The sequence below is a fragment of the Numida meleagris genome, chromosome Z, assembly GCF_002078875.1.
Source record: "Numida meleagris isolate 19003 breed g44 Domestic line chromosome Z, NumMel1.0, whole genome shotgun sequence".
In the NCBI taxonomy this organism is placed as follows: Eukaryota; Metazoa; Chordata; class Aves; order Galliformes; family Numididae; genus Numida; species Numida meleagris.
This window is the reverse complement of record NC_034438.1, coordinates 70,494,537-70,616,109: the sequence shown is the minus strand read 5'-3', so window position 1 is coordinate 70,616,109 and position 121,573 is coordinate 70,494,537. Positions and strand designations below refer to the sequence as shown.

Genomic DNA, 121,573 nt, shown 5'->3' with positions numbered 1-121,573 from the left:
CATTGCAGATTCGCCCACCAGAAGGCATTTACAGGGCTACAACATCATAAGGAAAATCCCACAAATTGTAGGAGTGTAGTTTCTGCCTTACTGGCTGCACATCTTTACGTCCCCACGTGGAAAGAGAAAGTTGTTTTCCTCCCCTCTTCTTCACCTGAGGTGAGAATAGAAAGGAACTCGACTAGAAATTGAAACTGTCTTTAAAAATCCCATTTCTGAATTGTGTGCTGGCTCTACGAAATAGCACAGCTTCTTAAGCATGGTGACAGTTGTGAAGGGAAGACAGGGCAGTACCTTCAGCACACTGGCACGGAGCACACATTTGCTGTACACAAGACATCTCTTCAGGTATGACCCGGGATATTTTGAATGCTCAAATGTGAATTTTATCTGGGACAAACGTTGCTTAAATGCTCTTTGTATCGTGTCTGCAGACACCTATTGCCATTTGCCTGTAGTCATTTCATTTTCAGTAACATGGTAACTTGCTCAGCTCCATTCCGGACAGCTGCCTTGTCCAGCCAGATCCTTTTTAGGAAAAAGTGAAGGTTGTTCACTAAGTGAGATTAGAGTATCAACATAAAATCATGACAGCTGGGAGAACTGATACGTAGATCAGCCTAGTTACATTATTCTGGGATGCTGTAAGAATGGTTCTCGACAGGTATGTGTTTTCAATTACAAAGATGTGACTTCTCTGATTATCAAAGAAAACAACGGTGCTGGATTTCCAAAGACTTACTTTCACACATAGCGTGGCTTAGCACTTACGCTGTGCCGTTTTGCAGTCCTTTTATTTTTTTTCCTGCAACGTAAATAAAGAGTGGCTTTAAGTATCAACACTCAGAAATAAACTGAGAGCAGTTTTCCTACTTGTTTATATTATATTATATTATATTATATTGAGGAGAATGCCAAATCATGTCTCTTCTAAAATAAGATTCAGCCCCTCCCTTGAAGTCCTGTAGAACAACAGAATGAAGAGGTGTCCAATTGTTTTCTCACATCTCTCCCTGGTGAAAGATTGCATTGTCCCAAGAAAGGAGCGGTCTCATTTTGAGGCCAGTTGGCTGTAGCTGCTTTCCAGCTCTGCTAGTTACCACCATTCCAGCTGCAGTGTGACTATTGGAAGGTGAGCTGTGCGTGGAAGCCCTCAAGGAGCTGGAACATGCTTGATTGCATGGTCGTGTATTTGTAAGCCCATCATTGTCAAAGGTGACAGTGTTAGGACAAAGAGAGGTACGCTGCACACTGTGCAGGCGTAGATGACCACTCACTGGTGAACATTCATCACCCAGTGACTGCCAGCCATTGCTTTCCTTTGCTTCACGTGGTTATCCTGCCTACTGTGTGGCAGGGACACCTGCTTTTCACCCGTGTCTAATTACGTATTCCCTCCCTGTTCATTTTGCCCCTATTGTATTATGTGGACATTTTAGGAGAGTGTTAAACGGAATATGTTACACACTTAATGCAAAAAAACAAACAAACAAAAAAAAAACCCAGGCCCTAATAGTGGTTTCCTTCTCCTCAAGGTAATTTGAAAATGTGCAAAAACAATACATCAATTTAGCATTGGATACTGGTTTTTTATATATATATATATATATATATAATCTGTGCTTTCCTCATTACCAGCTTTTTCTTGTGCGTTTGGAGAACAGGGGGAATGAAACACGTCTTCTAGCAGTCTGCAACTCTCTGCTTGCTGTCTGCAAGTGTCTGCAGAAGCATCCCCTTCTGGCATTCAGTCCTACTAAGGAGCAAACTGAAAAGAGGCAGCTCGTATCTCTGAGATGTCCCACATCCGCACGGTACCAAGCAAAGAAGGAGACTGTAACCGTGAAGAATAATCGAGCTGTGGAGGTAAGTTACTTACCCAGTTTTCCCAGGCAACCGAAATCTGTTTGCTGTTTGTTGTCCTCCCCTGAGGGAAAGTCTTGCTGCTGTAGGTGGAGGGCAAAGGTGGAGCTTCCTACAGTTGCTGTTAGACATAGATTAGTTACCATCACACATCAGATGTTCCACTTTCTACTTCTAGAATCCCAGCGCTGGATTTTAAGATCAGATTTCCTGTTGGCTTCCAGACAAAATGTTTCCCATTTCAATTTGAATTAAATATTTGGATTTTGGAAGTGCCTTTATTATGCATACAAGTATGACTTGAAATAAAGGAAAAGAAAGCAGCCCCGCATATTTTATCTTTCTTCCAAGATACCTCTTAGATACCTCATTTTTTTTTTTTTCTTTTTAAATGGGCGTTTTGTGGTCTGTGAAGACATCTTTGGGCAGTTTCAGTTCTGATGGTTTTGATACATGCTTCTGACAGAAGGCTGCTGGCTTTTCACCCACTTGTTCTCCAGTTCCTGTTGGCAGTCCCACTCACTTTAAGCATGATAACTTACAGCTCATTTGCAGCTGCCTTTCCGCAGCGTTTTCCATCAAGTTTTTCAGAATTCACTTCTCTTTGATTGTCCTGGCCATGCCGCAGCTAGTAGCGGATGAAAAATCTTGTTATACATTTGTGCTGTGTGAAGTCTTTTAATACAGAAAGTATGATGTCAGAAACCGGCCCGTATTACAACACCAGCCCTTCTGTTCCTGCAAGGGAATGGCAGCGGATTTGTTCTACCCATTTTGACATGGTGCTGAAAAACTGCTCGGCTTTTGTGAGTGGCATTCAGTCTCCCTTCATCTGATGGATCAGTTTCTGTGTCTGGGCTTGGCTCAGGTCCTGAGGAGAACGTTCCCTGGCTGTTGGTATTGCAGTGCACTACTGTTAAGTTAGGGGACACATATTCCTCCATGCAGAGGTGCTTAGCCAATGCTCTCAGCTTACTTCCCTGTCTGGATTTGAGGTACCGTGGTTTCCTTGCTTTGCTTGAGGGTTGTTTTTATTTTATAGAGTCAATATCTATACTGTGTCTCATCTGCTAGACCTTCAAAGAGACTGCAGAAGTAGAGCAGACTGAGGCAGTGATTGGAGCCAGGGGAAGTGGTTTGGTCCTAGGACACGCCATGAAATTAGCTGTTCATTTCAAGAAAGCTGGTTCTCTATCTCAAGGATCTTGATAATTCAGCAGCGGCAAAATGATCTCATTCTTGGAACTAAGGGGAGTCTCTGCCCAACTCAAAAGCTATCTGCCTCAGACATAAACTGCTTGCTTCTGTTTCAGCAGTACGGACACTCCCAAAGGTACGCTGGCTGTGCCATCAAAAGAAAAACTATTAGGGAAAAGTGGAAAGGAAAGCTCAGCACTTTTCCAGGAGAAAGGGCTGCGATCAGACACCAAGATTTCATTAACTTTGCCTTGCTTTCTTCGTTGTGATAAGGTCTGCCTACAGTAAGCATATGTCTTTGTCTGTCTAAGTAAGACAGTGTGTTTAATCTTACAGTTCCAGTATCCTGTGGCACTGCAGCCTACATCTTACCCCAAAGCTGAAACTGGGAAGAAAGCGCTTTGCAAAGCGTTATTGACGAAAAGTAGTTTCTGCTTCTTTTAGAACTTTGGCTGGGGAATTAGGAGGTCCCACTTCACTCCTGATTAGCAAAGCGAGGGCTGAGGTGGGGTAATGGCTGCTGAAGGACAAGGCGTTTCTGTCATTGCTGACTTGAGCCCACCTACCCATGCTGCTTCTCAGTGGATCGGCTGTTCCATACGTGGTGTAACTAAAATTGCTCTTCAGGCTGGGGAGGAATCCTCACTACAGAATACATTTGATCTAAGCCTGGGTTGTTCAGCTTTCACGTACATTTTAAGGGTGGTTGTGGTGGAAGCCGGTGGATTGGGTATTTCTGAGAGGCAAATGGAAGTTGGCTACAGCTGGGGATTATGCATTTATTTGTGCTGTTCTGCACAGGAAAAAAAAAAAAAAAAGAAAGAAAACACCAAACAAACTTCTGTAATAGCATCAGAAATAAGAACCCTGGAATGTGCTTGGAGGCAGCTTGAGGAAAGAACTAATTCTTGAAGGCACACCTCGAAAGCAGCTTATCTTTTGTACTCGTTTTCTGTTCAGTAGAGTACCTAGAGTATCTGCTTGGATTTATCCTGACAACAAAGAACCTCTTGGGACTTTTTTGCTGTCCCAAAGCTCAGTTTGGCCATTAATTCAGGAAGCAACTGCACGGAGTCAGTTTTCTCAGGAGGAATTTCAACTCTTCCATCTATTCATTAAAGACTCATCTCATAGAATTACAGAACTTGCTTGGAGGTTCTAGCAGGGGAGCACAGCTACAGTGTACTCCTGACTGGTGAATGTACATCTCTGTCAGGGAAGTCGTCCTCTTTGACCGAGTGCACAGCTTTGGGAGGGACTCATGGAGCAGCGAGGGAAGAAGGGGATGCTTGCCCAGCCAGCCAGATGAGACAAATACACCCTGGCATTCAGTGGGGTTATGGATTTCACAGCCAGGCCACCCCCACATCCCAGAAGCTGTAGAATCTATCCACCCGTAACTTTGTAGTAGGGCCAACACGCAGCAGATTGTCAGAGAATGTTACACACGGTTATTTGCTTGACTCTTTACCTCTTACTGTAGTCCCTGTGTTTTGTATTCTCTCCCTCTTTCTTTCCTTTAAGGAGATCAGTGGACTTCCAATGGAGAAACATTTAGAGTGAAATTTAGGGCTGTGTTACAGGAGCAACCTTTTGCTGGCATCTGCCCAACGTGTATTTTTTAAAGCTGTGAATGTGCACATGCAACGAGCTTCTGCTTCATGAGTTTATGATAGCAACATATAAGCTCAGCAATCCACCAGCCTCTGACTGACTCAGGGCTTCAGTCTCCTTTAAACCTTGCATCTCTCATGGGATCAAATGGAGAGCTCCCGCAGCGCTCTGCTTATGCTCCCAGCGTGGATTTTCCACTTAACTGAGCAGAATGTGCAACGAATCCAAAAATTAGTGTTTGTTACCAGAACAGGGGCATGAGACCTCCTATGACGCAGGCTGTCGACAAGAGCTATGCAAACATCTGCATGTACATTTGTAACTAGCTCACAGGAATACATCCACTGCTAACTGCACAACATGCTGCTCCTCAGCGTCACATTGTGACAGAGACTTAAATTCTGAGTGTGAAAAAGATGGAATTCAGTGAAAGAAAACCCCACTTACTGACCGGAGTAGGCTTATGAACACAGGAGAAGACAAGTTAGAGTGGGAATCATGTAGCTGGTCTTTCTACGGATAAGGGAATCAATGGAATCACTATATATGCTAGCTATGAAAATTCCTAACGGGGGATGGTATCACATAAAATAGTGTATCTAATCAAAACAAACAGTTTTATCTGACCGGTTTTGCTGGGAAAGGAATAGGGTGAGGTGAGCCATCCCGGTTTTTATAAGATGAGCTTTTGTGATGAGCTAAGGGCTGAGGCATCTCGGTGACCTCTCTGTGAGCTGACAGCCAGAGAGAGGAAACGGGAACAATGGTGAGACTGAGCAATGGTTTGGTAGAGCAGAAAACATCTGTATTAAAAACACCTGGAGCTTCTCCAGCGCTGTGAGTGTTACCACATGCGGGGTGTTACCATCGCTTGTACGCTGTGCTTTTGTAGTGCTTAGTGGAAGGTGCCACATTTTTATCATGGAATCAATATACAGCTGCTGGTCACGGCAAGAGATATCTGATTGTCCTCTACCACCACGAGCAAAAGCATGCAGAAAGCAAATTAAGTTCTTAAAAATGAGCATTATCACCCAAGCATATCTTTTAGCAATATGAAAATGTATGGAGTAAAAGCAGGTCTGTCTACAGTCTTATTCTCCCCACAGACAGAGGCAGTACACAGTAGGGAACATTCTGAATGACGTTAGAAGGCTTGCCGTATCCACAATACATGCAATCTTGAGTTAAAAAAAAAAAAATAAAGGAAAAAAAACCCAACAAACTTCCAGCTATTTAACCTCTTAGCTGAAAGAATGATTGTGCAGCAGACACCAGATTTGTATTAGCACGCCATGTGGAAATTCACCTTTTATGAAACACCTGCTGCAGGGAAAGAGGCGTAACAGAAAACAAAAATTATTCTCAGTGTTAGGGGTTTAATGCCTGGGAGTTTTTATTTTTTATTTTTGGTGAATTTTTGTGCATTCAAAAGCCTGCTATGCCAGTAAAAGGGTTAATGACAAAGTTCATGCTGGTTACTAAGAGACAAAATAACTTAGACTTCATGTTCCTTTTCGACTCTCTTATTTTGTTATCAGTTTCAACCACTTTAAGCCCTATCTAGATGAGTTTGGAAACTGGATATCCTGCTATTACTCTTCTGCTATGACTCACTCATTTTAAAACTCTGTTTGACACTGAGTTTGTTATTGATTTGTGGCTTAACACCTACTCCATCCAGTTTTCCAAGTAACATCACCTCACTGTGGCTGTTGGTGGTGCTGCTTTGCACTGAGACCTTTCCGACCGGTGCCATTTTCTGACAGCTCTGTGACTTCCAGAACAAATTACTTTCCATTGTTAAGGAAACCCATCAGATTCCTTTGCCATTTGAGTGGCTCGTTGTATACTGATTTTTTTAGAGATCATTAAAAAAAAAAAAAAAAAGTGAAACATTTTCACTGTAGTACACTTTTCTACTACGTTTTCACGACACACACACACACACACACACAGATCTGCTGAGGAAAATGCAATTTCATTTTCTGTTCTGAAGTTTCAGATCTTTGCTGAATCCCACGTCTCTCATGTCCTTCCTCACATTTCTCACGTCCCTCCCACATCTGTCTGGTTTCTGAGCCTCTAGGCTGGCACTGGGCAGAAAAATCCCTCCCACTGTAAGAGCAGAGCAAGTCAGAGACCGTCTCCTGATGCTGAATGTGTACAAGTCTACGGGGCTAGATGGCTGTGCATCCCAGGGTCCTGAAGGAACTGGCTGAGAGCCAAGCCCCTCTCTCATATTTGAGAAGTCATGGGTGTCAGGCAAAGTCCTTGGTGACTGGAAAAAGGAAAGCATCACTCCACTTTTCAAGAAAGAGAGAAAGGAAGATCCAGGGAACTACAGGCCGGTGAGCATCACCTCTGTGCCTGGGAAGATCGTGGGCAGGTCTTCTTGGAGGATACGTTAAGGCACATGTGAGACGAGGAGGTGTTCTGAGACAGCCAACACAGCTTCACCAAGGGCAGATTATGCCTGACCAATCTGGTGGCCTTCTGTAACAGAATATCAGGCATTGGTGGACAAAGGAAGGACAAGTGATGTTATCTATCTGAATTTGTGCAAGGCCTTTGACATGGTCCCACACCACATCCTTATCTCTAAACTTAAGAGATATGAATTTGAAAGGTGGTCTGTTTTGTGGATAAAGAATTGTTTGGATGGTCGCAGCCAGACGTCTGTGGTCAGTAGCTGAATGTGAGGTGGAGGCTAGAGAGGAGGAGTGTGCCCTGGGGGTCCATCTTGGGACCGGTGCTCTTCAACATCTTTGTCAGTGGCACAGATAATGGGATCAAAGGCACTCTCAGCAAGTTTGCAGATGGCACCAAGCTGAGCGGTGAGTCAGGGAAATCCCAGATATGTCTACAGACTGGGAGAAGAACTCCTTGAGAGCAGCCCTGAGGAGAAGGACCTGGGAGTTCTGGAGACTGAGGAGTGGATGTGAGCCAGCAGTACGTGCTTGTGGCCCTGAAGGCCACGAGTATTCTGGGCTGCATCGAAAGAGGGGTGACCAGCAGGGACAGGGAGGGGATTGTCCCACTCTGCTCTGCCCTCATGAGGCCCCATCTGGAGTACGGCCTCCAGGCCTGGGGCCCCCAGCACAACAAAAGATGTGGAGCTGATGGAAAGGGTCCAGAGGAAGGCCACCAAGATGATCAGAGGGCTGAGCAGCTCTGCTATGAAGAAAGGATGAAGGAGCTGTGCTTGGGCAGCCTGGAGAACAGAAGGCTCCAGGAGATCTCTCTGTGGCCTTCCAGTACTAGAGAGGATCTTATAATCAGGAGGGAGACTGATTTTCTACGTGATCTGATAGTGATAGGACAGGGAGGTATGGTTTTAAACTCAAATAGGGGAGGTTTAGGTTAGATATTAGGAGGAAATTCTTTACTCGGAGTGTGGTGAGACACTGGAATGGATTGCCCAGAGAAGTTGTGGATGCTCCATCCCTGGAGGGTGCTCAAGTGGATGGGGCCCTGGGCAGCCTGAACTGGTGGGCAGCAACCCTGCCTGTGGAAAGGAGGTTGAAACTGGATGATTCTTAAGGTCCCTTCCAACCCAATGTATTCTGTGATTCTGTGATTCTAGTCACAGCATGTAGATCAAAACAAGAAAGCTATAATTGATCCCCAGTTGTTAACAAGGCATGTTAGCTACATGAAGAAGAAATTATGCTGTAAGAAGTACCTCAAGGCCTGACCTTATTCAGGGGCATGTAACCACTAACCTCCAGGCAAATTTATGAGTAGAGTCCTTTTCCTGAATAGCCCATCATCTAATAAAAAGTGCACAGAAGTAAATGGAACCCCAAGCCTTCTTCAAGGTCATGGAAGATGCCAAAACCAGTCTCTAAGGACTAATTTATAGCCTTGTTCACAGAACTATGCTGATTTGGATAGCATGTCCGCTACATTAAGGATTATACAAATACTGTTGTAAGGATGACTAGGTTAGTTCCTGTCTAAGTGTCTTAACTATTTTCAGTCTTAACCAGAGGTTTCCAGAAGTGTGTGTACAATTGACTAAGCTGGGTATTTCTGCTGTTAGTTTCCATGCATTCCCCTAAGAAATGGTCTCAAGAACTTTCTGGACAGTACAGAAACATGACCACTGGCACCCTGATAAAAACATGGGAAAGAGTGCGTAGTTTTCAAGAGATAGCACAATGACCACATGTGTGCAAGGCTCTCTTCTGTGCACTGCACTGCTCCTGCAGCAGCGAGAAGCACTCTTGTCCTGGGAGACTTTCCTCCCCTCTCCCCAGTGGGAACCTGATCACACAGTGCAGCAACAATAAAGAAAATATCAAGAATGAGCCAAAGCTCACAGGGGCTCAATCTGTTACTTCCTCGTGAAGAGCAATCGCAAAGTGACTCAGAGCTCTGCTCTCCTAGCAGACAGCTCCTGTTTACTGTCAAGTGCAGCACAGACAAGGCACAGTCAGTAATATTCTCTTGGTAACAGACAGCTGATTGCTATGGACAATAGCAACTGCTATACAGGACTGCTAGAGACAGCAGAATTGCCTCATGCTACAGGAGAATCTGCTCTTGTGTTGAGCTGCATTAAAATGAAACACGATTTCTGGAAGTATAATTACTTCTGATGGTATTTTATTCTGATTAATACAGTGTCAGCACAATATGCATCCTCTGCAAGAGACACTATGCACAAAATTCAACAATATTTCTCACACTTAAAACTTTTAATAGCTGTTCTATATACGTGTTGTTTCCAGTACAGAGGTATAACATGCCCATATAGCCAGAAGGATGCCATTATGTAAGCAAACCTATTGGCTAAGTAAAACCACTGTTTATAAAAGCAGTGACCCTTTGATGTGATCTTTTCTATGTTTGTTGGGTGCAAATTTCATTGCTAGTGTTGTGCTATCTGTAAACGCAGGGATCTGAGTTTTACTGTAGCACCATGCTTCCTCTAGCGTTCAAACTATAAATTGCAATTGTAGGATTTCATTTGGTGTAACTTCGCCCTTCAAACAGAACTCATGTATTAACATCTCAGGAAACACATCTATATTCCTAATATTTCCAAAGTGGAGAATGTTACTGACTACCTGAGGTCAGAAATTCTAATTTCTTCTAGTTTGGAAGTCTTCTAGTAGTCTTCTACCATGCAGGTAACTCTAAGTTCTCTTAGTGTACACAGTAACGCACCAATAGCAAAGGAGACGATCTGCAACAAGAACAATAAAAAAAGATCTTACTGCTAGCTCCAGAAATAATCCAGACAATATGAACTGTACAAGAAATGTTATCATGAAGTAAAATTTGTCTGCACAGAGGGAGTATGTTGTTCCTTCCCCCAGTGAAATAAGCTTGTTGGCTGCTCTGAATTCTGGGCACTCCTTACACTATCTTCCTGGGAGTTTACACCTCCTTAGAGATTAAGGTTGCTGATGCTCTCAGTCAGCTGGGAGGGTGAGCAAATAAGAAGAAAGAACTCTGTGTGATCCCTGTCCATTTTTTGTCAGCTCAGAGTTGGGTAGCTAATGGTAGAAGCTTAGATTTGCTGCTGGGATCCAAAGCCAAAACAGTTACACTTTGAACAGTTTGTCTTACCTGCAGTGATACAAAGAACAGCTATTCTCACTCCTATTTAGTGCAGGGGATTGGTTTCACTAAATGCACAGTAACTAGCAATGGCTAAAAGTGATTTTAAGGAAAGAACATTTGGATGACTGGGAAGTTAAATGATAGAGCTCCACAGCCGTATATGTTTTACATCCTTCTGTAGCTTCCAGCCTGTAAAAGGGAAGCTGTTTATTTTGCAGTTATTTAGAAGCAAATATACTCAATGTTTCTGTGGAAATCATTTATATCCTCAGCCATCGCTCAGTGATGGATTTCCTTAAACTGACTTCCCAAAGCAATGAAACTGACCAACAGAAAATGGATGATAGAGAGCTATTTTAAAAGAAAGCGAATTTGCTGTCTTGTAATGAAAAACTGCATTCAACTGTATTTACGCTAAATTCCAATAAGGTATGGCAGACTGTCGATTCATGACTGACACGAGGGAAAACAAACAAACCTTCCCCATCTCTATTTTGACTTAGCAGTTAGGTATCTGTGAATAAGTAATCTGATTAGGATGGCTGTGAAAACCTGAAAGCTGTGACTATGTTACAATCACTGTAATCTCCAAGGAAAACAATCAGTTTTTAAGATCTGAGAGTACGGGAAAAAGTTGTTCCTCAGAGGTGGCATATTTACACAGCAGTAATTCTTGGAGAGTCTAGATTCTCAGAGATTTAGTGTTTACCTATCCTTAGCTGAAGTCTTTTCAGTGGGTTGCCTGACCAACTGCTCTACCACTCTCCCCCAGAACAGGTCAGGGACAAAGTAAGGACAAAAACGCTTGGGTCAAGACAGAGACAGATTAAAACAAGAGTGGGATGTTGAGAAACAGTGAAAGCAAGTGAAAATACCTTATCCCTGTCTTAGTTTCAGCTGGGATGAAATTGTTTTCTTCAGTGTCCAGTATGATGCTCTGTTTCGGCTGTAGGAGAAAAACAACGTTGATAATACACCGATGTTTATAGTTGCTGCTAAACAGCATTGTACAGAGCCAAGGCCATTTGCAGTGAAGGGCCCAAGTAGCTGGGAGGGAACACAATTAGGACAGATGACTTAAACTGTCTAAACGGATTTTCCATACTGTATGACATCAAGTGCAAGGATTTTTGAAGAGGGTGGGAGTTCATCTTGCTCTCCTCTGCTGCTTGGCGACTATCTGGATATCAGTCGGGGAGTGGCAAGCAATTACTTCTGCATCACTTGTTATATACATTTATGTATTTATATCCAGTCATAACTGTTTTCCTTTTCTCTATTTTGGTAAACACTTAATCTCAACCCACGAGTTCTACTTTGTTTTCTTTTTTCAGTTCTCTCCCCATCCCACTGGGAAGGGACAGAGTGAGAGAAGGACTGCGGTGCTCAGCACCTGCCAGGTTAAACCACAACAATCCCCACGTCCTTTCTTCCGAGGCACAACCTCACCCCTTCACTCCTGACCCTTTTACCTCCACTCTGTCTCTAGCACAGGCCTCTCCTGGGCTGCAGGGAACTTCTGCTTTCCACGTGCAGCATCTCCTGCCCTCCTCCTGCACCGTACCCCGGGCTCTCATGCATACTGTTCTCTAGTCTCTCTTGCAGGAGCTGCAGAGTGTGTTTTGCACATTCTTAGATACAGTTTCTCAGAGAGGCCCACGCACTAGACTACTTTTAACCCCAGGCACCAGTTCACGCTGGGGGTACCCATCTGGAAAACTGCTTGATAGAAAAGGACCCTGGGTTCCTGGTGGACCCCAAAGTAAAATGCAAGCCAGCAGCGTGCCCTTGCCACAAGAAGATCGCTGCCTTGCCCGGGAGAAGCAGAGCTGTGCCAGCAGGCAGAGGGACGTGGTAGCGAGCAGTGGTGAGGCCAGGCTGGGCGTGCTGGGTCCACCTGTGGGCTGTGCAGCACCAAAGAGACGTGGCCATCCTTGAGAGAGTCCAGCAGAGGGCCACGATGATGCTGAAGGGTCTGGAGCACCTCTGCTATGAGAAGAGCTGGGACTGTTCAGCCTGCAAAAGGGGCGGCTCGGGAGCAGACCTCCCCTCCCAAGGCTGCCTGGACGCGTTTCTCGAGATCCCGCCGGCCGAGCTCAGCCCTGAGCTTTCGCAAGCCGCTTTGTCCCTATAGCGGGCGGAGCCGCGGGCCTCACACAGCCGGCCCAACCTAACCCAACCGGCCGCTCGGGGGCGGTGGTTGCGCCTGCGCGGTGCCGGCCCGATCGCTGCCCGCTGGGCCGTTCGGGGCGCCGCGTCCTGCGAGCGGGACGGCGGGCGGAGCGGAGCGGAACGGAACGGGCAGCGATGGCGGCGGGGCTGCGGTTTGACGGGCGGGTGGTGCTGGTGACTGGCGCCGGAGGAGGTGAGCGACGCCGCGCTTTTCCGCGCCGTGGCGGAACTTTGTTGGCCCGCAGGGCGGTCGCTGCCCGAGGCCTGGCCGGTGCCCTGCCGGCGCTGGAGGCTCGGGTGCTCCCGCGGGAGAGAGGGGTGCGGGGGGAGGCGCGGTGGGGCCGGGCCGGTGCTGGCCGCCATCCGCGCGGTGCCAAGGCTGCACAGAGGTGACCGCGGTGCTTCCTGCGGGCAGGCGGGCAGACCGCTGCCAAAACCAAACGCGGCGGTGCTCCCTCCAGAGATGTGCGGGGTTTTTCTTTAGAGGCACCGTCAGATCCGCGGCTGTCTCACACCAGCCAGTGGGGAAATCGCAGTCTGTGCGCGAGCCGCCCTCCCGTGTGCCCGTTCCTTCGGTTGTTGCCTTGGGCTTGGCGGCTGGCGCCCGCTCGCTGCCCTGCCCCAGCACAGGTAGCACCTGGCCGCCAGCCGAGGCGCGTCCCCGGCGTGAGGGGAGAGGGCAGCGGGAGCAGCAGGGAGCGGAGCCGTCCCGGTGCTGCCAGTGAGGCCTGCCCTCTGCCGGGACGCTGGTTCTACCTGGCATCTGAGTTTGCTGTTGTGCGTTGTTTGCTTGTGGAAGGAACTTCTGGAGATCGTTGAGTCCGGCCCCGCAAAAAGCAGGTTCCCTACAGCTGGATGCCCAGGAAGTCGTCCCGATGGGTCTTGAATATCTGTGGGCGACCCGTTCCGGTGCTCTGTTACCTTTAAAGTAAAGAAGTTCTTCCTCGTGTTTAGATGGATCTGCCTGTGTTCCAGTTTGCGCCCACTGCCCCTTATCCTGTGGCTGCACACCTCTGAAAAGAGCTTGGCTCCATCCACTTCTGCACTTCAGATACTTAGAAGCATTAAGATCCCCTCTGGGTGTTCCGTAGGCTCTCTCTGCTTTTCCTCACAAGAGGTTCTCCAGACCCCTCGTCATCTTCGTGGCCCTCTGCTGGACTTTCTAGAAATATCCCTGTCTTTCTTGAGCTGGGGAGCCCGGAGCTGGACTCAGTATTCCAGATGTGTCCTCACCAGGGCAGAACAGTGGGGGAGGATCACCTCCCTCAAGCTGCTGGCCATGCTCTTTTAATGCACCCCAAGGCACCACTGGTCTTCTTGGCCACTGCTGGCTCATGGTCAGTTGACCATGTCGTCTACCAGGGCACCTAGGGCCTTCTTCGCAGAGCTCCTGTGTACAACATGTCAGCCCCTGACCTGTACTGGCGGTGAATGCAGTTATTCCCCCTCAGATGCAAGACCCAACACTTCCTGTTGAACCTCACAAGTTCTGAAGAGTTAGTGGCAAAATTTGTAGTTGTTCCATAATCCTCTGAGAAAAGTATCTATGCACCGTGAAGTTTTCCTGTTTTTTTATTTTTTCCTTAAATGTGCTTATTTTGGGGGGCCTAGATGATGTGATGTCTTTTGGGTAAGGAACCATGAATAAGAAATCATGTGGAAAGCAGTAAACGATTGATTTGTATTGCTTGTAGGGGATGACCCTGAGAAAAACTGAGGGAGACCGTGTTTTTTGTGATGCCTCTCAGCTTTTACCAGACCTATACTGATGTGCCTCTCTGTGTGTACAAAAGTCACTGAAATAGAGGTTAAGCTCTTAGCTAATTGGAAAACAAAAGAAATAAACACCTTCCTCAGTAACAGCACTTCTAGAAAGCAGCATGTGGAGCAAAAATTGCGTGTTGTAAGTATGCGTACAGTGACCTTTGTACTTCTGGTCTTCAGCTGCTTGGAAATGGTTTGTAAACAGAGAAAACTGCCCTTGAATGTTTATTTCACAAGAGTTTTTTGATAAGTGGATGATTATATCTAAGCAAAGGTAAGCGGAAGCCCTATTAATGTCAGGTGAGTTCGTAGTTTGCTTCTGTCTAGTTTAAAAGCATTGTGGTTAGCATATTGCCCAGAGGTGTGGTGGCTGCCCCATCCCTGGAGACACTGAAGGCCAGACTGCATGGGGCTCTGAGCCCTCTGAGCTAGCAGTAGGTGTTCATTGCAGGTGATTTGGAGCAGGCGGCCTTTGAGAAGTCAAAATATCCTATGGTTCTGTGATAGACTGCTAATTGCCTTGTTTGTTGAGATGGGTTGTTTTGAATGGCTATGAACAGATGAGAGCTGAAAATTTATCTAAAACATCTGCAGTACTAGTTTGTTTCGAAGTGGGACCTGTATTCACACGCAGAGGCATCTAAAAATACTTCAGTTTGCTTTCTTTTGGGGCAAATCCTTGTGCAGAATACGTTGTACTTGCCTGCCATGCAGCACTGTCATTGTTTCTGCAATTAAAACCAATTGATTAATTCTATGTTGAGATTACTTTTTTTATTTTTAAACGCTCTGTTCTTTCTTGCCAGTTGAGAGCACTAGCGCATGCTGTTCTTTCTTGCCAATTGAGAGCATTGGCACATACAGTCCTTTTTTGCCAGTAGAGAGCACTGGCACATACGCCATGGTCCTGGTTTTGTATACTTCTCAGTTGCATGCTTTTTCCAAAAGAAAGCAGAAAAAGAGTTTTTTTTTTTTTTGGACTTTATTTACATCTGACAGTGTTACTGTCCCTTGCAGAGGCTCATAGGAGTCATAAGGAAATTTACAAATTGTCGGTGTGAGATTGATGTGTTTCAAAACTGTCCAAAGTCTCCTGTTTGTTGTTTTTTTTTTTTTAATTTTGAGAGTAGTTTTGAATATGCTAGGAAGGGACAAATAGATACTGGTACAAAAAAGGTGAAACCTTTTTTTTTTTTTAATTTTATTTTATAATCTTTTGGTTATTCCTTTGTTTTTGCATGAAAATAGAGCCTGCTTCATGGATTTCATTAACTTTTGACTGAGAGGGTTACAATGTCCCTGTGAGTAAATCATCTGTCACTACAAGTAAATAATGTTTAACATGCCTAGAATCAAAATCAGAGTGAATGTACAATAGTCTTGCTTCTGTATGAGAGGCAAAAAAATTACATTCTACTGTTAGGCTAGGTGAAGTGTGTGTACCTGGCTAGCTGTGGTACTGAGAGATTGCTTTGTACACAAAAACTTGGAGGGGTTTTGTCGGTGCATCTTCAGTCCCAGTTTGGTTTGTAAAGTTCTTCAAATCTTCAAGGGTAACTTTGACTCTGGAAATCTCTTAGAATGTAATTAATTAACTTGGAACATCCCCTCCTGCGAGTTTATGTCAAGACGTTAAACTTTCTGCCTTACAAGTGTATTTTTCCATCACAAACACAGAGATAGCAGCAGGCAGCGTTCCCTCATGGTTTTGCTGAGTGCAGTAACAAAGAGTAATCATGGGCATTTTTTTTTTTCATCTTATCTGTCAAGAATTTATCTGCCGATTAACTTTTACGTTTTGAAATTATGTGAAAGTTCAATTCCAAGGGGAAATACAATTTTAATTGAGGCCTGCGGGGTTTTTGTCTTGATCTGATGCATTTTTCTCCATGCAGCGTATTTTTGTTTAGCTTTTTTAGAATTATGCTTCAGGAGACAAATTGACCCTTTCTTAACTTCTGCTTTTTTAAACCAGGTTTGGGCAGAGCTTATGCTCTCGCTTTTGCCGAAAGAGGAGCTTCAGTGGTTGGTAAGTTCTACCTTAACTAACTTGATCAAGATGCTAACCTTTACCTTTTCCCGTGGCTGGCATTCAGCATCCATGCCCTTTCTGACAGTAGGCTTTGTTATAGAATTGTTTTTTGTCTTATCTTCAGCTGTTTAGATTCTAAGCTTTATTTTTTTTTTATGAAACAAGTTACCTAAATTTGTCCAAGAGCTGATCTTTGCTGGAGAGCCAGTTTGAAACAGATAATCATCCTGGCTTAAATTTTATCTTGTATATACCAGTCTTCATGGTACCTTGTAACCAAGGAGGATATTATCTCAGGTGAGCACCCTTCAGAAACTTCTAATATGACTACTTGGAAATGTGAATATGCATCTTTTGCTACCTTCTCCGAGGACAGTAAATCCATTAGAATGTAATGCATTACTACTGGTAGCCCCAGAAAGTAAGATGTGTGATGGAAGTGCGCTGTGTTGTTTCTTTCTGCAGAGCATTACACCAGAGACATCAGTAACAGTAACAAATACGTCTCAGTAAAAGGTTTTGTGGTTATATTGTTCTACCTTCTTTAGCTCTGCCAGATGCCGTGTCAGAAGCTAATTCTGAAGGCTGTTGCGTTCTTGGGCAGTTGGCCTCTGCCCTTTCACTGCCTGTGAGTGAATTTGTGCCGATATTGTTGATGAGTTCAAGATTAAATGCTTAAACACCTTGTTGAGTATGGGCAAGAAATTGAATACTTCAGCTCAAGTTCTCATTTAACATGAATTAGGTCACTAAATAGTCAAAATGCTTAGTAATGTTGATTCTGTGTAGTCAGTACTGTTCTGACTTTCCAGAATAATCTGCAGGAGAATGTATTATATCACCCAACGATAGCTAGTGCTGCTTTAGTTCATGGCCTTATTGCACAGTAGCTAAATCAGTGTGATATGAATCAACTGTAAAGGAAGGCTCTTGTTTCTCTCATAAACTGAACCTCACTTCAACTTGTAGAGGAGTGCTCTCCTATTATCGTGCCTGTATTTATTTCTCTTATTCTTTTTCTCTTATGATTCTGACTCCAAAGTGTTGAGAAGTTACTTCTGGAAACTTCTGAATTTATCTAACTAAAGCAGATATGAGACTGAGACCCGTGCCTTTTCTCTTGAATGCTTTTTATCTCACATGCTGAATTATGTCCAGATCCTGCTGTTTCTTCCTTTTCAGAGTATCTGCATGCTTTTCAGTATTGCTGTTTTAGTTTGATTACATGCATCTTTCTTGACTGTATCTATCTGTTTGCATTGTGGGATGGCACTGAAGTGGAGGAACGGAGTTCCTTTGGAAACAAATCCGGAAGGTGAAATTGAGCAGTGTGCACAAGTTCTTCCAAACGGATATTTGGCTTGTAGCACCAACATGCAGATAGTTGTTAGCTGGTTTGTTTTGTCAAAAAGGTGTACTTCGGATGTCAGGTGCTCAGCACCAACTGTTTCACTGTACAGATCTGCACTACTTGTGCTAATAGTATAGGCTCTTTTGTAGTGGATTTTTGTAATTGAAAATTACAAGATGTTAAGCTTGAGTTTAGACAACGTTGTTTATGTGATGTTTTATTTCCTCTATTACACTTGCAGAATTATTGTATCATTCCCAAAGCCCAGAATAGCTCTGTTCTTTCTTGTATACTCATTATGGCTTCGGTTATGTTAGTGCCTGCACTCAGCCCTAGGTACTTTCCTGACTTGGTAGATTTCCCCAAGTGATTAATTAAACTGTTCTCAGAAATTTACTTTTGAAGTGAAGGATATACACACATAAGCATGTGTGGTAATGCCTTTCAAAGACTAACTGAACATCTGTCTATAAACGTTTAGCACAAAATTATCCACTCTTCTTACACAAGACGTGGTAGAATTCCTGCTCCTGATCGTCACTGATTTTTCCTTAATGTCAAATTAAAGACCTTTGATGGTGGGGGCTAAACGGTCTGCATACCTTGCCTACTCTAATGCTACACTTAGAACTGATTTCCTTAATGCCTCACCTGAGTTCTGCTGGCTGCATGTTCAGAATATTGGATATCGATCTGTTTAGCTTGGAGATTTTGCTTCTTTCCTCTTTTTCATCAGTTTTATAATATACTTGAGCATATCAGCACATTCTGTATTAATTCTTCCTGCTTCATTTTTCTTGTGCATTTTTCTTTCTTTGATCCTTTCCATGACTCATTTCTTCTGGGCTTTAGCATTCTTTTTCACACATCTGGATTTTCTCCAGTGTTTCCATCTCTCTCTGAAATGTTGCACACAGAACTTAATACAGGATTCTAGATGAGGCCTCTTTGGTTTGAGTAATGGCGAATGATTTTGTTACATGTTTTGCAAGCTATGCTCCTCTTTAAATGTAGAATATAAAAAGGAGGGGAAGGGGAAACAGTGGAGATTTTATTTCATTTTGTGAAGATACAGCAGATTTGTTGTTGAGCATCAAGACAAGCAAGAAGCAAATTTCACTATAGCTGTGTGCTTGAGGACTTTGCAAAAGTTGGAAGGCACAAAGCTGAAGTTCACCACAACTAGAGACTGATGTTGCGCATTCATCCGTAGTCAGTTCTGTTTGTCTTACAATTTCTTATCAAACCTGTTGCAACAATCGTTTAAGTTCTTTGACCAAATCTAGTGTGCATGAATTCAGTGAAGCTTTGGGACATGCGTATGCAGCAAACTGGTACTGCATGGCTGCCATTAATGACATGCACCCTTTTGTACAGAGCAGCCTGCAAACAGAGCTGCTGGCTGCTGGCCCTCCAGCAGGACCAGGGTCTGAAGTCCCAGGGCAGGCTCTTCTCCTTTTGTTCAGGCTCTTTCATCTGTTCTACAGTGAAGACTGCTAGTGACACTTCACCTACTGTGTTAAACAGGCACACAGTCTTCCCAGTCTTGTTTACAGCTCACTCAGTAGCTATTGCAGTTTGATGACAGACCTGAATTAATTGCCTGTAATTGGTGTGCTATCTCAATCTTCGTTTTTGAAATACAGCAACACAGTGGGGTAGGCTAGACAAGGCAAGTAGGTTGTGTGCACGGTGGAAAGAAAAAAGAAAAGTTGTTTCATGTGTTTTTCTAAAAATAAAAGTGCATATTATACTACTTTCTTTTTTCTTTGTGAGCCAGTAACATGATCTACTCTTCTTTAATAATCTGAAATTCTCTGTAGGATCCAGAAGCAGCAGATTTTATTAACACTGTTAATGAGATAAGCAGAGACCAGAAATTTTGAGTATTAACAATCAAAAATCAATATATGTATATTTCTTTTACACAGTGAATGATCTTGGAGGTGACTTCAAGGGCTTTGGCAAGAGCTCCTCAGCTGCCGACAAAGTTGTCAGTGAAATCAGAGCCAATGGAGGGAAAGCAGTACCCAATTATGGTATGTTGTTTTTCCAGACTAGTTTAATGATCTATTGATACACACAGTGGACATCTTAAAAGAAAGGTTCACACTGCTTGACAAAGGGCTGCTTCAAACTTGCCAACACTGTATGAACGAAACAGGTGGACTGTAAGCTGGAGCAATGTGGCAGAGGTGCTAAAAGAAAGTGCATAAACGTTTTTCTAATTGATATTCTTTTAGCAATACCTTTTTTTCTCAAGTGCTGTCTCAACATTGGATCACTGATAACCTGTCCACCTGCAGCTGTCAGAGGCAAAGTGGGTATGGACAGTTCTTACTTGTCTGGCTTGTTTATCTTGCAGTGCCAAAGATTGCATCATTAAGACTTACTGAGCAGAGTATGCTTTAGTCCATGTGCAAGCGAGGGCTACATTAATTTGATATTTGGGTTTTATGCAATTTGTCTTCTCAGGTCCTTGGAATAAGTATTCTGGAAGTGCAATGCATCTAGCTCATTTACTTAAATTCACTTCTTTTTTTTTTTCTTACAGATTCAGTGGAAGACGGTGAAAAGCTTGTGAAATCGGCACTTGAGGCTTTTGGGAGGATAGGTACAGTTGCATAATAATTGTTTTAACTCGTTCACAAGTGCAGAACCATTATAAACCCTGCAGTTAACAAGTGTATGAAGTACAGTTTGACATCAGTAGAACTCAAAAGATCTTGATCTCCTTAGACTGTAGAGACTTGCTGCTTTGAATCTGAATGGGCAGCCTTTCTCTGTTTTTGGTACTTTTTAGCACAATTTTAAAGCTCAATGTAGGATTCATGTTTTCCTGCCCTGCAGAATTTTTGTACTTAAGTAATGGCTAATAGCTTCTGTCTCAAAGTACATTGCCTATCAAGTATTATAATTAGCTGTGTAACACTGAATAAATGGCTGAGCTGAAGAATCAGAGAGGCTCTGTCATGTTTTAAAAGCTCTTTTGCATATGTGAAGGTCCAAATGCTCCAACAGAAATTAAAAAAAAGTATTGAAGTATTTTGTCTAGCAAGTAAAGATCCTGTTCTGCATGTGATTGCCACTGCTTACCTGTGATGTTTATGTAATTCTAGCCCATTCTTTAATGGCTAAAATTTATATATAATCAAAGTTGAGAAGAGCCAAGTTACGTACTTGATAAAAAGTTGGTTTTGATCCAAGTTGTCTTAGTGGCTCTGCAACTCCGTGGTGCTTCCAGCGTTCATTTGAGATTACCGTGACAAAGATGGTGGTACAAACTGTGTTATGTGGAGCACTGTGGAAATATAAAGTAAGCTGTAAAACTGAGCAGGATGGCTGCATCCTGTAGGTAATATATTCCCAGTTAGCCAGCACTTCTCAGCTTTTCCTCTGTGAAGCTCTGTTTTGTTGTTAGGCTGAGACTTGCCTGTACTCAAGTATTTTGTCTTTTCTTAATTGTTGTTTTCTTAACTAGAAGGCGGTGTTATAGAATAGAATGCGGCGTATGTGTGCTGTTTTAAACTTTTCTGTATGTGTTTTTTTTTTTTTTTCTTTTTTAGAATTGGAGAATAAGGAAAATAAGATTGTGTTTTGTCAGTGCATTCATTTAGTTATATTTCTTTTTTTGCAGATATTGTTATAAACAATGCTGGGTAAGTAAACCTGAAGATACTGTCTGTATGACTGTGGAATGTCACTTTTGAATAAAGACTGTTTCATTTTTCATTTTCATTCTCCTAATGATGTTTTCTAGAATTCTAAGAGACCGATCATTTGTTCGGATAAGTGATGAAGACTGGGGTGAGTTGATAAACTTTGAAATGTACTTAATGTGCTGAAGATGGAAGGTATATCCCCCCCACTTAGACAGGGAGGAAGAGAGGAGGGAAAAGTCTATCTGTGCCAGGTCAAATAATTATCTTTGCATTGAAAGTGTAGTGGTAAAGTTGCTTGTGTTTAGCTGTCTTGTGTTTGGCTTGTAAACCAGATCTGGAAGGTATGGTAGATGGATGGATTTTGAAAAGGGAAGAAGGGCTCTAGTTGCCACTCCTATTTTCTGAGTGGAATATCAAAAAAAGATGTGTAAAAAAAATGACAGTTCTTGTGAGTGGAATATGTTCCTAGCACCGGCACTGATTGAATGCTAAGCAGGCTTGGAAGACCCAAAACTAATGACAGAAGGAAGAAAATTGATGTTCTAAGGGACAGAAGGTTATGGGGGAAACCTCCAGTGAGGTGGTAGGTGATGATAAAGCATTGAGCATAGTTCTTTAAAAATGTCCTAGCTTCTGTACAGCTTGTTCAAGTGCAGGAATTTTGATTGCTTGTGAATTCTGTACAGGAGATCCCAATCCAAGAAGAGGAAAGCACGGTCAGCATATGCTCAGATTGTACTACACACCATTTGAGAAGAGAGTGCTGTTTTGTCATGAAGAAAAAACAAATCGTGAATTTCAAATATGCAGATGAAATTATAGGTTTATTAAATGGTCATTAATTTGTTCCTAGATATAATTCATAGAATTCATTTGAGGGGATCATTCCTGGTCACTCGAGCTGCATGGAATCATATGAAAAATCAGAAATTTGGCAGGTAAGACTTTATGTATTGTATTTTATTTCACTAAGAAGTAGCAGACTGATGCATGCCTTGAAAGTGAAGGATTTTTGCATCCTTTTCTTTCTCTGTCACTGAGATGAAACAAAATCTGTGCCCTTAGGAAAGTGCTTTCCTTTTTGCTCCCTTCACTAATATGATTACAGTTTCTATCCACATAGGTGAAGATATCCCAGACTAGAGCTGTAGGGTTGTAGAAATACCATTTCATTTCATTAGGACTCATTAGAAATGTGTACTGGATGCTTGTTACTGCAATTCTGGGAGGTCCTTCTACTTTTTTCTTCCACTTGCTTGGAGATGACATCCAGAATAACCAGTTCTGTCAGCTTCCAAAGGATGGAGTTTAGGCTAACTGGCCTGTAGTTTCCTAGTTCCTCCTTCTTGCCCTTTCTAAAGACTGGAGTGCCATTGGCTTTCCTCCAGTCTTCAGGCACTTTTCCCATTCTTTGTGACTTTTCAAAGATGATGAAGAATGTCTCAGCAATCACTTCTGCCAGCTCTGCTGGCACTTAGAGGTGGACCTGCTGGGGTCCATGGATTTGTGTGTTGAATTTGCCTAGACGGTCTCTGACCAGATCCTCCTCGACAAAGGAGAAGTCTCCCTTTCTCCAGACTTCTAGGGTGTGGGATTCCTGAGGGTCAGTCTCTGCAGTCTCTGCAGACTGAAGCAAAGAAGGCATTCAGTAACTTCACCTTCTCAGTGAGCTCAGTTACTAGAGCAGCCACTTCAGTCAGCAGCAGGCCAGCATTTTCCCTTTTCTTATTCCTAAAAGTCTTCCTTTTGGTACTAATATACTTAAAGAAGCCTTTCTTAGAATCATAGAATCACCATGGTTGAAAAAGACTGCAAAGATCATCCAGTCCAACCATCCGTTTTTGTCCTTGAGCTCCCTTACTAGTTTTAATTCTAAGGCCTTCCTTGTTCCATCTGCAAAATGCCTATTTTGTATAGATTTTGTAGCTTTTTTTTATCTCGATAATACTGAGCTAATACTTGTAAAGTTAATACTTGTAATCTCTATTTAGATTAAAACCAATGGGTTGTTGCCAGTGAGGCAGATGACTTGATCTCAGATATGCAGTGTGTTTATACTAGTGTAGAACTGACTCTGATAAGCCTTCTTTTCAAGGTGAAGATGTAGACACTTTGCATTTGCGTTCTGTTTTTTTGAGAAGATACGCAGCATAAAATTATCTTGCCTCCAAACAGCTATGTAGGTCTCTCTGAAAGTAAGGCCTCCTATTTACTTCTGAGGAAATGACAACAGAAAGAAGGAGCACAATAACACTATTTGATAGGGCTTATTATCAGCTACAAACCACTATTTTTCAGCACTGTTAGCTGAGCATTTTTGCCAGCAATGAACAAGAGTCTGCTTACAGCGCTCATAAAAACCTGCACAAGCAGAAGAGACCTGCTGCTGCTGCTGCTGAAATGCACAACTCAGCACCTCACTGTGCTGACAGCCACTGCTTGGTGTGCATAAACATAGAGAGTGTCAGTGGGTTCCATTTTTTCCACGTGGAGGAGTGACACACTTCATACGCACTTCCATGTCAGATGCCATTGTGTCACACTGCCCCTCTGCTGCCATTTGTTCCATGGCAACAGCATGTAATGGAATACTGGTGGGAAGTTTCAGCCTCTACTTCCACGTCACCAACATCCACCTCTGACATCACAGGCCAACATAATAAAATAAGAACCATTACTTTTGGAGCATACCTTGCATAAACTGTGGCTGCTTTAGAAGTGTTTTGTGAGCAGTTCAGTCATCTCTACAGTAATGCTGAGGGACAGCAAAAGACAAGACTTTGCTATCTTCCTCTTTCAGGTAGTTAATAGACATTAGGATTCTTTGAAACTTTCTGTGAGCTCTCTAATAATGTTTCTTCACGTGTTACCAAGTGTGTATTAAAATGGAGGTATTTTCAGTGAAATAATTTGTCCTGACCACTGAAGCCATCTGTTATTGATATCGTAACTTGAAATACAGGTAGAGCAGGAAAAGAAAATACCTCTTTCTGCATCATAATCTATTGTAAGAGGGCATATATTCTAGTTTCAGAATATAACTCAAAAAGGTTCATAACTTTATTAGTTGTTTGCTGCTTTGATAACTCAAGATTTGTTCAGTGTTCTCCATCAGTCAAACATTAGAAAAGGCATCTGTTTTGTGGAAAAAAAATTGTTTTGATCTTATCTCCGCACTTTCGTTTTGCTGCCAAGAATTAAATAACATGAAATAATGTAATTTCTTTTTCTCTTCCCCTAAGAATAATTATGACTTCTTCAGCGGCTGGAATATATGGAAACTTTGGTCAGGCCAACTACAGTGCTGCAAAACTTGGCCTTTTGGGTCTGTCAAACACGATTGCAATTGAAGGCCGAAAGTATAACATCCACTGCAACACCATTGCACCTACTGCTGGATCCAGACTGACCCAGACTGTCATGCCACAAGGTGAATTGTTTAAGGTGTATGTGTTTAGACATTTTTCAGTGGATTGAAGCAGGACTAACAATTCTTACTAGGAAAAGCAAATCCCTTGCACTTAAGAAACTGCTAATTTGTTTCTTGTTTGTCTTTCAACAGTCACCCTACTTTGTTGCGAGGAACCCTTATTTTCTGCTGCAAGATATGAAGGAACTTTTGTAATTCACAGTAACAATTCCACTTTTCAGGGCTTTTTAGTTACATTCTCTTCCAAGACTTTCTTAAATAGTGGAAACACTTGTTTATTTTAGTAGTTGTGGAGTCACATGTGTGCAATGGCTGTCTGTGCTTCCAATTCTATCTGATCTACAGATACCATTTTTTGCACAACATGTCACATATGTACTCCTTTGTTTCATGATCAGCAGTAGTGATAATGAACTGAATTGCCTAATACATTTTTCTCTATTGCACAACTTTGAATGCTTGAACAGGTTTTAACAAAACACTGCACCTGAGAAGTCTCTAATAGAGTATGCTGTGAGAGATAACTGTGTGTAAAGTGTAAATTTAGGATAAACAGACTGTCTCTGACTGGAGACACAAGAAATGTTGTTAGATCTAAGTAGTCCAAGTGCTCAGAAAACTTGATGTCTCTCTAGGCTCCTGGTGCCACTTGGAGAGGTGTTGAATTGTTAAGCTTGCAGCCATGAGCTTCTGAAGCTTAAAGAAGTGTTCAGCAGATAAATTTCCTGAAAATTTTTACAGAGAGTAATAAATCCAGCTCCTAATCTTCTTTCTGAGTCGCTTTGAGACGAGTGGCGTAATTGGGTCCCCCTGTAAGATACCTAAAGCTCTGATCTCTAATTCCGTACCTGGCTGTCTCACTTCAAAATATTTTCATATCTTGTAAAATTAACCTTGTAGTTTTTGTACTTCTCTGTTATCAATCCTTAGACATCTGCAAGCAGCTATATTGTACAGTAACAACAGTTGCCCCTTTTTAATTTGGTCCATTCAATTTTGTTAAAGCTGGGACTGTAAATGTGGTTTTCATTTTATTATAATAACTTGTTTTTTACTCTCAACGGACTATCAACTGTTTCTTAATTTATTTAACAGTGGACTAATAGCATCAGTGATGACACTCTAATGCTAACTTTTGTGGCTTTGTGTGGTGTGGTGTACCATACTTCAGCAAAAACTATAGCTTTTGTGATATAATTAAAAACCTCTATATTAAATGCAGTTGTGTTTCCTGTTCCCCTTGTGGAACTTATAAAACTAAACTTGTGTTACTTCATCGTGTTGTTAAAGAAATATAGGTAATGCCAGAGTTTTCCAACTCCTCATTTTCAGGAAGTGGGTGGAATACGTGGTTCAAGCTGCCTGGACAACCAGTTTTGGCCCATGGCAATTTCTCCATTTTCAGATTGTTTACTTTTGTGCCAGATGACCATGTGGATCACAAAAGTAAATCAGTTGATATGTAGAATTAGCAGGACTGTTAATTCCCAATGTCTCATTGAAAGACTTTGGCATTTCAAAATGGAATGTTTCTCAAATAGCAGCTGCAAGCGTACTCATTATCTCCAAGTCATAAATCATTAAGAAATGGAAAGGGAAATTGCTCAGGTACATTTCTGTCAGGTTTATGTCTGGCTGACTTGTCCTTGTTTCAGGTTGCTGGTCAGTTAGAAATTCAGGAATGTTTCTGGCTTTGCAGTCTGGGGGTTACAGTGCTCCCAGCATTTAGATGGTCTTTTATCTGTCTGGCTCAGAACCACCATGGTTTGGTTTGGAAGCATGCACTCAGTTGTTTGTGCTGAGTGATTTCTTAGTGAATCTTCAAGCGTTTAGTTTTGTTTGTCCTTCCTTTTTATGGCAGAATGCTGTTGATTAAACTCTCTTTCTCTCTGCTGTTCATCAGAAGGTGTTGAATAGAACAATTCAGTGAAATTATACAGTATTTCTATTTTATGATTTTCCGTTCTCCAATTTGTTCTAGATCTTGTTGATGCATTCAAACCAGAGTACGTTGCTCCCTTAGTTCTTTGGCTTTGCCATGAGACCTGTATGGAGAATGGCAGTCTCTTTGAGGTATTTTTTTTTGGTTTCCTTTTTTTTTTTTCTCCTTACTTCTACCACCTTGCCAGCTGAAAATCAGTCATTTGCTTGTGCAGTCATAACCTGTTTGCTGAAACTACATTGTCAAGTGAGATACTACATACTAAACACAGACAGAAGCATTCAACAAGTGGTGCTGTTTATGATATGGATGTCAATAGCAACCTCATCAAATTCTGGAGAGTGCCCAAATTATTACTGACTGGTTGTTAAAATTCTTATTGTAACCTTTTATGTTTGAAAAGACAGCAAAGCAGCCACTTCCCAACAAAGTTTGTATTTTTATAAATTATTCAGAGATAGAAATCAATTGGCAGGAAGGATGAATAAGTTATGGATTACATTATAACATAACATGATGATATAACTGTCATCAAACTGGTAGCTCTTAAATTGAACGGCAGCTGTTATCTTGTTCTTGAAATTTTATGTTGCTTACATTCCATTGTTTAAACTGTTAAATGCAGTTAATGGTAGTTCAGAAATTTTTGTTGAGTTTGTTCTGAAGAATAGTTCTGTTTCCCTACATCATGAAAAGTTTTTGTAGTGATGTGATAAGGTGATGATTTTTGATTTATTTTTTTTCTTTTGGCAGGTGGGAGCAGGATGGATTGGAAAATGTAAGTACTTTTTGTTGCAAGATTGGTTTTGTTTTTGGTTTGACAGCAAACATACAAACTTTTGCAGTAAACCTCTGCTCTGAACAATTTTATTTTTTATTAGCATTCTGAGGGAATTGTTTATTTTAAGTAGAAGTTAAAAATTACACTATGCATGGGGGAAACTGGTAATTTAAGGAAGTGTTCTGAAATAATTTGAGCTGATTAGCAGTAATTAGAAATCTACCTAAATAACTTTTAACTCTTGGTTAATTGTGATCCAAGGAATCTGTACCTTTCCAGAAATGATTTCACATTAGCCTTAACAATTTATCTCAAATTGCAGTATTAAAATATGGCTGCAGGGGCTGTTAATGGCTATTGGTATTAACATTTTTCATATATAACAGATGACTTTCACATTTCTATATAGTGTTACAGGGCTCTCAGGAAATTCCTAACTAGCAGATCATTTCAAAAAATCATGTCAGAAAAGAATGTAGGTGCACACTAGCCACATTTCACTAGACAGAATTCTAAAACTGATGTAATATCTCAAACAAGCAGCCTGTTGTTGGCTTTAATAAAATTCAAGATCACAGCTATTACTTTTCCAAATATTAATGAAAACAAGTGAGTTTTTTTTAATCCAAGTTTAAGTTATGCTGGAGAGTTAGACTGGAGTGTCCTCTGTTGAAAGTAGTGGTCTTGAGGAAGAGTACTGTAGGAAAGTGAAGTGGCTTTTTGCTTCTTAGCATGACAACCAGCTTGAGCTCTCTAATCACTGTCTCCCATTTCTGCTCTTTTAATTAGTGCGCTGGGAGCGATCCTTGGGTGCTATTGTCAGAGGAAAGGATCAGCCAATGACTCCTGAAGCAGTGAGAGAAAAGTGGGAGAAGGTCTGTGACTTCAGTAATGCCAGCAAACCAAGAAGTATCCAAGGTAAAGGAAATTCTAATAATCTAGACAGTGAATACTTCTTTTTTACATGCATCTACTAAGTCTTCAAACGGTCTACAAAACTGATTAATTCTCTTGTAAATGTGTGATATTAATCATTTACTGTTTCGGTGTAGTAAGATCTTCTAAAGGAAGCTTTTGTGTTCTTGCTTGTACAATTGAGACAGTTTTCTAGGGATGTGATGTTACCATCATTTTATGCATTACAGCTAGATTAGAGGTAATGTGTCATTTGATTGGACACAAACACAGGTAATAAGCAGTGTAACAGACAGGTCACGCATTCTTTTCAGTACTGAAATCTCTGTTTCTGGTAGACTTTTCCATACCAAAAAGCTCTCTAGTTGGTATAAGCAGTGGTACAAACAGTGAAGAAGATTTTCATGTTGACTCTAGTTCCTGAAGAGCATCAGCCCCTTTGCTAGTGGTGACAATTATTTTGTCTTCCAATGCTTTGTATCCTTTCTGCTATTTTCTTTATTTTTCCTTCCTGCTTTGTCTCTGTTTTGTGCCAAAGTGACTCTGATCTTTTTTGTTACCATGCTTGCTTTGCTTTCGGCTTCCACACTGTGTCTTCCTTGTCTCACCTGTCTGTGTAAATTTAGTTTTTGATTCTCAAGATGTTACCTTCACCTTTCGTTAATATGAGTTAAATTGTGATTGCTTAATTATTATGCCTGTGGTTATTTAGGCCAAGAATTGAGTATTTGTTAAATTAGGAGATGCCACTGTATACTGAGAAAGAAATAGGGCATCCTCTGTACAATGCCTGCTGAATGTCAGAGGTACTTAGATTAGTAGGAAGTTCAGTAGATGGTTAAACTGTTGGTCTTGAAATCTGCTAGGGATTTTAAGAAAACTTTAGGGATGTGCTTTTAGCTGTCTAAAACAAAACTAGAACTGCAGAATTTGTCCTTTCCCTCATGTCTTGGTGGAGGACTATAACAAGTCATACACTGGTTCTCTATCACCGTACTGTTTTCACTGATATCCCACTGCAGATATCCCATTTCCAAGTGTATGTGAGATTATAAATGTTAGCTCTCCTGCTGTGGAATGCTGTTGATGAAAATGTCATTCCAGCGAAGTAGCTCTGCTCTGTTCTCCAACTTGTCAAATGTACTTCATTAATTTTATGATTTGCAAGCTTAAAAAAAGTTGAGAAACAGTTGCAGTTGGGAATTTGTTCTGAAAGTTACTTCAGGTTAAGCACATATGCTTCTTGTTGCAGTATGGAATAAAAACTGGACAAGACTTTGGAAGTAGATATTCTGAAGTAGACTTTCTGAAGTAGATGTAAGTACAACATAGCAGGTTTCTGCAGTTAGGAAATAGTAAGTTTTGTTAGTGTGTCTCCTATGCAGTGTTCAGACATTAGTTTCTGTTTTGTTATGAACTTAGACTAAAATACAGTGTTGTCATTTCAGTCACATCAAGCTGCAGGTACTGCAAGGATGAATTATATATAGAATTAACACTAGATACTTAAAAGAATTAGCAGAAGGGTTGAGCAAAATCCTGAAGAGTTTGTCTGAGTAGACTTATATTTTCAGTTCTCTATTAAAAGTTTTTCATACTGTCAATATTTCAATTTTATTGTTTGAAGGCATTCAACTGTTAAATATGAGAAACTAATTAGAGTACTTGCTTTAAAAATGAAGTTACAATACCTAATATATGCAAGTTAAAATTCTCCCAGAATATTTAGTTAAGTAATTTGATGTTGGGAAGAGCAATCATGTACTAACCATTATGTATAATTTTAAAGAAAAAAATGCTAATTAGATAAAGTATTTGCCTGTAATAAACTAAAAAAATTGAATAATCAGAGATGCTAATCTTGATTTAAATTTGGGCATGTTGCGAAGATCAATTTGAATCTTAGTTCTTTGTTGATTATAAAAGCTAGGAGCATTTTGTGTTTGTTCGTTGTCTGTTTTGAAAAATTATTTCTCCTGCATCTGTAATGACCATAATAGCAAAACACTTGGATTCATTCTACAATTTTTTAATAAAGCTTTCTTTTTTGCAAGCATAAGGGAAAGCCTTCCTCTTAGATAAATTAGGGACTCCTTGTGTAATGTATCATGCATCTTAGAGCACTGTCTAACACTCACTTGTTGTTTAGCTAGATCATGTTCATGGTTGTGTACTTCATCTGACAGTGTTCTGCTGGTGATATTCTAAGACTGAAAGCTGGAAGAGCTGTCTCATCTTCGTGTTTTAGTGGTCTTCTCAGAAGCAAAATCACTGGATTATTTTTCTTAAAACCAATTTAAGTAAAAATGGAATTCTATTTCCACGTTTTTTTGGCTTTAAGCACCTTCAGTTTCTAGGCTTAACTTGTTCTCTCAGCATATAAAGTGAATCAAGCTAAACAAAAATCTTACGTAAGAGAACATTATTTTTATAGGGTTGTGCTATTTTAATTTATAGGAAATAACTAATTGTTACTTGATTTGACAGTCAGTTGCAGATTCAATAGGTTTTGAAGTTTCTGAGTTATCAGAAACTCAGTAAAGCACGTCTTTGTAGAGGGGCTGCTGATTGTGCAGTGTAGTCTTTGGCACCAGCTCATCTCCTTACTCCTTAAATGTGACACAGTTGGTGTGAGTAACTGACTATGCCTGTCGTTTCACCTTGCTTTCGATGCCTCAAGTGTCTTTGTTCTCTACAATCCTTCCCTAAGCTTTACAGGCTTAGTCTTTAATGTACCTGGAGAAGCTCTGGCAGTTCCTCTACGTTCCCACGCACTTTCAGGTATAGTTCTGTTAACTACCAAAAGATACAATTACTTGCATAATCACTACAGGGTGTCTTTTTAATGGAGGAAAACCTGAGAACAGATATCTTTTTTTTATTTTTTATTTTTTCCCTTAACAAGCTATATGAGAATTTAACCCTTAGGAACACGAAGAAACAGAAGAATCAGTTTCGCTGATTCTCCCATGTGCCCTTTACCAGTACTGAAACATGACTATATATATATAACCCAGCATGAAAATGTCACTGCCTCTGAGGCAGCAGTGAATCTGCAGTGTCTTGTGTCAGAGCTTTTTCCTGATTTGGATGATGATGTTATCTGACCAATGATTAAACTAAAGTCATATTTCTAGCTTATTTTACCAATTCCGAACAAGCTCAGAAGTCATTCAAGAAAATAAGCAGAACATAGTCAGGTCGGTGGGGCTGGGACATAGAATTAAGTTACAGTGACTTTCCACTTTCCTGTATACCAGACAAGCCACTGTAACCGGCTCTGTGTAATGCTCTTAGGCAGCAACAATTGCAAAAATAATGTGGCTTGGCTTAACTTGTGCTAGGAAATTATTGAACAGACTCATTTGCAGCTGGGTTTTAGAGGTCCTAGACCCTTGTGCATAAGCAGGAACCGTATTAGATATGAAGCTTCTGAATGTGTAATCACCTGTAGTAGGTAACAGTTGCATGTAAGACTGCACATTGGTGCGTTGGCTCTTCCTGCTAGAGCTGGTCAGTTTCTTTCTGTTAAGCAGAGGCAAAGATTAAACTGTGCTGTGAGACAGGTGAAAGACGATTTGTGCTGCAGATTGCATGCTGTGTACACTATAGTGCAGTATGTGTTGCACAAATTAGTAGTTGGTTTGTTTTTTAGGAAAACAATGAATTTTGTATGTTGTATTCTCTGCCACTCTTAGGAGGCAATTATTTTTTCCTCTCACTGCCTCAGTTTTTACTGCTGTTGTGAAAAGATGAGCCATTTTAGCTAAATCTAGCAACTTGGAGGTCTTTAGAATGCTCTTATGTTTATGTGTGTTTTTGATTCTCTTAGAGGCCGTCTAGGTGCTTGACTGTTCTCACCAGCAGGCACATTTAAAAGGCTGTTCTCTGGTACAGACCAAATTAATTCCTTTTTTCCCTTCCTTTTTTCCCTTTGAGTACTTCAGCACTCAAAATGAATGTACATCCGGACAATACGAAGATTACTGAGAAGTCAAGTTTGTACTTGTGTACCACCCTTACTTATCAGTGCATTTGTAATCTTCAATTTCTGGCCAGCTGTTAGCTTATAACAATGTACCTAATCACAACCTTTGTACTTCTTATTGCAAAAGTCTTAATTTGCTTTAGCTTTTAAGGTGTAGCTCTGCCTCACAGAAAGGATTGTTATCTGATCAACCGCTAGAATTTCACTGTAAATCTAATGCTGTAGGTACTATTCCAGCTTGTTACACCAGGCAGCAGAATTCCATTGAAGACTGAAATGAATTAATACGTTGAGTCACTTCAATTTCATGCTACTCTAGCAGTCTCTGGAAGACAAAAGTAATATAGAGGGGATCTTGACTGGGAAAGTTCTATATTATAGAATCATTAAGGTTGGATAAGACCACTAAGTCCAACTGTCAACCCATCTCCACCACGCACTAAACCATGTCCCTCAGTGCCACATCTACATGTTTCTTGAACGCCTCCAGGGATGACGACTCTACTATTTTATTGGGCAGGCTATTCAAATGCCTTATGATTTTTTTCTGAGAAGAATTTCTTTTTCCTATTATCCAACTCAAACCTCTCCTGATGCAACTTAAGGCCGCTACCTCTCATTATATTAGTAGCTACCTGGAAAAAGTGACCTTCACATTACTACAACCTCCTTTCAGGTAGTTGTAGAGAGCTGTGAGGTCTTTTCCAAGCCTTCTCCAGACTAAACAATCCCAGCTCCCTCAGCCACTCTTCATAAGACTTTTGCTCCTGACCCCTCCCCAGCTTTGTTACCCTCAAACACTCTTCAGGGCCTGGATGTCTTTCTCATGGTAAGGAGCCCAAAACTGAACCACAATACTGAAGGTGCAGCCTCACCAGCACTGAGTGCAGAGGGACCATAACCTGCTGCTCCTGCTGACTGCACTATTTCTCCTACAAGCCAAGATCCCATTGGTCTTCTTGGCCACCTGGGCACACTGCTGGCTCATGTTCAGCTGGCTGTCAACTAACACTCCCAGATCCTCTTCTTCCACAAAACTTTCCATCTACTCTGCAGACTGTGGTGGGTGTTGCATGGGGTTATTGTGACCAAAGTGCAGGACCTGTCATGTGGTCTTGCTGAACTTCATCCACTGGCCTCTGACTGTCAATCCAGCCTGTACAGATCCCTCTGTAGGACCTTCCTACCCTGAGACGAATCAGCACTTCCTCCCAACTTGGTGTAATCTGTGAATTTAATGAGGGTGCACTCAATCCCCTCATCCAGATCATCAATAATGATGCTAAACAGGGCTGGCTCCAATACTGACTCCTGATGAGCACCACTTGTGTCTGGTTGCTGGCTGGATTGACCTCTATTCACCACCACTCTCTGGGCATAGAGCTCCAGCCAGTTTTTTACCCAGCAAAGACTGTGCTTGTCCAAGCCATGGACTTCCCCAGGAGAATACCCAGGGAGACAGAGTCAAAGGCTTAACTACAGTCTAGATAGACTATATCCACATCCACCAGGTGGGTCACTCAACCGTGGAAGGAAATGAGGTTGGTCAAGCAGAACCTGCCTTTCATGAACCCATGCTGGCAAGGCCTGGTCCCCTGATTGTCCCACACGTGCTGCGTGACTGCATTCAGAATGATGTGCTTCACGTTGTAGTAATTGAAGGAAAAATATTATCATTTTTTATTTCCTTTTTTTTTTCAAATAACAGAAAAAAAGGGTGGATTTTTCTTTACTGCCTGTATTTGGTGATATTGTAACAGTTTGCTTAAACTTTTCAGGCAGCTCAGAGGGGCATCTTCTAAGAGATGTTTTCATGTTAAAAGATGAAACCCACCGTAAAATATAACATGCTTTTTACTGATAACTCTCTGAAACGTAAGGCATAACACATTTTCTGCTGGCACCTCTCAAGAAACCTGGGTGTAGAGCCATATAGTTATATATACTGTTAGTTTTTTATTTTTTTTATGCATACCGTTAGTTTTAATGTATGTCATTGCATGAGAAATGTACGCTTGTAAACTCGCATTGAGAGTGAAAGTTATTTTCCGCATGGAAACGGGTTGTGGACATGAGAAGTTGGTGAAATGTTTGGTTTTACTTGGGAAACAAAGCTGTATTTTGCCTTGGAGGCTTTTAAGTGATGTGAAAGCCTTTCTTCAGTCCATGCAAGAGAGGTAGAAACAGTCTCTTGCTTTACTCAGCATTTCAGTATTGCTTTTCTCTTGTGCATCTTCACATATTGCATTATAACAATGCTTGTGCCCAGCACGATAACCATTAGTGGTAACAGTGCCAACTGTATCTTTCTTTATTAAATGGATTTTTTTCTTGAGATTGGGATCAGAAATAAAAAATTATTATGGCTCTAGCAGTGAGCCTGGGAGGCAAGAAATAGTTTGCAAAATCAAGATTCTACAAGAGAGAATTCAGTTAGCTGGCAAGATATTTAGGGGAGTTCAGTGAATGGAGCAAGTTGGTTGGTGACCGTGCAGGTCAGTCGGAGTGTAGGAATTTTGAAATGGAGCTGACTGTCTCCAAGGTAAGGGAAGCTGAATAATGATTTTGTGTTTATGTGTTTTGAATACTTCTTGCCCACCTGTCCAATTCTTTCTAACACAAAAATGTTAGCATGAAAAATACTGATTTTCACCATACTATGAGGAACCAAGAGAAGCAAGCTGTTCTTGCTGTTTTGTCTTTACCAGAGTTAAGTTCCATGCATCATCTTTCTCATAATCTTGACATTAGCCAAGCCTCACTTTGAAGGGTTTTTTATTGTTTTGTTTTTGTTTGTTTCTATAATCATTTAGGAATGAAATTAGCCACCAGGAGGTGTGACCTGTTACCCTTATGGCAAATGTTAGAATACAAACAGTACTAATTTTCAGATGCTTACCTTTGAGATGGTTGAAAAATAATTCTTAGTGTCTTCTTAGTGCTGTTGTTCAGGGAATTAAAACGAAAGTATTTACTGTTGATGGTTGATGGTTCAGGCACCAGGTCTTGTTGCTGATAACTCAGAGCAGACCTGACGGAGCAGGTTGTCCTGGTCTTGTCTGGAACAGAGTTAATTTTCTTTTCAGAGGCTCATACTGAACTGTGTTTTGGATCTGTGATGAAAACAGTGATGATAACACACTAATATTTTAGTTTTCTGTAAGCTGTGCTAGCACAGAGACTTTTCTGCTCCTCATGCTACCCTACCAGTGAGGGGCTGCAGGTGCATGGAGAGCTGGGAGGAGAGAGAGCCAGGACAGTGGACCTGAACTGGCTAAAGGGATGTCATGCTTAGCAATAGAAGATGGAGGCAGAGAACAATGTGGGTGGGAAGGGCAGGAGTGATATCTGAAGTGATAGTGTTTGCCTTCCCAAGTAACCATTTCACATGATGAACCCTGCTTTTCTGCAAATGGCCGAATATCTGCTTGCTGATGGGAGATAGTGAATAAATGTATTGTTTCACTTTGCTTGCATATGCAGCCTTTGCTCTACCTAGTAACCTGTCCTTATCTCAGCACATGAGCTCTCACTTTCTTCTGGGAAAGGGAGCGAACAAAGTGGCTGCGTGTTGCTCAGCTGCTCTCTGAGATTAAAGTCACTACATGTGTGTGGACATCATTTACCATCAACTATTACGTCCGTAGAAAACAGCACTGCAGTCAATTTGCAGGTGTGTACTTGTGTTTAAAAATGAATTGAGGAGCTACATCTTATTTGCTGGCATGTTTGTTGTGTGTATAATCAGTGTCTCATTTATGTCTGATTTCAAATGTGTTTTTTTTTTAAATCCCTTTCTCTAGAATCCATAAGTGTATTGAATGATGCACTAAGTCAGATAGAGTCACAAGGGAGTATATCTATGAATTCCACAAACTCTAGATCACTGGCCTCTTCAGCTATTGACACAGTGAGTATCTCTGTCTACCAGACATGCTTAAACATAGCTGAAAACCTTGGGCATAAACATTTGTTTTGATAGTGATTAGCTTTTATTCTGGCTTACTGTCTGCAGAACGAAAGGTGTGAAGTGAAGGAGTAGAATAAGAAAGTTTAGTGGACTCCACTCTTCATTCTTCTTATCATTGATGGGAAAAATTGAGGCTAAGTAGACTCAGTAATGTAGAATGCAAATGCTTGTAAATTCTGTAAGCCTTTTTAGTTAGGTATTGTTCAGATAAGAATCACCAAATATCACAAGTTGGAAGAGACTCACAAGGATCATTGAGTAGAACTGCTAGCCCACACAGGACCACCCAGCATTCAAACCCTGTGTCTGTGGGTGTTGTCTGAACACTTAAAATCTGGCAGCATGGGGCCATGACCACTGAATGCCCTGGGAGCCTGTTCCATGCCCACCATGCTCTGGTGAAGGACCTTTTCCTAACACCCAACCTGATCCCCCCCTTACGCAGCTCTCTGTGCTGTTCTCTTAGGTCCTGTCACTGTCACCAGAGAGCAGAGATGGGTGCATGCCCCTCCACTCCCCATGAAGAAGCTAGAGGCAGAGGACATGCACTAGGCAATGCGTTTTTACTCTGTCTCCTTTTTAAAATGTAGCTAATTTTTCCTCTTTTCAATTTTGTTAGTATTAACTATTTCAGTGATTGTCTTAAAAAAAACCAAACTCTTCACACATTGCTGGGTGCAGAGCCATCTGAAGTTACACCATTTGTTCTTGAAGTAGACTGCTAGCAGTAAGATATAATGCATTACGGTAGAGTTGCTTGTACTGCAAAAAAAAACCCAATAATGTGCTACAGTCTATTGCTCATACTTAACCTTTACATGCAACTATACTTTTAAGAAAATGCTCAAACATGAATTTTTCTTGATATGAGAATTATAGAAAGAGTGCAATTGCAATACTAAGTATTATGAAGTTTTATTTTACGCTGATTTCTAATTTTCAGACAAGCCTTGTTGGCCGGGAGTTGACTACTAGGGTGTATAAATATACTCACCTGGAGCCTATTCTGTATGCTCTTGGTGTGGGAATGTCAACTAAGGATCCAGATCACCTGAAATTTCTCTTTGAAGGAAGTGATGAATTCTGCTGTTTACCTACCTTTGGAGTCATTCCAGCTCAGACTTCAATGTTTGATGGTGTTCCTTCTCTTTCTGGACTAAATATGGATCTTGCAAAGGTATGGAAGTGCTAAGTATCTAATTTTGTTTGTCCTTTTTGTAACTATAAATTAACCTTAATTAGCACGTTTGTAATACTAGTAAGCTCTGTCTGTTTTTGAAAAGGAAAATTCAGTGGTTTGTATTTGCTCATCATAAGAAATTACTAATTTACTTCACTTATGTGAACTGAATCTTTATAAGATGGTACGAAAAAAAGGCTTAACTATCATTTTGAAAATACTTTCTGTTGAACATGAAATTGGGGATTTAAAGAAAAAAACAAACAACAAAACACCACACAATTCTTGTTTCTTTGTTCTGAACAATTTCTAAACTATTTATTTCCTCGCCATTATGACTGGGGGGATGGGGAGCAACAGAGTACAGAGCATATTGTTATTGTAGCATTGCCTCTCTCTGCTTAGATGCTGCATGGTGAGCAGTACCTGGAACTGTATAAACCATTACCAACCTCAGGTCAGTCCTTCTGTGTTGCTGATTTCCTTGTCATTAGTAGAAAGAGGGAAGCTCTGTTTCAATTATTTTTTATTTTTTATTTTTATTTTTTTGCACATTCTTATTCCAAGGAGTGAAGGAGAAGAAAAACAAACTGTTGCACTGTTGAAGGAAATAAGAAACTGCATGTTTTGAGGCTCTGGTGTTGTGTTTATATGATATACATATAAAATTCATGCCTTATGTTCAAAATAGTAAAAGCAGGTTTTTACTTTGTTTATTTTAATTTAGATAGCCTGAAAAAAATGAGCTAATTATTAAGAAAATGCAATACATGCAGGTCTATTACTCATATGGAATCACAGAATCATAGAAATTTAAATAAAATCATGTAATTTGGTAGTAACTAGCAGAACTTTTAATACTTTCTGTGAGGTTGTTTTGTTCTACTTTGGGATGTTTACCTGAAATTCTTTGAGGCTGGTTGAGTTCTTGTGCCTCTAGGAGAACTGAATTTAAACTGTGTACATGCAAAGGAGTAATGGTCATCTTTATGAGGAGGCTAACAAATATTTACTCTTCCCCTTTTCAAAATTAAGATATTAGTTAGTTATTCTTTTAAGTGAGTTCTTTTCACAGATTGGTATGTTTTCCCGTATTAAAACATTTGAGAGATACTTACTAGACTTGTTCAGGACATATGCACATGTGCCTCGGTTTCTTCACTAGTCGTTTTTGGAAATACATTTTTTCAGAATGTAGAAGGAAAGAAATCTTAAAAGAAATGGATGTAGGAACAAAAAGAAACATGTGAAATCGTATTCATTTCAAAGAAGGCTGATCGTTTATAGACCTTTCTTTCCATTCCATAGGCTGATTACGTAAATATACATGGTTACATCTCTGTGGAGCAATGGTCTCTTCATAAACACACAGGCCCAGGCCCTGAACTGAGCTTCTGTTCTGCCAAACTGTAGTTGTCCCAGCCCTCTTGAAAAGTGTGGATAAACTATATGGGATATGGTTTGTCTTTGGAGTTAGTGTCATGTTTAAGCTTGAAATGTCTTTTTGATGATTATTGTTATTAAAATAGCTTGAAAAGTGATCTATAAACATTCTTGAAGCAAAACCTTGTGATTCTAAAATGTGTACGTGTTCTTACTGTCTTACAGGTGAATTAACGTCAGTTTCAACTGTTGCTGATCTACTTGACAAAGGTTCTGGAGCAGTCTTGCTTATTGATGGTGAGAAAGTTCATGATTTTCTGAGGAGGTGCAGTAAAATCTGACAGGCTCAGTACTTAACTAGCTGTAACAGTATCTGCCAGCCTTTCTGTAATAAAATCTTATTTTAACCTTCTTACATGGTAGTGAGAGCTGAGAAATGAGCTAATTACTAATAGCTGTGTAGATAGATAATGTCACCATTAGGCAGTTAAAGTATTGAAATTAAGAATACTATTTTTTGGAAGATTTCAGAGAAGTTTTGCTTTCTGCCTGTGTAAGGGGAGTAACGCACTCTGCAAATCGAACAAAGTTCTTCATTAATAATAGTTAGTCCTGTCTGAAGGCAGCCATTTTAGATTCTGTTGCTCTTCAACAACAGAATGTGTGTCCACCAAAACTCTGTTTCCTTCCTCTTGTACCCAGGTTAAGGGATCAGAACATTTCTGGAAGTTGCTAAGTGGTCATTTTCTGAATTTTGAAACCTTTAGGTGCGTTATACCACAGTCCCTTGGAGAATTAGACTGCAGGAATAGCTTAATAGTCAGTGAATCTCTAATCACTCTTTTTTATTCTCCCAGTCTACTGATAAAATCTTATAAAGGTGTTTCTGTCCTTCTGTTCCTCCTCGTTTTGTTTTGCTTCTTTATTAGCCTAACTTGGAGTCATAGAATGGCTCAGGATGGAAGGAAACTTAAAGCCTGTCCAGTTCCAACCCCCTGCTGTGGGCAGGGTTGCTGCTCACCAGATCAAGCTACCCAGGGCCCCATCCACCCTGGCCTTGAGTTCTTTTTGTAAGCAGAATGGTGGTGGCATTTAAATTCCTTCCAGAAATGAAAGTGGGCATTACAATACAGTAAATTTCAGTCTAAGATGTGAGGGAGTGGAGTATGCATGAACTGGAAATAGGATCCTAAATCTTAGCAATTCAGTGTGAGACATTTATCTTCAGGAATGAGTGACCTTAAAGTAAAACTTGCTCTGGAGCTCTTTTAATGCACCATTCAATGTAGACTGGTATTACATTTCTGTGTGAGTTGCTAGCATACTTAACACACTAGGGATTCCTAATAGCTTTTAATAAGTCATATTTTATAGCTTGAGTCTGTCCTATTAAATAAATTGCTAATGCTGTGTGAAATGCTGAAATAAATACTAAGTGCAGCACTGCATTTTTAACACCTTAAATGTCATCAGCATTTTGATAGCTCTTTTAGAAATTTTAGTGCTTCCATATAGATAAAATTCAGGATAATATTCAAAACAGCTGATCAGTTTTCAGTAGCCAAGAAGTGATGTGCAGATGAGCAATACGTGTAACCATTGTCTTTTCCTTAACTTGTTAAAGTGAGCTTTGGCATATTTAAATCTAAACCACTCTATTGTACCAACACATGCTAGCTATGTGAAAAAAAAAAAGTACAGTATACAGCCATTCTCTTCTCTTGTTTTTCAGTGAATACCTATTGTGGAAAGGATCTAGTATGCTATAACCAGTTCTCCTTATTTTTTGTCGGAGCTGGAGGATTTGGTGGAAAACGGACATCAGAAAAGGCCAAGGTAAGTTAAAGCATACTTGTATTAAAAAAGAATAAGTCTGTCATTCTCAAGAAAATACTTGCTATTTCAACTATGAAGGACATGCTAGCACTTGAGTAGTACAGAGAGGAGGTAAAATGAGGGCAGTAAGTACCTGTGAAAAAGGTGCTGTTCAGGACCTGGACAACCAGTGCATACGTTCTTACAATCAGAGAGCAAAGTGAATCTGAGCGTGCTACTGATTAGATATTCCTACAATAAAATATTTGAAATTACAAATATAAAATATCCTAATTGAATACGGGGTGGAAATCCTCTGGAAAATGTTTAGAATCAAAACTAAGTTGCGTTCCTGTGGCAGTCGGTAACCAAAAAGCAAAAACAGAAGTTTTGAGAACTGGTATTTTCATATTCTGTACCACTCTAAATTTGAGAAGAGCTGTCTGCTTTTCTCTAGCTGACCAATTCTCTGATATGTTAATACCACGTGTGACATGAAGATTTTGTTGTCATTAGTAAAGATACCATTTAGTGTTGAGAGTATTTACGGTAACTTGCGGTCATTTGTGGACTTGGCATTAGAAAATAATGTCTTTGAATGAAATTGAGGAGCCTGCTGTCCACATTATACATTTCAAGTGGATCCATAATACGTCTTTTAGAAGAGGATCTTTTGAAATTGGCAGTCCAGCTGACTGTAACCTGAAGTAGCTAAATTTGATCCAACTAATTGCCCAGAAGTAATGAAAGCTGCCGTGTGTTGTGGTTTGGGCAGTGCTAAAATCCTTAAACTCCTGATGCTGTATGTCAATGGAAGATGCTATCAATTCAACTAGCAAAAGCCTTTTAATTTTAGGATGACCAAATGTAAGTTCTGCCAACAAAAGAAACTTTGTGTGTTTTGATTTTTTATTCTCTCTGAAAGCAAGGCTTTATTTTTGTGGAAACTACAGCAGATGCAAAGAGCACAACAGCACTGTTTGAGGGAGCAAACAAAACACTGTTGTTCAACACAGCACCAGTAGCTGGGCATTTTTGCCAGCAGTGAGCCTGCATGCCACACTTGTGAACATCTGCACCAGCAGAAGAGACCTGCTGTCACCACTGCTGAAACGCACCACCCACCACCTCCCTGTGCTGACAGCCACTGTTTGCTCTCCATAAACATTCAGGAAGTGTCAGTGAATGTCAGTGGGAGACATGGAAGAATTCAGTGACACACCTTTGCTTCATATGCACTTCCATGTCAGATGCTGTTCTATCAAACTGCCCCTCTGCTGCCATATGGCACACAGCAACAACATGGAACAGAATACTGATGCAACCTCTACTGCAGTATCACCAACATCCACCTCTGTTGTCATGGGCCAACATAATAAAATAGGAGGGATTACCTTTAAAGCAGCCCTCACATTTTCTTACTATCAATAAACAGACTGAGAAAAATTTCATGTTGCTTCATAAAAGCTAGCCTTGAAAGTGTTTCTTCTCAATTTACTTTTGATCTGGACAATTTTTAAAAGCCTCTGAGACCTGAACAAGAGCAGTGAAGTTGCTTTTATTTGTAAAAGTCGATTTTGGGAGCTTTACCTCTCATGCATAACTTTAAAATTGTAATTTTTGGCTGTTCTTGTTTTAGGATGAGCAGCAAGGTCAGTGATAAGAAGGAAGCTGACATTTTAGAGACTTTGCCTGGAGGCCTGCTGCTGAGCTGTTGGGATTGTCCCAACTAGATGCTTACCAGTTTTTTTGTGTGTGTGATTTTAAACCTGCACCAACTTTGCTGTAATGACCATGCTTTCATTTCTGCCTCAAGTTTATAACCTCAGTTTGGAATCCATAATCCCATGTTTTTATCAGTTTATCACTGCAATGTATTATTCTCCTCCACTTTATTTCTGAGTTATTAAAGAGTTATTTCAACTCTTCATTTCTGTTTGGGAGGAGTGAGGTGGTTGAGGGAGCTGTTTTCATTTAAAAATAATTGATATGTAGTGGCAGTATTCTCTGTATGTATACAGAGAGTGCTAGTGTTTCACTTACTAGTTTTTTCATATGTAAAGTTTGTGCTAGTAGTTTTTCACATTATAATGCTTCAATACATTGCTCTGCTGAAAATCTTTGCTTGCTAAAATGTTGAGAGTGTTGCGTTTGAACTTGCAATTTCTGGAAAAGACCTCTAGGTGTAGCTCTTCATAAATCTATGTGTCCATGTGAAGGAGGTTTGGAAAACGTAAGAACGGAAAAACATTTTTATTTCTCACTTCTGCTGGAGTGGTGCTCCTGCATTCTGGAGGAGAGTTAGCAAGTGATGAACAATGTCACATGAACACACAGTGTGCATGTCCAAATGCATGCAGTAACTAGTCGGGTTTCTGATGTATAACTTCTCTTTCCTTTAATACTGTGTTGAAGAGTAGTGCCAGCTATGATATGAGTGTTGTTACTGTGAACTAGAGCCTTGAGGCACTACAGTAATAAGTCAGTTCAACATAGGCTATAGTAAGCTCAGCATTTTCACTAATTCAAAATGCCTACTTTTTGTACATTTGTAATACAGTAGAAGGTGTTCTTTGGGGTTGATGGATTTTTTTTTAATTTCTTTTTTTTTTTTTTTTACCTAAACCTATATCAATTATAGAGAATTTTTTAACTTTACAAATCAAATCAAATGGGAGAAGTCTCTGTGTAGTATAATAACTTTAGAGTATATTAGAATCATAGAATTGCTCAGGTTGGAAAAGACCTTCAAGATCATCAAGTCCAACTGCAACTTAACAACCCTTTCTGTAAAGAAGTTTTTCCTGATATCCAACCTAAACCTCCCCTGGCACAACTTCCATTTCCCCTTGTCCTGTCACCTGTCACCAGTGAGAAGAGACCAGCCCCGCTCTCACTGCAATCACCTTTCAGGTGTTTGAAGAGAGCAACGAGGTCTCCCCTCAGCCTCCTCTTCCCCAGACTAAACAGCCCCAGTTCCTTCAGTCTCTCCTCACAGGGCATATTCTCCAAGCCCTTCCCCAGCCTTGTTGCCCTTCTTTGGACCTGCTCCAGCACCTCCATGTCCTTTCTGTACTGAGGTGCCCAAAACTGAACACAGTACTTGAGGTGGGGCCTCACCAATGCCGAGTACAGGGGCAGGATGGATTCCCTAGTCCTGCTCACCACCCCATTCCTGATCCAAGCCAGGATGCCACTGGCCTTCTTGGCCACCTGGGCACACCGCTGGCTCATATTCAGCCGAATGTCCATCAGCACACCAAGGTCCCTTTCCGTCAGGCAGCTTTCCAGCCACTCTTCCCCAAGCCTGTAGGGTTGCCTGGGGTTGCTGTGACCAAAATGCAGGACCCGACACTTGGCCCTGTTGAAACTCATACAGTTTGCCTCAGCCCATCGATGCAGTCTATCCAGGTCCCTCTGTAGTGCCTTTCTACCCTCTGGCAGATCAACACGCCCTCCCAACTTGGTGTCATCAGCAAACTTACTGAGAGTGCACTGTTAAATGGATTGAACTCCACTGATCACAACTCTTTGGGCCCTGCCATCCAGCCAGTGTTTCACCCAGCAGAGCATATGCCCATCCAAACCATGGGCAGCCAGCTTCTCCATGAGGATGTTGTGGGGAACAGTGTCAAAGGCTTTAACACAGTGTCAGAGGCCTTAAACTATTCTTTAAAAGGTTCTTCCAGATGATCATGATGTTCTTTGATGGAACCCTTAACGCTTATGTAATCAACTTTGTAATAATGCATGTAGAAATAATGCTCCAAAAGAAGCATTGCTCATCTATAATGGTGTCAGTGACTCCAGTGTAGTGCCCTGGTAGTTTTTATGTAAACTGTGCAGTAAAGGCAAATGTTTCTTCACTCTATTTAGTGAAGAACGAGAATGCAATTTAAATAATTTTACATTTCAAAATATAGAATGCTTGTTTCAGGGAACAGTCTGTTTTGTCATAGAAGAAATTAATAAATACTGTCTAGTTAAGATGACACACGATCAGCACATTGAACAGCCTTTCTGCATGCAAGAGGTCAGTTTCAAATGACCACTTTCACTGTTCTGTCTTCACAAACCTTCAGAGGGACAAAGAAGGGAGGACAAAAAACAACCTTTCATGTTCCTCTGTGCCAAAATTAATTCCTAGATTGATCAGACTTGTGCAATATAGGTTTTTGTCACTTTACACACGTATTGTACTTGCAAACCAAGGAGAACTAATTTCCAAGCTGAGGTATACTGTGAGCAACACTTTGTGTAAACTGTGTTTCTCCTCTTTAGTTGGAGTGTTCTTGTCTAGCTGATAGCAGGCTTCCTTCATTTTTCATTTGTTGGCTAATTTCAGCCTCTTTATGGCTCAATACCTCAGGTTGAGTTTCTTTAAGCCAACAGAAGATAAACTGGCAACAAACTCGTGTTCTGAAATCACGTTGAGTAGTGTTCTTGTTAGCAAACTGAATAATCTGTAGAGCCATTGTTCTTTCCGCAGATGTGGTGTGATGTCTACATTTCTTCCATTCAAGAGGTGTCTTTGCTGTTATTAGATGTGTAACTACTCAGTACTCAATTTCATTGATTTTTTTTTTTTCTCTGGGAAAGTGGTTACAAAAGCGAAGATGAGGGATAATTTATATAGGGGAGAGTCAAGTTACTTGCTTTTGTTTTAGAGCTTAAGACAGTTTCTGTTTGTGTTTTTTTTTTTTTTGTTGTTGTTGTTGTTTCAAAATCCCTACAAAGAAGTGAGAATTTTCCACTTTTAGCTACTTTAATACTTTTGAATTGTTTATGATTTTTTTTGTGTGTGTTTATTATTGCATAAGTTATTCTCTCACAGTATGCTGGTAAAACTCCTATCATCAAAACTGAGCAAAAAAAAAAAACTGCAGGTTGCAAAAGAACAGCTTGCTTAGAACGTTGTGTGGCTTCGTATTCAGCATGTATTTGTAAAGACAAAAGGAAAAAGCTATTGAAAGACCAAAAGCAATATAGTGTGCAAGTGAGGTAATAAATTCTTCTGTATCCTATTGAGCTTTGGGTATAATTTTAAAAGCTTCACTTTTATATCTGCATTCCAAAATACTCATGTTGCATGAGGCAACTAAATTTTGAGGTAATTCTTATTTGATCTTTTTGAATAGTTTGGAAGAAATATAATCAAATTGATTAGCTTGATGTTGCTAAGGCAGATCTAGTGCCTTAAGTTCACTGTCTTTGCAAAGATGAGTTTCAAAACTTAGTTTTTCTTACATTAATATTTTTCTCCCACTTGTATCTGAAGAAAGGTTGGGAGGAACCCTAACAGCTTTGTAAATGCTATTTTTGTCTGTACATTTTTGACTGTAATTCTGATAAAAGATTTTCTTGTGGTGAAATACTGATACAACTGCTTCTGCTTTAGGTCACAGTGAATCCACCCAAGAGACCTCCAGATGCTGTACTTTCTGACGTCACAACATCTGATCAGGTAGAGTTGTACATGCTCAAGATGTAAAAATGTTTATTTTACTTGGAGAAACTAGTCTTGCACGATACTAATAGTTCCAGTTTTCTGTTATACCTCGAGTATTTACATATCCTTGTACTCTGTGTACAACTTGAAGGTAAAATTTTTGCTACGTTAAGTTACAGTAGTATATTCAGTGTTCTGAAACATTCTTTTCACAAGATGGTGACACTTCTATTATGATTTTTATTACAAAATTCTACACAGAGGAAATGAACATAGTGAATATATGTATTCTGTTGTAGGAAAAAAAAAAAAAAGGAGTTTCAAAATTTAAATGCTGAATGCAAACACACGGTGGCTTAAAAAATAAGAGGTTTTTGAACATTTAAATTTCTGTAGTAGTTGTAGTCAGGTAAACCTGAAATAATGATAGATGTCTGCTTAGGTATGCTTCCTTCCACCCAGTCACACTGAATCACAGGCGTCTGCTTTCCAAAGGCAAAAACCTGAGTAAATAAAATCTATCCTTTTCTGAAGGTGCAGAAATGCAAAAGTAAGATAAGTAAGAAGGGAAAGGTACCAGCATTAAGATGCTGAGTATTAGTTTCAAAAGCAGTGCAGTCCTGACAGGAGACTTTACCTTTTGGACACGCTCACTTAAATTATTGAGCGTCAGCTGAGCTGTGGTAACCATGATGCCTGCTTGGCTCTGGTTATATATGCAGCAAATCAAATGAAGTCTCATCCAGCTGATTTATGTACTTGAAGTTCAAGTTAGCCCTACTCACTTAAACAAGAAGGATGCTAGGCCAGCATTTCTGTTTCTGTCACTAATTTACTTGCTGCATCCTGAAATTCACAGTGTCAGTCTAAAGGACACAAGACAGTTCTTCTGAATAGACTTTATCAAAAGCACACAAGCACATCAAGAGACAGGGGAAAATGGGAGAGTGCTCTACTCCAGAGAGGTGGAGAAATGGTGCTGTCTAGCAACTGACACCTTCTTAGAGATAAAATAAGACATAGCTATTTTAATGCCCAAGTAGTTAAAGCATTTAGTTTCAGTATGGAAAACATAGTTCAGATTCTTCTCTATGTGATAGTATCAGAATTGATTGCAGATTCATCAGCTTTCAGAGGACGTTTGTGACCCCCTCATTCGTATGTTTGTTTCTGAGCCTAAATCTCAAGCTAGAGTCTGTCCAGAATTGTTGCTGTGTGATAGTGATCCTATGGTGTGGAAATTTAGAAACTTTGCTACTGCAAGAAAGGTTTTTGGCAACATAGGAAGTGGCACAGAATAGCCATCGCACTGCTGCTGTTTTATCATCAGCTCTGACAGATAAGTATACAATGATCATTCATGTCGCATTAGGTCTTGCAGGAGCCAAAGGCAATGGATGTTCAGCCTCAGAAGGCTTATCTGTCAAATTACTCAGTAGCATCTGTGCTCAAGTGATGATACCTGTGTGTAGGATGGAGAATATGCAGAACGTAGGAACTATATGGGGGAAAAATACAAACTTTTAAGTGATGAGCAACTTGGGGAAACGTTATCAAAATTTTACATTTCTGTGTCTGTGGAATGACATGTAACTGCCTAAAATCCTTTTTGTAAATAGAAGCTGGCATGCAAATTGCACTAACATTTCTGGAATTTATTCCTCCTTTGTGTTTAAACGCCTAAGGTGTTGGCAGAAACGACCATTGCCATTCAGCCACCGAAACAGTTCAAAGAGTTTATGGAGAAAGACTGAGTCAGTTTGTTAACGTGAGCTGTATTAGCTTCCAAAGACTGTTGTGACATTCAACAGGCTGTTTTTCTGTTACCACAGTTTACTTCAGAAAAATACCATTTTTTCCCCTTTCACTTCTCAGTCTCATCATGTAGTAAATTTCCTGATAACCGGATCATGGTGAATCTTTTAAAAATGTTTACAGTGACTCCTTTCTTTCACTGAAATCAAGGACTCCGGTTGTCGTAGAAGCTACATTTTAATTTAAATTAACTGCTTGGTGTTACCTGTGTGTTGACACTTCCCTGGCTGCACTGTACGCTGCACATCGCAGCTGTATGTGCACTCTGTGGAAACAAGAAGACTGTTGAAAACCCTGGGTAATGTTAGAGTGCAAGAGGAAGATAACTTTTTAATGTGTTTCCAGGCAGGACAAAGTGCTTTTTAGGGAAGAGGATACTGAGAACATAGGCACAGCAGCCGTTTTTAGCCCTTGACTGTATATGCTGCACAATGGAGGCCACAGCCACCATATTTCCTTGAAATATGATCGTTTCTTATGTCAGTGTCAACTGACACAACAAACTGCTCCCTTTGGTTAGCGGTATCAAAGACTCGTTTGATAGTGTAGTAAGGTACTATAATAAATCTTTATCCTTTTAAAATTTGTGCCTGTTCCGGAAAAGTTATTTAAACACCAACTGGTGCTTTTGAATGAGTGACCTGAAGTATCATACTGTGAGCTGCTGGAAGATGAAAAGTAGTTAAGTATCTGAGCTTCTAAAGCAGTTTAAGGATTAAAAATTGCATCCTACTGAAGTACATAAAATATTTTCTCTGTGACATTCGTGAGATTTTCTTTAAAGAGCTAGTGACATTTTTCCCATGTTGCAGAGAGATGTTTGTGCTGTGGAATTTTCTAGCTTGTTCTCTGTAACCAGAGCCATGCTTTACTGGGCATACTTCCATAAATCTTTCCAGTAAAAATAGAGCTTTTGACAGAAGATCACAAAGTCTAGAGGGTGCTTAACTATTAGCCATTTAACAAGAAATGATTCATACAATTTCAGCCCATTAGGGAACAAATAACACAGTTGCAGATCTTCAGTGTCACCAAACTACTCCTTTCTTGCCATCTTTCAAACCAGAAACTTATACTAGTCAATCAAACAAATTTTGGTAAACGATTCCTCATGCGGTTTAGATGCACTTAAATCATACACACTTGTATCTCTGGAGAGTTTTTGCCACCTTCCCAAATGTGTTGATTTCTTTGGAATTCATTTTTTGATGATCAACACAAAATAAGCTGTAGCGTGTATTTGAGGTTGATGATGTCCAAGTGATGGAGGCCACTGCAAAGGAAAGAAAGAAGTATGGGGTCTTGAGTTTGTCAGGGGCTTTCAGTTTTTCTTTTGTTTGTCCGCTTCTCTGGGAAAAAAACCACAGTATTATAAAATTGTGCAGTGTGATCAGTTTATTTTATCTAACTGCTAGTTTGAACTGTTATCTAACTTCAGATATCAAAACGAATATTCAGCACAGAAAATATTGTCACAGTAAGTACACAGTATCACAGTATCCTATAAAGCGGAGTCTGTCAAGAAGCAGTTTTGGTTTTACTATTCTGTGTTCCTTCCCACTTTCTCTTTGTCTATAGGAAAAATGGAAGCTGTAAGAAGTTTGCAGAACTTCCAGATTTTTGTCAATGCCAAGTTAGTTCAGTAAAATGTCTAGTATTTAAGAAACAGTTACCAACTGAAGAATTATCTTTTCTCGTGACAATATCCTGTATTTCAGTGGAGCATTCTGCCATTTTGAATCTCGAGTATTCGTTGTTATTTAAATTGATGAGAAACAGACAAGGCAAAGAGGTAGAAAAGATTGCTTAGATGGATTTTGAAGAAGTGCCTCAATCTCCCATTGTTTTGGAACAAACTGTGTAGGGGCAGCTGTGCCCCCAGTATGTCTCTGCAAAACAGCATTATGTGGCTTGTCACACAAATTATACTCTTGGTGCTACTTTTCTTTGCATCTTAACTGTCTCAAGCACACGACTCTTGTGGTCATCCAGAAAACTGGCCATCCTTCTGGGTGGAGCTGTTCTCAAGAATTTTGGAAGTTGTCATTACAGCTGGTGTCGAAACTGAGACTGGTGATGATGTACAGCTTTTTGATATCCTGTCATTTATAAGTCGATCTTATTTGGAAAATTGTGGTGAGGTTTTAAGTGTTGCAGAGAATTTCAGATTATAAAAAAAAAAAAAGTGAATAAAGCTTGCTTTGAGTGTAGTCCTAATAGCCTGTGAATGCAATGCTTTGTGATGCAGTTTTTAATCGAATGTTACATGGGAGAGCCAGAATTGGTTTGTGCTGCTGACAGTTCTGACCTTTTCTGCTGTCTTACGGTTTTTGGTCTGTAAGGTAAAGATGTTTATAAATGCATAAGGCATTTTAATTCCACAGAGTGTGTTAATAGAAATGATGTACAGTGTCGGGTGCTCTCCAAGAAAGTGATACAATAAGCAGTGTAGAAAAGCCAGCTTAGGAAATATAATGATTTTGTGTTTATTTCAGAAAGATTCAGTAAATCCACACTTGAACTAGTATGATAGGATTTAAAACACACAAAGTGTGTGAAGCCACATATAGATCAAAAATTGACTAACAAGACATGAAGAAATTGCTGCTTTTTCTAACATGCTGATGCTCTTCTTCTCAAAGAAGAAAAAGAATCGGTACCTGCAATATTTCAGGTAGTGTCATCATCACCTGTGAATGTGACTTCAGGAGTCTCCAGCTGTTCTGGTTTCAGCTGAGACAGAGCTGATTTTCTTCATAGTGTCTGATATGATGCTGTAATTTAGCTTTTGGAGAAAAACAGTGTTGGTAATGCACTGATGCTTTAGTTGCTGCTGAGCAGTGCTGTACAGAGCCAGGGGTGTTTCAGTTTGTCTGCTTTGCATGCTGTCCTGCCAGTGGGGGGGGCGGGGGGGAAAGATGCTGAGAGGGGACAGAGTCAGGACAGCTGACCTAATGGAGCTGAAGGGATATTCCATACTTTATCACATGTGAAAAAACTGTAAAACTGCAAAGAGTTGGCAAGGGGAGGAACCATTCCACACGGACTGGCTGCGCATCAGTCAGCAGGTGGTAAGCAACTGCATTATCACATCACTTTTTTATGTCCATGTAAGAGTTCTACCTTGTTTTCTTCCTTCCTGATTCTCTCCTCTATCTGACTATGAGGGGAGGGCGAGAGTGAAAGGCTGGGTAGTGTTTAGCTGCCTGCAGGGCTAAGCCACAACACTCTCCTTTCCTGAGTGACTCTCAGTCTTGCTGTCCTCTTGCATTTACTGCTGTCCTCTAGCTATTTGAGTTTTCACTGTCTAATGTTCTGTCAGAACCACACTTCTTCATCCAAGTGGAAACAACTGTGAAGACAATGTACAAAATAAGTTTACTGCAGAAGTGTAGACTTTGGAGTAAACCTTATTAAAAAGGTATCTTGGAAGGAAAGATGCGTATAGGAAACATTTTAAAAGTCTAGTGCATTATTAAATATGAATTCTACTGTAAAATGTTGTCCACCCACTGGCAGCATGTTCAGTGCTGTAAGACATTGCTTTACACTTAGTATGAGATGTTAAGACCCCTAGAAGGGTGTCTGTGTAATTCTGGGATGTTGGTACTCATCTGTGGAAAGTAATTTTTATAGAACACGTTTCATATATGTTTTCATTTTAAGCCTAAATATTTGTGTGTGTTTTTATAGAACTCAGATGCAGGTAGACTAATTTTCTCATTGTGACTATGTACACAGAAGTTAGTTATTTCCAGCTTTTACCTGTTTCTCTGGAGAGATTTTATTTCTAAGCTGTTAAAAAAATAAGAATTAAAAAAAGAAAAAAAAAACAACAGAGGAATGGGAGTGATTTGAATTAAGGTTGTTTTTTGAATGAGTGCAATATACTCCTTTGAGAGAGACGATGATGAAAGCATGTTAATGCGGATGGGGAAAATATGGTTACAGGACAAATGTTTCTTTCTGTCCTGCTCTGTAAAGACTGTGGTACAGCACTGCCTGAAAACATGTAAATTTAAATTAACTTCAGAGTATAGTGCCAAAGAGCCTCCTGAGAGCCTCAGGTGATTTTTGCTATTTGTAGCGTAAGTAATTTGTTTCATAATGAAAAGAACAAAGTTCTGCAGTAGGTTCGCAGATACCGAGAGCATGCCTGACAAAATGTGCTCAACAACTAAGGATGATACATGCAGAACAAAGGAATGTGAAGCCATTGCAAAGTCTTGATAGTGTTTTCTTAATTTGTCTAGAGGTTTCAGGATGCAGACCCAATATTCTTCAGACCCTTGACATTGTGTAGTTAGGGAATGCTTAGGTCTGAAGTTTTTTACATGTTATGATGCCTGCTGCACCTGACTGAGTTTTTTTGTTTTCTTTTTATGTGCATACTTACCCCGTTGGGAAGATCAGAATATAATTTTCTAATTATGGTGGTTTTGAAAAATAACTGATGTCTTCAGTTACACTAGAATTTTGTGTGGTAAGCTTGTGAAAGAAGAAAAGGTACTAGGGTAGCCGTGATTTTGTTTAAACAAGATGCTCTTCATTTCCAAGAGTTGATTACTTTCCCTTGTCTATGGATGTCTTACTAAAGTACATAAAAATTGTTATTTCCTTTGAATTCCTACAAAACAACATGATTTGAAATGGTCTGTACCTTTTAATTGAGAGGCCGCACTAGAGAAAAGGCTTCCTGTACATTTACCCTGCTTCTGATAAATAGCTAATGTTCTTTGAAGCCTGTGCCAGAGAAGTGTTGAGCTTATGGTGTCCAGACAACAAAGAAAATTTAATTGCAAACTTAAAAAGGTCTAGGAAACTACACTTGTTTTTCTTAGTTACAGTCTTGTTAAAAAATAGAATTGTATGTCAACCAGATTTCCACAGAACATATTCAGGCATTGGAGGCCGTTATGAACAACTAATAGCATCTGCTGTATTTTATGCGTAGGCCTAATTTGGTGAGAAAAATGGCTATTGGAAGGAGCGAACAAACACTTTTACTTTTCTATGTGTTGTTGTTTACTGATCGCTCCTTCTCAATATCTATACTTAGACTTAAAGAGATGGTTAAAAAGAAGTTATGGTAAGTGGGGATCTCAAAAAGTTGAAGTGTAGCTGCTTGTTTTTTAGTATAGTGAGTTAATTTGATCCCTTGAAGCATCAGTGCTGACACTCTACCTGGAAACATTCATTGTTATTAATGTAAGTCAGAGCTCATTGAAATGTAGGTGAGATTTGTGGCTGTTTTATTCTGTATGAGTTGGCTTGGGTGCTTGCAATTGTTTTAATAAGTTGTTCAGTAAAGTATACGCACATGCACATACACAAAAGTACTTGAAAGTGTAAGCTCTTGGGCAAAGCTCTGTCTGACAAGTTAGAAGGCAAAATATATGGAGAGTTGGCTTCATTTTTTGTTAGCTTTACCACTGACCTTTATTGCAATCCACAGGCAAGACTGAAATGTTGGCACAGACAGATTGAATATCGCCTTTCTTTTTGTGGTCTGGCAGAACTCCTAAATTGTTAGGAAATGAGACTTGACAGTTTGTGTTATTAATTGGAGAACAATCCAACCATATTATGACTGACTTCAATCTAATGCCCCGCATCAATTGGGTCTTGTCATCCTCCAAGGATGCATCGCCTAGTTTTCTTTTGTGCTATCACTCAAGATTTCAGGAAATGTTATTGTAGGAGTGCAGAAAGTAGGGCCAACAAGGCTTTAAAACAATTCTGTTCCAATGTGGTATGTACCTCATATAATTTTAAATAATTAAGTAATACCAAAGAATGTGGTAAATGAAAGAAGTTTGTTGGCAGGTCTAGCCAGACTGCTCTGTAACTGTTAGTTGTTTCAAGCTATGTGTTTTATGACTGTGACCGGTGCTACTTCCAACTGTCAAAAATACAAAAGCACAAGTACTTCCTATATTCACGTGCCAGATTTTTAGTAAAATACATTGAACACATTTAATTATCCGAGCTTAATTATTTCCTAAATCTTACATTTATTTTGTTAGCGGTCTAATAATATTTTTCACCACAGTTCTTTTGAATGGCATTCAGTGTATTGTCTCCCAAGTACTGCTTATTATCACCCTAAATAAAGGAGTAGTGTATATTACAAGTTCAGTGTGAAACAGCTGCATAGCTAGATTTAACTTGAAATTTGGTCTCATATGTAAATAGAATTTTCCACTACTATAACTGTTATTTAGTATCAATTAACATTGATTGCAATGGCTCCTTTGTGGAAAATAATAATAATAATAAAAAAAAGCCTTTTGACGGCTTTTTATTTACTTTAGTTAAAGTAGTCTAATAATTTTGTGCAATTCACATTTGGCAACTTTAATTTTCTGCTTCTCAAGAATGGTGATTGTCTGTTGTATTTTTGACTCTGTTGAAAGAACTTCATTAATAAAGGATGATACTCTACTTTGTTTAATTGTGTTGAGAGCATCTTCATTAAAATTGTTATCCTGTAATTTTTTAAATGAAACTAAGGCTCTGCTTCCCACCAAAATTTCTTTCATAATGAACTAAGTTCAATATTCATGTGTCATGAAGACCATAGAGAGCTCTTAGCAAAGAAATTAGTGGTACCTCGGAGCTGCTATTCACTCTAGCTTTTGACAGCAAAACAAAATTTAACTGCTTCTCAGCAGAAGAGTGGGGACAAGTGAAGATGCATCAAATCAGAAGAGCAGGACGTATGTGTTCTAGGAACCTCTCCTGTTTCTGTGTGTATGAGTGGGGAGTGTAGTGCCACTCTTAGTTCCCTTTTTTTCTTCAATTTCAGTGAGAGCTGAGATCAGACAGAATGACACTAAGAGGTATGATGCAGTTAATGCACTGGAGGGAAGGGATGCCGTCCAGAGGGACCTTGACAGGCTTGAGAGGTGGAACTGTGTGAACCCGCTGTGTTGGTGCAAGAGAGAGATTAAATTTAGATTAGACATTAGGAATAGATTCTTAACTCAGAGGGTGGTGAGGCACCAGAAAAAATTGCCCAGAGAAGCTGTGGATGCTCCATTCCTAGAGGTGTTCAAGGCCAGGCTGGATGTGGCTTTGGGCAACCTAACCTAGTGGAATGTGTCTCTGCCCACTGTAGGGGGGTTGCAACTAGATGGTCTTTAAGATCGCTTTCAACACAAACAATTCTGTAATTCAAGTGGTACGTGAAGGGAGGAGATGCTCTCCACAGATCGTAATTATTAGCCCCTTTCCAATTGTCTCTTTCCAGTGTTCACTCCAGCTACCTTACATGTGGCAGTGAAAATATTTACATTAGCCTCCAGTATCTCCTGTGCTTCCCTGTTGGCCCCTCAGCCAGCGCTGTGTATTTCACTGCACGCTCCCTGGAGGCCCCTCTGGAATGGCATCTGTGACGCCAGAGCCCTTGGCAGTAAATCTGACTTCCTTTTTTGACCTTGGTTGGATTGGGCTTGTAGGTTGCTAGCTGTAGTGTCGTGGCACTGAAAGGTACTGCCTTCAGGTCTTGACTTTATTCTTGTTTGGCACTATATCTCAGCTATTTTTATTTCTTGTTGATCCTATAAGATTAATTTCAGATTTTTGCTTTCCTTTCTTGCAATCTACCCTCATTTGTATAATCGCATACCTTTCCATATAATCTTAGTGCAAAATACTGGGAAAGAATGTTTCTGATAATGATATGCTCTATTAAAATATATATTTTTTTCTATTCAGCTGAACTCTTGCTCAATTTGTATATGCCTCTTGAGTAATGTTAGTTGCTGATTTTCTCTGTGCAGTGGGGAACATTATGGTAGAATACCTCATGATTTAGTTCTTTCACTGAAATCTCATGACCATGGAATAATCTAGACCAGAAAGATGTGGAAAAGGTTGTCTTGCCATTCATCTCACATTATGGGCGTCTGGCCACTTCACACATACAGCAAACATAAAATTTGATAGTAGAAATGCTGAAGCCATACAAACATAGGAAACTGAAATACAGCAGCCACGTTGTTTATAATTTCTCAGACCTATCCACATTCACAGTACATACAATACATTTGTATTTCTTGTCTTTTTCCTAGTGAAGGAAAATATTTAACATGAAGCAAAGGTCTTCTAGAAAACCTGGCCTGTCACTTTGGGGGCTTTTGTTTGTTTAATGCTGGGATCAGCCCTGCTGGAAGTTGCTGAGAGAACACTATCACAACTCTCTGTCGTGTTTCTCTTAGAAAGCAAGGGATAAGAATGTTTCTGGTCTCCATAAGATGACTCATGTGTTGAAGAATAGCAGCATTTTTTGTTGTTATGTATTTTGAAAGTCTTCATATGTAATTTTTTTTTTTAAGTGAATGAATCTGTCATGCAAGAAGACTCTTTAAAATTACACTTCAAGCAAATGAACTTACTGACAAATTCTAAGAAATATGTTATTACTTCCCTGCTGTCACATTTTAGTAAAGCTGGATATGCCTGTCACCAGAATATGTTGTTCTTTACTCCCATTAAGCAGTTCATTATTTTATCATGTACCAAGACACCTCACATTTTGTTTGTTTATTCTCTACCTTGCCAGTTTCTCTGTACAAAACCTTGAGCTTTTATTTTATCTGGTTTATTGTAGAGTTTATTATCTAACCTCCCATTTTTCTTTGCTTCTGAAGGCTGCCTTGTATCGGCTTAGTGGGGATTGGAATCCTTTGCATGTTGATCCAAGTTTTGCTGCACTGGGAGGTGAGTTGAGGGATCCTGTTGTATTTATACTTGGATAAAGGATGATGCAAATGTATTTTTTTTTTTTTATTTGATCGATAGGTGTCCAAGAGGCTGGAAAAAGCAATGATTTTTCATAGGTGTCCTTAAAGTCACCTTCTGATGTCTTCAAAGTTTTGTGTGATGCCTCAGTTAGAAGCATTGCTTCTTGTAGCTGGGAATGCTTGGAATGCTTGGAATGACGCTCAGATTCTTACCTACAGTGGAAGCCCATCTTTTGTCCTATTTTCCTGCTGGAGTTTGTATGTTTCCACCTTCCCATCTGTTCAAACTCTGTTTTCATAAGCAGAAATAATTCAATTAACTATCAGAAGCTTTGTAGGGAATTACATAAACTGTTTGATAGATCATTCTTTCCCATCTAAATTATTTTGAGATTATGTCAGCGTTGGTGTAGTTTTATTCTGCTTCTGTGTAGTCTTCTCAGCTCCAATAAATGACAAGAGAGTAGGAAAGAGCAGACAGGGGGTGTTTGGTAGCACATTTTTCCTTTAAAGATGCCTACCTAGACCTCTTGGTAACACTGTAGGTTGGCCATTAATATAATGCTGCATAAAGAAGTCACTGAAGGAGTAAAATTCTTCAGCATACCAAGAGCACTGGTACTTACAGTGAAAAACAAAATTTACTCTGTAGGTGAATCTGCCTGAATACTAAAGTACCATGCTGGATTTTACAACTATGGCAGTTTCCTACTCAAGTATCTATACTAGATGCATGTTCAAATGAAAACAAAAATGACTGAAGAAGTCGTTCAGAAGTATTTATTCTAGTTATACAGAAACTTCTTCCTAGGACATTAAATTCATTCTTGTCTTTAAGTATTTTAAATTGACTACCTCTTACCTGTGTGCACTGTAAGGAAGCGATAAGCTTAATGCACTCAGGCAATTCCAAGATTACTGGTAAGGCTTCTTGCAGGTAGGTAATGTTTAGAGAAGATACTGGAAGAAAACGTGTTGATATCTTTGTGCATTTATTTTGCTTTCGTCTTAGTCCAGGTAAAAAGTCACTTGATTACCTTAGGGGTTTTTCTTTGAGTGTGTATTTTTTGTCCTTCTGTCACGTCTCTTTTCCTAACCTAACCAGTCATAACCTCTGTTTTTGACTCCTGGGAGTCTTGTCTTCCCTTTAGGCTCTGTCTTAGACTTCCTGTCTTTCCCTACATCAAGTGCTAGTGGCCTTTTTGTCTTGGTCTTGAAAGTGGTGTCTTTTATCTCTTCTGATTCTCCTCAGGCCAATCTTTCTCCCGTCTCCCATATATATATATGTATATATATATATACACACACATTATTATTTATTCTCTCTTTTTTTCCTGCTTTTCTCCTAGTTGTTTTCCCTTGAGACAACTTTTCATGATGTGTAGATGCTGTGAGGAGTTGTTCATTGAGCTCAGGAAAAACAGATTCTGACAGTTGAGAGTGGCAGATGAGTTCCAGGCAAAGCAACTATTTTCAGAGCCAAGGCTGGACAGACCTGTCTCAGATCCATGGGCTGTTACAAGCATGATCAATTATTGTTCACATGCCCAGTGAGGTCAGAGCAAACTACTAAGGGATCAGAACGTACTCAGTGCAAGCTATGTTTTTATAACTCAATCATTGTGCTTTAGCACATGTCAGGATGATTTTTAAAGCTTACTTTGTCAGACTTGGCAGGATTGAAAGAAGATTCATTATTAATATGAAGTTTATCCTCTTCATGATCCAGCTTCTGCTGCAAAGCATGATGCTTCATGGAAGCCTGTGCAAAATGTCAATATGAACAAAACATTAACTTTTTTTTTGTTTTTGTTCATTTCATTCTGAATGCCTGAACCCTTTTGAGTGTCTTTTTTCCATTCTGAACAAGCTAAAGCTGTTCCTGAATTGTGTACTAAATGCAAAGATGTTTGGCAACTATTAATAGGGATTCAAAATGTGAAGCATTTTGTGTGTGTGTCACCACTTTTCAGTTGTTACTGTACCCCTTGCTATTAATATGCAGATGTCCTTGTAATGATGTTTCTGGTGTGCCTGTGCACACATAATAACACAGATAATCTTATTTTCATTTTATCACCAGTGCAAACAGTGGCTCATTTGGCTTGGGAGTCTTACATGGCATATTCAGTGTTGAAGTTTCAGATCTCAGTGAACACATTCTTTTGCCTTGAGGTAGCAATAAGTAGTTACAGATGCGTTTTCAGTAAGATAATCCTTTCATTAGACTAATTTAAGAATGTCATTGGAAAGAAACACTCCAACTGTAACACAAGTACTTGTAGTAGAGACATGCACACTCCTGATGTTACAATCACTAAAATGTTAATTTTTGAAATAGGATTTCAGAAGCCCATACTTCATGGACTGTGCACCTTTGGGTTTGCTGCTAGAAACATCTTGAAGCAGTTTGCAAACAATGATGTGACCAGATTCAAGGCAATCAAGGTCCGTGAGTTTGTTCTTAGTCATTAATTTTCTTAATTTTAGTGCCAAAAAATTCTTTAGAGTGGAAATAGGATTTTCATTGTCCTTACTGCCACAATTGCTCTTACTTATTGCTGCATGCATTTTAATGCCTCTGTTTTCTATGTTTCCTTAAATATTTATATGCTTTGTATCACCATTTGACTCATTTTCTTTTTTCTTTTTTTTTCCAGTTTAATAGAACCTATTTTTTTAAGATTCATGTGAGAGATTTGACAAAATTTTACTTTATTTTCTTTAATCTTTTTACTTGTTTATTTATTTTCAGGTTCGCTTTGCAAAGCCAGTCTTTCCAGGGCAGACTTTACAAACAGAAATGTGGAAGGAAGGAAATAGAATTCATTTTCAGACCAAGGTGAGAATGCAGTCGCTCCTGTTGACTTCAATGAAAAGTGTGGGTTGTGTAAAAGTGTGTGGGAATGACAGGAAGCGATAAAATTAGCTCTCTGAACCATTAAGAACACTCAGGAAAGAAATAAAGTGAATAGAATTAAATATTCCTACCTATTGTTTCACAAAGATTCCAGTAAAATATCAAAAATACTGTTAGAGGACTTTATATGTTTCTTATTGTAACTACTGCTAGAACTCATTTCATTGTATCATGTTTTCTGGTTTGTCCATTATGGAAAAAGCAAAAAGCAGTCATTCTTAAGTCAGTATCCTTTTTTTTGTAGATAATCATAGCCTTGTTCATTTGGTTTTTTTTAACATTGTTTAGCTTGCTTAAATGAACTCCTGACAGTAAATGAAGGTAAATGAATTTCATTTATGAAATTTTTTCATAAATTTTCAAATATTTCATTCATGAAAGTAAATGAATTTCAAAAAATGTGATTAAATTGAGTTAAACTTCAGCTGCATCTACACAGAAGTGCTTGCTTAACAGTTGAAATTTCATAGCAGTCAGGCATAATAACTACAGTAAAACAGATCTTATTCTTCTATACATTCACTTGTTGCATTACTCAATTTTCTTTGGATTTGCTGTTAGCATTTTGTGTGAATATCCTGTAATGGTGGTGAATTTCAATGTCAAGCAAAAGTACTTTATGTAGAGGTGAAAAGTAAATTCTCACTGTTTCTGTTATAGTGCCCTATGCCGTTGGCATTCTTCTAAATCATGAATTGCTGCTGTTATTTGTCAGTATGTGTTGGCTTATGCATATACAGTTTACATTGCTTTGGTTGGCCAAAGTTTTGCTGCCCATATCTCTGTAAAAAAGTAGCCAAGCTTTTGATGGGTGAGTACAGCAGCAGTGATAGAAGGAGCTGGAGGAGGATTGGGCAGGCAAAATCAGAGGAGGAGAATCATTCCAAGGACACAGGTTAGATATCATTTCCAGAGGAACACAGATTTGCAGAATACATGTTGACTAGTGAAGGTAAATGTTGTTTGCAGAGTTGATAAGTGCTAGCAGCTATGGAATTTCAGAATACAGACAACGTTAAGGCTACTAGGTACAAACTCTGTCTCGGGTTACTAGTAGCCAGTAGATGAGACAGTGGACTCTGGAACTACTACACAGCTACAGTACTAGAGACGTGAAGATGTGCAGCAATACATGAAAGTTACTTCTGCTCAGTCCTGAGGGAATTTCTAGATCTTACTTTTGAGGATTGCATGTACAGTCGAAACTAACAGTGTTCATAGTATGCTTCCCAGCCCGTTGAAATTTGTGTGCAGAATGTGATCCTTCACTGTGTTCAAAGGCTGGATTTATTCTTGTGCTTGGTTTAGTGTTAGCATTATATGCAGAGTTCTGGGGGATACTGATACAGATTTTTTTAGTAAGCTTCAGCATGGAATAACATAACTTACTCTGAAGGCAGATTGTAGTGTTTAACATGATTATAGAAAACAATGTTGTTTCAACAGTTGCTTGCTCAGAGCAATTATGCTGAGTTCTGTTGCTTTTCGTAATTCAGGGTAGTCTAAGATCAAGTCATCTGTGTACTTCTAGTACGCTCAGGATAAATCAAACTGAAAATGCACATTTAACATGATACAGTGGTTTAAATTCATTTTCATCACTGCCTGAAGTTGCAGTGGTGGTGGTGACAAGATGTTAGGAGTGACTTGAATAATCTTTAGTGTCCATTCTTTCTATATTAAATTCACTTGTGCAATAAGCTAGACTATGATTTTGCCTATTCTTCTCAATTTGTCATATAACTCTCTATGTGCATTGTCAGTGAATCATTTTGCTGCTGCCTTTTTTCACTGTCAGGTAGTCAGAATGGTTTGTGTGTCAGTCCTCATTAGAGAAACAATGCCAAAATGAAGCTCAATTTCATATCTGACATAACTGTTTCAAAAAATAGAACAGAAAGGAATTCGGGTATTTTTTTTTCCTCTTTCTCCTTGCAACCTTTCTGATCCTGTGATGTTTAAAAAATTGCTTCTAGTGCAAGTTGCAGTGTAAGATGCCTGGAGATACTGTCAACTGCTTACCTACCTCACTAAAATCATTTTAGAGCAATGTGTTTTTCTCAGAGCTATTTATGAAGTAATATTAACAGTTAACTGTAGCAGAGATTATAATTTTTCAGATACATAAGGTTTTTAGTTCACTTTGTAAATAGAAAACCATTGTTAACTTTTGGTTTAATTTGTCAAGAATCAGTTGTTTCATTTGCAGAACTGTTTGCAAATAGTATAATACTAATTTGCTCTAAAACTAGACTTTGTTTTTCTTTTCACTGAAGCCTTTGTATTTTCTGTTTTCTTCATCTCTTGGCTTAAAATGTAAAGAAGTCTTTTTACTGTGATTTTTTTTTTTGCCAGTGCACTACCTCTTTAATGTAATTTTTTCCCCATCGCAGGTCAAAGAGACTGGAGACATTGCTATTGCAGGGGGCTATGTGGATATAATACCAGCCTTGGATAAGCCTTCTTCACTGGAGCCTGTAAGCAACAGAAGCACTGACTTGTAAAGGAGCATAATTAGGCCTTATTGTTGCGAGAAACATGAGAAGGAAACTAGAACTGCTTGCCAGTCTTATTCACAAAGATTACATGAGTAGATGACTTCAGAGAAGTGAACACACACTGTGGTTATTGTGTAGGGCTCGTGGATCTATTCTGAGGGAAACACATTGTCAGAATCCACAGAATAGCTGGTGGAGTTTGAGGTGCTTTACACCATTTGAGCTGTACACATCATTATGTACTGCACAGTGTGTGTCCTCTCTGAAAAGGAGAGCGAGGGATAGAGAGACAGCAAGAGGCTTGACGTGGTACTGGTATATACCCAGGGTACTGGACTTGGCACAAAAGACACAATTGCACGTGCTGATGTCTTTCTGGGTTGTTAATGTAGCCTTTGGAGAAGTGGGCGCACAGTACCTTGCCTTAATAAACCTTGATTTTTGTTCCACTGATTTTTGTGGGCGGAGAGGATGAGACTTGAGGATGAGACTTTAATGCATTGAAGTTTATGGAATACTGAGGTAGTGACATTCATCGAAAGCTTGTAATATATTCTTGGAACCTGTGTCTTTACACTAGTTGTGTTCAGTCCTTTGATATTGTGGACTGTTGCCAAAACTACATTTGGGGTTCAAACATTTAAGCATTAGAACATTTCAGCGAAGTAATTACAGAGGTCTGTTTTACATGGACAGAACAGTTTTTTTTGTCAAGCTTACTCTGAGAGATTAAGGTACTTGGGCAGGAGTTTCCTGATTGGCTGAGTCATGCAGTAGGGGAAACTCACCTGTGACTATCAGATTCAAATGTCATCAGAAGTCATGTTATGTGATGGAAAATCTTTCTTAGCCATAACCATGGAGATGAAAAGATAGTAGTGTGAGGACTACTGCATCCTGGTATATGGGTAGATACAGCAGAAAAAGAAGCTAAGATAAGTTCTTTCTTCAGTTCTCTTTGGATAAAAATATCACACAGGGCAGCTTCTTAAAGCAGAGCATTTTATTGAGTACAAATATTAGTTGAAGTAAAACAATGAAAGGCTTGCACAACGTCACATGTTTGGGAAAGTTAAAAACATGAATGTAACTGATCCCACTCTGAAGTGGTAGACATACTGTGACTGCATTGAGTTCTGACAGCGTTCATGGTGCAGTCTCTTTGATAATCTATCATGCCGTACCAAGGTAATGTTCTGGTGAAAACGTTTTTTGTGTTCTGAAGAGGGATATTCCATTCACTATAGAAAAAGTGACAGTGGTTATTCTCTAAATGGAATAAAAGGCCATTGAGAAGCTGTTAAAAAAAAGTCCGAAGTAAAACATACCATAAATTATAGTGATAAATGACAAAAACTGTAAAAGCAAGATTTGAAATAGTTCTCAAGAGACCACGAAGCATTTTCTGCTAGAGTGTACTCTTTAATGCTGACAATTGCTGGAAGTAATTATTTGTGGTGGAAAACATTTCGATTGCATTCGATAATTCTGCAGTAGAGACTTTCCTGGACACAGTGATTAAACTAATAGTCTTATATACTCTTTTTTTTTAAAAGAGCTTTCCGTTTAAAATTCTTCCTGCTCTCTTTTTTTAAGACTACAGGGCTGCAGAGTGACCTGGTGTTTGAAGAAATTGGCCGTCGCATCAAAGAGATTGGGCATGAGTTGGTGAGGAAAGTAAATGCTGTGTTCCAGTGGGATATCACTAAAGATGGAAAAACAGCAGTGCAGTGGAGTAAGTAATAGCTCTTATATAATGTCCCAGTGCATTTTTTTAAATGAAGTGAGATTAATTATACTCATTCTAATTAAACCGTTATTTTTAAAACAAGGATAAACTAGTATGGATGCTCAGAGGACCTAAAAAATCTGACTGCATATGGAATATACAAGTAATGAAGAGATCAGATAAAGAAACTGCCATTATGGAACTTTTTACTTTCTAACAATATGCTTCTGTAACTTCCCTATTTAGATGGAGACAGAGGCACACCATCTTCTAGAACTTCAGGGTGTTTATCCTTACATTTTCCCAAGTGAGGTCTTCACTGCACTGAGGTTAACCTTCTTCTAAGCGTGCTATGCTGGAGTATCTAGACTGTTGATAATGTACAAGCTAACCAATCTGTACTGAGCAGGTGTTTATTTCTTCCACACTGTTCTGTGCCTTCAGTAAAAATATCACCCAACTTACTTCCATGTGAAATTTCTGACGTGAAAGTTTAGTGAATGCAAACATTGCTTGCCCATCCTTCAGGGAAGGACAGGGTTGACGAACAGGCTGAAGCTTGTAATGGCAGTGGGTGGCAGAGAAGGGTGTAATTTGAACTCAGGTTGTAATTTGCAGGCCTGTCTGTCTTTTTAGTGGAGAAATGCAAATCCTGGGGTCAAGCCTGTCACTTGCACAGCTTGATTTCGATTGGCCTCGATGGTTGGAACCGATTAGAACTGTGTGAGGAGATACTGGTGAGGTGGGCTTTCCCTTGGCAGGCTGGTGGGAGATGCTGACCTGTTGTGAGGTCAGATCTGGTCTTTTTTGCACTTTGTCCTATAAATTGTGGCTGGTTTTTTGTGGGTTTTTTTGTTTGTTTATTTTTGTTTTCTTTTTGTCATTTTGGTTTTCTTTTTAAGTAATGTTGAGTCTGTATAATGTCATGCTCTCATCAAATATTTACTGCGTTTACAAAGCAGTCTAGGACCCTATAAATTCACTTTCTCTTAATTCTAAGGAGCACTGATTCTGAGTAGCAAGACTCCTGCTGAGGATCAGGAAAATATCATGTGTAGATTGATCAGCGTAGTCCTGTCCTACCTGTATTGCATTTTGTGCAGTTTTTACGAGATAAGGAGAGATTTGCACTTGGATAGCAGTTAATCAATATATTGAATATGCTTGTGTAGATGATTAATGCTGGGTACCTATAAATCAAAATGAGAGAGAGGATGCTGCAAATTTAACTAAGATGTCTTAAAACTTATTACTCCTCTTAATCATTCCTACCGTCCCTCTGGTTTTCTACTCTTACACTGTCATTGCTTTAAATGATGCTTAGAAGTGGACAGGAGGTTTATGAAGTCTTTTCTGTGTTTCTGCATTGATTTTTAGAAAATACAAATAGATTGATTAGGCTCCAAAACCCTTGAAGTGGTTACTTATGTTTGTTAACTACACCAGTCTTAGCTATTTTTTTCATCTGTAAGTAAAAGTAATATAAGTGACAGTCATGTTTACAGTAACAACTAGGAAATGACTTCATTATTAGAATGATTTATCATTGTCTCTAATTTTGGAGTGTTTTTTTAGGGGCTTAATATTATGCATAATCGGAGAATGGATAAATGAATTAATGGAAGAAGAATGTGGCACAGAATGTAAAAGGTGTGCAAAATCTCTGGTTAAGGAAGACTGTAAGCTACAACTTGCTGAATGCAGAACAGACACTCTTGAAAAACTGAGGCTTGAGCAGTGGACTTAACTGCTTCACGAGACCATGTTTTATTGTGGTGGAAATGAATGGATGTTTTTGCCTCTGTATGCAGAGAGAGAGGATCCATCCTTGCTCTTTCTTCTGTTTGCTACTGAAGCAGTAGGAGGAAAGTTGTGCTTTCTTCCAATGAATGCTTCACTGCCTAAAAGCAATTAAATAGACATAACTTTTCTGTATCATCTTTTCCTCTGCTTGAGTGAGATCCTCTAAAATAAATAGGTACAATAATGCAGAGAAACATATGAAATTCAAATTAATTTGGAATTAAAATTAATTTAGAATTTGGTTGCTGTGTGTAAATACTGCACACTCCTTCAACGTATGTTTAGAATTCTTATAACTGAAACAACTGGAATGTCAGGAGATAAATCTGGGAGAGGTTTTTGTTCTGTTCTAAGCTCTGAGATCGTACTAATTGTTTCATTATCCATCTTTTTTCTAAACCTCTACTTATAAGGGCTTCTCAGGACTGTGCAAATAGTGTCTATGGTTTTCCTGTACTACCTGGTGGGCTTCTTTCCTTTATTAAATTCGTTACTTAGCTGTGCTGGCTTGTCTTCTGATCTTTGGACTTGTCACTTTGGCACAGCTTCGTGCTGTTGTGAAAACTGCAGCAATTGACAGTGCTAGAAACAATCTGGGCCCCGTAGCTCATTGCTGTCTCACTTGATGATTGTAGCATCTCCTGCTAATGTCCTTGAGCTTCGGAAGATCTTGGAGGAGGGCGAGAGGGAAGCAGATGAGAGAAAGCAGACAGTATCATGGACTGCTGTGAATTTTTTTTCTCACACCGGCGGTCATTCTAGCATTTTCCAAACTTTCAAGACTTCAGGGCTTTTCCGTGTCTTTTCTTTTTAAAATTATTTACTTTTAGCGCGTTGTTTTAATTGTTACTCTAACCTTTTGATCTCTGTTTTGTGCAGTAAGCCAAAATTTTTATTATCTTAACTAGAACGTGTGAACTCTCGTTACAGAGGCACTTCTGATGATAGTACTAACAATAGTAACAGTATTTTTAATTAGCAATGATCTTTATTTTTATTTAGCTTTATATAAATGGTACGAAGCCATGGTTATAGAAATTCTGGTTTATGAAATTCTTGACAGCTCACTCACTGTCTCAAAAGTGTTGAACTGCAGCTACCAACAACTGATCTTAATTAGAGTTTTTTCTTACAGAAACAATTTTTTTTTTCTGATTTACAAGGACGCTGAAAATAAATCAATAACCATTTGGACAGAATTGAAACTATAAGGAATAAGCTTAGCAGTGAAGGGTCTGTTTTTAAAACAGAATTCTTGTTAGACACCTGCCAGCTGTAACTGCAGCTTCTCCCATTAGCTTCAGTACCTGAAGCATACTCTGTACTCTTCTGCATATTTATTCCTGTACAATTGCTTTAGTTGTTTTCAGCAGTTCTCAGACATTGCCATTGAGATTTATTAGCTGATAGCTAATGGATCTCTAGAACAGTGCTCAGAAGTTTAGAAGCTTCCTCTTCTGTTGCTTTGCATCATGCTGAAGGCACAAAATACTTCTTTTCCAGTTCTTGAAAAAATAAAACTTTTATAGGAAAACTGTGGAAAAACCGCTATGTGAATTTCATTGTGGATGTCACTAAAATTACCAGGAAGGTCCTTAATAATTTATGATGCAAAGTACCTTTGGGCAATGAAGAGTGGATGACGCTTTTTTCTGTTTGCTCTCATGCTGAGCCTTGTGCTGCAGTTACTTATCTTCCTTGATGGAGAACTTGGGGGAGGGGGAAAAAAAAGGTGACCCCCTCAATAACTTTCTCCTTTCAGTAGTAGGGCAGTCTTAAAAACAAAGGCAAAAGCCATATCATAAATATTAGATTTTTCAACTCTTGGGCTACTTGCTGATGAGAGCCATCGTATAGAGTTTTAATCTGGATATATGTCATTTTTGACCTTTTCATTATTTCTCTGACAAGCACAGAGAATAATAATTCCTGTGTATTTACTGTAATGTAGCATTTATGTACGTAATTAGAAACAAAAAAAATTGAAAGTTGGCCGCTGCTTCATGCACTTGGAACTGCTTGTCTTTGTTTTTTACTAGGTGAACAATACCGAACTGTTCCATATTTGAGAAGCTAGCTGGTTTTGAAAAAGGACTTCAGCTTTACGTTTCGTTTAAGTTATGTTGCTGCACAGAGTATTGAGGAGTAGCATGCCTCTGTGTCAAACTCCTGTTTCTGTGTGGAGCAAGTCAGCTGTGTGAGGGGGTAGGGGGAAAAGCTGGGACAACCTGAAGCTACTCAGCTGCTTCTGGAAGCCGTGGAGCCACGCTGGCAGGGTGCGAGGGCAGCTGCCCAGGCCACCACCCACCCAAGGAATTATTTGGGGTCCAAGCAGGGACATAGGCACACCGATATCACATCCTTATGAAGTTGACAGCTGTAATGTGAGCGTGCAGCATGCAGGCTTTAATGGCAGAGACACATATCCAGGAGATTTGTGTAGGAGATGTATATAGGAGGCTTGTGACAAGACCGTTTCCTTCTACAGCAGAGAGCTACGTTATATGCCTTGGTCTCATGAAGGCGTGCTTTACAGGAGGGCACCGTCTTTGGTCTTAAATCACTTTGGAAAGTTAGTTTTCTGCTCTGATGGTTGGAATCTGTTCTGGTATTCAGCTCATTTCTTTCATTGCTAATTTATATCCACTTCTCTGTGTGCTGGCACTGTAGTCTCAGGAGACGATCCTTCATGTTTTCATGAAAATGGCAGAATTTGTTGTTACAGAGCTCTTCATTTATGTCAGCTGTGATTTACTTCTTTTCACGTTTATTTTTTCTTCTTTAGTGAAAACAGCAACGCTTTTTAAGAGAAAAAAGTGGAATGGAAATTATAGTTTTCATATATCTGGAATAGAACATACTGTTAGGTTGTTCCTCTGTTTTAAAGTTTTCTAATAGCTTTTAAATACAGATGGTTTAAGGATTTCATGTGATTGAACATCCATGGTACCATGAGCATGGAGTATTTACAGACGTTCTTGTGTCTTCAGAGCTTACAATTATTTATAGGAATGATTTGATAAGCAATGCTGTTGCGATGCAGATGTGAAATAGACAAGAACAGCCCTAGCAACACGATGTGTTATGTATCTTGTCGTTCGGAGATCTTAGAATTTGTCTGAGTGATTAAAGCATTTAATTCTAACTTTGTGTCTTCTAAACTTTACAATACTGACTCTGATTAACGTATATAGTTGAGATGTATCACAACTGCCTTTCTAGCCGGTGCTGAATAGAGAAAAGAGGGTCTGTTGTGTCTTAGGAGATGTTATGTGAGGTTTTCAGCATCTCAGTTCCCTTTTTGAAGAGGCTGGGATTAGGGACAACCAAGAAAAAAAGTAACAAGTGCAAAAATGAAGAATAAAAAGGGACTTGTGCTTATTTATTTATTTAATTACTTCTAAGGCACAGAAGTAATTAAAAATTGATGAGGAACTCTAAGCATCCTATAAGAGCTACTTGTGTATTTTGTGAATTAATGCATTTGGGATACACGTGGCAAGGTTTTGTTAAGCAGGTGGCCTGCAGGGGTTGGCCACTGTGACAACAGACAGACCATGGGCTACCTACGTCTTGGATACAGCCATCACAACTCCAAAACTGATCCACCTCAGGACAGAGCTCATCTTATCAGCAGTGCTGGTGGTTCCTCTGTCATAGCGCATTTTAGAAAGTGTGAAAAACACTGCACAACAGCTGAGAGAGACAAGTGACAAAACGCTGAGGAGCAGCCCTGCAGGCACCAAGGTCAGTGCAGGAGGAGGGCAGGAGTTCCCTGCAGCCCAGGAGAGGCCCATGCTGGAGCAGGCTGTCCCCTGCAGCCCATGGGCACCACGTGGAGCAGACTGGCAGATCTCCACATGCAGCCCTGGAGGTGCAGCAGTGGATGTGGCCTGATGGAGGCCATGGCACATGGAGAGGAGCCCATACAGGAGCAGGTTCTCCTGAGGAGAAGAGTGAGGTGAGAGAAACAGCAGAGAGGAATGGCAGTGGGCTGAACACAACTCCCATTTCCATATCTCCCTGTACTGCTCAGCCTTGGGGAGGGTATAGAGGAATTGGGAATTAAGCTACACCCGGGAAGAAGAGGGGAAGCTATTTTTAGTTGAATTTTTGTTTCTCACGAACCTACCCTATTTTTAATTGGCAATAAATAAAGTAAATCTTCCCCCAGTCAAGTCTGTTTTGCCAAAGATAGTAACTGTTGAGTGACCTGTCTTGAACCACGAGGTTTTCCATAGTATTTTCTCTCCCATTCTGGTGAGGTCAAGCCAAAGCAGAAGGATTTGCTGGTCAGTGCTATTTGTGTGGCTCAAGCTGTGCTCACTCAGGGTACAGTGGTTTATGGCTTACAAGGATATTGCACAGTTCTAGCCCACAAACAAAGGAGGTACAGAAGAACTGTTGTGGCCCCAATGCCAGGCAAATATTTTTTGCTCTTTTTCTTACACAAATTTCCATCATGTGAACATGGTGGAGCTTTGCAACCAAAATATTTAAGGATTTTTATTATTATTCTTTTTTCTGGCATGCATGTAGAGGAAGCAGATCTGGCAAGAAGCAGAACTTGATGCTTCGTTTCACTAGCTATGAAGAGTATAAAACTAAAAAAAATATGAATGACTTTGAGAGAACAAAGTCTACAATATCGCTGAGGTTTATTTGTATCCTGGATAGCACTATCTACTAGTGCTAGTAGATCTAGCTAGTAGTACTAGTTAGATAGCACTAACTACTGGTATGCTTTAGTTCTTTTATGATAGATGGGCAGGTTGTTTACCTGCTGCTGAGTAATTTTCCCTTCTATTCTTACTGTGTCAGGGTTGTGATGTCCATTAAACCTATTTCTGAAATTACAACTTAGCTTAAAATCAAGTGGATAATAATTATGTGGTATGTCATTTCTCTCACTGAACATCACTGCACACCTAATTTCCTTTCTAGTTTTATTTTAACTGGAAAAAATAACACTTAGAATAAATTTCAGGAAGTGAAAGATTTAAGTGCCTGAAACAGACAAAAGCTGTGTAGTTAGCCTTTCAAAAATACTGTTCAGAAAAAAAAAAAAAAGAACACAAGGTGAGCTAGTTTTGAGTCTTCACAATTAGGCAAGTGTCTTAAAACTTGGCAACTAAGAGAAACTGTCTGGCAGTCCATGTCCCTGATGTTGCATCCTTCAGTAATGATTCTGCTTTGTGCTTAAGAAAGAGGAGGTCAAAAGGAAAAAATATGTAAACAGGAAGGCTGGGAATTTGCAAAATCTGAGAAAGAGCTGGCAGAGCACAAACTGTCAAAATACTTTGAACAAATGACACTACACCTGATAGCATTAGCTTTGTAGTAGATGATTTTGGCAGGGCCTTTGGTTTGGGAAAATAACACTCGAAATCTCCTGGCATTTCAGGAAATTTTTGGCTTTCCAGAAGGGAAGGACAAGTGTTTGGCAAGGCTTGAAATGCTCTTTCCACCAAGCAGAACAGGCTACATTGCCTGTCAGGCGAAATAAGCAAGCATGCATTGAACACCACCGCATTTGGTTTCTCTGACTAAAGGATACCGACTTAGAAACCTCACAGCTTCGCTGCTAACGTTACCATTTTGGATTATTTGCACTCATTAATAGCTTGTGACTCTTAAACATTGTTTTAAAATGTTTTCTTATGTCTGTGCAGCAATTTTAAAATGTCAGTCCTTCCTGTGAGTTCCCCTCCTCCTTAGGTAGATGTCTGTACATGTCTTCTAGAGTTAACCAAAAATCTCAGATTTAACTGAAAACTTTCTTACTGATCCATATTTTTTTTCCATCAAGAAGTGTTTCAATACCAAGGAACTGTCTCTGTTTTTGTTTAAAAATATATTTTCCTGCCTTGTGTTATCAGTGGATTTATTTTCCTTTTATCCTCTGAAGTTCCCATCCAAATTGCTGTGCTACCTATGTTAAATTATAGTGGTGACAGTGAAATTATTGAAACCCATGTGCATGGAACCATGATAAAGTAATAAGATTTAAGTGCGTGCACCCCTTAATCATTTGCTGTGATAAAATACGTATGTTTTAAGGAGAGTGGCTGGTCTAATTTGAATATCAAAAGCTCAATCTAGCATAGTTATTTAAGCAGACACTGGAAAAGTCTAAATGACCAGGGAGGGTAGTGCAGAGCTGATGCATATACATTTGGTGTCTATAAAAATAAAAGGACGGAATTTTTAAGGTAGTGCAGGTATTTTCTCCCTTTGATTACTATAAAACTAGGTGCTTGTGACTGAGGTATGAATTGATCAACTGTTACATTTTTCTGGGTCTCTTCTAGTCTGTGCTCTTAAAAAAGAAATCTTAACCTCATTTACAAATGTTAACCAATTTGCAAAAATGTTACAAATTTGGACTTATTTCAATTTAATCACTTAACTGCAAACCTATGGTTTGAAAACATTTTTACTATCTGTACGTGTCTGAATTGCTCGAACAGCACAGGAATAGGTGGTTTTTTTTTTTTTCCTAATCTCTGTTATTTTCTTTCATTAAAGAAGAAGAAGAATTAGAACAACCTTCATTTTCTTAGTAACTGTTAGCTTGATGTTTATGTTGTAGGTTGGATGCTTCGCAAGAAAGGGTGTGGAGAATAGTGTTCTTTAAACCGAAAATTTCATCTTTATTTTGAACTAAAACCATATTTTGCTGGTCTTTCTCAGCAATTGACTTGAAAAATGGCTCTGGAGCCGTGTACCAGGGACCTGCGAGAAGTTCTGCTGATACCACCTTCACACTCTCAGACCAGGATTTTATGGATGTGGTGCAACAAAAGACCAATCCCCAAAAGGTAAAATGGTTGTGGCAAACTCACTTGCCTGGGAAATTTGCCTTAAATCAAGTTCTGGCTCATGACTGTTTGCATTCCAAAACCTGCAACACTAAGTGTTAGGACAGTGCAAGCCAGACTCAGATTAGGAATAAGCAGACCTTGTACTGAATTAGTCAGAAGGTATGGAGAGGAATTTATGCCATCTTTACCTCTAAGGAGGACAACAATACCTCAAAAGATGTAAAGCCTAACATTACAAAGGTTTTTTTTGTCTTTCCCTTCCCTTCCCTTCCCTTCCCTTCCCTCTTTTCTTTTCTTCCCCTGACATTTCACAATATGATTTGTAAGGTTATAGTTTTACCACTCCTCGTGCTGTTTCGATATGTCATATTACAGGAAACTGGTATTTGTTGCAGTACCCTGATTTACTGCTTCTGCTGCTGTAAGGAAAAATCATGAACAATGCATGAATGCAGATCCATTCACCAAAATTAGGCCGCTTTTAGGGGAAAGATTTAAGCAAGTTTTGTAACCAGAGTTTGTACTTTCAGTTTCTTAGGGTATTGCTTAAAACTACTGATTTTACCAATAAAAGTGCCATGTGTAAGAGTAAATTAAACTGTCACAAAAGTAGCATTTCGGCTTACAGTTCAATGCTTGAGCAAATGAGAACTCTAATTAGCTCATCGTTAACTGAACAGTTTGTTTTCTTTGATCCCAAACAAAGGTTGTTGGAGAGCTGATTTTAAAATTGGAGATTAGCAATGATGGCAAACGTCTGTTAGAAGTCTGAAATACTACAGAAGTAAAATCCTTTGTGCCCCTCTGTATATAGTAGGCATAGGGCATAAAACAAGCCCTAGATGTTGATGTGTAATCTCCAGAAAGCAAGAGAGCTGTGACTGCAATTCAAAGCATATTATCTATCTTAGGAGTTTAGTATTTCCTTTGAGTCGATGTGGAGTTTCCTCATCTAAGGAGCTATAAGCATCTATTTGATTTCGGTTCTGCTGTCTCTCTCTTCCTGATTTGAATCTATTTCAAGATAATGGAGCTATGCAAAAGCATTTTGTTTGAGAACATTCAAAGAGCTTTCAAATTGTGAAGCCACAGTAAAAGAAAATTTAAAAAAAATATACACTAGAATAGATTGAAATGGCATATATAGCTCTGTGAGCTAGGGACAATACAAATGTAATATACCAGTTGAAAATATTGATTGATCTCTGATTCTGCAAGTAAAACAAAATCTGTTCCCTGCATTTTCTAGTTCTTGTATGTTTTAACATGCTTTATATAAACCCACTGCATTTCCTCAGAATATGTTTAAATGTGTGCTGTGAAAATTCCTGTTTGGAATTGTTACGAAATTGAGCAAGCGTCCTTTTCATGTAGTAAGACAAAAATGAATGGACTTACACTGCACAGGCAGGAGAAGACTGGGAGCTTTATTTTTGTACCTCTGCAAAGTTTTGTTGTCATCTTTATGAAAAGGTTTGGCATATACCAGATGAAGTCCTCTGTGCTATGCTTAGAAAAGAAATGCGTGCCACTGAAATTGATTTTATTTAGGTTTTTTTGCTTTTTTTTCCCGAGTGGTAAACTGGGCTGTTCTATCACACTGTGTTCTGGCTTCTACTGAATTGGAACTGGCATTGTTTTCTTTTAATTACCCAGAACCAGTGGGCATTGCTCACTGAAGACTTTCACATAAGCACAAAACAGCCCCAGTTTTCTTTGGATTTTTGTTTGGTAATAGCAATTCTTCGGATTGTGAATGAACAAGTGAATACATTTTTTTTCTTTTCGTGGTTCTTGTAGGCATTCTTTTCGGGTAAACTGAAAGTGAAGGGGAACATCATGCTGAGCCAGAAACTGGAAATGATCCTGAAAGACTATGCCAAACTCTGAACTTCTTGATCACCACAGTAGTGAAGAACTTCAGAAGACAGAAAATTCAATTACTTCAGAAGCAACAATTGAAGCATTTTGCAGATTACTTAAAATTAATCTGATTCATTATATTGCTAATATGCAAGCTATTGCACTTGCTGTAGACACAAAATCATAAAATGAGCATAACCACTAATATTCCAACTTTGTTTCTCAGCAGCAGTAAAGAATCGTACTTCTCTCATTGTATATCTAAATTAAAAATGCTTACAAATATGCATATATTTCTATATTAATTCTAAGAAAATTAAATGACTATACCTCTTTGATAACTTCTGTGTGTCTCTTTGTCTTCATTTATATTACCCTAGACATCCTAATTCCTATGAATCTAGCTGGCTTGTTATTAAAATTAAAAAGTTTTTTATCTTAAGCTCTCATGGTCCCACTAAAACATGGAAGCCCATTGTATTTATTTGCATCTCATTGTTGTGTTACAGGAGAAAACCCTTGAACTTCAGCTCTGCCCTTCCTTTTTCGACAATCATTCCTATATAAGTTAAGTTACTTTTATAAATTACATGGAAATTCAATGAGGCTTTTTCATACAGCTCCCTCATTATTTCGGTTTTATCTGTTCATTAATTCTTTCATACTGGGTAACAATTTCTTTTAATGTGGAACACTGGGTTGCAAAGGTTTGTAACTGGTTAATGGTATGAGTAGAGCATAGCACTTAGGTATAAGAAATGAGACGAGGTGGCTAGCACAGCTGTTGTGAAAGCCTCATGGCATGTGTTTCTCACTTCCATGTGCTTATTTACCACCAGTATCATTTATGCTTAATTCCTGTGAGCACTGCTGAGTGATGATTAGAATCCAGAGTCTTTTTTCGGGCAGGCTGGGTGCAAACATTTATGTGTTGGCATAAGGTTGTCCAGAGAGCCTGTGGAGATCTCCACAAGCTTCCTGGGCATGGAACATGGATGGCCCTGCCTGAGCAAGGGGCCCTACCTCAACTGTTCAGTGATCTTGTGTTTAATGTTTCCTTGAAGGAATGAGGCAAATTTATTTCTTCCTGGCTAAACTACCAGCCCTGCTTTATTTCAGATAGAGAAGTATTAAACCGACACATGTCAGCTAGAGTCTCTCTCATAAATGGCATCATCAATAGCTGGGAAATAGAACAAGTGTGATGTTTGCCCACCTCAAAGAGGCCGTTCTCACTCCAACTAGTGATTCAACCAGTTATTCCTGAACCAAACGCTTTGCCGGGTGGCATGTGAAAATATTCAGCTCATGGTTGCTGGCTTTTAAAAGTAGTATTCAGAAACAAATAAAGACATGATGTATTTAAAAGAATATATTGGAGGAAATGACAGCCAGTTTGATAGGTTGCTCTTTCAAAGGTTCTCAGCTGCTTTCATCTAGGATGGAATCATTCTGGTTTTAGAGCTGGTGCATGTAAATAATGAGCTCTCTGGACATCCACGTGAAGTCTGGATCTCAGACCTTGTAGGCATCCCAGGTAAGAATTCAGTTGTCTTCCAGCAATACTTGTGTTAGAGCTAAATCTGTCTGCATAAAATGCTGTGCATTTTAATGATGGCCTGATTTTTATTATTTCTCTTTTTCTTCTCCTTACATTCATTATTACATCATTCAAACCTTAAACTGCCGTTCCACAGATGTGTGTCCTCTTCACTTGATGATGAGACCACTGACTGAAGCAAGAGAGCAGTGAGCACAGGTGAGGGAAGTCACAATCTTTCTGACTGCGATCTGCTTCAAAGAAGCTTGTGCTGAATGTTGTTCTTAATCAGTTTATTTCAGTGGAGTTCAATACCTCTTCCAGGTGTCATCTATAATTACAGGTAACAGCTCTTTAAATGTTGATGAGTGCATTCATAATCAGAGAACATTAAAATAAGTAAAACGGGGGAGGGTGGGAGGCACGAGAGAGGTAAGCTTGAGGAATTTCAGATAGAGAAACTTGAATTCCATGTCCTGTAGTACTTTCTGATGATTTTTCCCACCTTCCACGTGAGCACTGTGCTCTTAAGAGCCATTTATGTTTATCTGTTGGACTGGACTGCTTGTAAAAACAGCCGTCCATCATTCAAGAATTGCCCTGAGAAATTAAAACGCCTTGTGCAATGCAAGAACTGAGCACTGCGAGAAGTGAATTCTCCCGATCTAGATAAATTAACATTTTAAATTCGTGTTTTGTTTTCAGTATTCATAGAATCACAGAATGGCTTGTGTTGGAAGGGACCCTAAAGCCCTGACCTTGAATGTCTACAGGGATGGGGCATCTACAGCTTCTCTGGGCAGCTGTGCCACTGCCTCACCACCCTCTGAGTGAAGAATTTCTCCCTGATACCTAATCTGAATTTCCCCTCCTCTAGTTCAAAACATTCCCCCTTGTCTTATTGCTGTCGGATCGTGTAAGTGGTAGTGAAACCGTAAGTCTCTTCAAATAATATAATGCTATAGTCCAACAGAGGTCAATTTCACTGAAGGCACATCCTCTGTTCCTTTGCAAGTGTCAAGCAAAATGGCAACTTCATCTTTGTATATATATATACATATAGATAACATTGCTTCCTTCTAATCTAAGTCAAGATCTGTGTAACTCCAGAATGTTCTTTCTGTTCACGATTCCTGAAGGGGTTAAAGGAAGAAGAAATATTAATATCCCTCAGTTCCTGCACTGTTTTCTTCTGCTTCAGTTCCTGCAGATATCTTTCTTACTCATGTTTACTCATGTGAAAATGAGTTCTCCACAATGTTTTCTCTGCAAGAATTCTCTCCTTTAGGCCATCAGCTGTATCTCCAGAAGGGTGGAATAGAAAGCATCAGGCATCAGATGATCTGAGGTCAGGAGAAATGCAGCAGACTATGGATGTGGCTGTGGTTGCACGTGAATGACAGCATAGGTTAGCGTAGCAGTGTCTCTTAACTACTCTGGGTAGTTAATCAAGGATTTGGAATGGGAAGGAACAATCTTTGTTGCACCCAGATTTCACCTGAATCCCACTGAATCTTGAGTCTGGACAGACGTGGTGCTACCAGAAAAAGCCTTGCTGTTGGGGCAGCAGGATTTCTGGGGGACTGAATTAAAAATGAAGTAAGTTTTTATAACTTTTTGTTCCTATCCAAGGCCCATTCAAAAAACAAACAAAAAAACAACCAAAACTCAAATTACTCTAAGAGCTAGGGAGACAATGAGTCAATTTTTGTCTTATTTTATCCAAATAATTGCCTGTACATACAAGAACGGAGGGGAAGGTTAAACAAAGAATGCATGAGAATGATACTGTAGTCTGTGGTCTAGTACCAATGTTACTGGCACAAGATATTCCCTATAGAAAATAGAATCTGAACTGCTGCTTGCATCAATCAACTTGGCTGAGTTAAATCTCAAAGCATACTCAAGCCCATTCCTCTTACAGGGATTTTTGTTGTTGTTGTCCTTCAGTTGTGCTGGTCTGTCCTTTAAGATGAAGCGCTCGTGACTCATGGAGCTGCCTGACCTTTTCTTGAAGCTGCTTGGTTCCCTTGGTTTGAGCTCCCCTATGTCTCTTACTTTTCTGGTCAGAACTAGCCTGAGTTCTGACTCCTGTTGTGTGAGACTCAGCCTAATTTTTATGAACAACGGACCATGCAATTCTGTCTATCTACTGTAACCTTATCAGAGCTTGTAATAGCTGTGAAGCTGAGAGCATCATAATCCTGTTAGAAAATGATGATAAAAGGTAGCAGACTTCGATTGAATGTAATACATCTGGGTTTTTAGGTGCTTCTTTTTTTTAATAAAGATAAAATGAGGCTGCCTGTGTATTATATCAGAGAAAATATAGCCTTCCTATCCCAAAGCATATTTAGAATGTATTTCTAGTGGTTTTCAGTGTTGTTTTTCACATTTGTCACCAAGCACAGTAGGGAAAGCTATACATTTGGAAAACAATACAAAAAAAACCCAACAAAAGCCAACCAACCAAACAAACCCTTCTTGCTATTTTTCATTTTCTGAGGAAAAAAGAAGTCTAAATAAGAAGGAATATCTTCCTTCTGTGGTCTGTGACTCACACCAGAAATTCAGTTGAGTTGAGCAAATACCTAGAAGGCACTTGTGAGGCCAGTAATGCTCAACACCGACTAAACTCCAGTTTGGCCTTAGGAAATTCTTTTGACAGATGATTTTACTCACATCTGAAGTAAAATCACATCTCGTCACTTTAGGCTGTTCACCCAAAGTTTGTCTACAAGTTTTATCTACAAGTCTTCTGCAACTGCCAGCTTGGTGCACGCTGCCCAAGGTGGTGGTGGAGTCACCGACCCTGGAGGTGTTCAAGGAACGTTTAGGTGTTGTACTGAGGGACGTGGGTTAGTGGGAAATAGTGGTGATTGGTGGATGGTTGGACTGGGTGATCTTGGAGGTCTTCTCCCACGTTGGTGATTCCAGGATTCTATGATTAATTCTAGGCTACTTAATGAGTTTGTAGTTTCAGTGATTTCCATAGTCAGCCTATAATTTCAGGTCAGTGTTTTTAATTAATAGACTGCTTTGAAAAGCAATACCAACTTAAGAGTCAGAACGGCATGCTTTTATTTAGTTTTTCACTGGCCCATGAGCTCTGGTGAAATCATTTCTCAGAGGTCAAGAGTTCTTTTAAAGAGATACCTGCTTGACAGTGCAAGATCAAGGGATGATGCCCTGTTATTATGGCAGTTTGTGTAAACCTAGTTGCCAGTTTTACTTAGCTGGGCTTTGAGAGTTTGTGCAGCATGGAACACTTTGGTTTGGAGTCTTTGGAGAAACTTTCTAACATAGATCTACAAAACATAAGATTTTTTTCCTCCTCCCAGTCTTTGTAATGCTGCTGGATGGTAGGTGCAGTTTGTTCCTATCATCTAAATTTAGCCATGGTGTAAAGGGATTGTGGCTGTAAACACATCCACTATTCTCTGATCTTCAAGCTTTTTAACATGTATATTTAATGCGGCAGTCTGTCACTGTTGCAAGGTGATTGACAGAGACAACAGCCAAAAGTCACTTTACATTATGGCCATTTCACTTCTGAGTAATTCCTGATGGGACCAGGCCGTGCCATAACAACATCTTCACTGCTCCAATATACAAAGGCCTTACTGTTGCTCTGTGAAGGGCAAACGAAACCAGACTACAAAAGATCATGTTGGCACTAATGACTTGGCACGCAGTTGATAATGGACTAATAAAACATCTCTCACAAAAGCAGCTGTGCTGTTTCTGGCTCACTTCTGCTCTTTGAGGTAATCCTGCGCTGAGATGGGAACGAGGAGTCTGCCTCAATGTGGCTCTGAACACTGACGCACGGATTTAATGAAGATTTGCTATAATTTGTGTTTTCCCCCACTGTCAGTCTCTGTGAAATCCTCAGGGATCTGTAGGTAGTGAATATTTGTGTCTCCCTTCCCACCAGAGGTACAGACTTACCGTGTGTGTTACTGACACCCTTTTACGCTCTGGTAACGCCAATCACATTTCTGATTCAAGTGCTGTAATTATTATGGCTACATTAACTCAGTGTAATTATTCATATTCCTCATTTAGTTTGAAATTAGTAGGAAAGTGGATCCATTTCTGGCATTTACTTTTGTATATTGGCTAATGCAAGGTTCCTAGTGAATTTAGTTTTATGCTGGTTAATTTCCTACTATTTTTTTTTTTTTAAATAAAAATTGAAAGCTTTCATGGAAAAAAAATCATGGTATCTGTACACTGTGCCAGTAGAGTGGTTTGAATAATCCCCTTCTGTTCTTGGTACTGAGCTGGTGTTTGCAGCCCATGCTGTGCCCCCAGATGTTCAGTGTCTGCCTTCCAGCATCCCTGGTGTAACTGCTGGGAACTGTGTCTTCTTGAAACTAGCTTTGTTTTGCCTTGGCCACTGTTAAACTTTTTTTTTTTTTCCCCCATCTGTAGCCCAAGATTCTAGCAGGCATACAAGTTGTTCTGCTGGGTTTCTTCATGATAATGTCTTATTGAACTTTCAGTTCTTCCCATGCGAATCTTCCTAGAATCCCAGAACCAAATAATTTTGTAGGTTGGAAAAGAAGTCATCAGGTCCAACCATCCACCTAACACTTCCAATACCACCACTACATCGTGTCCGTAAGCACCACATCCGCACGTCTCCTAAATATCTCCAGAGACTGAGACTCCACCACCTCCGAAACAGCCTGTTCCAACGCCCAACCACCCTCTGTGAAGAAATTCTTCCTGGTGTCCAATTTAAACCTCCCCTGTCACGACCTGAGTCCATTTCCTTGCACCTTAGCACTTGTTACCTGTGAAAACAGGCTGACCCCCCTCCTCACCGCAGCCTCCTTTCAGCTGTACAGAGTGATGAGGTCTCCCCTCCCTTTCTCCAGACTAAATAGCCTGAGTTCCCTCAGCCACTCCATGTAACTCTTGTTTTCTCATCCTTTCATCAGCTCTGTTGCTCTTCCCTGCACACACCTGATCAACTCAATATCCTTCTAGCAGTGAGGGGCCCAAAACGGAACACAACACTCAAGACGCAGCCTCATCAGTGCTGAGTACAAGCAGGCAGTCACTTCCCTGATCCTGCTGGCCGTGCTATTTCTGTTGCAGGCCAGGATGCCCTTGGCCATCCTGATGAGGGTGTTCAAAAATTTGAAAAAACTGGTTGAAATTTCCAGCGCTCATTGTTTCTATTTCTAGCATATATGCACATTACTTAGAGTTCTTGCCACTTTTTTTTTTTTTTTTTCAGCTAGTTTGTGACAAATGGAATTCGAATTGTATTTTGCCTTCCTGTAGCTCTGGAATATCATTTAATATCCTTGTGTCTGGCCCTGAGATGTGTTCCTTTGTTCTACAGAACCACAGGGCTCTCTTCAGTCGCATTCACTGAGCTGGAGCTCTGTTTTCTACCTTCACCTCCTGCTGGTATGTTTGGGACAGACAGGTGGTGTGTGGTGCTTCATTGTTAGCCCCAAAAGCTCTTCACCAGGAAATCTAAAATTCACAACTTGTCAGTGTGTTTTCACCTTCTTTCAAGTTTTCCTCGAAGCAAGATAAATATTGTGTCACATAGCTGAAGTCACCGTGATGCAGACTGCACTTACCAATTTAAAACTTCTCAGCTGACGAACAATTCTGTAAGGTAATTAGCATTTAGCAGAATTCTGTCCATACAAAGTTGCATTTGGATGTTATCAGTAATTAATAAACTCAGTGCCATAAACAACGATCAGTTTTGCTCACAAAATCTGTGTTATCACTCTTCAAGTCTAAGAGACAACGCACTTTTGAAACTATTACTCTATCTCTGCGGCCATGAGGAAATACACAAATGTACACATGGCATGAAATTCTTGATTTGATTAACAAGTATTGTTGTGTAGAATATAAGTAATTACGTAGTATAGTAATTTTGTGCACATCCTACTTCTTGAAACTGTAATTACTCCTTTGAAGTTGAGAACACAAGAGTGTCATATATAGGTTGTCCAGTAAGCCCATCTCACACACAGAGGTGAGATACTGATTTATTACAAAGCTGTACAAATTTGGGTGCTAGGTGGTCTCCCAGGCTAGCACACACAGGGATTTTCCACAGTGCTTTTTATGCATATTCCTATAACTTGACCACTATCCAGTTCTATGACGCGTCCCCTAATTTTCATATTAGTGCACAGTATCTTTTGATAGCGTGTATGCTCATTGGGAAGGATCTCCAGACCCAGGCTTGGGTCTTCAAGCCAGTGAGTGTGATTTTTAGTATTATAATGAGGATAGTCCTGTTAAGGATGGGGCTAATCTCCCTTTCTGCTGACTACTCGAGTCATACTGATTCAGAACATGTCTAGTTTATGTGTTTCTAGGAGGTTCCCATCTTTAAGGACAAGCTTAGTAGCCAAATCATGATTAGGTGTTCTTTTACTTAAACACTTTCAGCAGTTTAAAGGATGGTCAACCTGTCCTAGAAAAAAGTATGTATTTGCAGTACCTAAGGGTACCCATACAAAAGCTTGTACAAAGACGAATTCCTACTTGACTTACAACATTCAGGTGTAGATACAAGAAGTCCTGTCAAGCTGAGAGAACAGTCTGATTAAAACCCATGTTAGTTCATCTGTTCAGCAGTCTGGGAGCTCTTCTGGGCAGCTGAGGTAAGGGAGGTGGAGAGAAGGAGGGTGTGCTCTTCCACCAGCTGAGGAGGGAGTTTTAGATGTTATGTATTGGTTGTGGGAAATTCAGGGCTTTTGCTGTGGTCCTTCTGCAGGTCTGTGTTGTACGGAATGAGCTGAACACTTCAACTTTTGAGACCACGTAGTAGAAACCATGAATTAAAACACACAGATCTTTTAGATGAACGTGCATGTCCATTCTACGTTTTGTGGAACCATTTGTTTGCATTCAGATGAGGACAGAAAATGTGTGACTTGGCCAGAGACGCAACTGTGCAATTTGAAGATCAATATTGCTTTTGTGGTATTCTTTATGGCCATATAATGAAAACAAAGTTATGATAACAGGCGTGTTCTTACCCACCAGTACTATGGGTGCTCAATGTTTTGTGACAGAGAACACGGAAAAAGCCAGAAACCCCAGGTAGCCTGTCTAATTAGCATGGAGAGTGGTTAAGAACAGTAGGACTGGCCAGCAGGGTAAATCATTAATATGGATACTGACTTAGCAATATTGTTTAGCTAGAGGAATAACTGAAGTTTTAAAGTTTCATCAGATCTTTTGTTTTTCTCTGTACTCTATTATAAGCATAATTACTTTTATTGATTGCCAGTACTGTTGCAAAACAAGCAGAGTGATGCTAATCAATCATTTCAGAGAAAAAGAAGAGTAGGTTCTGATAATAAGTTCCATGAAAGCTTTTGTTTAATTAAAAATCCAGCCAGGAAGGAGATTGGAATCATTAGCAGGGATGTAATTGTAAGAATGCTTCTTACAGGTTTGTGGGGGAATATTAATTCCGTTGTGGCAGAATGGCCACATGGAGTGCTCTCATTGTGATGTTCAAACTCTACGATCTTTCTGCAGTACTTCCATATGTAATAATTATGCTAAAATTTACTTTAATTGAAACACATGGCAAGAAAAACACTCAAGAAGAAATTTGCAAATCAAAGAATTAATTAATATTAAAAAAAACCAATATTAGTTATTTTTCTAGAGTAAGCCTACTACTGATGATTACAATTATTTTTCATCCTGTATCTTCTACAGTTTGCTTTGCTTCTGAAAATCTTGACCTGCAATGGAGTCTAGTGTTCATGGTGGATCTTTTTTTGCAAACTCTTGCGTAAGGATTTTGGTTCTGCTTTGGTGCTGAAACTTTCATTGGACAATACTTACCCAAAAGATATTTTCCTGCTGGTATTGCTTATATAGCCTCCATTTCCGTAGTTTTCGAACTCATCAGAATAATGGAAATATTTTTCACATGGAAGCTATCTATCTGAATTGCTCACAGTCTCTACATAGAGTGGGATATTAAGCCAGGTCTCCAAAATCCTAACACAGTGTGCAAACAATTGGGAGTTTCTCTTCCATTTCCTAGTTCCTGAAGGGGAGGTATAGTCTAAAGATACCCAAATCAGAACTGTATAAAAATTTCAATCTTTTGTACATTGTGAGCTGTACGGTAAGTTCTATCAGTCTGCAAACAACAGAAATTTTTGGGCTGTGTTTTCTTTCTGATAATAAAACATACATAGCTGTTGGTTTGAATGTCTTCAAATTGTTTCTTCTTTGTTTTGATCTTCTGTGCTGCATTAATAACACTCTCTTAAGTATTTCAAATATTTCCCCAATACGTCGGTCGCAGTCTCTGCATAAATATCTCTCCAAAGTCATGCATAGATATCTGTCATAAAAGAGCCAATCTAAAAACAAATCTTCAGCAGCAGAGTGAATGAAATCTGAAGGAAAGCTTTATAAATCATGAATAAGGTAAGTATATTAAATCTCCTCAAAGAGCTAAGATGGAAATTCCCTTATTATTTAGCAGAGGAAAAGATGACAGATACGTTGTTGGAAACACTAATTTGTTAAAAATGTTGGGGTAGTTCAAATGACAAATCAATTTGCAGAAACCTGCATGTATTAGTACAGATGACTCATTTGTCTTGGTGCTGACACGCTCTGGAGTTTATTCCTGCTGCATGCATAATGCTAGATTCTCCATTGAACACAAGTGGAGTCGTAGGTGCCACTCACAAGCAATGACAGCTTATTCTATTTTGTTGATTTCTCACTGAAGCAATCATTTATTTTTTTTCTTTTTCCATTATGCAGCTGAGCCTGAAATGTTAAAATGGTGCACTCAGATGCACTCATCAAATTTTACCTCGATCTTTGCAAATTCCCTGTAAATTACCAGGAAATTTGACACCTCAAATCATTAACTCAGACTTCAGTGAACGAAAGCAGTGCGCTGCCACCGCCCATATCCACAAGTCAGGCAGATATAAACCAGATTATCTGACCAATCTGGAGCTAGTATGTTGCTGAACTCAAGGAAATTCTTTGTTAGATTTTGGTAAAAGTTGATTAGCATCAACTTAAATGCTGTATGAGTCAGAGGGAAGATATTCCCACAGTCCATGGCATTTCTATCTTGTCTTTTTAGGCATCTGATTTTGCTTATTTAAGAATCAGTGCCTGCATGAGAGAAATCTGCTCGTAACCAGGCTATAATTTTATTGCACTAAATTGAGCGAGGTAAAGGCTTCACTGAGGAGTAAGTAATGTTGCCCTGAAAACAAACAACCCTGCAACCTTATGCTTTTCCAAATATTCAGTGTAAATAACAACTTTCCTTTCCATTGCAGAATTGTGAATCTCTTACTAAAGATGTGCTGTATCTTAATCTCCAGAGTGGGACTGAGTTTCCTCTTCCCTCTTTTGCTGCCTACCCAGGAACTGGGGAGGTGCCTTTGCTATTCCGAGAGGGAATGCTGCAAATCACACACCGTGGTTCTTTGCCTCTCCTGAGAAGCTTCACCAATATGTGCTTGAATGTAATCTTAATAACATTTAACCTTGCCCTTTGAAGTGGTATTTATTCTTTTTTTTTTTTTTTTATAAGCGTGAGGATGATGCACTTTTCTGACCTACTGAGGTGTTTTCAGAGGAAAAACTGGGTTGGTAATTCTCAGACTTACAAAGCTGCATTTAACCTTTTGAGCAATTACTTTTCTCACTGATGCGTTGTGATGCAATACCCCACTCACTGTGGAAAAACTCAAGGATTAAGAAATATGTTGATGAAAGCTCACGTCTTCCAAAGGCCTGTGCCAAACCAAGGCTTTAAATAAGAAGGGAAGAGAAATCCAATTTTGTATCCAATTCGGAAAATCACAAAATGAAACGGAGGAGAGTGTAACAAAATAAGCTGTCTTCTGGTGGTGTTCCATGGTCAGGTGCAGCCACATCCTACTGTTTCTGTCTGCAAACAGAGCTTTTCTTCTAACTCGGCAGGCATTAGTATTACCAGGCTCCAGTAATATCCATTGAATTGATTTATCTACGGAGCAAATGGAAACAAGTTAAAACCTCTGTGTGGCTTTGTAGTAACAACACCTGTGTTATCATCATCCCCTGTTTTGTTATAATCACATTCACTACGGGCAACACAGTTCCCACAGGCAACCATCTAGGAAGATAAACAGTTTTATTTTTCCATCTCCTTTTTAAAGTGATGTATAGAACATTACTTTTATGTTAAATATTAAGTTACTTGAGTCATCACTGCTTGAAAGAAAAGGTGCTTATCTGAAGTAGTAAGAAACACTGAAACCTGTGCTCTCTTTTTTAATGCCCTTCCCCTTCATGTCTCAAAAACTTTCCTTAGGGATTTGTACTTTTCATGTGAAGGATTACACAAGGTGCACCCTGGATAGTCATGGTGAACATATTTACACAGGACAAAGTCAGATTTATTTGTGCATCATATACTGGCTACTTTGATAGCAGAGATGATTGAAGTACTCTTGTCTGGGCTCCTAACGGCTAAGGGAAAATCTCCTGCTTTAGGGTTTGGAGAATGGATGCAATTCATCACTGCTGTGAAAATCTAAGGAGCCACGGAGAGGATCGTAAAGTCTTTAGATACGCTTATTCTCACTGCAGGATGCTTTTCTATGCTGCAGTTTCAAACCTTGTGAGAAATAGATCTTTTGCACTCAGAGCAAGCATCTTTTAAAATATATAAACTGATGATATTTATGAAAGAATCATTTCCAAATGCAAGGAGACATTTCCAGCATCTGAGCACTGGCTTGGTGAAAAATTTGGAAGATAACACTAATGTTTTTTTTTTTCATAGTGATGTGGATGATGAATAATTTTTTTTAATGACACTTAATCAGCGTTTTATTATTGTGTTCATGCATTAATGTGAAGAAGTCAGGCATATCAATCTTATTGACTGTGTTAAAATTAACAGATATTTTAAAATCTTATTGCAAGTTGAAAGTTCCCGGGTTTGTAATTTAACAGAGTCTCTCTCTCATTAGTAAACCTTTCTTTCTTTCTTTCCTCCTTATTACATTTTCTGGATGTGAGAAAGGTCGAGTTAAAACCAATTGAGAGTTCCTTTTAGAAATGTAAGTTTCTTACACACACTCAACATCAAAGTGAAAGTTAACAGAGAGGCAAAATAAATGCAGCGATAGCCTAGCATCGACAGCTATCTGGAAATAATATCTGACATCCAGCAGCAGTTGGTGCCAATTTCTGCTGCTCTTTCTTCTCAAGGCACTCATGTCAGAATCTAGAACCAAGCTAGACCCACCACAAAGGAACCTAGCCTGCTCCGCTCATTTAGCACGGTCATCTGTGTGTCTTTCCTGCATGCCATTGTAGCTCTGTACGTACAACCAGCGTTGTGAGTGACTTTCATGTGTCAGCTTCTTCTGTTCTGCAGTCTAAATCTGAAGAGGCATCTCCTCAGCCGGCGAAATGCTTTTCTCTCGCATGCTAATTTCTGCCACGGAGTCTGGTTGTTGGTATTTACATCAAAGACGACTCAGAGTGAATTACTTCAGTCTTGCTTAACTCACTGGATGGGAGGAAACTTTGGAATCTGAGTTAGGGAATTTGCGCAAAAATCTCTTTGAAATGTTAATTTTATATGATATTAAGGGAGGGCCTTAGTAAGTGGAGCAGGCTCCTAGGCCTCTGTATGCCTTTTGATAAATTTATGTTTGTACTACTATGCTTACAGAAGGACCAGGCCCAGTCTGAGCTCTGCTGTTGAGCCTCTGACCCCGGGGACACCAGAGTGACCGCCTCTTAAAAACCAGTAGATATAAGATGTTCTGACAGCACTGCTGATGAGAGAAGTCTTACAAACCCAGAGCTTTCCTTCCAAGAAGGAAAATGTCTAACACTGGCATGTCACTCTGGGAGATGCTGATATACGAGGGCTGCTCTGAAAGTAATGCCTCTTAGTTTATCGCGTTGGCCCACAACATCAGAGGCAGATGCTGGTGGTACAGCAATAGAGGTTGAACCTTCCTGCCAATATTCCATTACATCTTGTTGCCGTGCGACAGATGGAGGCAGAGGGGCAGTCTGATGAATTGGTGTCTGACGTGGAAGTCAGTATGAAGCAAAGCTGTGGAACTGAATTCCTCCATGGGGAAAAATTGTACCCACTGACATTCACCAATGCTTGCAGAACATTTATGGAGACCAAAGAGTGCATGTGAGCACAGTGAGGGGTGGGTGGTGCGTTTCCACAGTGGTGACAGTAACAAGAAGGATAAGCCCAGGCAGCCTTGCATATTTTTATGAACAAAACATGTAAAGCTGTGTTTTGTATCTGTGAATTTGCTCTATCATGCAGTGTTATTGTGCTCTTTATTGTAGTTTCCATGCAAATAAATAGGAGGCATTACTTTCAGAGCAACCAATGCAATTGTCAACTCATCTGGACCATGCCAAGCAGATGTAATGACCAGCTCACCACTGGTCAAACTGTGGACATTGCCAATTGAATATTACTCAGATTAATGCAGGTCTGTGTCAGTTATGTTGGGCTAAGTGTTTCCTCCAGAATAAACAAATGAAAGCTTATGGAGTTTAATGTTACTAGGTTGGAACTACTTAATAATAGCAAGCAGCATGCATTAGTCTTACTTTTCTGGAAACACAGACAATGCCTTGTTTTAGAAACAGTTAGAAACATTTCATATAAAAGCTGCAGTAATACACCTATTTTACAGCTGTTCTATCAATGAACTGAACTAGACTGTGCTTGCTCACATAAGCAAAGAGCAAACTAAGAATCCAAGTGACACCTTAGTTTGCAGACAGACTGCTGCCCTGCAGGTGGATGCTGCTCGAAGACCTCATCCACATCCATCGGTGTGAAGCAGAGCAGAGAGCTGGCAGCCACAGCTGGTGCCATCCCATCTCCCCAGCAGGACTGCCAGCTCCTCTCCACTTGTTTTTCCAGAATCTGTTTGCTCCTGTTGTCTGTGTGGCCCTACCTTGCTTCTGGGTAAGTCCAGATAAACCTTACAACAGAGCATCAGATGTGGTTATAGCTTTAGGTTATTTTGTTCTCTAGAGGATTCTGAACATCCCTGCACATAGCAACTGTTGCCCACACTTTGGGATTTCTTGAAACCCAGCATAACCCAAAATGGTGGTCATCTCCTGCTTCGTTTTGAAAATCCTGGTGCAGTTGTTTGCTTTCTCTTTTGGTTCTCCAAACTGATGTTCGTTTGGAGGAAGGCAGTGGTAGATACTTCAGATCATAGACCTCTGCTCTTGTGGTTAAATGAGCACAAACAAACTGTTTCAAATAATCCATGAAAATTAAAGTCTTGTGAATAAACGGCATTTATTTGAGTAGTCGTGTGCAGCTCTTTACGTCATACAATTAAATGTAACGTTATGTAATATCTGAATGGTGTATGCAGAACAATATAAACTCGTTCTGATAAAGGAAAAGAGAACTAAGTAGTTCATCTGGTATATTTGCCTGAGTAAAAAATAAACGTATTAGTGCAAGGGATTGTAATTTATTGTACATTACTCTGTGCATAAGTAAGCGTATAAAAAACCCACAGTGAACTTGTGCTTTTTGACAGGGTAAGTTTTAAACAGCTTAATACAGGTTCTTGACTACAAGGGAGCCTGTAAAAATGGGTAGATTGAAACAGATACTTTGCTGCTCTGTCTGTCAAAAATATTCAAGAATTTCCTAGGCTGTAGTAATGGTTTACAAAACAAAAGCACCTGTTAGGAAATTGAAGGTTTGAAAATACTTCAGAAGTAATTTGGAGTGATGAACTAGTACTCTAATGATGCTGGCTAATGTGAACTTCTCAAAACCAATTTAAATGACTGGGAAATATTTCAGCTGGCATCCTTTAATTTTCTCACATTAGAATAGGCAGTTTTTACAGTAGTGACTTTCACTAGATTTTTTTCTTTAATAAATAGTATCTCACAGTGAATAGTTGATATACAATGCAAAAGATTCAATATCTAGTGACAGGAGAAATGCCATTAGTGGAGGAAAATCAGCCTAGCCTGCCATCAGAGCATCACTTCATTCACAGTCAGAGGGGTATTCCTTCTAGTTCAGTTCTGTGCCAAATCTCTTTCAATATATCCAGCAAAACAGTGAAGCAGAACGTTTCAGACCACAAGATAGATTGCGTACAGAGCAAGATGCTTTCCTGAGCAATTGCTCTTCCTTCTCTGAGATTTGGAGCAACACATTCAAAAACCAGGTGGTGTAGCTTCTGCAAAATCTTGGAGCTACAGAGCAGTTGCTGAGGCAGCAGGAGTTACCTGCAATGAGTTACAGCTGAGCTAGCAAGTACGTTTGCTGCTCTCTCCAGCTGCTCATCTGCTTCAGGGGAAAGCTGTTCTGATCGTCTCCTCACTGCTCACCCTCCAAAATCCTTGTGGGTGGTTAGAATTGATCTATTTCATGCGCACAGTCGTTCAGAATCCTCATCTTAGCTAGCAGTGATAGAATACGCAGTCATCCTTTCCTTTGCAGGATGAGCCTGGCAGCTGAGGGCAAGAAGTGTTGTTCCACTATTCCTGATGTTCTGGCACAGCAGAGGAGCACGCCTGCAGGGACCATTGGCTCTGCTCACCTGGTGCCACAGGCAGGCCTAGTGCATGCAGGCATGGGCAGTGATGTCTTCACTCTGCTGAGGAGAGTGTTCACCACGGTGTTCCCTGTCGAGGTCTGATCTCTCTTGCAGGCTGAGAACTTGTACTCTGCTGCTGTTCCCCTGTTCCCCTGGTTACAGACGCTTCTGGTTCCACTGCTTCTGTCCCCAGCAGCAGCGTGGTTATTCTTGTTCTGCTTAGCTGAAACTTTGCTTTTACTTACTTACATTCACGCTGGTTGAAAAGCTCGTTATCACTTATCAATCACCCTTTAGGAGCTCCCTTGTTAAAGCTTCGAATCCTTCTAGTTTCCTTGTCCATGGACAGCAGTTGCAGTCAGGGCTCCACAGGAACGTCTGCCTTACCCTGCCCCTTCCTTAAGCACATACCATTATTGTTTGTTTGTTTGTTTGTTTGTGTTCTTTTGCTTTAGGAACAATGTGTAAGCTGTGGTTTAGCTGAAAACAGTTGTGAGAGAAAAGGAGAGCTTAGCTCTAAACACGATTTATCCCTTCAATGGTGGATTGCAGAACATTTTGTCATGTTTTCTTCTTCCTTGTTATTGCAGCTGACAGTGCAAAGCAGGCTGATTGCCTCCTGACAGGCCTTTCCTTTTTGCAAAGTTTTAACTGTTTTAAAGATGCTACATCTGATTTTACAATAATCAGTGTGTGTGTTCTGACTTACAGCTGTACTCATCACTGGGAATTGGGTTAAAACTATCAAGCTGTAGCTACGAAAAGTGGCTTTTTCCTGTTTGGAGGTGGACCAAAATGCTTTCTTTAACACTATTTTAAAAAATACGAATAGCTATGATAAAAATCACTGCAAGCAAAAATAAGTGATCTTGATCTCACCTGTTTTCTTCCTCCTCTGCATTCTGTGGAAAGCTACATTAGACTGAAATGTTAGGTCTTCAGTAACAAAGGAAATGTTATTATTAAAAAATAATAGCAATAGGAGCAGTGTGCTTCCTGAGCTATCTGTTGCCCCATCTGTGAAGGCGTGACTGCCTATAAGGCTATCAAAATAAGCCTGTGGTGTCAGTTAATAGCAGTCTCTTCCATTATTACTCTGCAACCTGATGCAGCAGTTCAGACCCAATACAGTTCTTCACCACACCACTCTGCTGTTGCCCATGAAATCCTCTTGTTTTTGGCAGGGTGTGGTTAACCCACCTGCAGGAATTTAGTATTCTGTTTGAAAATACTACGTGTTTTTTTGTTACGTTCCAGAGGGCAACATAGCCCTCCGTTTTCAACTTCTTTTTTGGAGCTGGTCCTTTGTATTTTAATGATAACTGGTTAAAATCAGCTTCTCATGCATGGACGATTTTATGCCAATGAACAAAAACGTGAATGGTATGCCTGTGAAAGACTGCCAGCTGCTGTTAAAGTCAGAATCTAGGGTGTGAGACATTTTACCAAATCTGGAGGCTGACCTCTGCGATCACGGTCAGCATGTTTAATGCCAGGACCCCTCAGCCATTCAGCACATTCATGCTTTGTAGCTCTGAGGTGAAATGCTTTCCAGCAATGCTGCAGTTTTACTTGAAAGGAAAGAATAAATATGGTAAAAGAATGCTGATCAACAGAGTTTAATTACCAACCAGGTGTTCTCATCTGCATTCCTGGAGATGTACAAATGCTGCCTGTAAGGATCGCTCCCATTACTAGGGTAATCAATGTCATTGTGAATCAGTCTGTAAAATTCTTAATTTGTCCATTATTATCAGATAAACCTCACTGGGTTATCAAAAACAAATATGTTTTTCATAATGATCTGGATCCCATTTATGATGAAAGTAATGAATGATGGCTGAAGGAATCAAATGCACAGCTCATCTTTTCTTCTCTGCCAGCTGTATTGGGTAAGGACAGAGAAACAGACCAAAGGATCATATCTTTTAATACCTGGCTTTGGGGCTGGTGCTATGGTCAGATTTTTTTTTTTTTTTTGACAACCAATTAGCCTACATGGCACCAGGTTTGTGGTCACCAGATGGGGTTCGCCTTTCTCAAGGGAGGAGAAGGGTCCTTGGGGAAAATCTAGCAGGGCTCATTGGGAAGGCTTTAAACTAGGTGAGAAGGGGAACGGGGGGACAGTGAGCCTTCCCATGATAAGGTGTGGGATCGCATAGCTAGATTAGAGGCACAGGGTGCTGGCAGGGGCTTTGAAGGACCTGCTGCCTTGAGAGGTGCTGGCAACACTGCAGCGCAAACAAAACCCTATGATGGTGATGCAGTGGCTGCTGGGGCAATAGGAGAGGGTAATGGGGAAAATCAAGGGCAATACCTAAAAGGAATGAAGGAGTTACCCTTTAAGGAGGTGACAAGACCAGCTGCCCAACTGAAGTTCCTGAACACCAGTGCACACAGCTTGGGAAACAAACAGGAGGAGCTGGAAGCCACTGTGCTGCTTGAAAACCATGATATATTTGCCATCACTGAAACCTGGTGGATGATTCCCACAATTGGAGCGTGGCTATCGATGGCTACAAGCTCTTCAGATGGGACAGGTGAAGAAGAAGTGGTGGGGGTGTTGCTATCTACATCAGGAAAGGAATAGAATGTGAAGAGCTGCCCCTAAAGAACAGCCATGAGTCGAAAACCTATGGGTGACAGTGACAGACCAAGGCAGCAAAGGGAGCCTTGTGATCAGGGTCTGCTGCAGGCCACCTGATCAAGCAGAGCCTGTTGATGAGGCCTTCTACCTCTAGGTACAGGAGGCATTGTGATTGCAAGTGCTTGTCCTGCTGAGGAGCTTCAGCCATCCAGACATCTGGTGGAAAAGTAGCACAACGAGCTGCAGGCAATCCAGGAGGCTCCTGGAATGCACTGAGAACTTCCTGGGTCAAGTAATAGACAGCCCCACCAAGGGGAAGGCAATACTGGAGCTGTTGCTCACCAATGCAAATGAATTGACTGGTGATGTCAAGGTTGGAGGCTGCCTGAGCTGTTGTGACTGTGCTATGGCGGAGTTCACACTCCGGGGTGAATCAAAGAGTGAGATGAGACAGTCAAAGAGTAAAATCAGGATGTCACTAGTTACATGGGAGAAGAGGCTGACCCCCAGCTCACTACAACCTCCCTTCAGGTAGTAATAGAGAGCAGTAAGTTCTCCCCTGAGCCTCCTCCAGACCGAACAATCCCAGCTCCCTCAGCTGCTCCCCATAAGACTTGTGCTCCAGACCCTGCACAGCTTCTTTGCCCTTTTCCAGGGCCTCAGTGCCCTTTTTGTGGCTCATGTTCAGCTGAGCGTCGACCAATACCCCCACATCCATTTCCTCTACACGGTCTTCCAGCCACTCTGCCCCAAGCCTGTAGCGTTGCCTGGGGTTGTTGTGGCCAAAATGCAGGACCTGGCACTTGGTCTCGTTGAACCTCATCCCATTGGCTTCAGCCCAGAGATCCAGCCTGTCCAGATCTCTCTGTAGGGCCTTGCTATCCCCAGGCAGATCGGCACTTCCTACCAGCTTGGTGTCATCTGCAAACTTACTGAGGGTGTTCTCAATGCCCTCATCCAGGTCATCAATAAAGCTATTGAACGGGATATTTATTGAATAAAGATATATCCCCAGCACCGACTCCTGGGGAACACCACTCATGATTCGTGAATCTTGAGATCTTCTTATTGAAGATTTTGAATAGATTTAAGATGCTTTCTGTGCTACATAAAATATATATGCCCTGAAGGAAAATGAAGAGTACTGTCTGAATATTTTTTTATGAATGTAAATGCTGTAAGAGAAACTATATTGCACATGTCTTGCATGGGAGGTACTCAAAGTCACATGAAAGAAAAAACAATTTTCCTTAAAACGTAAAGAGTAACCTCAAACACGCAATGTGTTTCTACTGTATCGCTAGGTTGGCTCCTTTGCAAACCTTAGATTTCACAGTCAAGTCTCAGGGTGAAAGCTGCTTCTCAACAACTGCCCTTTCAGTCTGCTGTGCAGAGTGGGAAAGAGATGGCTCCGAGCTTGAGGTCTGCAGCAATGGGTTTTCTTTGTAAAGCAGGTGGGGCCTGGGATATGTCAAGCGTGTCCAGAAATTTTCAGAATATAGCTTTTCATCTCTCTGCTAATCAGGCACTGGGGAAAAAGCCATCCCCGAATTTAAGACTCATAACTCTTTAAAGATTTAGCAAATGCCACTGCATGTGTATACTCTAAATGTCAGCCATGTTTTTCTGGGGAGATTTAGAGGAGAGAGTGAAGAATATCAATCAGCTGTAGCCCAGTGACCCTCTACACCTCAAACTTAATAGTAAATGTGTCTACAGCTTTTGATCAGTGGCAGAGCGGGCGACTGGAGGAAGTATAACTTCTCTGAACTACAGAAAGTATTTTAGGAGTCCAGAGCCTCCATGATTGTTTTTTAACAAGTATACATATATATTTTTTACCTGTGGGGCTAAAATAAATTTGACTTCACTGTGTTGCAAATGAAACTTGATCTCCTTGCAGGCATTTTAATTTTTGTTTTACCGGATCTTTGGAATCTTAAGAAAATTACTTTGGTCAGGGTTTCTTGGTAAGACTTAAAGTTTTCTTCAGTTTTCACTTTTGTTCAGTAGCTATTGGCCTTCTCCCTGTGCAGTCCCTGTTATCTTCTAGCTTGCCTATAAAAATTGTTGTATCCTTCACCAACTTGAGGTCTCTCCTGTTTCAGTGCTGATTTTCTGCCATGTCTTGCAGCGCTTGTGAATATTCTTATTTGTGTAAATAGTTCCTTCAAAGTTGATTTGTTAGCATTACTAGGATTATAATGTGCTCCTTCGAGGTGACATAAATATAATCTCAATATAATAAAGCAGAAAAAAAATCCTTACACTACCCAGCAGTATACTGTCTCCTACAATCCTAGCAGAGCTTTGAGGATCATTTAAGCAACAGCAGAAGGTCAGGAGAGGGCGGAAGCTGGGCAGAGATCTGACCTACCAGTGCTTTCATCCTTACCATATTTGTCTTTTAAACTCCCGAGGCCAAGGAGAACTTGTTTTATTTTGTATGCTAACTCTAACAGTAGGAGAGCTACTACAGATTTACCCGTTGCTTAACTGCTAGATCAACACCAAATTCCCCTTTGGATTCTCTTGTACCAGGAAGGTATTTTTCTGCTTTATAATTTACGTTGTAACTTTAAAACGAAAATCGAAGGCTCGTGATGTAAATTTAAAAGTATGTAAAAGGATCTGTTAATCTCTGAACTTTTCTTTAAAAAGCAAGGAAGATGTCTTGCCTTGCAGAGAAGACTCAGTGATGCACAGATTGATACTAGAGGTGAATATTTTTAGGTTGTACTCCTTTTCATTCAGATTGCATTATTTCATCTGCTCTTAGATGAAAAAAATGATAATGGATTTTAGAGAGGAACTAACAAAGGATTGAAGGAATTCACTGTGTACTGCTAACAGGGAACCAAAGGAACAAATTGTTCTGCTTCTGAATCAAATATAAATAGTTAGTATCCCAACCTATTAAAATGCCATAGATTTCTATGACCTTAGTACAAACTGTGGCCTGAATATTTTTCACAAAGCTCAGACAAAATGGAGCGGAAAAATGGATGGCTGTTAAAGTGATAATGTGATAAGATAAATCATCTGTTACTGAAGATGCACAGATAACAGTAAGATGGCTTAGAAATGGGCTGCCAAGCAGCTCTGAAGTCAACAATAAAGACAGGAGGAGGAATCTCCAAAATGCAACATGTATTTTTATTTTCCCAAATGGACTCGAGTGCTCTGATTACAGATATACTTCTGCAAACTGGAAAGCACATTATACTTTAGACGAGTTAGAAATGTCACTGAAGTAAAAGGTCACAGGCTGGCTAAACTAGGACTCATTTAAATTGCTTTAGTGAGAGGAGGAAGGAAGAACTGTAAGTCTAATTTACACAAGTTTGTACAAAATCAACCTGGTCTAAATAAAGCCATCTTATTTTGCAATATTATGTAAACAGCTGATAAGAGAAACACGGATGCAACACAGTTACACCTCTGTGAGATGCCGAACTCAGTGCTTCCTTCATTAATTCTAAATTAAGATAATAAAAGACTATAGAACACTGAAATAGATATTAAATAGAAAAAAAAAAAAAGAATGACAACTCCCAACATCTTGCAGAAAATGTCACTGTATAAGAATGCCTCATTTTGAGTTGCACAAACGTGTTTGTCTGCTAGCACAAAGACCACAGCTACGTATTTTGTGTTAGCCCTGCTTGTATGTTATGTTAGTCCTAACTGAAGCAGTATTAAGAGCACAATTAATATTTTAACAATGATTTGTTGTCATGGGAAGATGCAGGTTCAGAAAGGACTTGGGAATCGTGGTAGGCAAAAAGCTGAGCATCAGTTCTCTGTTTAAGAGATGTACTCTTTCTGACCAAATGAACAGATAAATCTTAACTGAGGACTTCTGTCACTCACCACTAACACTCTAAAATTACATTAAATTCTGTGCCAGTACTTTGAGATGACAATTGGCAATACATTAAATTCTGTTCCAATACTTTGAGATGAAAATTGACAAATCAAAATCGAAAAAGCTATCAAAAAAAACAATAAAGTTTTAAAGCGTGCTGTATGAGAAGCTGCACAGCTTCAGTCCGCACAATGGTACAATGTCTGAAACAGAAAAGTGCAATACTTACCAAAGCTTGTATAATCTCCAGGAGACATCAGTGTAACAACATCAAGTGCATAAAAGCTGAAGCTGTTTAAATTCAGACTATGCACACAGTGCAAAACTAAGTAGCAAATCATAGCAGAATCTCCACAACCGGCAATTTTAAAATCAGCATCAGGCCTTTTAACCTAATATTTAAATTTTAAATCAGAAGATTATTTTGGTCAGCAGTGACTAGAAGATCAAATTTCCCAAGGTTCTTCAGATGGTAAATTAACCATATTAACTACGTGGCAGCTTTGGAACCTTGGCATGTCAATGTTTAGGATCCTCCCAGAGTGAAAACATATGTTAAGAAAAAGCCTGTTTGTTTCAAGGAATCCTCATAAAACCTTTTCTTGAGAATGTTCCGTTATGCAAGTTCATCAGAGCATGTTTTGCCCATTTACTTTCTTAGAGTCACACTTAATTAACATATGCATTCGCAGTGCTGAATACGATTTGTTCCATTTCCAGTTCTTTGTTGATCTTAAAGCATAAAAAACCTCCGCAGTGTTTATCTCTAGAGCAAGGCTCATCAAAACTTCATTAGGGAATGTAGTAATTTCCTGTTTTGTTTGCTTCTTTTGCCTCCTACAGTGATAGAGCAAGAATGGTCAGAGAGAGCAGCTGAGGTGATGCTTTCTGTGCTGGCAAGAGGAAGCGAGCACAGACACAGAACTGAGGAGGAGATGTGCCAGATCTGATAGGAAGTAAGAACTAGCAGAGGTGGACTGCGTGGCATGTCCTGCTGCTGCTCTGGGTGCAATCTGACACCAGCAAATGAGCCAAAATGTTTTTATTCTCAGCACATTTTTCTTTCAAAACATATGTTTTTGCTCTATTTACTGCTCAAAACTGTAGGTATATCTCACCCCTAGCAGTTTGTTCTCTGATGAAACTTGCTTTCTGGTAGATGTTAGTTATTGTGTTTTTTGTAAAATGTTTATTGTATGATGATAAGCATTAGACATACATGTTCTACACAAATGTCCTAATATAAAACTATCACTCCAAGAAATGTTTGTGGGCTTCTTCTTTGTGATGTTTCAACATAGGGCTTCAAATATGTTTATTCCTTTGTTCAGTATTTAAAAATGGGTTCTTCCCCAAATGTAAATTAGAAAAGTAATGACAGTGACTTACACTGCTGTAAAACTGTTCTGATTTTAGTTTTATGGCATGCAGAGTTGCTTTCAATAATTTAATTATTTTTTTTTGGTAATGCTTATGAATGCACAGAAGTAATCCACCTGTTGTCACAACTGCGTTGCTGTCAGGCATCATAAGGCCATGCCTTCCTTCCTGCCAGACATGCAGGAAAGCCAGTAGTGCCATGACACTTGTGGGAGGAAATTGATGGACGAAAGTGCTTGTCAAGAAACCATTTTGTTGAAACTCCTTCAAAACGTTCTGATCAAATAGGGATAAGAGAGTTCACGCCAGCTTAGCTCTTGATTTAGCCTGACTAGGTCAGCGGTTTATGATTTTTGTCAAATAATGGCCTTCCTGAACCACAAGTGATTATGTGCTTTTCGTCTTAGACATAGGCACAGCCTGGAGAACACCAAACAGACACTTCCACAACAGCTTTTTTTTTTTTTTTTTCATGTATGTAAGAACTCGTCGCTTAGGATTCACTGGCCTTTTATGAAGAGTACTCAGCATTTTTGTTTCAAAGAGGAAGGACTGGTGGGGAGGAGGCTGCTTCTGTCATATTACTGTCATTTTCTGGAAAAGTATATGCTGTGTGTATGTGGGAGAGAGATGGCTGGAAATCAGCAGGATGTAGGAGCTCCTGGTGAAGGACAGAAACCAGCAAAAGGGAAGAAAACATGAAGACAATTCAGGACATTCTGAACAGATGACTGTGCGTTAAAAACACAGGCAGACAAAGGCCTGTGGTATAAAGAAGCTGGAGGAGATCTGAGCAATGATTCTGGCAGGAGAAATTACGGAGACCACAAAGACCAAGTGCCATTATATAAATGCTCTGCTGTTTTACAGCACCCAGGTCCCTCTATGGAGCCTTGGTTTGATTTTCTCTTTGGATAATGTTGCACTTCTTTTTCTTTTTTCTTTTTCTTTTTTTTTTTTCCTAATGGGATAATTTCATACTATGGATTTGTGGGAATGTGAAGAAGTGAAAAATCACATCCTGTTACTTCTGGTTTGTTAATTCCAGTCGTTTCTGGTGGAGAGGCATTCTTCTCTCTGGAGAGTTTCCCTTTTCCACACTGGCACTTTCTCCCATGTTCTTCACACCATTACCTCTGGCTCACGCACACTGAAGAGCTGGCTACATGGCCATGGCTGCTTTGTATGACCTGACCTTCACTTTGTTTCAGAGAGGGTCTTAAAGGTGATGTGGAGTTGCAGCTTTTTGATCTTACATGCGGTCTAGAAGCTGTGATCAAACATTTTCCTGGCTCAGAGTAATTGGTGATGTACTTGGGTATTTAAAGCAATCTCATTCAAGAATTTAAAAAAAAATAATAATGTAAACCAAACAGATAAATGAAACAACAGAAACCAGTTGAGTACCTCCAAAGACATGGGAATTGAACGTCAGGAAATAATTAATAGTTTATTTTTTCCTCATAGTTTCACACCTAAATCAAATGGTATTCAGCACCAGAACTCTTTTTCTGTTACTTTTTTTCCTAACAGGTTTTGTGCTTTATTCTTTTCTTACCACAACTCTTTCACTTTCTTTGAGCATGTGCACAAATATGGAAATTGCAGCCAAGCTGGTCCTCCCGCTTTGGCATTTACCATCAGCCCATATAGTTCAAATTCCTGAAGGATTTTCAGGGTAGCACATGGTTTCTGTGGTGTCTTTTATTGTTTCAGCATCTCAAATCAAAGGGACACCTCTCTGCTCTCTTGGGCTTCAGATGAAAGGTCTCTCTGTTTCTCAGCTTCTGGTTTCTCCCAAACCAAAGTACTGTTATTTTCAATAATTTATAAAACTGAAGATTGAGACTTGAAAACTCAGATGGAGAGTTGAATGGGCAGTGCTGGTTACACAGCTGTAGTGCGAAGACTGAAGTGACATGGCTGGAAGATTTTGTGGAAGAAACGGACCTGGTGGTATTGGTCGATGCTCGGCTGAGCATGAGCCAGCAGTGTGCCCAGGTGGCCAAGAAGGCCAATGGCATCCTGGCTTGGATCAGAAATAGTGCCGCCAGCACGAGCAGGAAAGTGATCATCCCTCTGAACTCAGCCCTGGTGAGTGTTCAAGAAACATTTAGATGTGTTGAGAGGCATGGTTTAGTGGGGCTATTGGTGGTAGGTGGATGGTTGGACTGGATGATCTTGTAGGTCTCTTCCAACTTTGCTAATTCTGTGATTCTGTGATTCTATGACATGCATGTATATGGTATTTAACAATGAGAAAAAAGATCTTGGGGGGAGCACTTCTGTAGTACTGTTTTGTTTTTCAATTCTAAGAACAGTAAACTAAGGAGAAAAAATGATTTTGTTTAGTAGGAAGATTATGAATTCTTAGCTGCTAGTCCAAGAATGGAGTGTGACGGATTTGAGTGAATGTCCTGCATAAGTAAGAAGGAAATTTAAACCATGGAAAGAAGCTAGGTTCTCAAATGAGCTCAACTACTGTATTACTTGCTGAAAATTTTCTCTTAAACCACGTATATGCACAGAAAATTGCCGGTGCTGTGTGATAGTTCTGCACAATTCAAATTCTAATTATAGTATTTCATTTTTCTACATATAATTTTAGGAAATTTTACTTATGCTAAATCATGTTCTCTATATAACACCTAACATTTTATATGCTTGCTGAGCAGTCAAAGAGCACTCATAAAAATGTATGGGAGAAATAATTTTTACTTCACCCTAGAAGATGTAGGGAGTCTATTACAGTTATCTTCTTTTCTTCCTCTTCTATTAAAACCTGTTTAAGTCAACTCTGTGCTGAAAAGCTTCCTGAAAAAATCAAGTAACTGTAGGTTAGTTTGCCCTGCCCTTGGATAACGCACCCATTACAAACTGTGCTGTGCATAAGCAGCTTAGCAGACACTATCCCCTAGCCACACAATTTTATCCTAATTAAAAAAAAAATATATAAAGCCAGAATAATCTTATAAACACATGCTCCTTTATTTTTAAATACAAAAGGAGAAGGAGTCTTGGGATGCTGAAATTTGTTGAACTTGAAAACCTTGAAAGTAGTGTGAAATTGCATGCTTTTGCTGTTATTGATATTTCTTTCTCTAATAAATATTACGCTAAGACAAACATTTTACTGTAGTTTAGAACCCTAATTAAATTTCTTAAAAAAGCTAAAATGTCAAGTTAACCTTCGTTGTCATTATTGTCTAACGAATTTGTCAACATGATGAGCTGTTTTAGTCTGCTACCTCATTTTATTTTAGTTTTTTGTTTAATGCTCATAACTAGCAAAACATTTTAAACAGCTGTTTTATTATTATTTTTTCATTAGTCTAATAAGTCTAATTTTATAAGGTAAATAGCAAGGTTTTTTGCTATATGCTTAGAATATAAGAAACAACACTTAGTAAACTGACAAAAAAAAAAAAAGAAATTGTGAAGGCAGAATGATGAATGAAGGAATTTCTTCTGTTTTTAATTCTGCAATTGTCACCCAGAGTGAGCTGACAGGTGTGAGAGGGCTCTGCTAGCCTGCTGTGTCATACTGGAAGAGGAGGCTGGTGGTGAATCAAGTTTTCTGGAGCAACATCATATGCTCATACCAATCTTTGAGTTCAAGGTACTCTAGCTTGGGGAAAGCTAGAGTAAAGCAAAATGATGATTAAGAGGACTGAGAGCTGTCTCATAGTAGTATCTACGCTGAAAAAAACACAAAAAGAACCAGTTATAAATAATGCCATTATGCTATGTTGCTGAAAAAGAGGCAGGCACGATGGTAGACATTGACTTGTTCTGCTAGCAGCCAGGGCATCTGATTGCCCATGGGAGGAATGGGCAGGCCAGGAGGGTGCCACTGGCAGGCTGTCATTACTTGGCTTTCCACATACAATCTCCCAATCACTTTGGACAAGCTGATATTGCCTCAACACTAAGCCATGGGGCACATACAAACATATAAATATTGGTGACAGGTGAACGGTTGGACCGGATGATCTTAGAGGTCTTTTCCAACCTTGGTGATTCTATGATTCTGTGATTCCATGCACTGTATCAGCTTCCAGATGAACTAGGTAGCTATGCCTGGGTGTACTTTTGGCACTGTGGGAGCAGTACCTGAGGAAAACTCAGTATGTGGCTCATGAAAGCAGTGCAGACGCTTGAGTGTTTTGTTGGCTCAGCTTTTTTGTCTCAGGACCTAGTACGATTACATGGCAGTATCCTGCTATGCCACTGAGCTCTATCAAGCTACAAAAAATGTGTCTGTTTGGATTCCATCTTGTAGCTCATTGCCTTTGCTGATGGGAATGAAAATTCTTAAAATTATTAGAACTGCCTAGCATCTTGCAAAACTGTTTTGTTTGCTTAGAATTTTCTTATCTGTCTTGGTTAGACTATGGTTTTGCATGCTAGATTTGTGTTTGTTCTTAGTTTGTTCTGGAGTACTCAAATAACCAAATTGTTTTAGACCAGAAGAACAGAGAAAAATACTGTTTGTCGTTCTACATAGAAAAATAAACAAACACATCTGTTGTTGATATGTTTTGTTTTGTTTGCTTGTTTTGAAAGTGCTGCTGCACCTCCATGCCTCGTGCTGGGAATCTGAACTGTGTTGGTGTGGCTTTGTCAGGCGTAACTGTATGACATTTACCAGGCATGACAAATTTGCAGGCATGTTGTTTACCATAGGTGTAAATATCTGTCCAGACTTATCTTAAAAGACACAAATTAGCTTCTTCAACACTAACTTGGAAATTTTGTTTACTGAACTATTTTCCTAGTTCTCAGTATTTTCTAGAATGTCCTAGTGCTGTCAGCAAACAAGGACTGATTTTCACTGAAGTGGTTTTCCCTAAAATAACTACCAGAGTAAAGAGAATTTGGCATCTTATTGAAGACCCCTTTCCTATTGCACAGAGTGATAGCAGGTTTGGTATCCAGGCTTAAAGGAAAAGGAAAGAAAGGGAAGAAAATTCATGCTAAGAAAGCAAGCCAGAGTAAAGAATCTAGTGACTGGTATAGAATGGAGAGAAAAATTGTTGTCTAAGTTAAAGGATACTTAGAACAATTAGGAAGAAAACCAAGCTGGAGATATCTGGGATATATCCTCCTCATTTCACAGTGGGAAGAAAAGAGTATGTATTCTCCAGGTGCCATGTCCAGGGAGGAAAAACAGCTGTGGAAATGGTGATATAAAAAGAGGTAGCTTTAGCTTGAGAGCATTTGAAGTGGAGGACTCATCTATTATAACCACTTCTATCTCCTATTCTCTAATATTGTGGCCTATTGAAAATTTAATAATGTAACATTTCTGCTCTTTCATACTGTGCTCTACACTGCCACTGAGAGTAATTGGAAAGTCTCACTTTGTTAACATTCTGGTGAAAAGTCATGGAAAAATGAGAAAAATGCTTGTGACACTTCTACACTTCTAGACCCTAGCAGACAGAATAGAACTATAATACATTCAGAGACATTTGAAGGGGTGATTTCAAAAAATAATCCTGAGTGGAAGGAAAAAGAGAATTCATTAGTGAGTAAGATGGAAGTGTGTAATATGATCAGCCAGGGGAAAGGACAGGCTGCTTCTTGAGAAACAGCAGAAGAAAACAGACGGGCCGTGAATATATATATATCTATTTGCTTAACTGTTAGAATTAATCTATACTTATTGCATTCTATGCTTGCTTCAGAAATGCTGCAAATGTGTCGTAGGATGCTGGGTCATATTTTGAAGCTACTGAAAAATCCATCTAACGTATAATTAGGTTTCCATGCTCTGGACAAGGTGCTTTTGGGCGTGCTGTTAGTAGCTCCTTGAGATTTACGCAACTGTCAGAGTATTTTGCAGTTTGTAGGATGACTGCTGCTGAAGTAGCTACACTTTGTTCCTGTTCTACTGTTCATCAGCGATCTGAATATTTGCTAAAATCCTGACTCCAGGCCTTGGACAAACACTGTCTGTCACCGTGGTTTTCAAGACATCAAATACAGACCAAATTAATACAAGAGTTAAGTTATTGCTTCAACATCTTCTCCCTGCCAATAACATCGGCTGGGAATTAATTGTTTGATCTGCCCTAAGAAAGTCACATCATGTAAGACATTCTATTACATTAAAAAAAATGAAAGAAAAAATTCCTGGTTTCCTTTTTTTATCAACAGATTGCTCAATCTGTTCCCTTTTTCCTTTGCCCCCTGTTCAGCAAATATAAATCCCAGCATATAAAACCCATGCAGGCCTTAGCTTTGTGGTTCATTGAAGCCAGAGTAAATAAACAGATGAGACTTCGATTTTACTGGAATCACCACATATGTCTGCTATCTGCTCACTGCTTATCTACCAGAGTAGATGCAACCTTGTGTAAGGAGCAAGTTTCTACCTAGTGAAAGAATTTGTAAAAGCCAACTTATCGAAGCCCAGTTTTTCAGTCCTAATATATGTTCTTGGAAAGTTACAGGAAACCCATAACTTTATGTTGGGTCACTGTCATGTCTTTCAATCAAAACGTTATTGTTGTGTTTCAAAGAAGCTAACTTATTTTCATTATAGAAAACTTCATAATCTTATTCTGCTGACAGATGCAACTCTTTCTACATAACTGATATAATTAAGTAATGACATTCCATTGTTTTATATCAGAAGTGCCTGGAAAGAAAAATCAGTATGCTACAGGATGTTTAAAGTACTGATGAGCCTTGTCTAATTAACATGGAACTTAATAGAAACATTTTATATTTATTGTTTGTGTTTAGAAAATTGTGCAGAAAATCAAGGAAAATACTAACATCCATGCACTGGCATCTTATTCAGCTTGTACCAACCCACCTGAAAGTGGCTTTCCATATATGTAGGTCAATCAGAAAGTAATGACTCCTATTTATTTTCATGAAAGCTACAACAGATACAAAGATTGCAATAACACAGTTTCATAGAGCAAATTCTCAGCTACAAAACACTGTTTTTCAACACAGTCACCACCTTACACTATGCATTTTTGCCAGTGATGTACAAGAGCCTGCATGCTGTGCACTTAAAAATCTGCATGGCCAATCTGGGTTTTTCACGTTGCTGTCACCACTGCTAAACACAACACTGACCACCTCACTGTGCTCACATCCACTGTTTGGTACCCATAACAGTTCAGCAAGCATCAGTGGGTGACATTTTTTTCTGTGAGGAGGAATTCAGTTCCACACCTTCGCTCCATACGCACCTCCATGCCTAACACCATTCTGTCAGACTGCCCCTCTGGCACATGGCAACAAAACGTAATGGGATATTGGTGGAAAGGTTCAACCTCTACTACCGTACCTCCAACATCCACCTCTGACTTCATGGACCAACATAATAAAATAAGAGGCATTACTTTCAGAGCAGCCCTTGTATCTTAGGAATTAATCTCTGTCGTGTGGGCTGTTATTTGGACCTGAAACCATTCACGATCTTGCACGTTAAGATCAGATATACAACTGCCATGCAATTACACTGTTTCTTATTATGGCAAAGGTATTTAACACATGATACCATCTGTATGCGGTTTGTTTTCACATTTCTTCCTCTAAGCTGGAATGATGATGCATGTTCTCTGGGATGTGGCCTGGAATTTCTCACACATCTTTTCTGTACTGAAACTGGATTTTTCTGGCAGAGAATATCTGGATTAAAGAAGACAGCTCACCCGGGAGTGTTCTGGGCAGTTCAGATCATTTTTATCAAGTCTGAAAACAACAATAAATCTTCATCTTGTCCTGTATGGCCTGAAAGAAATAACTGGCATGCTCATTACCTTTACGTTGTGCCAAGACCCGAGTGAAGTTTTCTCCTGTGTACTGTGTGAAAAAGATGGATGTATGACTTTTCTTAAGTTTGTTATGTTTTGCAGACATATTCATTGTACTATTGCTTTGCATTTTTTTTTCCAGTGGCTTTTTTATTTAAAAAACAAAACAGAACAAAACAAAAAAGCCCCAACATTGTCAAAGTTTTCTGCTCTCCAAAGAGGTGGTTTTTGCTAAGGTTTGGCTAAATAAGAGTTATAAATGCCAGTGAAACACATATTATGTAAATAAACCGCTTCCCAAAGAAAATAAAAGTTTGAATCAATCTAAATAAACCCCATGTGTTAATTGTATTTAGTATTTTAACTATTGGACTTGGGAAATTCCAACAAGCCAAATACATCTTAAATCTGTAACTCTTGGGCGGACAAATGAAACAGGAACTATTAGAGTGATGGAACTTTGTTTCCTCTTTAAGACCTTTCTGATATGATGTTACCAATTTATTCTGTCAAGAGTTCATAATGTTGATTGAACGTGCGTTCCAGCTGGAATAATTTCCTCACATTACTGGTATGGAGAAGATGATGTATTTTCATTAAGATGGTAAAACAGGTGAAGAATAGAGAATGCAAAAACAAGTCCTGCTTGCATTTTAATAGAAGTCACAATCGTGTCATAAAAAAGATATATCACAGGTATTGAGAACTATCTTTTTCCACTTCATAGGTGGAAAGAAAGTCCTTTTAACTATTGAGAGAATCATAGAGTATCTTGGATTGGAAGAGACCATAAAGACTAGTTCCAATCCTCTGCCCTGGGCAGGGTTGCCAGCTCAGGCTGCCCAGAGCCTCATCCAGCGTGGCCTTGAACACCTCCAGGGATGGGGCATCCACAGCTTCTCTGGGCAGCCGGTGCCAGCTCCTCACCACTCTGTGAGTAAAGAATTTCTACCCAACATCTAACAAAAATCCCCCCTCCTTTAGTTCAAAAGGACAATCCCCCTCCCCCTCCACCTTCCCATCCTATTACAATCAGATCATGTAAAAAGTCAGACTCCATCCTGCTTATAAGCTTCCTATAAGTACTGGAAGGCAGCAGTGAGATCTCCCCAGACCTTTCTGTTCTCCAAGCTGAGCAAGCCCAGCTTCCATGGCCTTTCTTCATAGGAGGGGTGCTTCAGCCCTCTGATCACTTCTGTGGCCCTCCTCTGGATGCACTCTGATAGTTCTACATCTTTCTGGGGGTCCCAGACCTGGATGCAGTACCAACTTGCACTTAGCCTTGATAAACATCATTAGGTTCTTGTGGCTCCACTTTTCAAGCCTGTTGAGGTCCTTCTGTACGGCATCCCTACCTTCTGTTGTATCAGCTTAATGTCATTCTCATACTTGCTAAGGGTATACTTGAACCCAAAGTCTAGTTCACTGATAAAGGTGTTGAAGAGCACTGATCCCAAGATGGACCCTGGGGGATGCCATTCATCAATGACCTCCTCTTGGACATAGAGCCGTTGACCACAACCCTCTCGCTGTGACCATCCAACCAATTATTTATTCACGAACAGTCCATCCTTCAAATCCATATCTCTACAATCTAGCTGTAAGGATGCGGTGCAGGACAATGTCAAAGGCCTTGCATAAGTCCAGGTAAATGACATCAGTTGCCCTTCTTTGCCCACCAGTGCTGCCACTCCATCACAGAAGGCCACCAGATTGGTAAGGCATGACCTTCCCTTGGTGAAGCTGTGCTGGCTGTCTCAGATCACCTCCTCATCTCACAGGAAATTGAACTGGGTGATCTATTCCTGTCCTCAAAGGCAGCCTGCATTACTCCTATTGCTTCTGTACCATTGCTGTCCTGAAGTGAATGAAATTTTTGTTCTTCTGTGCTTAGATAACAATATAATTATTATATTTAACAAGATTTCACACTGGTAATGTGTAACTCTGTCGTGTTACCAACCAAACCAACCATGATACATTTTATGATATGTTTGTCCTTTTCCTTCTCCCATCCCTACTCTTTTAGTGGAAATTTGATGTAAAAGCACATGGTTCTCTGAAAATAAGATACTGAGGGCTGTCATTTGCATAGTAATTTTCTTTTGCTCATCCTGGTCTGATATCTCTGTTAAAGGCAGTTTCTTTGGAGATCTAAATTTCATCATTCCTAAAGACCAAATTTTGTCATTTCTAAAGCCTAGGAAAAACCAACAACAATAAAAGATTCATACTTGTGAGGTATATAGCTAGAACAGACTCTCATTATAAATTAGTATTGTTATTTCAGTGGTAGTCGGTGTCCTTTTCTTTTTTTCCTCTCTCCTCTTTCCCTCTAGAGCGTAAGTCACACTTTGATATTTAGGCTTTGTTTTTGTGTTTGATGTAGTTCAGGTGGTGCTGGCAGGCAGGCATTTTGGCCCAAGACCCTTCAGTAATTTCAAACCTCTTTTGGAAGACTATTCCCAATTAGCTACAACTCTCTAGCAAACACTTTTAAACGTCTGCTTGTTGCGGAACCATCCTGAAGAGTGCTCCTCAGTAACTTTTCCTTATCTTGACTGAAGAGGTCAGTGTGCCCGCTGAGACTTGGTTGAAGCAATCAGGTGTGTTTCTTTCTCTTTGATTTGTGCAGCAGTTTGCAGCAGTTCTCCCCAGAGTAGATTCTACTGCAGCTAACCACATCTTTGTTGCTGATGGGCTAGAAAATTACTTTATCCTGGAAAATGCTCGAGCACGCTTTTTCTTTTTTTGTTGTTAGGGCAGGGTGAAAAGAGGAAGGATGCAGTCAGCCTGGTGATTAATGAAATCCAACTGGCTCAGCTGGTGCTTACTGAGAAGCACAAAAGCATAAAAGAAGTTCATGTTATCCCAGGTGATATCTCCGAGACAGGTAGAGAGCAAAATGATTTTAAACCCTTAAAGTTTCTAGAGACTCTAGGAGTAACTGCGGACTTTGTGGGATCTTTGGGGACTTGATAAGAGCATCACACAAAAGTCTTTAAATCCTTCAGATACACAAAAACAACAACCAAACTCTTGCTCACTCTTGTTTCTGAAATACTTAAAAATAAAAAACCCCTATGCCTTACTGTGATTTTAAACTTTGGCTGATTATCTCAACATGTCTTCAATCAAGTCTGGGCAAATACCTTGCTCCAACAGCTCTTAGTTTCAGCTTAGTTTCAGTGGTGTTAGGATGTTCATGCTGTAAAATGGGTGTGGAAAACACAGGATTATTTCTGTCTAGGTTTCTTGTTGCTCACGCCATGCTAAAATGTTCATTTTTCATTTTAGTCATCCTCAAAAAGTTTTTTTGAGTCAGAAAATTCAGAGTTAGGTAACAACAAAAATGGATGTCACCAAAATGTTTTAACTGTGCGTATACATCTATGTGTATTAAGTGACCACCTGGATATAACTGACCACTATAAAGTTTGACATTTAGTGGAATTATCTTTGGTTATCAATCAAGCTATGTTTTAAGACTGACTGACTGTCCAATACTGGGTGACTAGATCCATGCAGACCCATGAATTTATTGTAGAAGGAAGGTTAAGGGGTAGGAAGAGGCAAAGGGAAGTGATATTCCTTGGCGATCTCACAAGCAAATATGTCCCACATCTAAAATGTCATTAAACATCTTCTAATAGCTCCTGCAATGTCTAGCTAGAACTCTTGATTTTATTTTCTGTGATTTTGAAACCTTAACACGTGCAACATTCTCTAATCTTTCAAAAGCATTCATAAGGTTGATGTTGGTATTTCCTTAAAAGCCATTGTTCTTGACTGTAAACCTGAATTTTGGCTTTTTAAACAAAAGTCAGACTTACATCTAGATTTAGATTTCTAAATCTAGGTTGCAATTCACATTGTGGGGGAGAAAATGAAGAAAGGAATGACTTTGTATCTTAACCCTTTCTGCATTTTCTCTTTATGTTTCCATCCCTCTTCAATATGTGAAATGACATTTTTTTCTGTATATTTAAAATTCTTTACTACCACTTGAAACTTTTCTGTTAGCTACTTTAATATTTTAGCTTTAATATTTTAGCTTTTGAAAATTTGGATTTTTTCCTATCCAAAATAGTATCCCTTTCCACTTATGACTTCATTAAATGAAAATACAAACTATTATGTACGTGTTAAACTGCATTCTCTGTGGAAACCGTATATGTACAATTTCTGTGTTGACAGTTTGTCAGTAATGATCAATTCTTCACGTTTTTTCTATCTCTTGAATGTAGTTATGATGAATACATAATATAATGTATATGTAATATAGGTAGTGTTATCGTTATTCTTTTCTTCTGTTACCCATTTCCAGAAGGTAAGAAAATGTGCTTGAATGAGCTAAAAATGTCTCAGTTATGTCTTTGGAATTTACTTGTTTTTATTGCAGGCTTTGATATAGCTTGTTTGCACACTGAAAATTGGAAGCAACATGGAAAAATACAGAAGTCATGTTTGTCATCTCCAGACTGCCATTTGGAGGCACAGTGGTAGCTGAGACATAGACGGGAAAGAATATGCTCTTCAAGTGAAAGTGTAAATATTGAACAATTTTATGAGTATGCTAAATCTACATGAACTGCCAGAGAGCTTTCAGTGTGCGAATAAAGTATTTTGCTGGTCATAAGGATGACCACAAGGTGCAGATGTTGTGAAAGCACTCAAGTGCTGTTAGTTTACCTACATCCATGATGCAGAAACTTCTTTCTTGGAGGAGAATGGATAGTAACTGTCAACATACTAAAAACTTTTAGTAGCAATGACTGCATCCTCACTGACTTATTCTTTCAAACAAAATGCAAATAATAGTCTTCAAATTATACCTAGTGACCACCATGTCCTCTACTGTGGAAAGCAAACTGACAAGCATTATATATCACCCTCTTATCACTGCATGCATTTGTTCATAGTTTTCAAATAGTTATTTGACCCTAACTGACACCAACAGGTTTTGTTACTCTTCTTGTTATGCAACAGATTGACTAGTTAAGGCCATTCCCTCTCATCCTGTCACTAGTTACACGAGAGAAGAGGCCAACCCCCAGCTCACCACAACCTCCCTTCAGGGAGTAGACAGTGATAAAGTCTCCCCTGAGCCTCCTCTTCTCCAGACTGAACAATCCCAGATCCCTCAGCCGCTCTCCATCACACTTGTGCTCCAGACCCCTCACCAGCTTCGTCGCCCTCCTCTGAACATGCTCCAGGGCCTCAATGTCTTTCTTGCAGTGAGGGGCCCAAAACTGGACACAGTACTCGAGATGCAGCCTCAACAGAGCTCAGTCAGAGGGACAATGACTTCCCTACTCCTACTGGTAACACTGCTTCTGATACAAGCCAGGATGCCATTGGCCTTCTTGGCCACCTGGGCACTCTGCTGGCTCATGCTCAGCCAGCTCTCCACTAACACCTCCAGATCCTTTTCCTCCATGCAGCATGCCAGCCACCCTGCCCCAGCCCTGTAGTGCTGCCTGGGGTTGTTGTGGCCCAAGTGCAGGACCCGGCACTTGGTCTTGTTGAACCTCATCCCATTGGCTTCAGCCCAGAGATCCAGCCAGTCCAGATCTCTCTGTAGGGCCTTGCTACCCCCAGGCAGATCGACACTCCCTGCCAGCTTGGTGTCATCTGAGATGCTAAATAGAACCTTCACAGTATGAATTATTTCTCTTACTGTTTGTCTGATGTGTAAGATTTTGTATGTCAATATAGAATCGACATATTTATGAGATACCCTCATGTCCCTGCAAAGGCTGCCAACTTTGGCTGTCTAGTTGTTGATAGATAAAACAGAGAGCTGAGTTTTTAATCCATTTACAGCAGTTGCTGTTGAGTTTTAGCTGGTCATTTTACTGATATGTTCTCATTCTTTCAGCACACCTGACCTTTTCAAGCTTTACTGGTCATACATTTACGCATTCATCCTTTTCCCAAAGGCAATTTCTCACTGTTCCTGTAACGAGAACTTACTGTCAAAAGACAGTATTGTGTTATATGGCCTATCCTGAATATTTCCATACTGAGAGTTATCTTACTCTTAGTGATGATCAGTTCTCTGAGAAATGACAAACAAGAGGTGTAGATGAAAGAGAAACAAGAAAAGCCAGGTTTTAATTTGGGCTCAATTTTAAAAACCTGAGGCTGTTCCTGAGTCTATATGTACTGACCTTGTAATCACATCCTTCAGTTTCAACACCCTTCATGGCTGATTTTTACTCGATACCCCTTCAAGTTCAGTGTTCACTTTACATGTGTCACTACAATGAAAAATGATTATAAGAGAAATACTTTTATTGTTGAACAAATCTGTCTTTTTGTGTCTTCACAGACATAGCTGCTGATCTGAGTTAAAAAAGTAAGGTTTACTGCATTTACTCTGACTGATAAGGCAGAGCAAGCACTGCCAGGAGAAAGTAAGTTGCATTCTAGCCCTTAACCTTGCACATCCCTGGCAGCTTAGTGCTTTTTCTGGGTTTTCATCTGTTATGGCTGTGTTCTGAACACAAAGGTGTTGCTTGAACTTCTGCAAGACGATGGCATGTGCACATCCTGGCTGTAGCTGTCCTGTAAGCAGGCAACACGCTCCATGTAGGATGTTAGTGCCCATGGTAGGGAAAAACAGTTTAGCTGGTTGTGTTTGCTGAGCTGGCAGAAGAAAACAGTTTTCCAGTTACGATACTGTTCACTTGCAGTTGAAATAAAAACAAATGGAAATGTAGATATAGAAGCCCACAATACCATTTTTATAGCTCTCTCAGAACAAAGGCTGATTTACAAGGAATTAAAATAACAGATAATTTTGCTGAATACATATGAAACCTAAGAAAAATCTGGATTTTGCCACTGAGTGAAAAACTTGATCATTCCTTTTATTCAGGACAAGGCGGTTCCCATTCAAACTTCAGGTTTTTTCATTTTCTTTCTACCATTTCAGGATTTATCCATAGAAAGAATTCAGTTGAATGAATATCTTTGTCATACAATCTAGTTTTACCTGTAATCTGGGCTAATCTATAATCTACAAACATTTTTAGATATGATAATTTACTATCCTCAGTGCTGCAAGTGTAAGACAACATTTTGAGTCTGTGCCTGAAAGAGTGATGCTAGATAGAAAGATAAAGAACATTACAGGTAGAGCTTGACATGTAAATAAAATAAAAGCTCATGTGTGCCCATCTAGAAAACATTCTCATCCCATATTCATGTTTTATATATTCTGTCTTTGGAAGAAGTGATAGCCTGGGTGTCTTATATTTACTCAGCATGGAGTTGATAACATATCAATACATTAGTTTAGTCATTTCTCTCTTGAAAAATGACGTTCTGTGGTGGCTGAAATAATGAGGGAATACAGGTTGATTTTCCCAATTTCTTCGAATAAAACAAAGTAGGAAAAGACATGGAATTTTTAAGATATCTTCAAAGAATTTCAAAAGCATTTTGGGACACTTGTAGTAATTTTTTTTTGCAGTGCTCGAAGAGCTACAATACTTCCACTGTCTCTCCTTCATTAAACAGCTGAATGCTTGCAAGTCTTCTTGCAAGTAGGAGAGTTTGTTCAGATCTTCTCTGATCTTCATTTATGCCTTTCAAATGGAAAATGTATTCAGTTGTCTGTGATTAAGGGATAACACCAGTAAATTTTTTGGGCTTGAAAGGAAAAGGCCCTAGAGAATAAAAACTGAAACATAATACTAGGAATAATGATGGCGATGTTGATGATAAAGATGACGCTGAGTAGATGATTTTTAAGTTTTTAAGTCTGTAAGCAAGGGTGTCCAGCCTTTGGCTTGGCAGGGCCACAGTGAGTGAAGAGCAATTGCCTCGGGCTGCACATAAAAATGTATAATGTAGGAAATGTATATAGATAACAAAACTTTTATTTTTGGAACAAAATGTCTTTTATGTTTTAATATTTTTTAATGAAAACATTAAAAAAATAAGTCAAGTCAACAAGTCAAAAAAAACCATAAAGCTATTGGGATATTTTACCACAGCTGTTAAAAATCTGTTTTAACTTGTTGACTACAGAGACCATAACAGTTGCAGTCACTTTTTCTGTACAGAGGTGCAGAAACTGCAGATGTTGTAGACAGTTTGCCTTTCCAAAAATTATGTTTAAAAATTCCCATGCTGCATACCATGCATTTCATTTGTTATTTGTAGACAATACTTCATTAATTTCCCTTCAGAAATCTTATCAATAATTTATTTTTTTGACAATTTATATTTCCTACCATCTTCATGACTATAAAGCTGGTCTTACAAAGGATCATTTTGAAATTATCTCCAATTTTGAAATATATCTTTATTCTAATTCTAACATTTTGAAAGACATACTTGTACTTTATTTTTGTCTGTTTTTTAGATTTTATCATGCAACATTTAATTTATGTTATTTTCACGTAAAAAAAAAGCAACCGCTAAATGCAAAATTTGTTGTCTTTACAAATTCTCAAAAGTGAATAAATGTACCTATAATGTGTGCATCCTCTGTAATCCCACCTTTGGCATTCTTGGATTGGCAAATTGGCATGTGTTCTTTAGATGACTGTTACTTGTACGTTGACCCCACATTGTTAGAATAACAGAACCATTAATCAAATACATATCACAAAACTAATTAAAAATGTATAACAAATTATTTTATACTGTATATACTTGAGGCTCTAAAAATTAAAAAATTTGACAAAATGTGTATAGACGATTAACCTATTACATATATTCCACCCCAGAATTCTAGTGGCAGTTGTCTTCGTGAATGTTTTGGTAGTGTTGATGTGTCCTCAGATGGAATATCATGTTTCAGAAAGTGAGCTATCTCATCAGTAACATGAAAAAGAACATATAAAGAGCATTTATTCTTCAGACTTCTCCAGCAAAGTTTTTTGCTTATTTTGTTGAAGATGTTATCCACTTTGTCTCTTGTTATTTGAAGAAGGGCTGATCCCTTCTTGAGTCTCCCAGGGGAATGATGCAGCAGAGGGTTTTGTGAAGGTTTTACTCTTTCACTCCCACTCTCTGGCAGCACCATCTCTTCCACTCTGCTGCGCTCTGCTCTGCCTTTTGTGTAGGAGGTCTGAGATCTCTGTTTCCACGTAAAGGGTTGATACTATGAATCCATAGTAGAATTATAACTTGCCATATTTCTTGCTGAAGAAACTTTTCCCCATCAATGCATAACAGAACATATAGTCTAACACAGAACTATAGGGCAGAAATGAAGAATCGACCTTCTGCAGAGCTCAGTGTCTCTTGTCTCTCATTAAATCTGAGTACTCAGCACCCTAAGTCACTTTGATGATGGAACTCATGGACCCATTGGATATATAACTATTACTTTAAAACAATTGGTCTACTCAAGTAATTGCTTGTAAAAGGTTAAGAGCTATGGTACAGCAAGTAAAAAAGGTGGGAAAATACAACTGTTTGTATAGAAGTTAAAACATTGACAGGAAAGCCAATGGAAAAATACAACACTGAGATCTTCTGTACAAACAAAAGAAATAGAAATCATAGAAAGGAAATTTGCAGGCATCTTACAGTCATCTGAAGTGGTTTTACTACATGAAAGAATAATTTGTTCAATCAAAGTACTTGGACTGAAGATGCAGAGAAATAAACACAAAAAAGGGTGCAAGATTTCTGAAGGTCCTTCTTTACAAACACCCATTATATTCAACAAGTTTATGTCACAAAGACAGCATGAATAGCTGTGAAGTTTTATTTTTGAGCATCTTGTTTGCACGATGAGTGTTATAATTGTAACCTTATTTTTGTGGAGAGTTTACACTCTTTCTATGATGTATATTAAATTTCTGATATGTAGGAGATCAGAGCAGCAGGTGCATCCATTTACTGGTGTAGGTCATAGATTTTAATGTAACCGATGCAACAAACGTTTTCTTATTCTTAAAATATCATCAACAATCAAAAAATAAATCTGAATGTTGTATAATTTCTCAGTATTTCTTGTGTCAGGAGCAATGCAGAGCAATTAAATCTGAGCTTTGTAGCCTGTAAAATCAAACATTTATAAATTGCAGGTGCATATTTAGTCATATTTTGCATAAGGAGAAATTGAACAATAGGAAAATGATCTTCACCAATTGCATTTTTTGTAATGACCTCTGTAGGGCCAACATTGATGAACTATGTTAAAGCAATAACTCACTTGCTTTCTTGACATGTTTTTTGTTTTTCAAAACCATTTTTGTTTCTAGTGAGAATATGAGCTGTGGTACGAATACGCTTGGTTTGATTCCTGTTTAGCATTTCACTTGCTAACTCACATTTATGACTGTGTTTATCATCAGCAAAAGATGTATTTGAAGTGTGAAATTTGGTTTAAAAAAAGCTTTCTTTGGGTTGCCATAGCAGATATCTCAAAGGAGAGGAAACAGATAAGTTTTGTTTATTTTAGACTTCCAGGTGTGTCATCACTGATAACACTGGATAACTTGACCAACTTCCCACATGTATATCTTCTGGACTGTGAAAATTTGTGCCTTCGGAATATGCAAAATATTGGTATGTTTGGAAATTTAATTAAGTTATTGGGCAACTATAAAATAATAAGACCTTGATATGCTTGATATGCTGACATGGCCGAGAAATGAGGAAATGTTTAATTAGCTTTTTTTTTTTTTATTTGCTCTAATCAAAGATTTAAGGACTTGATGAAATAAGTCATTGTGAGTGACGGTTTTCACCTATTCAAAGATAAAAGTTGTTGAAATATAAGCAGGCAAATGAAGATGTGTTGGCTAATATTTTTGAGAAAACTAGAGGAACCGGGCAAAAATAAAGTACTTGGCAACTACATGTTCATCCAGGAATTAAAGATTTTATCCAAGGGAGATACACAGGTTTTATATTCTTCCATGAAAAAGCATAAAATCATATGTAAAAAAATAAATTATAAATATATATGTATATATATATATATATCAAATTATATTTTAGTAATCTAAAACAGATACTTGCACTTTCAAATTGGAAGATTTCAATTTTTTTTTTTCCAAAATATTCTGGCTTATTCCTCTTGTCCTCATTTACCATTTTACTTTTACTATCGCAAATAGAATAAAATTTTCCTTGGCAAAAATATACATATATTTACATTTTTGTCAAACAAATCATCACAGAAAGTAGAAGTATCAACCAATCAATAGAATCACCCCGAAACCCTCCACTCTCCTCCCCCCAAAATACTCTCTGATCCTTTAAATGCAATATTTAAGATTTTTCCTTCATGTCCTCTGTCACTGATTCGGTTGTGAAGGGAAGCGACTGTTATGAGTGTCACAGACTAAAAGAATCAAAGTGGCTGAAGTATATGTAGAGGAAGTGAGGGGTATTCTTTGAGAAATTAAGTGCTGGGGAAGGAGATTATGTCTTGAAAAAAAAAAAGTGAAAGCCATGTGTTGGAAAGACTTTGAATTTTAAAAGTAAAACATTTTTTGAGGCATTGTCCTCAGTTTTTCCGATTCACTTTTCATCTCTCTGCTTTCTCAAGCTCTGAACTTAAGTGTTTTTTGTGAGGTTACTTCAGTGAGCTTGATGAGCAAGGCTTTGTTCAAACAACCATTTGTTTGAAAGCAAAGCTATATATCATGAAAGTAGTCTTTGGTTTCCAGTGAGAAAGATTTGCACAGCAAATGTCGAAGAAAGGCATGAAGATGCCTTCATGTATGATTATGTTCATAGAGCTCATTTTCTGATAAATGTAGATACTGCAAGAACTTTATGATTAAGATAAACATATTACTGTGGTGATAACTGCATCATTCAAAAGTTGCTTATGTTCTGTTACTTGGAGAGTACCTGCAGAGAGGGAGAAAGGTGGAAGTGTTTACAGTATTTCCCAAACCAACTTCTGTAAGACGTGTGGTTTTGCTTAATAACCAATGTTAAGGAGCTTCCTAACGATTTATAGGCTATTTTACAATAGTTGCTTTGGGCTGGTTTATTTTGGATATTCTAATTTGTCAGTTTTGCTGTAGTTAAATTATATATACACATGTTCTTCCTGTTGAATATTGTGTCATTCCACTAACCTGGATACCTTACAAGCCACAAATATATTTCACCTTGCCAAGATGCCTTGAATTATTTACCAGAATGAAAAAACTTGGTTCAGACAAAGGAAAAATGAACAAACTCTCTTACTCCACTGTCCAAATGTGCATATACAATTCCAGAATATCAGTAAGTTTAACTATAATATTTTCATTTAAAATTTGTAAAAGAAATTGGAAACAATTTGTTTTTTAACCTTTAATCCCTATGTATTTTAAAATTTCTTATAATAATACTGTCTGCTGATGTTAAATTTTCATACGAGAACACAAGGATTAGTAATTATTTCTGAGGTGGTAGTTATTTAATTTAAAATAAGTAGTAACTCTGCACTGTGCTCTCAAGAAAGTCTGGGGCTGTGTTGTCTTAAGCATAAGCCTCTGTATGCTGTAGCAACACTGCAGTCAATTTTTGTCCCTCTACAAGTTGTATTCGACAAGAAAGGATGAGAATGACCGAATAGATGCAAAAATAGACAAGGATAAGTAGTACTGTTCTATTCAGTTTTAGTTTAGAAAATGAAAGACCACTGAGAGGAGAAGGCTCAAAACAAAATCCCTTGGGGAATAATGAGGTGTGTGAAAAAATCACATAATAACTGTTATTATTTAAAGATTCTATACTGAGCCATGTAAGCACCAGGTACTGATCATCATGACACGTGAAGCTGTCAAGATGTAAACCACTGCTGGACTGCAGTAATCTTTCAGTAAAAACTATCCAGTTGCTCTGAAATCAAAGTTTTAGTGGGCGCAAATAATAAGCAAGTTAGACTCTTGATTTTATGGTGAGTTGAAGAGTTTCAGGTTGTGCTTAAATATATTGTAGTCCAACTTCAGCCCACAGAGCAGGCCTTCAAAGATTTGTGTGGTATGTTCTGGGACCAACGCTGCCTACCTTCATCCTTAGCAGTTAACAGGCCAGGTAGTTATGCTGCAGCAGGTACTGATGGCACCTGTTTGATAACATGAAGTAAAGGATGTAGTAGTAAGAAAGATCCAAGTAACAGCATGCTGTAAAATGCCGTATTTTTCTTGACACCTTGTCAAACACAGAGTGGAATGCAGGCAAATCAGGAATCTGACAGTCAATCTGACATGTTCCCCACCATTATATCTACGTACCAGAAAAAGCCAGCATTCACTGAAATATTTTGCTGTAGCGTGTGTTTATGTAATTTAGTTTAAGTTTTTACAGTTTCCTGTGTTTCATATGCTTGGAGCTTGCATATCTAAAAGATACATTGTGATATGGATCATTGCTGTGAAGGCAGTAACATTTGTTCCAAAGATGTCTTTTCATTTGCATTATTTAAAGAAGGTGGCTATGGGGAAAATCAAAGAGTTATATTAGTGGGAATGTTATCAAAATTTTGGTAGTTACAACCAGGGCCCACAAACCTGACGCAACAAGACGAAGTTACAGACATAGCTCAGAATATTTGATTTAGAGACTATCTGCAAACATGCTGGTAAAAATTCCCTGACCAGGGGGGACTAGTTATTTAATTAGGCAGATGCTGTAATAATTTAAGAAAGATGGGAGTCATTTTTGAAATGTCCTCCTCAAGTTCTATGTTTCTGAGACAGCCCATTCCAGCCGGCCCAGCAGGACACCTGCACAGGACACAGCTGTCAGTGCCATCAGCCAAATATGTAGCACCTCCGTGAAAACACATTTAAGGTTGATAAACATTTACGGTTGATAAATACCAAGAAAGGAAGAGCAAGACCAGAGGCGTGGTAGAGCAGGCACAGCCCAAGGAATTGCACAGACTGAGACTGGGCCTGGGAAAGGAGGAGGCAAGGTGTCTTTCTTAGATATTTAAATGCTTGTCTTGTTTCCCAATATCCAGTTCAGTAATTATATGCTTAAAATTCAGTTAAATTCCTAAAACAGAGTCTGCTTTGCCTGTGATTGTAAAACTCATTACTTTTTTGCTCCTTGTTCTTATTTTCCCCTTGTCCCATTTGTGTGGGTGCTTGGCTGCAGGCTGGGGCCAGCCCACCACAATGTCATGGGTTGGCACCAAATTTGCTTCCTTGTTTTGGCATGTGTTGCCAGTGATTCAGTTTATATGCTGATGGAAAATTAAACGGTTCAGCAAGAATGATTTAAAAGTAAGCAGAAAATAAATGGAAGAAAACATAGGTTTTTGAGAAAACCTAGAATGGTGAGTGAGAATAATTTTTCGAAGTATTCCAGAAGACCAAGATGCTGAGTTAGGCTGACTTATAATGGAAAATAAAACAAACAAACAGCAACAACAAAAAAAACAGACTCTTATCTCTACTGATAGGAAGGTCAGTCCATTAAGAACTACTAAACGTGATACTACTACATGAGTTTTGGCTCAGGAAATCTGTAAACTTCAAGGAGCTACTCTGGGAAAAATCACCTTTTTCTGTTGTGGTAAACTTCAGCCATCCATTTTCTATGAGAGGGATGTGGTGGGTCTTTGATCTGGTACAGTTACACTGTTTTATCTAGTACAAAAATTCATTAGAAGTCATTTATGTTTCAGCAGGCTCATCTTTACAGTTGCAGGCTTAGACAAAGAAAACAAAGTTATAATACTTGTTAAATCAATGAAGTCTCAGGAAAATATTTTTTCCCCTATTTCCTTCTGTTCTATTCCTTTTCCAGAGGATTTCTTGCTCTGTTCATATGACATCATGCCCAGACAGTAGAAAAATGCAGTCCAAGGGAATGTTTCATTTCTCTGACCCTTCCAAGATGAAGGATGCTATTCACATCCCTAATCTGCAATTTGGGCTGTCCAGAGTATCAGCACTTGTTTTTAGGAAGAAACTGTAGCTGCTGACACAACTCTTGGCTGTGTTAAGGGGAAAAGGAGCTGAGATCAGAAACAATCTGTGGAGCTCTTCGTGCTTATCTTCTCCCTCAAGCAGAGGTTGACAGGAAAGCAGAGCTAAGCTGCACTTGAGAAAGGGGTAGGGTTATACAGTTGAAGCTACAGAAGGGTCTTTTGGTTACTAACAGGTCATCCACAGCACCTCCTGAGATGTGAATTGCACAGCATTTTCTTTGGAGAGAAATCCATGACTTTGCAACTTCCTATACACTGTAATCCTTGTTAGTGTAAATATCCCAATAAAAAAGGATACTAAGGTTCATATGATATGATGAGAATTAAGATGGAGTTCAGCTTCCATTAAATTCTTAGAAAAATTATCATTTTAAATACACAAATGCAGCCTTTAGTTTTAAATCCAACTGTTTTAAACTCATATTTCTCTATGCTCTGTATTGATTCCACATAAATAAGAGAATCAAAATCAATACAAGTGTGACTAAACAGAATTTCATCAACTTTAGTGTGGCGTCAAGTTTCATTTTATTCTTAGATGTTATACTATCTCTTGATTCAAAGTAAAGTATGAATTTCAAAACAACAATTG

The 121,573-nt window shown here is 39.4% G+C and overlaps 1 protein-coding gene and 1 long non-coding RNA gene across 4 annotated transcripts; one reads left to right on the top strand and one right to left on the bottom strand.

The window, feature by feature from the left end:
* HSD17B4 (hydroxysteroid 17-beta dehydrogenase 4) lies at positions 12,436–74,622 on the top strand. 3 transcript variants are annotated; one of them, XM_021379884.1, is made up of 24 exons: positions 12,436–12,613; positions 16,160–16,213; positions 19,499–19,606; positions 20,122–20,181; positions 21,205–21,226; positions 21,328–21,374; positions 22,083–22,167; positions 24,472–24,659; positions 26,641–26,732; positions 27,355–27,379; positions 28,172–28,300; positions 36,089–36,195; positions 37,199–37,432; positions 37,841–37,892; positions 39,044–39,115; positions 40,551–40,654; positions 46,032–46,097; positions 56,552–56,621; positions 58,986–59,092; positions 59,400–59,486; positions 61,958–62,041; positions 63,659–63,797; positions 72,288–72,415; positions 74,219–74,622. In XM_021379884.1, the coding sequence occupies exons 1-24, from the start codon at positions 12,556–12,558 to the stop codon at positions 74,306–74,308; spliced, it is 2,208 nt and encodes a 735-aa protein (XP_021235559.1). In that variant the 5' UTR covers positions 12,436–12,555; the 3' UTR covers positions 74,309–74,622. The 3 variants fall into 3 exon arrangements, with proteins under 3 accessions (XP_021235559.1, XP_021235560.1, XP_021235561.1); XM_021379885.1 differs by lacking the exon at positions 12,436–12,613 and adding an exon at positions 15,872–15,914; XM_021379886.1 differs by lacking the exons at positions 12,436–12,613; positions 16,160–16,213; positions 19,499–19,606 and adding an exon at positions 19,722–19,891.
* Positions 82,224–97,675, bottom strand: LOC110389448. Its single transcript, XR_002433220.1, has 2 exons — positions 97,130–97,675; positions 82,224–85,848 (listed from the first exon to the last, which is right to left on the bottom strand). It is a non-coding gene; the product is annotated as an uncharacterized LOC110389448 (long non-coding RNA).

Bases quoted from the DNA above. Each gene is read 5' to 3' on its own strand.
- HSD17B4 (XM_021379884.1), top strand. From the start codon at position 12,556: ATGGCGGCGGGGCTGCGGTTTGACGGGCGGGTGGTGCTGGTGACTGGC. The intron at 39,116-40,550 runs GTGAGAAAGTTC...CTTGTTTTTCAG, and splicing joins AGCAGTCTTGCTTATTGATG to TGAATACCTATTGTGGAAAG. The intron at 59,093-59,399 runs GTCCGTGAGTTT...ATTTATTTTCAG, and splicing joins CCAGATTCAAGGCAATCAAG to GTTCGCTTTGCAAAGCCAGT.